Source organism: Mesoplodon mirus, assembly GCF_964341445.2.
Source record: "Mesoplodon mirus genome assembly, contig: SUPER_14_unloc_2, whole genome shotgun sequence".
Classification (NCBI taxonomy): domain Eukaryota; kingdom Metazoa; phylum Chordata; class Mammalia; order Artiodactyla; family Ziphiidae; genus Mesoplodon; species Mesoplodon mirus.
Genome location: NW_028295783.1, coordinates 3,072,563 through 3,208,360, shown reverse-complemented (window position 1 = coordinate 3,208,360; position 135,798 = coordinate 3,072,563). Strand labels below are relative to the sequence as shown.

The 135,798-nt window shown below is 45.1% G+C and overlaps 1 protein-coding gene across 1 annotated transcript; it reads left to right on the top strand.

Annotated features, from left to right (window-relative positions):
- Positions 1-41,784: 41,784 nt before the first annotated feature.
- Positions 41,785-134,942, top strand: LOC309816138 (protein FAM170A-like; the record flags this gene model as incomplete). The annotated part of the gene is made up of 3 exons (XM_082646801.1): positions 41,785-41,854; positions 56,965-57,727; positions 134,936-134,942. The coding sequence occupies 3 exons, from the start codon at positions 41,785-41,787 to the stop codon at positions 134,940-134,942; spliced, it is 840 nt and encodes a 279-aa protein (XP_082502927.1).
- Between the last annotated feature and the right edge of the window lie 856 nt (positions 134,943-135,798).

Here is a 135,798-nt window from a genome sequence, read left to right as displayed (position 1 = left end):
GGAGTAACTAAGCCCGCGCGCCACAACTACTGAGCCTGCGCTCTAGAGCCTGTGCCACATCTACCGAGCCCACGTGCCACAACTACGGAAGCCTGCGTGCCTAGAGCCCATGATCCGGAACAAGAGAAGCCACTGCAATGAGAAGCCCGTGCACCACAGCCAAGAGGAGCCCCCGCTCACTGCAACTAGAGAACGCCCGCTAGCAGCAACAAAGACCCAATGCAGCCCCAAATAAATTAATTAATTTTAAAAAATTGAATTAGTTTCAAGGGTACAATGTATAAAAGTACAATAAAAGCCCCCCTTCATAACCCCCCAACCCCACTCTCAAGATGGAATAGATAGGCTGTGATACAATTTATAGTCGTAGTACTACTCCTCCTCCCACCACATCCGAAATCCTCTGAGCCAGGTGCAGCAGCTTCCTTTCACAATGCTAGGACCCGCCACAAGACACATGATAATCCCTTTGGACATTTCAAGGAGCGGCACCAAGGGAACAGTACCGGGGAAATGCCACTGACAGCTCAGAATATCCATGGCATTTCTAGAGCCTCGGCACTGCTCTTGCTCTGGGAATGAAGGTCCAAAAAGCACATCGGAGAATGTTCATAGTTGTAAACAAGCTCCACCTTTGAAACACGATCTACATAGAACCACATATACAAGCCTGCACGATGGATGAAGCCAAGGTCTCCTCCATGATTTCCCTTCTGACCACCTTATTGTCTCCTCAACCATAAAAGGTGAACTTGAAACTCAGGACCTTGCCTTGTCACCAGAAATATCCAAGCTTGGATCAGTCTTTCTAAGACCAGATACTTGCTCTCTGAACTATTAGAGACTTGTCACATACACACAGGTAGAACAGGATTATTTCTATCTACCTGGGGACATGGAGTCTTTCACATTGCTCCTGATAAAACTCTCACAACAGCAAAACTTTACCTACAAAGGGTTCAAGCTATGACACTCCCAATTTCCACAAACCTCCTCAGCTCTTGTGAGTCACATGCAGCCAATTCCAGGAATTGGAAACATGGTTGTGAGGATGAAACTGACTTTGGGGCTCCCCTTGGATATGGTCTTCCAGACTTACCAAAAGGCCATTAAGAGGAAGGTTTACCCCACCTCAGGGAAACCCGAGGCAGTACTTGCAGTCAAGGACTGGCCATGGCTTCTGAGCTACATCCAAAAAGAATTTCATACTGTACCTGGATCTGCTGAAGCCATTTCTGACTGTCCGAGAGCCAGCATGTACCGCTCCTCAACTGCCTCCATTGTGGATCATCAGTAGGGCTGTCAGATTTAGTACATAAAAATACAGGATACCCAGTTAACCTTGAACTTCACATGAATAATAAGTCATTATTTTTAGTATAAGTAGATCCTATGAACTATTTGGGGCATACTTATCTTCAAAATGTACTCGTTGTTTTTCAAACATTCATATTTAACTAAACAGCCTATATTTTATCTGTCCACCCTACTCAGCAGAAATGATGGAGGCTCATAGAGATCCAGGAGACGCCTCAGCGCCTCCTCAGCTTTTATTTCTACGTCCTGGACAGCGAGCACGAACCTTCCACTCCGTCATTGGCTAGAATGGAGGATATTCTCTGTTTTAGAGATTTTTCTACTTGTCATTGTTATTATCTTCCTTATTTTAAAGAGATGTTTATTTTTCCCCAAACTTAATAGCTCATCCAAAAGTATTTCAAAGTTCATTAGACAAGGGAAAAACAACATGGTTCTGAAAAGTGAAGGAAACCGCCTGGTGTTTAGTAAAGAAGTAGTAGGGAGATTGAAATAGCCAAACTTAATAAGCAGATCTCTCCAAGGGTATTTTCAGAGCTTGATACGCTCCCACACCCTGAAAATATTATTACATCAAGAATGTAGAACTGCTAACCAAATGTAAGGCTCCCATATGATTCTATCAAACTGAGGATGCTTCTTTACTAAGCAGTGAGCACACTTGCTGCCCCAGGGACCTTGGCAGTTGCAACGTAGGGCTCTTCCCTTTGGGATGGAAACAGCAAGTTTTCCTGTGGTCTACACGCTGGCCCCAAAAATACTACACTCCCAATACTAGTCAACTTTAAGTATGTTCCTACATATCTCCATTTTTCTGTTACTATTTGGGCTACATCCTAGACTTGACACTACATAAATTGCATTCAAGAAGCTATTTTTAAAAGTTGGTAGGAAACCTTAAATCTATGGCTTGCAGTCCCTGGCTTACTTTCATCCAGGTGCATAAGGGTTTTCAAAAGTAGTCAGGTTAGTTACCCCGTATCACAGCCCCACGCTTGTGTCACAGATATAAAAATGGAACATGATATTTAAGGTTTTAGTTGCCAAATCATCAAGCCTCCCAGACAGAGGCAATAGAGCAAAATGATTACAGAGGCATGGATTTTGATTTGCTCCAGCGTCTTGGGCAAGTCACTTGGCCTCTGTATTTATTTGTACTTATCTGCACTTATCTGTCACTTGGGGGTCATAATTGTACCTGGTCCATGGGTACGCTGTACAAATGATCTGTAAAGTAGTTACAAGAAACCGACACAGAGTAAGCACTCCACAGACATTGGCTATTAGCTATTGGAAATAGTTCTCCGTGAAACAGATGACTTTATCAGTGGATGACTCGGTGGGAGACAGTGAATCACAGAATCACAGCATGTTGAAAGTGACCTAGTTCACACTCTTATGTGAAAAAAAGAAAAGTGTGCATGGGTAGAAAATGTCTGAAACTTTACACAACAAAGAGTTCATCATGTTAACTTGGAGGATTAGAATAAATCAGGAAAGGAGGAAAGAAAAACTTGAGTGTAATTCAATTTCTCTATCATTTGTGTTTCTACACTGAGACTCTGAATACACTGGAAGTGCAATTTTTTTTAATGTGGCGGGATAAAGGTTTTCAAGTTTTCCTGATCCATCCATATTATTATCTCAGAATTGCTGGCAGTTCTTGCCATCTTCGGATCTACACCCATGTGAGTCAGTGGGCCATTCTGGACGGAGGAGATAATAGAGCAGAAGTGAAGTGAGAGGAAAGGAGAGACAAGATTTTCTCTTTTCTCTTCAAAGAGGAAAGGTCTTTGGAATGGGAACAACTCACAACCAAACTTTGGGGAAAGGATGTGATGGAAAATGAGACAAACATCCTACCCCTGTGATGAGAAGGATTCCCTGGGCTGGATGGAGGGAGGTCACAGGTGGCTGGACAAGGAAAGCAACTAGGGAGAAACACACACAAGTGCAGGGCAAACACCCTGAGGCCACTCAGCCTGACTCCATGCAAACATGTGTCCAGCAGCCAGCCTTTCACCTCTGGCTCCCCAGCAAGACAGGTACCTCGGGCGTGCCAACTCATTCTGAGTCCATTATGCCTGGCCATTCATAAACCGCTGTCTAACGTGTGAGGAATAAACTCTCAATGTTTATGAGGAAACTGGGGAAGGAGATTGAAAGGTTACTTAAACGGAAAAAAAAGAAGTTCAGCAAGGCAGGATGGTAGAGAGACAAGAAAAAGACCTTAAAAGATAGAAAGGATTTGCCAAAGAAGAGAAAGAAAAAGAAATGATTCCAAATGGGTTAACCTGCAGCTGGGAAGTTAAGGAAGATTATTGATGGGTGAAGACTATGGAATAAAGCGAATAAAATTTATCCGAAATTGCTGAGAATATGGTAAGCAGCATGATTATCAAATTATGAATTGGCTGCAATGGCATTCTAGGGGGACACTAGGAAGGGGAAGCAAATGTTCCTGAGATGACAGTAGCAGGGGGAAAGTTGTTTCAGGGGAAGATCAGTCTTGCAGAGGGTGTATCAGAGGAGGGCAAGCGTGAGCAAGCAAGGAAATACTAAGTGTATACGGTTCCTTCACTGAGTGCACCCAGCCCCGCGGTCAGCCTTGAGAACAAGCAGGACTTCAGGTACTAGAGCTACATTTCAGTCATCAAGACTTGAGAAGACACCCTTAACTCAGGTCTTCTCTTCAAACTCCATCTTTCCTTCTTAACCTTCATTTGGCCTCTTCCCTTACCCTCCAGCTGTGGACTGAGGCCACAGAGCAAGATGGGTCACTAGTGTCCTCCATCCCCTGGCGACTGTGGTTCACATCAGTGGAGTACCAAAGGCAATAACCAAGTAACAGACACAAGAGTGTATGAAGAAGAAGAGATTCTGATAAGGCTTTCTGTGACAGTGTGGGCCAAGTCGGCTCTATATGGCCGGTATCACGTGAATTATGAGCAGCCTTAGGGGAGAAGTTCTCAGAAGGCAGAGCCTGGCTCTCTAGAGGCTCTGCGTGCTCACAGCCCACTCCAAGACCTCAGTTACAGCTTCGGCCCCCAATATCCCTCCCTCTGCCTGCTCACAGTTTTTGAAGTCTTCTTTCCTCCACATTTCTCTTGAGAGGTGGAGGAGGAAGATGAGCTTCAGGCCAGCTCAGACTCCCCTGGGATCCCAGCAGGATGCCTATCATTAACCTCCCACCTTCTAGGAAGCTCCTAAGATCTTCACATTTGGGGCAGTTCTCATTTCAGCTGTGCTTCAAATTGCTGGCTGGAGACGGCCTGTTGGAAGGTGGCTAAAAGCAAGTAGCAATCCTTCGGGCAGCCTGGCCCTTCTCGACTCTCAGACACCTTCAGGGATATTCTAGGAAATGTTGTTTGTTCTAGAGAAGGGAGGGAAACAATCCAATTGTCCAATAATGCTTGAATGGAAAATAAATGATGCTATATGCATGTGATGAAATAATATCAAACAGTCAAAAATCAAAGACCTAGATCTATATGGATTCACATGGATAAATCTTGAAAACATAATATTGATTGAAAGAAAATAAGATAAAGAACGTTAGATTGTGATAACAGGTATGTAAGTATTTAAATATTTAAATCAATTCAACATATTGCTTCTATATATAGAGATGCAAGAAAATAAACTTTATCCAAAGAACACACTATTTACATTTAATATGCTCATTTATCTAGGAGACCCAAAAGAACCCACAGATAAACTAGCAGGAACTAATAAGACGGTTCAACAAGGCACACACATACAAGATCAATAAATTTTAAAAATCAATCAGGCTCCTCTACACTGGCAATAACAAATTAGAAACTGTAAAAGAAAATAAGAAAAAAAGAAGATCTAAAAATAGTCACAAGAGCCATATAAATTATTTAGAGCTAAGCATACGTAGAAGGCAATATAACTAACAAACTGAGTACGAACAGTTAAACTCCGCCCAACCCAAGGTTAGGAAAAGACTGTTGTTACTTTATGAGAACAGACCCTCTTCTTAAGGAGCAGATCAGTAAGTGAGAGTGAATCAAAGAAACACAGCATTTGAAAAGTCAGCTAGTCCAAGCCTCTTGATCGCACATACAGAAGCTGAAGCCCAGATAGGTTGAGTTACTTGCTAAAGGGCCCAATGTCCTGACTCAAGGACTAGCATTTTTCACTCAGTCGCAAGACACAATCAAATGCAGTACCTTGGAGAGAGATGGGGAAAAAATGAAGAAATCAATTATATAGTTCCTCATCTTTAAGTACAGAAATAGCTGTGACAAAATTACACGTATTGAGGGAAAATTGAAGTGCAGAGTTTAAAATGTCAATAATCCACAGGGAAACTGGAGACCATTTAAAATATTCATATTAAATCTCTCTAGAAAAGATATTAAAAGATGTCCAATCAAAATGTGAATTTTATAATAGACATGGTATGATACAATTTATAATAGATATGGTAGGAACCTTTCCCTTTCACAGGAAAGCATCGGCTGGGAAAAAGGAATTGTTCTTGAAAATGGGGCCTGTGCTACTGCAGACACTGTGCTCACCCTAGGTCCATCGAATGCACTGATGTCAGCACTGAGGTCACAGAATTCCGCTGTGCGCCTGGCAACCCTGCAAACATAACAGCCCTGGTGAGCACTAGGCAGTACTGCTGGTTCACTAAGTGGTACAAGTTTTTCAGCCATTTAGGAGACTTGACTATTTTTGTTTGTATTGAATCATTTCAACGGATTGCCCAAGAGCCAAGAAGGGCCAACCTGTAGGGAAGAGGAGGAGTTGGACATCTCTTGAGGCATCTTCTAAGGGAGACTTCTAGTTGGTACGATGGAACGGCGACAAAAGAGGAAACATCTGGAAAATGAAGAGTCCCAGGAAACTGCCGAGAACGGAGGAGGTATGTGGGGGGCAACTTGTCTGGGGCACATGGGTTTCTGCCAAACTGAAGCTTCTCTAGGAAGCGGGGGACTGAGAACGTGTCACCTGTGAAGCAGGGAGCGAGAGACCTTGTCTCACTGATGCTGCCGTATCTATCTGGAGGGCCCCTGTGGTGTGAGACGGCACAGAACGGCCAGATGACCCCTGGGAGTTGGGAGGTCAGCTCCGCTGGTCTGAGGACTCTCTCCTTGGGCAGCCGGGCCTGGAGCTTTGTCGGACTCACAGCAGGCTGCATCCTGCTTGCACAGACCTAGAGGTGCCGCTTTTCTCAGTCCCCGATTTCTCTCTTATTCTCTTGGATCTTTCCCTGGGGTCATGAGGTGGGGGATGTGAAGGATGCAAGGATGCTGAGAGAGACCCATGAGTTGCTTGGCCTCTTTTACCAAAGTGGAAAGAGAAGCCCCATGAGTTGAAGGCCCTGTTGAAAAATATCTTGACAAGTGGAATGCACTTTGAAAGAAGATTGTTTGTCTAGGGATGGTGTCATATTGAAAGCAAGGAGGATTTATTCCTTCAACAGGAAGAATTTCCCAAAGGAGATCAAGGGAAGGGAAGGGTTTTCCAGAGACTGAGACCACGTGAGCGGGGGTGAGAAATGGCCTCAGGGTCCTGCGGGGAGCTCTGAGAGCCACGGGCCACGTGGTGCCTGCGTGCATTAAATGTAGGCGAGTAGCTTGCCCTGGGAGAGGGGTGGTCACCCCAGAGCTCCAGCTAGAGGCCTCTGCCCCAGATTAGAGCCCAGTAGCTCCTACCAGGCCCAGGGCCCTGGAGACTGTAGGATGGGCCCTGGGAATGGAGCTCTAGACAGCAGGCAGATTTCCAGGCAGGGGCTGGGACAGGCTGGGGAAGGCAATGACTGCCCCTGACCATTCAGAATATTTTGCTCTATGTTCCTGTGTGTGTGTGGGTGTGTGAGTGTGTGTGTGTGTGTGTGTGTGTGTGTGTGGTAGTGCAGAGAAGAGCGAGATGAATGGGGTTAGAGTGCTTACCAGATATAAAGTCTGCGTGGTAAAGTTCTTGTCACCCTGCCTGGACCTGGCTGACACTCGGTGTACGTAAGAGTGTATACAGAATTCTTGTTAGGGGTGTTTTATGAGACAGTAACTCATACACCCATGTACACTCTGATGCAGCAAAAATATCACACACCCCACATTTAACTTCCTTAGTAAACCACACACAGCACATGGAGGTATATACACGGATCCCTCCTGTACTACGTTCTCATACAACCCACCTGTATCACAATCCTCTCCTCCAACACCAAACGCTGGAGATGAGATATGTATATAGACACACACACTATATATATAGGACACACACACACACTCACACTATATATATATATATATATATATATATATATATATATATATATATATATATGTCCACAACTCTCGCACAAACACAGCTAACTTCAGCCATCGCTAAATACCTCTGTAAGAACCAGTCACGTGTCATACACACCACACTTGTAACACATTCTTGAGTAATGCCAGACCCGCTTTGTACAAACCACAGTAAACCACAGTCTCAGTAACCCATGTCAGGATTGCCAGAGAAAATATGGGCTATCCAGTTCAATTTGAATTCCAGATAAACAACAAGTAATTTTTCAGTATCAGTATGTCCCAAATATTGTATGGGCCATACTTACACTAAAACTAAGTAAGAACAAATACTGCATGGGAATACTTACACTAAAAAATTATTCTGGGTTTATCTGAAACTGAAATTTAACTGGGTGCCTTGTATTCTTGTTCGCTAAGTCTGGCAACCCTTATATACTTACCACCAGCTGATGTATTATATATTTATTGTAGTTTTGTTTAGTGTGTGTCTTCCCCTACTAGAATGTGCAGCGTTACCAAAGACTACAACAATGGAAGAGTGCCGGATACACAGGAGTAGCTGCTTACTGAATCTTGGTGAATGAATGAATGAACACGCACCATAAATACAAGCCACACCATGTAATGAGGAAACGTTACATGTCCCAGAATTCCTGACTTGTGAACAGAAACCATGCACACAAAGGCCACAGACACAGATAGACACGTCTGCACTGTGCTCCCCATGCCAACCCCACACTTACCACAGACTTAACTGATACACATCACTCACTCTTCCCACACACTCACAGTCACCACCGAGGCCTACATTACCAACTAGACAGTGAGAGAATAAGTATTGATTGGAATTAAATCCTGGAGGATCCACTGGGAATCACACTCTCAACTGTGTGTATTCACTGCACCTGACACGTGTCACACACTCAGTAAATATTTGTGGACAGAGGACTGATGAACCCACCCTGAGCCTTTCATTCCTCCCTCAGGAATCTCGAAGTCACAAGAGGATCCCCCTCGGCTTGGATCCACTGTGGTGGCCCAAGGCTGCAGCCCAGGGGCAGTGGAGGTCTCCTCTGCCCCTAAATACTTCTTCTGTACTTCTACTCCGCGCAAGCTCAGCTACGCTGGTAAGGGCGCGGGGCTCCTCAGTTGAGGGGGTGCTTGGCTGTGAGGCAGGAGGCACACAGATCCCAGGGAGGCTGAGAGGAAATCCAGGGTCATCAGAGGTGATGAGGGCTCTGTGGAGGAGCCTGTGCAGGATGGCTGAGCTGTTCCGAGGGCGTGGATGCCAGCTGAGTCTGGGGGGGCGGTGTGAATACTGCTACTACCATGGTGGGGAAGTCAAGGAGCAGGGTCCGGAAATGTCTGGGCTTGAGGTGGAGGGAAGAGGGACCAGATTAAGCATCTTCAGAGGAAAATGTAGGCTTTGTCTTTGCCTTTGCTTCCAGAGAAGGACAGAGTTCTGCATCATACACCTCCAGACTGAGAGCAGGACCATCCAGCTCAGGTCCACACAGCTCACACATACATCTGCCCTCCAGGCACAGCCCTTCTCAGAGCACACATAAACCCCAAGCACCACAGCCCCATTCCACAAGAAATGCACCACCGATATTACCAAAATCACACTCCTTGTCATACACGCATCCAGCCGCATCCCTCACATACCACAGCCCTCACCACCATACTCCACACCCCTGTATACACACACCGCTCCAGTATCCCCCCCACGCACATGAAAAGCCCACAGATGACACCAGATACACCGCTCCATCCTACGGCCAACAGACACCAAGCTCACGACATAGCTACGTCATGCAAATGTCCCTCTCTCGTCTACCACACCTGCTCCCTCAGCTTCCGGCACGGCCCATGCATGTTATTATGGTTTTAATTTCCTTTTTCAGCAATGCGGAGATTTCGAGACACTGCCTGGCCTACAGCACCCCTAGCCCAGGTTCAGGAAGAAGGGGAGACCGCTCCCCCATCACACTGTGTCTCCTCCTCACTCTCTTCACCCTGTAAGGACTATCTGCACCCAGACAAAGAGGAAAGGGGCATGAAAATATACTACATGCAGGTACAAGTGAACAAGGGTGTCGCTGTCTCCTGGAAAACAAAGAAACCCTTGGAGTTGCCTGAAAAGCAGCTGACGATAGAAGAAGTGACCCTTCCTGAGGATGCGTGCACAGTAGGCACTTGCCCCTCTGATGTGTTCACCGAAAGCCTCCTGTCTGACAGTGAGCCCACTGGGGAGGAGAAAGAGTATGAGGAAAGGGCAGAGCCAGGCAGCCCATCAGGGTCACCTGCCGTCGAGGAGAGACCCAGGGCCAAGACACCGGACTGGATGGTGACCATGGAGACCGGCTTCAGGTGCATGGCCTGCTGCCGGGTCTTCCCCACCTTGGAGATCCTCCAGCAGCACGTGAAGGGCGGCGTCCTGCAGGGCTTCAGCTGCCGTGTCTTTCATCTCAACATGGCCCAGTGGATGGGCAATGTGGAATCCGAGAGCACACCTGAGGAGGAGGAGGAGGAGGAGGAAGAGAAGCAAGAAGAAAAGGAGAATGAGGGAGAGCAGCCCACGGGGGAAGGCCCCAGCCCAAAGAGACCCCGCAGGCAGGGTCTTTTCTCTCCTTTGAGTTCCAAACAGCAACTGAGATTCATGGGACAGAAGATCCTGGAGGACGGTGTGGCCGTCCCTTGGAAGAGGTAAGGCTTGAGGCTGGCAGTCTTCTGAGCCTATGTCACGAGGGCCCAGAGGAGTCTAAGGGAAGGGGCCGCACACATGTGCTGGTTTACCTAATGGCTCTGCAGTTGCATCAAATGGGACACACCCAGCACTAACAAAGGCATTGACCTCTGTTGACGTAAACAAGAAGGTGGAGCCTTTTCCTAGGAGTTTTCTCAGGGTCTGCACGATGGACCTCAACTCTTAGAGGACGTACTGCCAGCAGCTCCTTCTCGGCAGAGAGAGCCAGGAGTGGTCTCAAGAGAGGACAGGGGCCCTTGCAGGACCAGAACTTTGAGGTCTGAGAGCCTTGGGCCTGAGCCGAGATCTCACCCTGACCACTGGACCGAGCCTTCTGTGACAAAGGGGAATATGAAAGAGAGTCACGAGGAAATGAGGTCCCCCGAGATATGGAAATGTTCCAGAACCTTCGTTGCGTGGTAGTTGATCTGGAGCCAAGCTCACTGTGGTGTGTGTGGCTCTGAGCATTAAGGCAATGCTGGAGGGTAACCCTGACCAGCAGAGCTTGGAGTGCTTCTTGTCTCTTCCTGTCCTACCTCATTTGTTTTATCCCTTCCAGGGAGAAGAAAGGACCCTCGGGAGAGTAGCAGACAGAATGCCGTGGTCTGAAGGAGGATGAAGGGACCGGCACTCAGTCTAACATCATATGACAATAGAAGCGTCCTATGCAATAAAGGGCATTTTCCAAACCTTTCCTGGAGCTTTTATTTAAGGACATTTTTCTATCTATGCATCTATCTGTCATCTACATCTGTATCTTTCAAGGTTTGTGAACAAGCTTTCACATAAGCACTAGAGACGTCCGCCAGCATTTTCCAGAAGAGGCCTGCAAATTGCTGGGGACTCCTCACAAATAGGGAACGGCCACAACCCCTGCCACACAGACTATGCGCGTGGCCCTCCTGACGTACTCCCACTCTCTCTCTGAATTTCCCAACGTCTGAGATGAGGGTGCTGGCTGGAGGCAATGATCACGTGCAGGCTGAATCTTCTCCAGATTCTGATTCTCTTCCTGGGCATATCGTCCTCAAGCACAGTCTCCATGTCCCTGGCCACACTGATCTCTCTCCTTCAGTCCTTCCCTCCCTCCCTCTCCTGCCTCCCAGTGCAGAGAATACTTTTTTGCATTTGAGACGACATTTATTTTTGGTTCACAGAATTCTCACCTGTTCTACTGTGGCCTCCGTTGTGAACATTCCAAAGCTGAGACTTTTCTGTTTTTCTCCCTCATTTCTGCTGAGTCTTTACCTTCCTAATGCAGTGAACTCACAGTGCCTAGCTGACTGGATGGGGAAAAAGATCCAGGGAGCAAAGAGAAATAATAAAAGAATATATCAGTTAATTTTTCATAGTGTTATCCAACTACATATTTTTAAAATTTTGGAATAATATTAGGAATCTTCTCTTTATAAAAAACTGAATTATCGGGCTTCCCTGGTGGAGCAGTGGTTAAGAATATGCCTGCGAATGCACGGGACATGGGTTCGAGCCCTGGTCTGGGAAGATCCCACGTGCCACGGAGTAACTAAGCCCGCGCGCCACAACTACTGAGCCTGCGCTCTAGAGCCTGTGCCACATCTACCGAGCCCACGTGCCACAACTACGGAAGCCTGCGTGCCTAGAGCCCATGATCCGGAACAAGAGAAGCCACTGCAATGAGAAGCCCGTGCACCACAGCCAAGAGGAGCCCCCGCTCACTGCAACTAGAGAACGCCCGCTAGCAGCAACAAAGACCCAATGCAGCCCCAAATAAATTAATTAATTTTAAAAAATTGAATTAGTTTCAAGGGTACAATGTATAAAAGTACAATAAAAGCCCCCCTTCATAACCCCCCAACCCCACTCTCAAGATGGAATAGATATGCTGTGATACAATTTATAGTCGTAGTACTACTCCTCCTCCCAGCACATCCGAAATCCTCTGAGCCAGGTGCAGCAGCTTCCTTTCACAATGCTAGGACCTGCCACAAGACACATGATAATCCCTTTGGACATTTCAAGGAGCGGCACCAAGGGAACAGTACCGGGGAAATGCCACTGACAGCTCAGAATATCCATGGCATTTCTAGAGCCTCGGCACTGCTCTTGCTCTGGGAATGAAGGTCCAAAAAGCACATCGGAGAATGTTCATAGTTGTAAACAAGCTCCACCTTTGAAACACGATCTACATAGAACCACATATACAAGCCTGCACGATGGATGAAGCCAAGGTCTCCTCCATGATTTCCCTTCTGACCACCTTATTGTCTCCTCAACCATAAAAGGTGAACTTGAAACTCAGGACCTTGCCTTGTCACCAGAAACATCCAAGCTTGGATCAGTCTTTCTAAGACCAGATACTTGCTCTCTGAACTATTAGAGACTTGTCACATACACACAGGTAGAACAGGATTATTTCTATCTACCTGGGGACATGGAGTCTTTCACATTGCTCCTGATAAAACTCTCACAACAGCAAAACTTTACCTACAAAGGGTTCAAGCTATGACACTCCCAATTTCCACAAACCTCCTCAGCTCTTGTGAGTCACATGCAGCCAATTCCAGGAATTGGAAACATGGTTGTGAGGATGAAACTGACTTTGGGGCTCCCCTTGGATATGGTCTTCCAGACTTACCAAAAGGCCATTAAGAGGAAGGTTTACCCCACCTCAGGGAAACCCGAGGCAGTACTTGCAGTCAAGGGCTGGCCATGGCTTCTGAGCTACATCCAAAAAGAATTTCATACTGTACCTGGATCTGCTGAAGCCATTTCTGACTGTCCGAGAGCCAGCATGTACCGCTCCTCAACTGCCTCCATTGTGGATCATCAGTAGGGCTGTCAGATTTAGTACATAAAAATACAGGATACCCAGTTAACCTTGAACTTCACATGAATAATAAGTCATTATTTTTAGTATAAGTAGATCCTATGAACTATTTGGGGGCATACTTATCTTCAAAATGTACTCGTTGTTTTTCAAACATTCATATTTAACTAAACAGCCTATATTTTATCTGTCCACCCTACTCAGCAGAAATGATGGAGGCTCATAGAGATCCAGGAGATGCCTCAGCGCCTCCTCAGCTTTTATTTCTACGTCCTGGACAGCGAGCACGAACCTTCCACTCCGTCATTGGCTAGAATGGAGGATATTCTCTGTTTTAGAGATTTTTCTACTTGTCATTGTTATTATCTTCCTTATTTTAAAGAGATGTTTATTTTTCCCCAAACTTAATAGCTCATCCAAAAGTATTTCAAAGTTCATTAGACAAGGGAAAAACAACATGGTTCTGAAAAGTGAAGGAAACCGCCTGGTGTTTAGTAAAGAAGTAGTAGGGAGATTGAAATAGCCAAACTTAATAAGCAGATCTCTCCAAGGGTATTTTCAGAGCTTGATACCCTCCCACACCCTGAAAATATTATTACATCAATAATGTAGAACTGCTAACCAAATGTAAGGCTCCCATATGATTCTATCAAACTGAGGATGCTTCTTTACTAAGCAGTGAGCACACTTGCTGCCCCAGGGACCTTGGCAGTTGCAACGTAGGGCTCTTCCCTTTGGGATGGAAACAGCAAGTTTTCCTGTGGTCTACACGCTGGCCCCAAAAATACTACACTCCCAATACTTGTCAACTTTAAGTATTTTCCTACATATCTCCATTTTTCTGTTACTATTTGGGCTACATCCTAGACTTGACACTACATAAATTGCATTCAAGAAGCTATTTTTAAAAGTTGGTAGGAAACCTTAAATCTATGGCTTGCAGTCCCTGGCTTACTTTCATCCAGGTGCATAAGGGTTTTCAAAAGTAGTCAGGTTAGTTACCCCGTATCACAGCCCCACGCTTGTGTCACAGATATAAAAATGGAACATGATATTTAAGGTTTTAGTTGCCAAATCATCAAGCCTCCCAGACAGAGGCAATAGAGCAAAATGATTACAGAGGCATGGATTTTGATTTGCTCCAGCGTCTTGGGCAAGTCACTTGGCCTCTGTATTTATTTGTACTTATCTGCACTTATCTGTCACTTGGGGGTCATAATTGTACCTGGTCCATGGGTACGCTGTACAAATGATCTGTAAAGTAGTTACAAGAAACCGACACAGAGTAAGCACTCCACAGACATTGGCTATTAGCTATTGGAATTAGTTCTCCGTGAAACAGATGACTTTATCAGTGGATGACTCGGTGGGAGACAGTGAATCACAGAATCACAGCATGTTGAAAGTGACCTAGTTCACACTCTTATGTGAAAAAAAGAAAAGTGTGCATGGTTAGAAAATGTCTGAAACTTTACCTAACAAATAGTTCATCATGTTAGCATTGAGGATTAGAATAAATCAGGAAAGGAGGAAAGAAAAACTTGAGTGTAATTCAATTTCTCTATCATTTGTGTTTCTACACTGAGACTCTGAATACACTGGAAGTGCAATTTTTTTTAATGTGGCGGGATAAAGGTTTTCAAGTTTTCCTGATCCATCCATATTATTATCTCAGAATTGCTGGCAGTTCTTGCCATCTTCGGATCTACACCCATGTGAGTCAGTGGGCCATTCTGGACGGAGGAGATAATAGAGCAGAAGTGAAGTGAGAGGAAAGGAGAGACAAGATTTTCTCTTTTCTCTTCAAAGAGGAAAGGTCTTTGGAATGGGAACAACTCACAACCAAACTTTGGGGAAAGGATGTGATGGAAAATGAGACAAACATCCTACCCCTGTGATGAGAAGGATTCCCTGGGCTGGATGGAGGGAGGTCACAGGTGGCTGGACAAGGAAAGCAACTAGGGAGAAACACACACAAGTGCAGGGCAAACACCCTGAGGCCACTCAGCCTGACTCCATGCAAACATGTGTCCAGCAGCCAGCCCTTCACCTCTGGCTCCCCAGCAAGACAGGTACCTCGGGCGTGCCAACTCATTCTGAGTCCATTATGCCTGGCCATTCATAAACCGCTGTCTAACGTGTGAGGAATAAACTCTCAATGTTTATGAGGAAACTGGGGAAGGAGATTGAAAGGTTACTTAAACGGAAAAAAAAGAAGTTCAGCAAGGCAGGATGGTAGAGAGACAAGAAAAAGACCTTAAAAGATAGAAAGGATTTGCCAAAGAAGAGAAAGAAAAAGAAATGATTCCAAATGGGTTAACCTGCAGCTGGGAAGTTAAGGAAGATTATTGATGGGTGAAGACTATGGAATAAAGCGAATAAAATTTATCCGAAATTGCTGAGAATATGGTAAGCAGCATGATTATCAAATTATGAATTGGCTGCAATGGCATTCTAGGGGGACACTAGGAAGGGGAAGCAAATGTTCCTGAGATGACAGTAGCAGGGGGAAAGTTGTTTCAGGGGAAGATCAGTCTTGCAGAGGGTGTATCAGAGGAGGGCAAGCGTGAGCAAGCAAGGAAATACTAAGTGTATACGGTTCCTTCACTGAGTGCACCCAGCCCCGCGGTCAGCCTTGAGAACAAGCAGGACTTCAGGTACTAGAGCTACATTTCAGTCATCAAGACTTGAGAAGACACCCTTAACTCAGGTCTTCTCTTCAAACTCCATCTTTCCTTCTTAACCTTCATTTGGCCTCTTCCCTTACCCTCCAGCTGTGGACTGAGGCCACAGAGCAAGATGGGTCACTAGTGTCCTCCATCCCCTGGCGACTGTGGTTCACATCAGTGGAGTACCAAAGGCAATAACCAAGTAACAGACACAAGAGTGTATGAAGAAGAAGAGATTCTGATAAGGCTTTCTGTGACAGTGTGGGCCAAGTCGGCTCTATATGGCCGGTATCACGTGAATTATGAGCAGCCTTAGGGGAGAAGTTCTCAGAAGGCAGAGCCTGGCTCTCTAGAGGCTCTGCGTGCTCACAGCCCACTCCAAGACCTCAGTTACAGCTTCGGCCCCCAATATCCCTCCCTCTGCCTGCTCACAGTTTTTGAAGTCTTCTTTCCTCCACATTTCTCTTGAGAGGTGGAGGAGGAAGATGAGCTTCAGGCCAGCTCAGACTCCCCTGGGATCCCAGCAGGATGCCTATCATTAACCTCCCACCTTCTAGGAAGCTCCTAAGATCTTCACATTTGGGGCAGTTCTCATTTCAGCTGTGCTTCAAATTGCTGGCTGGAGACGGCCTGTTGGAAGGTGGCTAAAAGCAAGTAGCAATCCTTCGGGCAGCCTGGCCCTTCTCGACTCTCAGACACCTTCAGGGATATTCTAGGAAATGTTGTTTGTTCTAGAGAAGGGAGGGAAACAATCCAATTGTCCAATAATGCTTGAATGGAAAATAAATGATGCTATATGCATGTGATGAAATAATATCAAACAGTCAAAAATCAAAGACCTAGATCTATATGGATTCACATGGATAAATCTTGAAAACATAATATTGATTGAAAGAAAATAAGATAAAGAACATTAGATTGTGATAACAGGTATGTAAGTATTTAAATATTTAAATCAATTCAACATATTGCTTCTATATATATAGATGCAAGAAAATAAACTTTATCCAAAGAACACACTATTTACATTTAATATGCTCATTTATCTAGGAGACCCAAAAGAACCCACAGATAAACTAGCAGGAACTAATAAGACGGTTCAACAAGGCACACACATACAAGATCAATAAATTTTAAAAATCAATCAGGCTCCTCTACACTGGCGATAACAAATTAGAAACTGTAAAAGAAAATAAGAAAAAAAGAAGATCTAAAAATAGTCACAAGAGCCATATAAATTATTTAGAGCTAAGCATACGTAGAAGGCAATATAACTAACAAACTGAGTACGAACAGTTAAACTCCGCCCAACCCAAGGTTAGGAAAAGACTGTTGTTACTTTATGAGAACAGACCCTCTTCTTAAGGAGCAGATCAGTAAGTGAGAGTGAATCAAAGAAACACAGCATTTGAAAAGTCAGCTAGTCCAAGCCTCTTGATCGCACATACAGAAGCTGAAGCCCAGATAGGTTGAGTTACTTGCTAAAGGGCCCAATGTCCTGACTCAAGGACTAGCATTTTTCACTCAGTCGCAAGACACAATCAACTGCAGTAACTTGGAAAGAGATGGGGAAAAAATGAAGAAATCAATTATATAGTTCCTCATCTTTAAGTACAGAAATAGCTGTGACAAAATTACACGTATTGAGGGAAAATTGAAGTGCAGAGTTTAAAATGTCAATAATCCACAGGGAAACTGGAGACCATTTAAAATATTCATATTAAATCTCTCTAGAAAAGACATTAAAAGATCTCCAATCAAAATGTGAATTTTATAATAGACATGGTATGATACAATTTATAATAGATATGGTAGGAACCTTTCCCTTTCACGGGAAAGCTTCGGCTGGGAAAAAGGAATTGTTCTTGAAAATGGGGCCTGTGCTACTGCAGACACTGTGCTCAACCTAGGTCCACCGAATGCTCTGATGTCATCACTGAGGTCACAGAATTCCGCTGTGCGCCTGGCAACCTTGCAAACATAACAGCCCTGGTGAGCACTAGGCAGTACTGCTGGTTCACTAAGTGGTACAAGTTTTTCAGCCATTTAGGAGACTTGACTATTTTTGTTTGTATTGAATCATTTCAACGGATTGCCCAAGAGCCAAGAAGGGCCAACCTGTAGGGAAGAGGAGGAGTTGGACATCTCTTGAGGCATCTTCTAAGGGAGACTTCTAGTTGGTACTATGGAACGGCGACAAAAGAGGAAACATCTGGAAAATGAAGAGTCCCAGGAAACTGCCGAGAACGGAGGAGGTATGTGGGGTCAACTTGGCTGGGCACATGGGTTTCTGCCAAACTGAAGCTTCTCTAGGAAGCGGGGGACTGAGAACGTGTCACCTGTGAAGCAGGGAGTGAGAGACTTTGTCTCACTGATGCTGCCGTATCTATCTGGAGGGCCCCTGTGTTGTGAGACAGCACAGAACGGCCAGATGCCCCCTGGGAGATGGGAGGTCAGCTCCGCTGGTCTGAGGACTCTCTCCTGGGGCAGCCGGGCCTGGAGCTTTGTCGGACTCACAGCAGGCTGCATCCTGCTTGCACAGACCTAGAGGTGCAGCTTTTCTCAGTCCCCGATTTCTCTCTTATTCTCTTGGATCTTTCCCTGGGGTCATGAGGTGGGGGATGTGAAGGATGCAAGGATGCTGAGAGAGACCCATGAGTTATTTGGCCTCTTTTTCCAAAGTGGAAAGGGAAGCCCCATGAGTTGAAGGCCCTGTTGAAAAATATCTTGACAAGTGGAATGCACTTTGAAAGAAGATTTTGTCTAGGGATGGTGTCATATTGAAAGCAAGGAGGATTTATTCCTTCAACAGGAAGAATTTCCCAAAGGAGATCAAGGGAAGGGAAGGGTTTTCCAGAGATTGAGACCACGTGAGCGGGGGTGAGAAATGGCCTCAGGGTCCTGCGGGGAGCTCTGAGAGCCACGGGCCACGTGGTGCCTGCGTGCATTAAATGTAGGCGAGTAGCTTGCCCTGGGAGAGGGGTGGTCACCCCAGAGCTCCAGCTAGAGGCCTCTGCCCCAGATTGGAGCCCAGTAGCTCCTACCAGGCCCAGGGCCCTGGAGACTGTAAGATGGGCCCTGGGAATGGAGCTCTAGACAGCAGGCAGATTTCCAGGCAGTGGCTGGGACAGGCTGGGGAAGGCAATGACTGCCCCTGACCATTCAGAATATTTTGCCCTATGTTCCTGTGTGTGTGTGTGTGTGAGAGTGTGTGTGTGTGTGTGTGTGTGTGTGTGTGTGGTAGTGCAGAGAAGAGCGAGATGAATGGGGTTAGAGTGCTTACCAGATATAAAGTCTGCGTGGTAAAGTTCTTGTCACCCTGCATGGACCTGGCTGACACTCGGTGTACGTAAGAGTGTATACAGAATTCTTGTTAGGGGTGTTTTATGAGACAGTAACTCATACACCCATGTACACTCTGATGCAGCAAAAATATCACACACCCCACATATAACTTCCTTAGTAAACCACACAGAGCACATGGAGGTATATACACGGATCCCTCCTGTACTACGTTCTCATACAACCCACCTGTATCACAATCCTCTCCTCCAACACCAAACGCTGGAGATGAGATATGTATATAGACACACACACTATATATATAGGACACACACACACACACTATATATATATATATATATATATATATATATATATATATATATGTATCTCCACAACTCTCACACAAACACAGCTAACTTCAGCCATCGCTAAATACCTCTGTAAGAACCAGTCACGTGTCATACACACCACACTTGTAACACATTCTTGAGTAATGCCAGACCCGCTTTGTACAAACCACAGTAAACCACAGTCTCAGTAACCCATGTCAGGATTGCCAGAGAAAATATGGGCTATCCAGTTCAATTTGAATTCCAGATAAAGAACAAGTAATTTTGCAGTATCAGTATGTCCCAAATATTGTATGGGCCATACTTACACTAAAACTAAGTCAGGCCAAATACCGCATGGGAATACTTACACTAAAAAATTATTCTGGGTTTATCTGAAACTGAAATTTAACTGGGTGCCTTGTATTCTTGTTCGCTAAGTCTGGCAACCCTTATATTCTTACCACCAGCTGATGTATTATATATTTATTGTAGTTTTGTTTAGTGTGTGTCTTCCCCTACTAGAATGTGCAGCGTTACCAAAGACTACAACAATGGAAGAGTGCCGGATACACAGGAGTAGCTGCTTACTGAATCTTGGTGAATGAATGAATGAACACGCACCATAAATACAAGCCACACCATGTAATGAGGAAAAGTTACATGTCCCAGAATTCCTGAATTGTGAACAGAAAAAATGCACACAAAGGCCACAGACACAGATAGACACGTCTGCACTGTGCTCCCCATGCCAACCCCACACTTACCACAGACTTAACTGATACACATCACTCACTCTTCCCACACACTCACAGTCACCACCGAGGCCTACATTACCAACTAGACAGTGAGAGAATAAGTATTGATTGGAATTAAATCCTGGAGGATCCACTGGGAACCACACTCTCAACTGTGTGTATTCACTGCACCTGACACGTGTCACACACTCAGTAAATATTTGTGGACAGAGGACTGATGAACCCACCCTGAGCCTTTCATTCCTCCCTCAGGAATCTCGAAGTCACAAGAGGATCCCCCTCGGCTTGGATCCACTGTGGTGGCCCAAGGCTGCAGCCCAGGGGCAATGGAGGTCTCCTCTGCCCCTAAATACTTCTTCTGTACTTCTACTCCGTGCAAGCTCAGCTACGCTGGTAAGGGTGCGGGGCTCCTCAGGTGAGGGGGTGCTTGGCTGTGAGGCAGGAGGCACACAGATCCCAGGGAGGCTGAGAGGAAATCCAGGGTCATCAGAGGTGATGAGGGCTCTGTGGAGGAGCCTGGGCAGGATGGCTGAGCTGTTCCGAGGGCGTGGATGCCAGCTGAGACTGGGGGTGCGGTGAGAATACTGGTAGTACCATGGTGGGGAAGTCAAGGAGCAGGGGCCGGAAAGGTCTGGGCTTGAGGTGGAGGGAAGAGGGACCAGATTAAGCATCTTCAGAGGAAAATGTAGGCTTTGTCTTTGCCTTTGCTTCCAGAGAAGGACAGAGTTCTGCATCATACACCTCCAGCCTGAGAGCAGGACCATCCAGCTCAGGTCCACACAGCTCACACATACATCTGCCCTCCAGGCACAGCCCTTCTCACAGCACACATAAACCCCAAGCACCACAGCCCCATTCCACAAGAAATGCACCACCGATATTACCAAAATCACACTCCTTGTCATACACGCATCCAGCCGCATCCCTCACATACCACAGCCCTCACCACCATACTCCACACCCCTGTATACACACACCGCTCCAGTATCCCCCCCACGCACATGAAAAGCCCACAGATGACACCAGATACACCGCTCCATCCTACGGCCAACAGACACCAAGCTCTCGACATAGCTACGTCATGCAAATGCCCCTCTCTCGTCTACCACACCTGCTCCCTCAGCTTCCGGCACGGCCCATGCATGTTATTATGGTTTTAATTTCCTTTTTCAGCAATGCGGAGATTTCGAGACACTGCCTGGCCTACAGCACCCCTAGCCCAGGTTCAGGAAGAAGGGGAGACCGCTCCCCCATCACACTGTGTCTCCTCCTCACTCTCTTCACCCTGTAAGGACTATCTGCACCCAGACAAAGAGGAAAGGGGCATGAAAATATACTACATGCAGGTACAAGTGAACAAGGGTGTCGCTGTCTCCTGGAAGACAAAGAAACCCTTGGAGTTGCCTGAAAAGCAGCTGACGATAGAAGAAATGACCCTTCCTGAGGATGCGTGCACAGTAGGCACTTGCCCCTCTGATGTGTTCACCGAAAGCCTCCTGTCTGACAGTGAGCCCACTGGGGAGGAGAAAGGGTATGAGGAAATGGCAGAGCCAGGCAGCCCATCAGGGTCACCTGCCGTCGAGGAGACACCCAGGGCCAAGACACCGGACTGGATAGTGACCATGGAGACCGGCTACAGGTGCATGGCCTGCTGCCGGGTCTTCCCCACCTTGCAGATCCTCCAGCAGCACGTGAAGGGCGGCGTCCTGCAGGGCTTCAGCTGCCGTGTCTTTCATCTCAACATGGCCCAGTGGATGGGCAATGTGGAATCCGAGAGCACCGCTGAGGAGGAGGACGAGGAGGAGGAGGAGGAAGAGAAGCAAGAAGAAAAGGAGAATGAGGGAGAGCAGCCCACGGGGGAAGGCCCCAGCCCAAAGAGACCCCGCAGGCAGGGTCTTTTCTCTCCTTTGAGTTCCAAACAGCAACTGAGATTCATGGGACAGAAGATCCTGGAAGACGGTGTGGCCGTCCCTTGGAAGAGGTAAGGCTGGAGGCTGGCAGTCTTCTGAGCCTATGTCACGAGGGCCCAGAGGAGTCTAAGGGAAGGGGCCGCACACATGTGCTGGTTTACCTAATGGCTCTGCAGTTGCATCAAATGGGACACACCCAGCACTAACAAAGGCATTGACCTCTGTTGACGTAAACAAGAAGGTGGAGCCTTTTCCTAGGAGTTTTCTCAGGGTCTGCACGATGGACCTCAACTCTTAGAGGACGTACTGCCAGCAGCTCCTTCTCGGCAGAGAGAGCCAGGAGTGGTCTCAAGAGAGGACAGGGGCCCTTGCAGGACCAGAACTTTGAGGTCTGAGAGCCTTGGGCCTGAGCCGAGATCTCACCCTGACCACTGGACCGAGCCTTCTGTGACAAAGGGGAATATGAAAGAGAGTCACGTGGAAATGAGGTCCCCCGAGATATGGAAATGTTCCAGAACCTTCGTTGCGTGGTAGTTGATCTGGAGCCAAGCTCACTGTGGTGTGTGTGGCTCTGAGCATTAAGGCAATGCTGGAGGGTAACCCTGACCAGCAGAGCTTGGAGTGCTTCTTGTCTCTTCCTGTTCTACCTCAGTTGTTTTATCCCTTCCAGGGAGAAGAAAGGACCCTCGGGAGAGTAGCAGACAGAGTGCCGTGGTCTGAAGGAGGATGAAGGGACCGGCACTCAGTCTAACATCATATGACAATAGAAGCGTCCTATGCAATAAAGGCCATTTTCCAAACCTTTCCTGGAGCTTTTATTTAATGACATTTTTCTATCTATGCATCTATCTGTCATCTACATCTGTATCTTTCAAGGTTTGTGAACAAGCTTTCACATAAGCACTAGAGACGTCCGCCAGCATTTTCCAGAAGAGGCCTGCAAATTGCTGGGGACTCCTCACAAATAGGGAACGGCCACAACCCCTGCCACACAGACTATGCGTGTGGCCCTCCTGACGTACTCCCACTCTCTCTCTGAATTTCCCAACGTCTGAGATGAGGGTGCTGGCTGGAGGCAATGATCACGTGCAGGCTGAATCTTCTCCAGATTCTGATTCTCTTCCTGGGCATATCGTCCTCAAGCACAGTCTCCATGTCCCTGGCCACACTGATCTCTCTCCTTCAGTCCTTCCCTCCCTCCCTCTCCTGCCTCCCAGTGCAGAGAATACTTTTTTGCATTTGAGACGACATTTATTTTTGGTTCACAGAATTCTCACCTGTTCTACTGTGGCCTCCGTCGTGAACATTCCAAAGCTGAGACTTTTCTGTTTTTCTCCCTCATTTCTGCTGAGTCTTTACCTTCCTAATGCAATGAACTCAGAGTGCCTAGCTGACTGGATGGGGAAAAAGATCCAGGGAGCAAAGAGAAATAATAAAAGAATATATCAGTTAATTTTTCATAGTGTTATCCAACTACATATTTTTAAAATTTTGGAATAATATTAGGAATCTTCTCTTCATAAAAAACTGAATTATCGGGCTTCCCTGGTGGAGCAGTGGTTAAGAATATGCCTGCGAATGCAGGGGTCATGGGTTTGAGCCCTGTTCTGGGAAGATCCCACGTGCCATGGAGTAACTAAGCCCGCGCACCACAACTACTGAGCCTGCACACTAGAGCCCGTGCCACATCTACCAAGCCCACGTGCCACAACTACGGAAGCCTGCGTGCCTAGAGCCCATGCTCCGCAACAAGAGAAGCCACTGCAATGAGAAGCCCGTGCACCAGAGCCAAGAGGAGCCCCCGCTCACTGCAACTAGAGAACGCCCGCTAGCAGCAACAAAGACCCAATGCAGCCCCAAATAAATTAATAAATTTTTAAAAATTGAATTAGTTTCAAGGGTACAATGTATAAAAGTACAATAAAAGCCCCCCTTCATAACCCCCCAACCCCACTCTCAAGATGGAATCGATATGCTGTGATACAATTTATAGTCGTAGTACTACTCCTCCTCCCACCACATCCGAAATCCTCTGAGCCCGGTGCAGCAGCTTCCTTTCACAATGCTAGGACCCTCCACAAGACACATGATAATCCCTTTGGACATTTCAAGGAGCGGCACCAAGGGAACAGTACCGGGGAAATGCCACTGACAGCTCAGAATATCCATGGCATTTCTAGAGCCTCGGCACTGCTCTCGCTCTGGGAATGAAGGTCCAAAAAGCACATCGGAGAATGTTCATAGTTGTAAACAAGCTCCACCTTTGAAACACAATCTACATAGAACCACATATACAAGCCTGCACGATGGATGAAGCCAAGGTCTCCTCCATGATTTCCCTTCTGACCACCTTATTGTCTCCTCAACCATAAAAGGTGAACTTGAAACTCAGGACCTTGCCTTGTCACCAGAAACATCCAAGCTTGGATCAGTCTTTCTAAGACCAGATACTTGCCCTCTGAACTATTAGAGACTTGTCACATACACACAGGTAGAACAGGATTATTTCTATCTACCTGGGGACCTGGAGTCTTTCACATTGCTCCTGTTAAAACTCTCACAACAGCAAAACTTTACCTACAAAGGGTTCAAGCTATGACACTCCCAACTTCCACAAACCTCCTCAGCTCTTGTGAGTCACATGCAGCCAATTCCAGGAATTGGAAACATGGTTGTGAGGATGAAACTGACTTTGGGGCTCCCCTTGGATATGGTCTTCCAGACTTACCAAAAGGCCATTAAGAGGAAGGTTTACCCCACCTCAGGGAAACCCGAGGCAGTACTTGCAGTCAAGGGCTGGCCATGGCTTCTGAGCTACATCCAAAAAGAACTTCATACTGTACCTGGATCTGCTGAAGCCATTTCTGACTGTCCGAGAGCCAGCATGTACCCCTCCTCAACTGCCTCCATTGTGGATCATCAGTAGGGCTGTCAGATTTAGTACATAAATATACAGGATACCCAGTTAAACTTGAACTTCACATGAATAATAAGTCATTATTTTTAGTATAAGTATAATCTATGAACTATTTGGGGCATACTTATCTTCAAAATGTACTCGTTGTTTTTCAAACATTCATATTTAACTAAACAGCCTATATTTTATCTGTCCACCCTACTCAGCAGAAATGATGGAGGCTCATAGAGATCCAGGAGACGCCTCAGCGCCTCCTCAGCTTTTATTTCTACGTCCTGGACAGCGAGCACGAACCTTCCACTCCGTCATTGGCTAGAATGGAGGATATACTCTGTTTTAGAGCTTTTTTTACTTGTCATTGTTATTATCTTCCTTATTTTAAAGAGATGTTTATTTTTTCCCAAACTTAATAGCTCATCCAAAAGTATTTCAAAGTTCATTAGACAAGGGAAAAACAACATGGTTCTGAAAAGTGAAGGAAACCGCCTGGTGTTTAGTAAAGAAGTAGTAGGGAGATTGAAAAAGCCAAACTTAATAAGCAGATCTCTCCAAGGGTATTTTCAGAGCTTGATACCCTCCCACACCCTGAAAATATCATTACATCAAGAATGTAGAACTGCTAACCAAATGTAAGGCTCCCATATGATTCTATCAAACTGAGGATGCTTCTTTACTAAGCAGTGAGCACACTTGCTGCCCCAGGGACCTTGGCAGTTGCAACGTAGGGCTCTTCCCTTTGGGATGGAAACAGCAAGTTTTCCTGTGGTCTACACGCTGGCCCCCAAAATACTACACTCCCAATACTTGTCAACTTTAAGTATTTTCCTACATATCTCCATTTTTCTGTTACTATTTGGACTACATCCTAGACTTGACACTACATAAATTGCATTCAAGAAGCTATTTTTAAAAGTTGGTAGGAAACCTTAAATCTATGGCTTGCAGTCCCTGGCTTACTTTCATCCAGGTGCGTAAGGGTTTTCAAAAGTAGTCAGGTTAGTTACCCCGTATCACAGCCCCACGCTTGTGTCACAGATATAAAAATGGAACATGATATTTAAGGTTTTAGTTGCCAAATCATCAAGCCTCCCAGACAGAGGCAATAGAGCAAAATGATTACAGAGGCATGGATTTTGATTTGCTCCAGCGTCTTGGGCAAGTCACTTGGCCTCTATTTATTTGTACTTATCTGCACTTATCTGTCACTTGGGGGTCATAATTGTACCTGGTCCATGGGTACGCTGTACAAATGATCTGTAAAGTAGTTACAAGAAACCGACACAGAGTAAGCACTCCACAGACATTGGCTATTAGCTATTGGAAATAGTTCTCCGTGAAACAGATGACTTTATCAGTGGATGACTCGGTGGGAGACAGTGAATCACAGAATCACAGCATGTTGAAAGTGACCTAGTTCACACTCTTATGTGAAAAAAAAGAAAAGTGTGCATGGGTAGAAAATGTCTGAAACTTTACCTAACAAATAGTTCATCATGATAGCACTGAGGATTTGAATAAATCAGGAAAGGAGGAAAGAAAAACTTGAGTGTAATTCAATTTCTCTATCATTTGTGTTTCTACACTGAGACACTGAATACACTGGAAGTGCAATTTTTTTTTAATGTGGAGGGATAAAGGTTTTCAAGTTTTCCTGATCCATCCGTATTATTATCTCAGAATTGCTGGCAGTTCTTGCCATCTTCGGATCTACACCCATGTGAGTCAGTGGGCCATTCTGGACGGAGGAGATAATAGAGCAGAAGTGAAGTGAGAGGAAAGGAGAGACAAGATTTTCTCTTTTCTCTTCAAAGAGGAAAGGTCTTTGGAATGGGAACAACTCACAACCAAACTTTGGGGAAAGGATGTGATGGAAAATGAGACAAACATCCTACCCCTGTGATGAGAAGGATTCCCTGGGCTGGATGGAGGGAGGTCACAGGTGGCTGGACAAGGAAACCAACTAGGGAGAAACACACACAAGTGCAGGGCAAACACCCTGAGGCCACTCAGCCTGACTCCATGCAAACATGTGTCCAGCAGACAGCCCTTCACCTGTGGCTCCCCAGCAAGACAGGTACCTCGGGGGTGCCAACTCATTCTGAGTCCATTATGCCTGGCCATTCATAAACCGCTGTCTAACGTGTGAGGAATAAACTCTCAATGTTTATGAGGAAACTGGGGAAGGAGATTGAAAGGTTACTTAAACGGAAAAAAAAGAAGTTCAGGAAGGCAGGATGGTAGAGAGACAAGAAAAAGACCTTAAAAGATAGAAAGGATTTGCCAAAGAAGAGAAAGAAAAAGAAATGATTCCAAATGGGTTAACCTGCAGCTACGAAGTTAAGGAAGATTATTGATGGGTGAAGACTATGGAATAAAGTGAATAAAATTTCTCAGAAGTTGCTGAGACTATGGTAAGAAGCATGATTATCAAATTATGAATTGGCTGCAATGGCATTCTAGGGGGACACTAGGAAGGGGAAGCAAATGTTCCTGAGATGACAGTAGCAGGGGGAAAGTTGTTTCAGGGGAAGATCAGTCTTGCAGAGGGTGTATCAGAGGAGGGCAAGTGTGAGCAAGCAAGGAAATACTAAGTGTATACGGTTCCTTCACTGAGTGCACCCAGCCCCGCGGTCAGCCTTGAGAACAAGCAGGACTTCAGGTACTGGAGCTACATTTCAGTCATCAAGACTTGAGAAGACACCCTTAACTCAGGTCTTCTCTTCAAACTCCATCTTTCCTTCTTGACCTTCATTTGGCCTCTTCCCTTACCCTCCAGCTGTGGACTGAGGCCACAGAGCAAGATGGGTCACTAGTGTCCTCCATCCCCTGGCGACTGTGGTTCACATCAGTGGAGTACCAAAGGCAATAACCAAGTAACAGACACAAGAGTGTATGAAGAAGAAGAGATTCTGATAAGGCTTTCTGTGACAGTGTGGGCCAAGTCGGCTCTATATGGCTGGTATCACGTGAATTATGAGCAGCCTTACGGGAGAAGTCCTCAGAAGGCAGAGCCTGGCTCTCGAGAGGCTCTGCGTGCTCACAGCCCACTCTAAGACCTCAGTTACAGCTTCGGCCCCCAATATCCCTCCCTCTGCCTGCTCACAGTTTTTGAAGTCTTCTTTCCTCCACATTTCTCTTGAGAGGTGGAGGAGGAAGATGAGCTTCAGGCCAGCTCAGACTCCCCTGCTATCCCAGCAGGATGCCTATCATTAACCTCCCACCTTCTAGGAAGCTCCTAAGATCTTCACATTTGGGGCAGTTCTCATTTCAGCTGTGCTTCAAATTGCTGGCTGGAGACGGCCTGTTGGAAGGTGGCTAAAAGCAAGTAGCAATCCTTCGGGCAGCCTGGCCCTTCTCGACTGTCAGACATCTTCAGGGATATTCTAGGAAATATTGTTTGTTCTAGAGAAGGGAGGGAAACAATCCAATTGTCCAATAATGCTTGAATGGAAAATAAATGATGCTATATGCATGTGATCACATAATATCAAACAGTCAAAAATCAAAGACCTAGATCTATATGGATTCACGTGGATAAATCTTGAAAACATAATATTGATTGAAAGAAAATAAGATAAAGAACGTTAGATTGTGATAACAGGTGTGTAAGTATTTAAATATTTAAATCAATTCAACATATTGCTTCTATATATATAGATGTAAGAAAATAAACTTTATCCAAAGAACACATTATTTATATTTAATATGCTCATTTATCTAGGAGACCCAAAAGAACCCACAGATAAACTAGCAGGAACTAATAACACGGTTCAACAAGGCACACACATACAAGATCAATAAATTTAAAAAAATAAAAAATAAAAAAAAATAAATTTTAAAAATCAATCAGGCTCCTCTACAGTGGCGATAACAAATTAGAAACTGTAAAAGAAAATAAGAAAAAAAGAAGATCTAAAAATTGTCACAAGAGCCATATAAATTATTTAGAGCTAAGCATACGTAGAAGGCAATATAACTAACAAACTGAGTACGAAAGACTGTTGTTACTTAATGAGAACAGACCCTCTTCTTAAGGAGCAGATCAGTAAGTGAGAGTGAATCAAAGAAACACAGCATTTGAAAAGTCAGCTAGTCCAAGCCTCTTGATCGCACATACAGAAGCTGAAGCCCAGATAGGTTGAGTTACTTGCTAAAGGGCCCAATGTCCTGACTCAAGGACTAGCATTTTTCACTCAGTCGCAAGACACAATCAACTGCAGTAACTTGGAAAGAGATGGGGAAAAAATGAAGAAATCAATTATATAGTTCCTCATCTTTAAGTACAGAAATAGCTGTGACAAAATTACACGTATTGAGGGAAAATTGAAGTGCAGAGTTTAAAATGTCAATAATCCACAGGGAAACTGGAGACCATTTAAAATATTCATATTAAATCTCTCTAGAAAAGACATTAAAAGATCTCCAATCAAAATGTGAATTTTATAATAGACATGGTATGATACAATTTATAATAGATATGGTAGGAACCTTTCCCTTTCACGGGAAAGCTTCGGCTGGGAAAAAGGAATTGTTCTTGAAAATGGGGCCTGTGCTACTGCAGACACTGTGCTCACCCTAGGTCCATCGAATGCACTGATGTCAGCACTGAGGTCACAGAATTCCGCTGTGCGCCTGGCAACCTTGCAAACATAACAGCCCTGGTGAGCACTAGGCAGTACTGCTGGTTCACTAAGTGGTACAAGTTTTTCAGCCATTTAGGAGACTTGACTATTTTTGTTTGTATTGAATCATTTCAACGGATTGCCCAAGAGCCAAGAAGGGCCAACCTGTAGGGAAGAGGAGGAGTTGGACATCTCTTGAGGCATCTTCTAAGGGAGACTTCTAGTTGGTACGATGGAACGGCGACAAAAGAGGAAACATCTGGAAAATGAAGAGTCCCAGGAAACTGCCGAGAACGGAGGAGGTATGTGGGGTCAACTTGGCTGGGCACATGGGTTTCTGCCAAACTGAAGCTTCTCTAGGAAGCGGGGGACTGAGAACGTGTCACCTGTGAAGCAGGGAGTGAGAGACCTTGTCTCACTGATGCTGCCGTATCTATCTGGAGGGCCCCTGTGTTGTGAGACGGCACAGAACGGCCAGATGCCCCCTGGGAGATGGGAGGTCAGCTCCGCTGGTCTGAGGACTCTCTCCTGGGGCAGCCGGGCCTGGAGCTTTGTCGGACTCACAGCAGGCTGCATCCTGCTTGCACAGACCTAGAGGTGCAGCTTTTCTCAGTCCCCGATTTCTCTCTTATTCTCTTGGATCTTTCCCTGGGGTCATGAGGTGGGGGATGTGAAGGATGCAAGGATGCTGAGAGAGACCCATGAGTTATTTGGCCTCTTTTACCAAAGTGGAAAGGGAAGCCCCATGAGTTGAAGGCCCTGTTGAAAAATATCTTGACAAGTGGAATGCACTTTGAAAGAAGATTTTGTCTAGGGATGGTGTCATATTGAAAGCAAGGAGGATTTATTCCTTCAACAGGAAGAATTTCCCAAAGGAGATCAAGGGAAGGGAAGGGTTTTCCAGAGATTGAGACCACGTGAGCGGGGGTGAGAAATGGCCTCAGGGTCCTGCGGGGAGCTCTGAGAGCCACGGGCCACGTGGTGCCTGCGTGCATTAAATGTAGGCGAGTAGCTTGCCCTGGGAGAGGGGTGGTCACCCCAAAGCTCCAGCTAGAGGCCTCTGCCCCAGATTGGAGCCCAGTAGCTCCTACCAGGCCCAGGGCCCTGGAGACTGTAAGATGGGCCCTGGGAATGGAGCTCTAGACAGCAGGCAGATTTCCAGGCAGTGGCTGGGACAGGCTGGGGAAGGCAATGACTGTCCCTGACCATTCAGAATATTTTGCTCTATGTTCCTGTGTGTGTGTGGGTGTGTGAGAGTGTGTGTGTGTGTGTGTGTGTGTGTGTGTGTGTGGTAGTGCAGAGAAGAGCGAGATGAATGGGGTTAGAGTGCTTACCAGATATAACGTCTGCGTGGTAAAGTTCTTGTCACCCTGCCTGGACCTGGCTGACACTCGGTGTACGTAAGAGTGTATACAGAATTCTTGTTAGGGGTGTTTTATGAGACAGTAACTCATACACCCATGTACACTCTGATGCAGCAAAAATATCACACACCCCACATATAACTTCCTTAGTAAACCACACACAGCACATGGAGGTATATACACAGATCCCTCCTGTACTACGTTCTCATACAACCCACCTGTATCACAATCCTCTCCTCCAACACCAAACGCTGGAGATGAGATATGTATATAGACACACACACTATATATATAGGACACACACACACACACACACTATATATATATATATATATATATATATATATATATATATATATATATATATATATATACATATATATATCTCCACAACTCTCGCACAAACACAGCTAACTTCAGCCATCGCTAAATACCTCTGTAAGAACCAGTCACGTGTCATACACACCACACTTGTAACACATTCTTGAGTAATGCCAGACCCGCTTTGTACAAACCACAGTAAACCACAGTCTCAGTAACCCATGTCAGGATTGCCAGAGAAAATATGGGCTATCCAGTTCTATTTGAATTCCAGATAAAGAACAAGTAATTTTGCAGTATCAGTATGTCCCAAATATTGTATGGGCCATACTTACACTAAAACTAAGTCAGGCCAAATACCGCATGGGAATACTTACACTAAAAAATTATTCTGGGTTTATCTGAAACTGAAATTTAACTGGGTGCCTTGTATTCTTGTTCGCTAAGTCTGGCAACCCTTATATTCTTACCACCAGCTGATGTATTATATATTTATTGTAGTTTTGTTTAGTGTGTGTCTTCCCCTACTAGAATGTGCAGCGTTACCAAAGACTACAACAATGGAAGAGTGCCGGATACACAGGAGTAGCTGCTTACTGAATCTTGGTGAATGAATGAATGAACACGCACCATAAATACAAGCCACACCATGTAATGAGGAAAAGTTACATTTCCCAGAATTCCTGAATTGTGAACAGAAAAAATGCACACAAAGGCCACAGACACAGATAGACACGTCTGCACTGTGCTCCCCATGCCAACCCCACACTTACCACAGACTTAACTGATACACATCACTCACTCTTCCCACACACTCACAGTCACCACCGAGGCCTACATTACCAACTAGACAGTGAGAGAATAAGTATTGATTGGAATTAAATCCTGGAGGATCCACTGGGAACCACACTCTCAACTGTGTGTATTCACTGCACCTGACACGTGTCACACACTCAGTAAATATTTGTGGACAGAGGACTGATGAACCCACCCTGAGCCTTTCATTCCTCCCTCAGGAATCTCGAAGTCACAAGAGGATCCCCCTCGGCTTGGATCCACTGTGGTGGCCCAAGGCTGCAGCCCAGGGGCAATGGAGGTCTCCTCTGCCCCTAAATACTTCTTCTGTACTTCTACTCCGTGCAAGCTCAGCTACGCTGGTAAGGGTGCGGGGCTCCTCAGGTGAGGGGGTGCTTGGCTGTGAGGCAGGAGGCACACAGATCCCAGGGAGGCTGAGAGGAAATCCAGGGTCATCAGAGGTGATGAGGGCTCTGTGGAGGAGCCTGGGCAGGATGGCTGAGCTGTTCCGAGGGCGTGGATGCCAGCTGAGACTGGGGGTGCGGTGAGAATACTGGTAGTACCATGGTGGGGAAGTCAAGGAGCAGGGGCCGGAAAGGTCTGGGCTTGAGGTGGAGGGAAGAGGGACCAGATTAAGCATCTTCAGAGGAAAATGTAGGCTTTGTCTTTGCCTTTGCTTCCAGAGAAGGACAGAGTTCTGCATCATACACCTCCAGCCTGAGAGCAGGACCATCCAGCTCAGGTCCACACAGCTCACACATACATCTGCCCTCCAGGCACAGCCCTTCTCACAGCACACATAAACCCCAAGCACCACAGCCCCATTCCACAAGAAATGCACCACCGATATTACCAAAATCACACTCCTTGTCATACACGCATCCAGCCGCATCCCTCACATACCACAGCCCTCACCACCATACTCCACACCCCTGTATACACACACCGCTCCAGTATCCCCCCCACGCACATGAAAAGCCCACAGATGACACCAGATACACCGCTCCATCCTACGGCCAACAGACACCAAGCTCTCGACATAGCTACGTCATGCAAATGCCCCTCTCTCGTCTACCACACCTGCTCCCTCAGCTTCCGGCACGGCCCATGCATGTTATTATGGTTTTAATTTCCTTTTTCAGCAATGCGGAGATTTCGAGACACTGCCTGGCCTACAGCACCCCTAGCCCAGGTTCAGGAAGAAGGGGAGACCGCTCCCCCATCACACTGTGTCTCCTCCTCACTCTCTTCACCCTGTAAGGACTATCTGCACCCAGACAAAGAGGAAAGGGGCATGAAAATATACTACATGCAGGTACAAGTGAACAAGGGTGTCGCTGTCTCCTGGAAGACAAAGAAACCCTTGGAGTTGCCTGAAAAGCAGCTGACGATAGAAGAAATGACCCTTCCTGAGGATGCGTGCACAGTAGGCACTTGCCCCTCTGATGTGTTCACCGAAAGCCTCCTGTCTGACAGTGAGCCCACTGGGGAGGAGAAAGGGTATGAGGAAATGGCAGAGCCAGGCAGCCCATCAGGGTCACCTGCCGTCGAGGAGACACCCAGGGCCAAGACACCGGACTGGATAGTGACCATGGAGACCGGCTACAGGTGCATGGCCTGCTGCCGGGTCTTCCCCACCTTGCAGATCCTCCAGCAGCACGTGAAGGGCGGCGTCCTGCAGGGCTTCAGCTGCCGTGTCTTTCATCTCAACATGGCCCAGTGGATGGGCAATGTGGAATCCGAGAGCACCGCTGAGGAGGAGGACGAGGAGGAGGAGGAGGAAGAGAAGCAAGAAGAAAAGGAGAATGAGGGAGAGCAGCCCACGGGGGAAGGCCCCAGCCCAAAGAGACCCCGCAGGCAGGGTCTTTTCTCTCCTTTGAGTTCCAAACAGCAACTGAGATTCATGGGACAGAAGATCCTGGAAGACGGTGTGGCCGTCCCTTGGAAGAGGTAAGGCTTGAGGCTGGCAGTCTTCTGAGCCTATGTCACGAGGGCCCAGAGGAGTCTAAGGGAAGGGGCCGCACACATGTGCTGGTTTACCTAATGGCTCTGCAGTTGCATCAAATGGGACACACCCAGCACTAACAAAGGCATTGACCTCTGTTGACGTAAACAAGAAGGTGGAGCCTTTTCCTAGGAGTTTTCTCAGGGTCTGCACGATGGACCTCAACTCTTAGAGGACGTACTGCCAGCAGCTCCTTCTCGGCAGAGAGAGCCAGGAGTGGTCTCAAGAGAGGACAGGGGCCCTTGCAGGACCAGAACTTTGAGGTCTGAGAGCCTTGGGCCTGAGCCGAGATCTCACCCTGACCACTGGACCGAGCCTTCTGTGACAAAGGGGAATATGAAAGAGAGTCACGTGGAAATGAGGTCCCCCGAGATATGGAAATGTTCCAGAACCTTCGTTGCGTGGTAGTTGATCTGGAGCCAAGCTCACTGTGGTGTGTGTGGCTCTGAGCATTAAGGCAATGCTGGAGGGTAACCCTGACCAGCAGAGCTTGGAGTGCTTCTTGTCTCTTCCTGTTCTACCTCAGTTGTTTTATCCCTTCCAGGGAGAAGAAAGGACCCTCGGGAGAGTAGCAGACAGAGTGCCGTGGTCTGAAGGAGGATGAAGGGACCGGCACTCAGTCTAACATCATATGACAATAGAAGCGTCCTATGCAATAAAGGCCATTTTCCAAACCTTTCCTGGAGCTTTTATTTAAGGACATTTTTCTATCTATGCATCTATCTGTCATCTACATCTGTATCTTTCAAGGTTTGTGAACAAGCTTTCACATAAGCACTAGAGACGTCCGCCAGCATTTTCCAGAAGAGGCCTGCAAATTGCTGGGGACTCCTCACAAATAGGGAACGGCCACAACCCCTGCCACACAGACTATGCGTGTGGCCCTCCTGACGTACTCCCACTCTCTCTCTGAATTTCCCAACGTCTGAGATGAGGGTGCTGGCTGGAGGCAATGATCACGTGCAGGCTGAATCTTCTCCAGATTCTGATTCTCTTCCTGGGCATATCGTCCTCAAGCACAGTCTCCATGTCCCTGGCCACACTGATCTCTCTCCTTCAGTCCTTCCCTCCCTCCCTCTCCTGCCTCCCAGTGCAGAGAATACTTTTTTGCATTTGAGACGACATTTATTTTTGGTTCACAGAATTCTCACCTGTTCTACTGTGGCCTCCGTTGTGAACATTCCAAAGCTGAGACTTTTCTGTTTTTCTCCCTCATTTCTGCTGAGTCTTTACCTTCCTAATGCAATGAACTCAGAGTGCCTAGCTGACTGGATGGGGAAAAAGATCCAGGGAGCAAAGAGAAATAATAAAAGAATATATCAGTTAATTTTTCATAGTGTTATCCAACTACATATTTTTAAAATTTTGGAATAATATTAGGAATCTTCTCTTCATAAAAAACTGAATTATCGGGCTTCCCTGGTGGAGCAGTGGTTAAGAATATGCCTGCGAATGCAGGGGTCATGGGTTTGAGCCCTGTTCTGGGAAGATCCCACGTGCCATGGAGTAACTAAGCCCGCGCACCACAACTACTGAGCCTGCACACTAGAGCCCGTGCCACATCTACCAAGCCCACGTGCCACAACTACGGAAGCCTGCGTGCCTAGAGCCCATGCTCCGCAACAAGAGAAGCCACTGCAATGAGAAGCCCGTGCACCAGAGCCAAGAGGAGCCCCCGCTCACTGCAACTAGAGAACGCCCGCTAGCAGCAACAAAGACCCAATGCAGCCCCAAATAAATTAATTAATTTTTAAAAATTGAATTAGTTTCAAGGGTACAATGTATAAAAGTACAATAAAAGCCCCCCTTCATAACCCCCCAACCCCACTCTCAAGATGGAATCGATATGCTGTGATACAATTTATAGTCGTAGTACTACTCCTCCTCCCACCACATCCGAAATCCTCTGAGCCCGGTGCAGCAGCTTCCTTTCACAATGCTAGGACCCTCCACAAGACACATGATAATCCCTTTGGACATTTCAAGGAGCGGCACCAAGGGAACAGTACCGGGGAAATGCCACTGACAGCTCAGAATATCCATGGCATTTCTAGAGCCTCGGCACTGCTCTCGCTCTGGGAATGAAGGTCCAAAAAGCACATCGGAGAATGTTCATAGTTGTAAACAAGCTCCACCTTTGAAACACAATCTACATAGAACCACATATACAAGCCTGCACGATGGATGAAGCCAAGGTCTCCTCCATGATTTCCCTTCTGACCACCTTATTGTCTCCTCAACCATAAAAGGTGAACTTGAAACTCAGGACCTTGCCTTGTCACCAGAAACATCCAAGCTTGGATCAGTCTTTCTAAGACCAGATACTTGCCCTCTGAACTATTAGAGACTTGTCACATACACACAGGTAGAACAGGATTATTTCTATCTACCTGGGGACCTGGAGTCTTTCACATTGCTCCTGTTAAAACTCTCACAACAGCAAAACTTTACCTACAAAGGGTTCAAGCTATGACACTCCCAACTTCCACAAACCTCCTCAGCTCTTGTGAGTCACATGCAGCCAATTCCAGGAATTGGAAACATGGTTGTGAGGATGAAACTGACTTTGGGGCTCCCCTTGGATATGGTCTTCCAGACTTACCAAAAGGCCATTAAGAGGAAGGTTTACCCCACCTCAGGGAAACCCGAGGCAGTACTTGCAGTCAAGGGCTGGCCATGGCTTCTGAGCTACATCCAAAAAGAACTTCATACTGTACCTGGATCTGCTGAAGCCATTTCTGACTGTCCGAGAGCCAGCATGTACCCCTCCTCAACTGCCTCCATTGTGGATCATCAGTAGGGCTGTCAGATTTAGTACATAAATATACAGGATACCCAGTTAAACTTGAACTTCACATGAATAATAAGTCATTATTTTTAGTATAAGTATAATCTATGAACTATTTGGGGCATACTTATCTTCAAAATGTACTCGTTGTTTTTCAAACATTCATATTTAACTAAACAGCCTATATTTTATCTGTCCACCCTACTCAGCAGAAATGATGGAGGCTCATAGAGATCCAGGAGACGCCTCAGCGCCTCCTCAGCTTTTATTTCTACGTCCTGGACAGCGAGCACGAACCTTCCACTCCGTCATTGGCTAGAATGGAGGATATACTCTGTTTTAGAGCTTTTTTTACTTGTCATTGTTATTATCTTCCTTATTTTAAAGAGATGTTTATTTTTTCCCAAACTTAATAGCTCATCCAAAAGTATTTCAAAGTTCATTAGACAAGGGAAAAACAACATGGTTCTGAAAAGTGAAGGAAACCGCCTGGTGTTTAGTAAAGAAGTAGTAGGGAGATTGAAAAAGCCAAACTTAATAAGCAGATCTCTCCAAGGGTATTTTCAGAGCTTGATACCCTCCCACACCCTGAAAATATCATTACATCAAGAATGTAGAACTGCTAACCAAATGTAAGGCTCCCATATGATTCTATCAAACTGAGGATGCTTCTTTACTAAGCAGTGAGCACACTTGCTGCCCCAGGGACCTTGGCAGTTGCAACGTAGGGCTCTTCCCTTTGGGATGGAAACAGCAAGTTTTCCTGTGGTCTACACGCTGGCCCCCAAAATACTACACTCCCAATACTTGTCAACTTTAAGTATTTTCCTACATATCTCCATTTTTCTGTTACTATTTGGACTACATCCTAGACTTGACACTACATAAATTGCATTCAAGAAGCTATTTTTAAAAGTTGGTAGGAAACCTTAAATCTATGGCTTGCAGTCCCTGGCTTACTTTCATCCAGGTGCGTAAGGGTTTTCAAAAGTAGTCAGGTTAGTTACCCCGTATCACAGCCCCACGCTTGTGTCACAGATATAAAAATGGAACATGATATTTAAGGTTTTAGTTGCCAAATCATCAAGCCTCCCAGACAGAGGCAATAGAGCAAAATGATTACAGAGGCATGGATTTTGATTTGCTCCAGCGTCTTGGGCAAGTCACTTGGCCTCTATTTATTTGTACTTATCTGCACTTATCTGTCACTTGGGGGTCATAATTGTACCTGGTCCATGGGTACGCTGTACAAATGATCTGTAAAGTAGTTACAAGAAACCGACACAGAGTAAGCACTCCACAGACATTGGCTATTAGCTATTGGAAATAGTTCTCCGTGAAACAGATGACTTTATCAGTGGATGACTCGGTGGGAGACAGTGAATCACAGAATCACAGCATGTTGAAAGTGACCTAGTTCACACTCTTATGTGAAAAAAAGAAAAGTGTGCATGGGTAGAAAATGTCTGAAACTTTACCTAACAAATAGTTCATCATGATAGCACTGAGGATTAGAATAAATCAGGAAAGGAGGAAAGAAAAACTTGAGTGTAATTCAATTTCTCTATCATTTGTGTTTCTACACTGAGACACTGAATACACTGGAAGTGCAATTTTTTTTTAATGTGGAGGGATAAATGTTTTCAAGTTTTCCTGATCCATCCGTATTATTATCTCAGAATTGCTGGCAGTTTTTGCCATCTTAGGATCTACACCCATGTGAGTCAGTGGGCCATTCTGGACGGAGGAGATAATAGAGCAGAAGTGAAGTGAGAGGAAAGGAGAGACAAGATTTTCTCTTTTCTCTTCAAAGAGGAAAGGTCTTTGGAATGGGAACAACTCACAACCAAACTTTGGGGAAAGGATGTGATGGAAAATGAGACAAACATCCTACCCCTGTGATGAGAAGGATTCCCTGGGCTGGATGGAGGGAGGTCACAGGTGGCTGGACAAGGAAACCAACTAGGGAGAAACACACACAAGTGCAGGGCAAACACCCTGAGGCCACTCAGCCTGACTCCATGCAAACATGTGTCCAGCAGACAGCCCTTCACCTGTGGCTCCCCAGCAAGACAGGTACCTCGGGGGTGCCAACTCATTCTGAGTCCATTATGCCTGGCCATTCATAAACCGCTGTCTAACGTGTGAGGAATAAACTCTCAATGTTTATGAGGAAACTGGGGAAGGAGATTGAAAGGTTACTTAAACGGAAAAAAAAGAAGTTCAGGAAGGCAGGATGGTAGAGAGACAAGAAAAAGACCTTAAAAGATAGAAAGGATTTGCCAAAGAAGAGAAAGAAAAAGAAATGATTCCAAATGGGTTAACCTGCAGCTACGAAGTTAAGGAAGATTATTGATGGGTGAAGACTATGGAATAAAGTGAATAAAATTTCTCAGAAGTTGCTGAGACTATGGTAAGAAGCATGATTATCAAATTATGAATTGGCTGCAATGGCATTCTAGGGGGACACTAGGAAGGGGAAGCAAATGTTCCTGAGATGACAGTAGCAGGGGGAAAGTTGTTTCAGGGGAAGATCAGTCTTGCAGAGGGTGTATCAGAGGAGGGCAAGTGTGAGCAAGCAAGGAAATACTAAGTGTATACGGTTCCTTCACTGAGTGCACCCAGCCCCGCGGTCAGCCTTGAGAACAAGCAGGACTTCAGGTACTGGAGCTACATTTCAGTCATCAAGACTTGAGAAGACACCCTTAACTCAGGTCTTCTCTTCAAACTCCATCTTTCCTTCTTGACCTTCATTTGGCCTCTTCCCTTACCCTCCAGCTGTGGACTGAGGCCACAGAGCAAGATGGGTCACTAGTGTCCTCCATCCCCTGGCGACTGTGGTTCACATCAGTGGAGTACCAAAGGCAATAACCAAGTAACAGACACAAGAGTGTATGAAGAAGAAGAGATTCTGATAAGGCTTTCTGTGACAGTGTGGGCCAAGTCGGCTCTATATGGCTGGTATCACGTGAATTATGAGCAGCCTTACGGGAGAAGTCCTCAGAAGGCAGAGCCTGGCTCTCGAGAGGCTCTGCGTGCTCACAGCCCACTCTAAGACCTCAGTTACAGCTTCGGCCCCCAATATCCCTCCCTCTGCCTGCTCACAGTTTTTGAAGTCTTCTTTCCTCCACATTTCTCTTGAGAGGTGGAGGAGGAAGATGAGCTTCAGGCCAGCTCAGACTCCCCTGCTATCCCAGCAGGATGCCTATCATTAACCTCCCACCTTCTAGGAAGCTCCTAAGATCTTCACATTTGGGGCAGTTCTCATTTCAGCTGTGCTTCAAATTGCTGGCTGGAGACGGCCTGTTGGAAGGTGGCTAAAAGCAAGTAGCAATCCTTCGGGCAGCCTGGCCCTTCTCGACTGTCAGACATCTTCAGGGATATTCTAGGAAATATTGTTTGTTCTAGAGAAGGGAGGGAAACAATCCAATTGTCCAATAATGCTTGAATGGAAAATAAATGATGCTATATGCATGTGATCACATAATATCAAACAGTCAAAAATCAAAGACCTAGATCTATATGGATTCACGTGGATAAATCTTGAAAACATAATATTGATTGAAAGAAAATAAGATAAAGAACGTTAGATTGTGATAACAGGTGTGTAAGTATTTAAATATTTAAATCAATTCAACATATTGCTTCTATATATATAGATGTAAGAAAATAAACTTTATCCAAAGAACACATTATTTACATTTAATATGCTCATTTATCTAGGAGACCCAAAAGAACCCACAGATAAACTAGCAGGAACTAATAACACGGTTCAACAAGGCACACACATACAAGATCAATAAATTTAAAAAAATAAAAAATAAAAAAAAATAAATTTTAAAAATCAATCAGGCTCCTCTACAGTGGCGATAACAAATTAGAAACTGTAAAAGAAAATAAGAAAAAAAGAAGATCTAAAAATTGTCACAAGAGCCATATAAATTATTTAGAGCTAAGCATACGTAGAAGGCAATATAACTAACAAACTGAGTACGAAAGACTGTTGTTACTTAATGAGAACAGACCCTCTTCTTAAGGAGCAGATCAGTAAGTGAGAGTGAATCAAAGAAACACAGCATTTGAAAAGTCAGCTAGTCCAAGCCTCTTGATCGCACATACAGAAGCTGAAGCCCAGATAGGTTGAGTTACTTGCTAAAGGGCCCAATGTCCTGACTCAAGGACTAGCATTTTTCACTCAGTCGCAAGACACAATCAACTGCAGTAACTTGGAAAGAGATGGGGAAAAAATGAAGAAATCAATTATATAGTTCCTCATCTTTAAGTACAGAAATAGCTGTGACAAAATTACACGTATTGAGGGAAAATTGAAGTGCAGAGTTTAAAATGTCAATAATCCACAGGGAAACTGGAGACCATTTAAAATATTCATATTAAATCTCTCTAGAAAAGACATTAAAAGATCTCCAATCAAAATGTGAATTTTATAATAGACATGGTATGATACAATTTATAATAGATATGGTAGGAACCTTTCCCTTTCACGGGAAAGCTTCGGCTGGGAAAAAGGAATTGTTCTTGAAAATGGGGCCTGTGCTACTGCAGACACTGTGCTCAACCTAGGTCCACCGAATGCTCTGATGTCATCACTGAGGTCACAGAATTCCGCTGTGCGCCTGGCAACCTTGCAAACATAACAGCCCTGGTGAACACTAGGCAGTACTGCTGGTTCACTAAGTGGTACAAGTTTTTCAGCCATTTAGGAGACTTGACTATTTTTGTTTGTATTGAATCATTTCAACGGATTGCCCAAGAGCCAAGAAGGGCCAACCTGTAGGGAAGAGGAGGAGTTGGACATCTCTTGAGGCATCTTCTAAGGGAGACTTCTAGTTGGTACGATGGAACGGCGACAAAAGAGGAAACATCTGGAAAATGAAGAGTCCCAGGAAACTGCCGAGAACGGAGGAGGTATGTGGGGTCAACTTGTCTGGGGCACATGGGTTTCTGCCAAACTGAAGCTTCTCTAGGAAGCGGGGGACTGAGAACGTGTCACCTGTGAAGCAGGGAGCGAGAGACCTTGTCTCACTGATGCTGCCGTATCTATCTGGAGGGCCCCTGTGTTGTGAGACGGCACAGAACGGCCAGAGGCCCCCTGGGAGATGGGAGGTCAGCTCCGCTGGTCTGAGGACTCTCTCCTGGGGCAGCCGGGCCTGGAGCTTTGTCGGACTCACAGCAGGCTGCATCCTGCTTGCACAGACCTAGAGGTGCAGCTTTTCTCAGTCCCCGATTTCTCTCTTATTCTCTTGGATCTTTCCCTGGGGTCATGAGGTGGGGGATGTGAAGGATGCAAGGATGCTGAGAGAGACCCATGAGTTATTTGGCCTCTTTTACCAAAGTGGAAAGGGAAGCCCCATGAGTTGAAGGCCCTGTTGAAAAATATCTTGACAAGTGGAATGCACTTTGAAAGAAGATTTTGTCTAGGGATGGTGTCATATTGAAAGCAAGGAGGATTTATTCCTTCAACAGGAAGAATTTCCCAAAGGAGATCAAGGGAAGGGAAGGGTTTTCCAGAGATTGAGACCACGTGAGCGGGGGTGAGAAATGGCCTCAGGGTCCTGCGGGGAGCTCTGAGAGCCACGGGCCACGTGGTGCCTGCGTGCATTAAATGTAGGCGAGTAGCTTGCCCTGGGAGAGGGGTGGTCACCCCAAAGCTCCAGCTAGAGGCCTCTGCCCCAGATTGGAGCCCAGTAGCTCCTACCAGGCCCAGGGCCCTGGAGACTGTAAGATGGGCCCTGGGAATGGAGCTCTAGACAGCAGGCAGATTTCCAGGCAGTGGCTGGGACAGGCTGGGGAAGGCAATGACTGCCCCTGACCATTCAGAATATTTTGCTCTATGTTCCTGTGTGTGTGTGGGTGTGTGAGAGTGTGTGTGTGTGTGTGTGTGTGTGTGTGTGTGTGGTAGTGCAGAGAAGAGCGAGATGAATGGGGTTAGAGTGCTTACCAGATATAACGTCTGCGTGGTAAAGTTCTTGTCACCCTGCCTGGACCTGGCTGACACTCGGTGTACGTAAGAGTGTATACAGAATTCTTGTTAGGGGTGTTTTATGAGACAGTAACTCATACACCCATGTACACTCTGATGCAGCAAAAATATCACACACCCCACATATAACTTCCTTAGTAAACCACACACAGCACATGGAGGTATATACACAGATCCCTCCTGTACTACGTTCTCATACAACCCACCTGTATCACAATCCTCTCCTCCAACACCAAACGCTGGAGATGAGATATGTATATAGACACACACACTATATATATAGGACACACACACACACACACACTATATATATATATATATATATATATATATGTATCTCCACAACTCTCGCACAAACACAGCTAACTTCAGCCATCGCTAAATACCTCTGTAAGAACCAGTCACGTGTCATACACACCACACTTGTAACACATTCTTGAGTAATGCCAGACCCGCTTTGTACAAACCACAGTAAACCACAGTCTCAGTAACCCATGTCAGGATTGCCAGAGAAAATATGGGCTATCCAGTTCAATTTGAATTCCAGATAAACAACAAGTAATTTTTCAGTATCAGTATGTCCCAAATATTGTATGGGCCATACTTACACTAAAACTAAGTCAGGCCAAATACCGCATGGGAATACTTACACTAAAAAATTATTCTGGGTTTATCTGAAACTGAAATTTAACTGGGTGCCTTGTATTCTTGTTCGCTAAGTCTGGCAACCCTTATATACTTACCACCAGGTGATGTATTATATATTTATTGTAGTTTTGTTTAGTGTGTGTCTTCCCCTACTAGAATGTGCAGCGTTACCAAAGACTACAACAATGGAAGAGTGCCGGATACACAGGAGTAGCTGCTTACTGAATCTTGGTGAATGAATGAATGAACACGCACCATAAATACAAGCCACACCATGTAATGAGGAAAAGTTACATTTCCCAGAATTCCTGAATTGTGAACAGAAAAAATGCACACAAAGGCCACAGACACAGATAGACACGTCTGCACTGTGCTCCCCATGCCAACCCCACACTTACCACAGACTTAACTGATACACATCACTCACTCTTCCCACACACTCACAGTCACCACCGACGCCTACATTACCAACTAGACAGTGAGAGAATAAGTATTGATTGGAATTAAATCCTGGAGGATCCACTGGGAACCACACTCTCAACTGTGTGTATTCACTGCACCTGACACGTGTCACACACTCAGTAAATATTTGTGGACAGAGGACTGATGAACCCACCCTGAGCCTTTCATTCCTCCCTCAGGAATCTCGAAGTCACAAGAGGATCCCCCTCGGCTTGGATCCACTGTGGTGGCCCAAGGCTGCAGCCCAGGGGCAATGGAGGTCTCCTCTGCCCCTAAATACTTCTTCTGTACTTCTACTCCGTGCAAGCTCAGCTACGCTGGTAAGGGTGCGGGGCTCCTCAGGTGAGGGGTTGCTTGGCTGTGAGGCAGGAGGCACACAGATCCCAGGGAGGCTGAGAGGAAATCCAGGGTCATCAGAGGTGATGAGGGCTCTGTGGAGGAGCCTGGGCAGGATGGCTGAGCTGTTCCGAGGGCGTGGATGCCAGCTGAGACTGGGGGTGCGGTGAGAATACTGGTAGTACCATGGTGGGGAAGTCAAGGAGCAGGGGCCGGAAAGGTCTGGGCTTGAGGTGGAGGGAAGAGGGACCAGATTAAGCATCTTCAGAGGAAAATGTAGGCTTTGTCTTTGCCTTTGCTTCCAGAGAAGGACAGAGTTCTGCATCATACACCTCCAGCCTGAGAGCAGGACCATCCAGCTCAGGTCCACACAGCTCACACATACATCTGCCCTCCAGGCACAGCCCTTCTCACAGCACACATAAACCCCAAGCACCACAGCCCCATTCCACAAGAAATGCACCACCGATATTACCAAAATCACACTCCTTGTCATACACGCATCCAGCCGCATCCCTCACATACCACAGCCCTCACCACCATACTCCACACCCCTGTATACACACACCGCTCCAGTATCCCCCCCACGCACATGAAAAGCCCACAGATGACACCAGATACACCGCTCCATCCTACGGCCAACAGACACCAAGCTCTCGACATAGCTACGTCATGCAAATGCCCCTCTCTCGTCTACCACACCTGCTCCCTCAGCTTCCGGCACGGCCCATGCATGTTATTATGGTTTTAATTTCCTTTTTCAGCAATGCGGAGATTTCGAGACACTGCCTGGCCTACAGCACCCCTAGCCCAGGTTCAGGAAGAAGGGGAGACCGCTCCCCCATCACACTGTGTCTCCTCCTCACTCTCTTCACCCTGTAAGGACTATCTGCACCCAGACAAAGAGGAAAGGGGCATGAAAATATACTACATGCAGGTACAAGTGAACAAGGGTGTCGCTGTCTCCTGGAAGACAAAGAAACCCTTGGAGTTGCCTGAAAAGCAGCTGACGATAGAAGAAATGACCCTTCCTGAGGATGCGTGCACAGTAGGCACTTGCCCCTCTGATGTGTTCACCGAAAGCCTCCTGTCTGACAGTGAGCCCACTGGGGAGGAGAAAGGGTATGAGGAAATGGCAGAGCCAGGCAGCCCATCAGGGTCACCTGCCGTCGAGGAGACACCCAGGGCCAAGACACCGGACTGGATAGTGACCATGGAGACCGGCTACAGCTGCATGGCCTGCTGCCGGGTCTTCCCCACCTTGGAGATCCTCCAGCAGCACGTGAAGGGCGGCGTCCTGCAGGGCTTCAGCTGCCGTGTCTTTCATCTCAACATGGCCCAGTGGATGGGCAATGTGGAATTCGAGAGCACCCCTGAGGAGGAGGACGAGGAGGAGGAGGAGGAAGAGAAGCAAGAAGAAAAGGAGAATGAGGGAGAGCAGCCCACGGGAGAAGGCCCCAGCCCAAAGAGACCCCGCAGGCAGGGTCTTTTCTCTCCTTTGAGTTCCAAACAGCAACTGAGATTCATGGGACAGAAGATCCTGGAAGACGGTGTGGCCGTCCCTTGGAAGAGGTAAGGCTTGAGGCTGGCAGTCTTCTGAGCCTATGTCACGAGGGCCCAGAGGAGTCTAAGGGAAGGGGCCGCACACATGTGCTGGTTTACCTAATGGCTCTGCAGTTGCATCAAATGGGACACACCCAGCACTAACAAAGGCATTGACCTCTGTTGACGTAAACAAGAAGGTGGAGCCTTTTCCTAGGAGTTTTCTCAGGGTCTGCACGATGGACCTCAACTCTTAGAGGACGTACTGCCAGCAGCTCCTTCTCGGCAGAGAGAGCCAGGAGTGGTCTCAAGAGAGGACAGGGGCCCTTGCAGGACCAGAACTTTGAGGTCTGAGAGCCTTGGGCCTGAGCCGAGATCTCACCCTGACCACTGGACCGAGCCTTCTGTGACAAAGGGGAATATGAAAGAGAGTCACGTGGAAATGAGGTCCCCCGAGATATGGAAATGTTCCAGAACCTTCGTTGCGTGGTAGTTGATCTGGAGCCAAGCTCACTGTGGTGTGTGTGGCTCTGAGCATTAAGGCAATGCTGGAGGGTAACCCTGACCAGCAGAGCTTGGAGTGCTTCTTGTCTCTTCCTGTTCTACCTCATTTGTTTTATCCCTTCCAGGGAGAAGAAAGGACCCTCGGGAGAGTAGCAGACAGAATGCCGTGGTCTGAAGGAGGATGAAGGGACCGGCACTCAGTCTAACATCATATGACAATAGAAGCGTCCTATGCAATAAAGGGCATTTTCCAAACCTTTCCTGGAGCTTTTATTTAAGGACATTTTTCTATCTATGCATCTATCTGTCATCTACATCTGTATCTTTCAAGGTTTGTGAACAAGCTTTCACATAAGCACTAGAGACGTCCGCCAGCATTTTCCAGAAGAGGCCTGCAAATTGCTGGGGACTCCTCACAAATAGGGAACGGCCACAACCCGTGCCACACAGACTATGCGCGTGGCCCTCCTGACGTACTCCCACTCTCTCTCTGAATTTCCCAACGTCTGAGATGAGGGTGCTGGCTGGAGGCAATGATCACGTGCAGGCTGAATCTTCTCCAGATTCTGATTCTCTTCCTGGGCATATCGTACTCAAGCACAGTCTCCATGTCCCTGGCCACACTGATCTCTCTCCTTCAGTCCTTCCCTCCCTCCCTCTCCTGCCTCCCAGTGCAGAGAATACTTTTTTGCATTTGAGACGACATTTATTTTTGGTTCACAGAATTCTCACCTGTTCTACTGTGGCCTCCGTTGTGAACATTCCAAAGCTGAGACTTTTCTGTTTTTCTCCCTCATTTCTGCTGAGTCTTTACCTTCCTAATGCAAAGAACTCAGAGTGTCTAGCTGACTGGATGGGGAAAAAGATCCAGGGAGCAAAGAGAAATAATAAAAGAATATATCAGTTAATTTTTCATAGTGTTATCCAACTACATATTTTTAAAATTTTGGAATAATATTAGGAATCTTCTCTTCATAAAAAACTGAATTATCGGGCTTCCCTGGTGGAGCAGTGGTTAAGAATATGCCTGCGAATGCAGGGGTCATGGGTTTGAGCCCTGTTCTGGGAAGATCCCACGTGCCATGGAGTAACTAAGCCCGCGCACCACAACTACTGAGCCTGCACACTAGAGCCCGTGCCACATCTACCAAGCCCACGTGCCACAACTACGGAAGCCTGCGTGCCTAGAGCCCATGCTCCGCAACAAGAGAAGCCACTGCAATGAGAAGCCCGTGCACCAGAGCCAAGAGGAGCCCCCGCTCACTGCAACTAGAGAACGCCCGCTAGCAGCAACAAAGACCCAATGCAGCCCCAAATAAATTAATTAATTTTTAAAAATTGAATTAGTTTCAAGGGTACAATGTATAAAAGTACAATAAAAGCCCCCCTTCATAACCCCCCAACCCCACTCTCAAGATGGAATCGATATGCTGTGATACAATTTATAGTCGTAGTACTACTCCTCCTCCCACCACATCCGAAATCCTCTGAGCCCGGTGCAGCAGCTTCCTTTCACAATGCTAGGACCCTCCACAAGACACATGATAATCCCTTTGGACATTTCAAGGAGCGGCACCAAGGGAACAGTACCGGGGAAATGCCACTGACAGCTCAGAATATCCATGGCATTTCTAGAGCCTCGGCACTGCTCTCGCTCTGGGAATGAAGGTCCAAAAAGCACATCGGAGAATGTTCATAGTTGTAAACAAGCTCCACCTTTGAAACACAATCTACATAGAACCACATATACAAGCCTGCACGATGGATGAAGCCAAGGTCTCCTCCATGATTTCCCTTCTGACCACCTTATTGTCTCCTCAACCATAAAAGGTGAACTTGAAACTCAGGACCTTGCCTTGTCACCAGAAACATCCAAGCTTGGATCAGTCTTTCTAAGACCAGATACTTGCCCTCTGAACTATTAGAGACTTGTCACATACACACAGGTAGAACAGGATTATTTCTATCTACCTGGGGACCTGGAGTCTTTCACATTGCTCCTGTTAAAACTCTCACAACAGCAAAACTTTACCTACAAAGGGTTCAAGCTATGACACTCCCAACTTCCACAAACCTCCTCAGCTCTTGTGAGTCACATGCAGCCAATTCCAGGAATTGGAAACATGGTTGTGAGGATGAAACTGACTTTGGGGCTCCCCTTGGATATGGTCTTCCAGACTTACCAAAAGGCCATTAAGAGGAAGGTTTACCCCACCTCAGGGAAACCCGAGGCAGTACTTGCAGTCAAGGGCTGGCCATGGCTTCTGAGCTACATCCAAAAAGAACTTCATACTGTACCTGGATCTGCTGAAGCCATTTCTGACTGTCCGAGAGCCAGCATGTACCCCTCCTCAACTGCCTCCATTGTGGATCATCAGTAGGGCTGTCAGATTTAGTACATAAATATACAGGATACCCAGTTAAACTTGAACTTCACATGAATAATAAGTCATTATTTTTAGTATAAGTATAATCTATGAACTATTTGGGGCATACTTATCTTCAAAATGTACTCGTTGTTTTTCAAACATTCATATTTAACTAAACAGCCTATAATTTATCTGTCAACCCTACTCAGCAGAAATGATGGAGGCTCATAGAGATCCAGGAGACGCCTCAGCGCCTCCTCAGCTTTTATTTCTACGTCCTGGACAGCGAGCACGAACCTTCCACTCCGTCATTGGCTAGAATGGAGGATATACTCTGTTTTAGAGCTTTTTTTACTTGTCATTGTTATTATCTTCCTTATTTTAAAGAGATGTTTATTTTTTCCCAAACTTAATAGCTCATCCAAAAGTATTTCAAAGTTCATTAGACAAGGGAAAAACAACATGGTTCTGAAAAGTGAAGGAAACCGCCTGGTGTTTAGTAAAGAAGTAGTAGGGAGATTGAAAAAGCCAAACTTAATAAGCAGATCTCTCCAAGGGTATTTTCAGAGCTTGATACCCTCCCACACCCTGAAAATATCATTACATCAAGAATGTAGAACTGCTAACCAAATGTAAGGCTCCCATATGATTCTATCAAACTGAGGATGCTTCTTTACTAAGCAGTGAGCACACTTGCTGCCCCAGGGACCTTGGCAGTTGCAACGTAGGGCTCTTCCCTTTGGGATGGAAACAGCAAGTTTTCCTGTGGTCTACACGCTGGCCCCCAAAATACTACACTCCCAATACTTGTCAACTTTAAGTATTTTCCTACATATCTCCATTTTTCTGTTACTATTTGGACTACATCCTAGACTTGACACTACATAAATTGCATTCAAGAAGCTATTTTTAAAAGTTGGTAGGAAACCTTAAATCTATGGCTTGCAGTCCCTGGCTTACTTTCATCCAGGTGCGTAAGGGTTTTCAAAAGTAGTCAGGTTAGTTACCCCGTATCACAGCCCCACGCTTGTGTCACAGATATAAAAATGGAACATGATATTTAAGGTTTTAGTTGCCAAATCATCAAGCCTCCCAGACAGAGGCAATAGAGCAAAATGATTACAGAGGCATGGATTTTGATTTGCTCCAGCGTCTTGGGCAAGTCACTTGGCCTCTATTTATTTGTACTTATCTGCACTTATCTGTCACTTGGGGGTCATAATTGTACCTGGTCCATGGGTACGCTGTACAAATGATCTGTAAAGTAGTTACAAGAAACCGACACAGAGTAAGCACTCCACAGACATTGGCTATTAGCTATTGGAAATAGTTCTCCGTGAAACAGATGACTTTATCAGTGGATGACTCGGTGGGAGACAGTGAATCACAGAATCACAGCATGTTGAAAGTGACCTAGTTCACACTCTTATGTGAAAAAAAGAAAAGTGTGCATGGGTAGAAAATGTCTGAAACTTTACCTAACAAATAGTTCATCATGATAGCACTGAGGATTAGAATAAATCAGGAAAGGAGGAAAGAAAAACTTGAGTGTAATTCAATTTCTCTATCATTTGTGTTTCTACACTGAGACTCTGAATACACTGGAAGTGCAATTTTTTTTAATGTGGCGGGATAAAGGTTTTCAAGTTTTCCTGATCCATCCGTATTATTATCTCAGAATTGCTGGCATTTCTTGCCATCTTTGGATCTACACCCATGTGAGTCAGTGGGCCATTCTGGACGGAGGAGATAATAGAGCAGAAGTGAAGTGAGAGAAAAGGAGAGACAAGATTTTCTCTTTTCTCTTCAAAGAGGAAAGGTCTTTGGAATGGGAACAACTCACAACCAAACTTTGGGGAAAGGATGTGATGGAAAATGAGACAAACATCCTAACCCTGTGATGAGAAGGATTCCCTGGGCTGGATGGAGGGAGGTCACAGGTGGCTGGACAAGGAAACCAACTAGGGAGAAACACACACAAGTGCAGAGCAAACACCCTGAGGCCACTCAGCCTGACTCCATGCAAACATGTGTCCAGCAGACAGCCCTTCACCTGTGGCTCCCCAGCAAGACAGGTACCTCGGGGGTGCCAACTCATTCTGAGTCCATTATGCCTGGCCATTCATAAACCGCTGTCTAACGTGTGAGGAATAAACTCTCAATGTTTATGAGGAAATTGGGGAAGGAGATTGAAAGGTTACTTAAACGAAAAAAAAAGAAGTTCAGGAAGGCAGGATGGTAGAGAGACAAGAAAAAGACCTTAAAAGATAGAAAGGATTTGCCAAAGAAGAGAAAGCAAAAGAAATGATTCCGAATGGGTTAACCTGCAGCTAGGAAGTTAAGGAAGATTATTGATGGGTGAAGACTATGGAATAAAGTGAATAAAATTTCTCAGAAGTTGCTGAGAATATGGTAAGCAGCATGATGATCAAATTATGAATTGGCTGCAATGGCATTCTAGGGGGACACTAGGAAGGGGAAGCAAATGTTCCTGAGATGACAGTAGCAGGTGGAAAGTTGTTTCAGGGGAAGATCAGTCTTGCAGAGGGTGTATCAGAGGAGGGCAAGTGTGAGCAAGCAAGGAAATACTAAGTGTATACGGTTCCTTCACTGAGTGCACCCAGCCCCGCGGTCAGCCTTGAGAAAAAGCAGGACTTCAGGTACTGGAGCTACATTTCAGTCATCAAGACTTGAGAAGACACCCTTAACTCAGGTCTTCTCTTCAAACTCCATCTTTCCTTCTTGACCTTCATTTGGCCTCTTCCCTTACCCTCCAGCTGTGGACTGAGGCCACAGAGGAAGATGGGTCACGAGTGTCCTCCATCCCCTGGCGACTGTGGTTCACATCACTGGAGTACCAAAGGCAATAACCAAGTAACAGACACAAGAGTGTATGAAGAAGAAGAGATTCTGATAAGGCTTTCTGTGACAGTGTGGGCCAAGTCGGCTCTATATGGCTGGTATCACGTGAATTATGAGCAGCCTTAGGGGAGAAGTTCTCAGAAGGCAGAGCCTGGCTCTCGATAGGCTCTGCGTGCTCACAGCCCACTCCAAGACCTCAGTTACAGCTTCGGCCCCCAATATCTCTCCCTCTGCCTGCTCACAGTTTTTGAAGTCTTCTTTCCTCCACATTTCTCTTGAGAGGTGGAGGAGGAAGATGAGCTTCAGGCCAGCTCAGACTCCCCTGGGATCCCAGCAGGATGCCTATCATTAACCTCCCACCTTCTAGGAAGCTCCTAAGATCTTCACATTTGGGGCAGTTCTCATTTCAGCTGTGCTTCAAATTGCTGGCTGGAGACGGCCTGTTGGAAGGTGGCTAAAAGCAAGTAGCAATCCTTCGGGCAGCCTGGCCCTTCTCGACTGTCAGACATCTTCAGGGATATTCTAGGAAATGTTGTTTGTTCTAGAGAAGGGAGGGAAACAATCCAATTGTCCAATAATGCTTGAATGGAAAATAAATGATGCTATATGCATGTGATCACATAATATCAAACAGTCAAAAATCAAAGACCTAGATCTCTATGGATTCACGTGGATAAATCTTGAAAACATAATATTGATTGAAAGAAAATAAGATAAAGAATGTTAGATTGTGATAACAGGTATGTAAGTATTTAAATATTTAAATCAATTCAACATATTGCTTCTATATATAGAGATGCAAGAAAATAAACTTTATCCAAAGAACACATTATTTACATTTAATATGCTCATTTATCTAGGAGACCCAAAAGAACCCACAGATAAACTAGCAGGAACTAATAAGACGGTTCAACAAGGCACACACATACAAGATCAATAAATTTTAAAAGTCAATCAGGCTCCTCTACACTGGCGATAACAAATTAGAAACTATAAAAGAAAATAAGAAAAAAAGAAGATCTAAAAATTGTCACAAGAGCCGTATAAATTATTTAGAGCTAAGCATACGTAGAAGGCAATATAACTAACAAACTGAGTACGAAAGACTGTTGTTATTTTATGAGAACAGACCCTCTTCTTAAGGAGCAGATCAGTAAGTGAGAGTGAATCAAAGAAACACAGCATTTGAAAAGTCAGCTAGTCCAAGCCTCTTGATCGCACATACAGAAGCTGAAGCCCAGATAGGTTGAGTTACTTGCTAAAGGGCCCAATGTCCTGACTCAAGGACTAGCATTTTTCACTCAGTCGCAAGACACAATCAAATGCAGTACCTTGGAAAGAGATGGGGAAAAAATGAAGAAATCAATTATATAGTTCCTCATCTTTAAGTACAGAAATAGCCGTGACAAAATTACACGTATTGAGGGAAAATTGAAGTGCAGAGTTTAAAATGTCAATAATCCACAGGGAAACTGGAGACCATTTAAAACATTCATATTAAATCTCTCTAGAAAAGACATTAAAAGATGTCCAATCAAAATGTGAATTTTATAATAGATATGGTATGATACAATTTATAATAGATATGGTAGGAACCTTTCCCTTTCACGGGAAAGCTTCGGCTGGGAAAAAGGAATTGTTCTTGAAAATGGGGCCTGTGCTATTGCAGACACTGTGCTCAACCTAGGTCCACCGAATGCTCTGATGTCATCACTGAGGTCACAGAATTCCACTGTGAGCCTGGCAACCTTGCAAACATAACAGCCCTGGTGAGCACTAGGCACTACTGCTGGTTCACCAAGTGGTACAAGTTTTTCAGCCATTTAGGAGACTTGACTATTTTTGTTTGTATTGAATCATTTCAACGGATTGCCCAAGAGCCAAGAAGGGCCAACCTGTAGGGAAGAGGAGGAGTTGGACATCTCTTGAGGCATCTTCTAAGGGAGACTTCTAGTTGGTACGATGGAACGGCGACAAAAGAGGAACCATCTGGAAAATGAAGAGTCCCAGGAAACTGCCGAGAACGGAGGAGGTATGTGGGGGGCAACTTGTCTGGGGCACATGGGTTTCTGCCAAACTGAATCTTCTCTAGGAAGCGGGGGACTGAGAACGTGTCACCTGTGAAGCAGGGAGCGAGAGACCTTGTCTCACTGATGCTGCCGTATCTATCCGGAGGGTCCCTGTGGTGTGAGACGGCACAGAACGGCCAGATGCCCCCTGGGAGATGGGAGGTCAGCTCCGCTGGTCTGAGGACTCTCTCCTGGGGCAGCCGGGCCTGGAGCTTTGTCGGACTCACAGCAGGCTGCATCCTGCTTGCACAGACCTAGAGGTGCAGCTTTTCTCAGTCCCCGATTTCTCTCTTATGCTCTTGGATCTTTCCTAGGGGTCATGAGGTGGGGGATGTGAAGGATGCAAGGATGCTGAGAGAGACCCATGAGTTGCTTGGCCTCTTTTACCAAAGTGGAAAGAGAAGCCCCATGAGTTGAAGGCCCTGTTGAAAAATATCTTGACAAGTGGAATGCACTTTGAAAGAAGATTGTTTGTCTAGGGATGGTGTCATATTGAAAGCAAGGAAGATTTATTCCTTCAACAGGAAGAATTTCCCAAAGGAGATCAAGGGAAGGAAAGGGTTTTCCAGAGACTGAGACCGCGTGAGCGGGGGTGAGAAATGGCCTCAGGGTCCTGCGGGGAGCTCTGAGAGCCACGGGCCACGTGGTGCCTGCGTGCATTAAATGGAGGCGAGTAGCTTGCCCTGGGAGAGGGGTGGTCACCCCAGAGCTCCAGCTAGAGGCCTCTGCCCCAGATTAGAGCCCAGTAGCTCCTACCAGGCTCAGGGCCCTGGAGACTGTAGGATGGGCCCTGGGAATGGAGCTCTAGACAGCAGGCAGATTTCCAGGCAGTGGCTGGGACAGGCTGGGGAAGGCAATGACTGCCCCTGACCATTCAGAATATTTTGCCCTATGTTCCTGTGTGTGTGTGTGTGTGTGTGTGTGTGTGTGTGTGTGTGTGTGGTAGTGCAGAGAAGAGCGAGATGAATGGGGTTAGAGTGCTTACCAGATATAAAGTCTGCGTGGTAAAGTTCTTGTCACCCTGCCTGAACCTGGCTGACACTCGGTGTACGTAAGAGTGTATACAGAATTCTTGTTAGGGGGGTTTTATGAGACAGTAACTCATACACCCATGTACACTCTGATGCAGCAAAAATATCACACACCCCACATATAACTTCCTTAGTAAACCACACACAGCACATGGAGGTATATACACGCATCCCTCCTATACTACGTTCTCATACAACCCACCTGTATCACAATCCTCTCCTCCAACACCAAACGCTGGAGATGAGATATGTATATAGACACACACACTATATATATAGGACACACACACACACACACACACTATATACATGTATCTCCTCAACTCTTGCACAAACACAACTAACTTCAGCCATCTCTAAATACCTCTATAAGAACCAGTCACGTGTCATACACACCACACTTATAACACATTCTTGAGTAATGCCAGACCCGCTTTGTACAAACCACAGTAAACCACAGTCTCAGTAACCCATGTCAGGATTGCCAGAGAAAATATGGGCTATCCAGTTCAATTTGAATTCCAGATAAAGAACAAGTAATTTTTCAGTATCCGTATGTCCCACATATTGTATGGGCTATACTTACACTAAAACTAAGTCAGGCCAAATACTGCATGGGAATACTTACACTAAAAGATTATTCTGGGTTTATCTGAAACTGAAATTTAACTGGGTGCCTTGTATTCTTGTTCGCTAAGTCTGGCAACCCTTATATACTTACCACCAGCTGATGTATTATATATTTATTGTAGTTTTGTTTAGCGTGTGTCTTCCCCTACTAGAATGTGCAGCGTTACCAAAGACTACAACAATGGAAGAGTGCCGGATACACAGGAGTAGCTGCTTACTGAATCTTGGTGAATGAATGAATGAACACACACCATAAATACAAGCCACACCATGTAATGAGGAAACGTTACATGTCCCAGAATTCCTGACTTGTGAACAGAAACCATGCACACAAAGGCCACAGATACAGATAGACACGTCTGCACTGTGCTCCCCATGCCAACCCCACACTTACCACAGACTTAACTGATACACATCACTCACTCTTCCCACACACTCACAGTCACCACCGAGGCCTACATTACCAACTAGACAGTGAGAGAATAAGTATTGATTGGAATTAAATCCTGGAGGATCCACTGGGAACCACACTCTCAACTGTGTGTATTCACTGCACCTGACACGTGTCACACACTCAGTAAATATTTGTGGACAGAGGACTGATGAACCCACCCTGAGCCTTTCATTCCTCCCTCAGGAATCTCGAAGTCACAAGAGGATCCCCCTCGGCTTGGATCCACTGTGGTGGCCCAAGGCTGCAGCCCAGGGGCAGTGGAGGTCTCCTCTGCCTCTAAATACTTCTTCTGTACTTCTACTCTGCGCAAGCTCAGCTACGCTGGTAAGGGCGTGGGGCTCCTCAGGTGACGGGGTGCTTGGCTGTGAAGCAGGAGGCACACAGATCCCAGGGAGGCTGAGAGGAAATCCAGGGTCATCAGAGGTGATGAGGGCTCTGTGGAGGAGCCTGGGCAGGATGGCTGAGCTGTTCCGAGGGCGTGGATGCCAGCTGAGTCTGGGGGTGTGTGTGTGAATACTGCTACTACCATGGTGGGGAAGTCAAGGAGCAGGGGCCGGAAAGGTCTGGGCTTGAGGTGGAGGGAAGAGGGACCAGATTAAGCATCTTCAGAGGAAAATGTAGGCTTTGTCTTTGCCTTTGCTTCCAGAGAAGGACAGAGTTCTGCATCATACACCTCCAGCCTGAGAGCAGGACCATCCAGCTCAGGTGCACACAGCTCACACATACACGCGCCCTCCAGGCACAGCCCTTCTCAGTGCACATCAACCCCAAGCACGTGCTCCACAGTACTCTCCTGCACCACAGCCCCATTCCACAAGGAATGCACCACCGATATTCCCAAACTCACACTCCTCATCGTACACGCATCCAGCCGCATCCCTCACATACTACAGCCCTCACCACCATACTCCACACCCCTGTATACAGACACCGCTCCAGTATACCCCCCCACGCACATGAAAAGCCCACAGATGACACCAGATACACCACTCCGTCCTACGGCCAACGGACACCAAGCTCATGACATTGCTATGTCGTGCCAATGTCCCTCTCTCGTCTACCACACCTGCTCCCTCAGCTTCCGGCATGGCCCATGCATGTTATTATGATTTTAATTTCCTTTTTCAGGAATCCGGAGATTTCATCGAGACACTGCCCAGCCTAGACCACCCCTAGCCCAGGATCAGGAAGAAGGAGAGACCGCTTCCCCATCACACTGTGTCTCCTCCTCACCCTCTTCACCCTGTAAGAACTATCTGCACCCAGACAAAGAGGAAAGGGGCATGAAAATATACTACATGCAGGTACAAGTGAACAAGGGTGTCGCTGTCTCCTGGAAGACAAAGAAACCCTTGGAGTTGCCTGAAAAGCAGCTGAGGATAGAAGAAGTGACCCTTCCTGAGGATGTGTGCGCAGTAGCCACTGACCCCTCTTCTGATGTGTGCACCGAAAGCCTCCTGTCTGACAGTGAGCCCACTGGGGAGGAGAAAGAGTATGAGGAAAGGGCAGAGCCAGGCAGCCCATCAGGGCCACCTGCCGTCGAGGAGAGACCCAGCGCCAAGACAGCGGACTGGATGCTGACCATGGAGACCGGCTTCAGGTGCATGGCCTGCTGCCGGGTCTTCCCCACCTTGGAGATCCTCCAGCAGCACGTGAAGGGTGGCATCCTGCAGGGCTTCAGCTGCCGTGCCTTTCATCTCACCATGGCCCAGCGGATGGGCAATGTGGAATCCGAGAGCACCCCTGAGGAAGAGGACGAGGAGGAGGAGGAGGAGAACGAGGAGGAGGAGGAGGAGGAGGAGGAGGAGAAGGAGGTAGAGAAGCAAGAAGAAAAGGAGAATGAGGGAGAGCAGCCCATGGGGGAAGGCCACAGCCCAAAGAGACCCCGCAGGCAGGGTCTTTTCTCTCCTTTGAGTTCCAAACAGCAACTGAGATTCATGGGACAGAAGATCCTGGAAGACGTTGTGGCCGTCCCTTGGAAGAGGTAAGGCTTGAGGCTGGCAGTCTTCTGAGCCTATGTCACGAGGGCCCAGAGGAGTCTAAGGGAAGGGGCTGCACACATGTGCTGGTTTACCTAATGGCTCTGCAGTTGCATCAAATGGGACACACCCAGCACTAACAAAGGCATTGACCTCTGTTGACGTAAACAAGAAGGTGGAGCCTTTTCCTAGGAGTTTTCTCAGGGTCTGCACGATGGACCTCAACTCTTAGAGGACGTACTGCCAGCAGCTCCTTCTCGGCAGAGAGAGCCAGGAGTGGTCTCAAGAGAGGACAGGGGCCCTTGCAGGACCAGAACTTTGAGGTCTGAGAGCCTTGGGCCTGAGCCGAGATCTCACCCGGACCACTGGACCTAGCCTTCTGTGACAAAGGGGAATATGAAAGAGAGTCACGTGGAAATGAGGTCCCCCGAGATATGGAAATGTTCCAGAACCTTCGTTGCGTGGTAGTAGATCTGGAGCCAAGTTCACTGTGGTGTGTGTGGCTCTGAGCATTAAGGCAATGCTGGAGGGTAACCCTGACCAGCAGAGCTTGGAGTGCTTCTTGTCTCTTCCTGTTCTACCTCATTTGTTTTATCCCTTCCAGGGAGAAGAAAGGACCCTCGGGAGAGTAGCAGACAGAATGCCGTGGTCTGAAGGAGGATGAAGGGACCGGCACTCAGTCTAACATCATATGACAATAGAAGCGTCCTATGCAATAAAGGGCATTTTCCAAACCTTTCCTGGAGCTTTTATTTAAGGACATTTTTCTATCTATGCATCTATCTGTCATCTACATCTGTATCTTTCAAGGTTTGTGAACAAGCTTTCACATAAGCACTAGAGACGTCCGCCAGCATTTTCCAGAAGAGGCCTGCAAATTGCTGGGGACCCCTCACAAATAGGGAACGGCCACAACCCGTGCCACACAGACTATGCGCGTGGCCCTCCTGACGTACTCCCACTCTCTCTCTGAATTTCCCAACGTCTGAGATGAGGGTGCTGGCTGGAGGCAATGATCACGTGCAGGCTGAATCTTCTCCAGATTCTGATTCTCTTCCTGGGCATATCGTCCTCAAGCACAGTCTCCATGTCCCTGGCCACACTGATCTCTCTCCTTCAGTCCTTCCCTCCCTCCCTCTCCTGCCTCCCAGTGCAGAGAATACTTTTTTGCATTTGAGACGACATTTATTTTTGGTTCACAGAATTCTCACCTGTTCTACTGTGGCCTCCGTTGTGAACATTCCAAAGCTGAGACTTTTCTGTTTTTCTCCCTCATTTCTGCTGAGTCTTTACCTTCCTAATGCAGTGAACTCACAGTGCCTAGCTGACTGGATGGGGAAAAAGATCCAGGGAGCAAAGAGGAATAATAAAAGAATATATCAGTTAATTTTTCATAGTGTTATCCAACTACATATTTTTAAAATTTTGGAATAATATTAGGAATCTTCTCTTTATAAAAAACTGAATTATCGGGCTTCCCTGGTGGAGCAGTGGTTAAGAATATGCCTGCGAATGCAGGGGTCATGGGTTCGAGCCCTGGTCTGGGAACATCCCACGTGCCACGGAGTAACTAAGCCCGCGTGCCACAACTACTGAGCCTGCGCTCTAGAGCCCGTGTGCCACATCAACCGAGCCCACGTGCCACAACTACGGAAGCCTGCGTGCCTAGAGACCATGCTCTGCAACAAGAGAAGCCACTGCAATGAGAAGCCCGTGCACCACAGCCAAGAGGAGCCCCCGCTCACTGCAACTAGAGAACGCCCGCTAGCAGCGACAAAGACCCAATGCAGCCCCAAATAAATTAATTAATTTTTAAAAATTGAATTAGTTTCAAGGGTACAATGTATAAAAGTACAATAAAAGCCCCCCTTCATAACCCCCCAACCCCACTCTAAAGATGGAATCGATATGCTGTGATACAATTTATAGTCGTAGTACTACTCCTCCTCCCACCACATCCGAAATCCTCTGAGCCAGGTGCAGCAGCTTCCTTTCACAATGCTAGGACCCGCCACAAGACACATGATAATCCCTTTGGACATTTCAAGGAGCGGCACCAAGGGAACAGTACCGGGGAAATGCCACTGACAGCTCAGAATATCCATGGCATTTCTAGAGCCTCGGCACTGCTCTCGCTCTGGGAATGAAGGTCCAAAAAGCACATCGGAGAATGTTCATAGTTGTAAACAAGCTCCACCTTTGAAACACAATCTGCATAGAACCACATATACAAGCCTGCACGATGGATGAAGCCAAGGTCTCCTCCATGATTTCCCTTCTGACCACCTTATTGTCTCCTCAACCATAAAAGGTGAACTTGAAACTCAGGACCTTGCCTTGTCACCAGAAACATCCAAGCTTGGATCAGTCTTTCTAAGACCAGATACTTGCTCTCTGAACTATTAGAGACTTGTCACATACACACAGGTAGAACAGGATTATTTCTATCTACCTGGGGACTTGGAGTCTTTCACATTGCTCCTGTTAAAACTCTCACAACAGCAAAACTTTACCTACAAAGGGTTCAAGCTATGACACTCCCAACTTCCACAAACCTCCTCAGCTCTTGTGAGTCACATGCAGCCAATTCCAGGAATTGGAAACATGGTTGTGAGGATGAAACTGACTTTGGGGCTCCCCTTGGATATGGTCTTCCAGACTTACCAAAAGGCCATTAAGAGGAAGGTTTACCCCACCTCAGGGAAACCCGAGGCAGTACTTGCAGTCAAGGGCTGGCCATGGCTTCTGAGCTACATCCAAAAAGAATTTCATACTGTACCTGGATCTGCTGAAGCCATTTCTGACTGTCCGAGAGCCAGCATGTACCGTTCCTCAACTGCCTCCATTGTGGATCATCAGTAGGGCTGTCAGATTTAGGACATAAAAATACAGGATACCCAGTTAACCTTGAACTTCACATGAATAATAAGTCATTATTTTTAGTATAAGTAGATCCTATGAACTATTTGGGGCATACTTATCTTCAAAATGTACTCGTTGTTTTTCAAACATTCATATTTAACTAAACAGTCTATATTTTATCTGTCAACCCTACTCAGCAGAAATGATGGAGGCTCATAGAGATCCAGGAGACGCCTCAGCGCCTCCTCAGCTTTTATTTCTACGTCCTGGACAGCGAGCACGAACCTTCCACTCCCAGTCAGTGGCTAGAATGGAGGATATTCTCTGTTTTAGAGCTTTTTCTACTTGTCATTGTTATTTTCTTCCTTATTTTAAAGAGATGTTTATTTTTTCCCAATCTCAATAGCTCATCCAAAAGTATTTCAAAGTTCATTAGAGAAGGGAAGAACAATATGGTTCTGAAAAGTGAAGGAAACCGCCTGGTGTTTAGTAAAGAAGTAGTAGGGAGACTGAAAAAGCCAAACTTAATAAGCAGATCTCTCCAAGGGTATTTTCAGAGCTTGATACCCTCCCACACCCTGAAAATATTATTACATCAAGAATGTAGAACTGCTAACCAAATGTAAGGCTCCCATATGATTCTATCAAACTGAGGATGCTTCTTTACTAAGCAGTGAGCACACTTGCTGTCCCAGGGACCTTGGCAGTTGCAACGTAGGGCTCTTCCCTTTGGGATGGAAACAGCAAGTTTTCCTGTGGTCTACACGCTGGCCCCAAAAATACTACACTCCCAATACTTGTCAACTTTAAGTATTTTTCTACATATCTCCATTTTTCTGTTACTATTTGGACTACATCCTAGACTTGACACTACATAAATTGCATTCAAGAAGCTATTTTTAAAAGTTGGTAGGAAACCTTAAATCTATGGCTTGCAGTCCCTGGCTTACTTTCATCCAGGTGCATAAGGGTTTTCAAAAGTAGTCAGGTTAGTTACCCCGTATCACAGCCCCACGCTTGTGTCACAGATATAAAAATGGAACATGATATTTAAGGTTTTAGTTGCCAAATCATCAAGCCTCCCAGACAGAGGCAATAGAGCAAAATGATTACAGAGGCATGGATTTTGATTTGCTCCAGTGTCTTGGGCAAGTCACTTGGCCTCTGTATTTATTTGTACTTATCTGCACTTATCTGTCACTTGGGGGTCATAATTGTACCTGGTCCATGGGTACGCTGTACAAATGATCTGTAAAGTAGTTACAAGAAACCGACACAGAGTAAGCACTCCACAGACATTGGCTATTAGCTATTGGAAATAGTTCTCCGTGAAACAGATGACTTTATCCGTGGATGACTCGGTGGGAGACAGTGAATCACAGAATCACAGCATGTTGAAAGTGACCTAGTTCACACTCTAATGTGAAAAGAAGAAAAGTGTGCATGGGTAGAAAATGTCTGAAACTTTACACAACAAAGAGTTCATCATGTTAACTTGGAGGATTAGAATAAATCAGGAAAGGAGGAAAGAAAAACTTGAGTGTAATTCAATTTCTCTATCATTTGTGTTTCTACACTGAGACTCTGAATACACTGGAAGTGCAATTTTTTTTAATGTGGCGGGATAAAGGTTTTCAAGTTTTCCTGATCCATCCGTATTATTATCTCAGAATTGCTGGCATTTCTTGCCATCTTTGGATCTACACCCATGTGAGTCAGTGGGCCATTCTGGACGGAGGAGATAATAGAGCAGAAGTGAAGTGAGAGAAAAGGAGAGACAAGATTTTCTCTTTTCTCTTCAAAGAGGAAAGGTCTTTGGAATGGGAACAACTCACAACCAAACTTTGGGGAAAGGATGTGATGGAAAATGAGACAAACATCCTACCCCTGTGATGAGAAGGATTCCCTGGGCTGGATGGAGGGAGGTCACAGGTGGCTGGACAAGGAAACCAACTAGGGAGAAACACACACAAGTGCAGAGCAAACACCCTGAGGCCACTCAGCCTGACTCCATGCAAACATGTGTCCAGCAGACAGCCCTTCACCTGTGGCTCCCCAGCAAGACAGGTACCTCGGGGGTGCCAACTCATTCTGAGTCCATTATGCCTGGCCATTCATAAACCGCTGTCTAACGTGTGAGGAATAAACTCTCAATGTTTATGAGGAAATTGGGGAAGGAGATTGAAAGGTTACTTAAACGAAAAAAAAAGAAGTTCAGGAAGGCAGGATGGTAGAGAGACAAGAAAAAGACCTTAAAAGATAGAAAGGATTTGCCAAAGAAGAGAAAGCAAAAGAAATGATTCCGAATGGGTTAACCTGCAGCTAGGAAGTTAAGGAAGATTATTGATGGGTGAAGACTATGGAATAAAGTGAATAAAATTTCTCAGAAGTTGCTGAGAATATGGTAAGCAGCATGATTATCAAATTATGAATTGGCTGCAATGGCATTCTAGGGGGACACTAGGAAGGGGAAGCAAATGTTCCTGAGATGACAGTAGCAGGTGGAAAGTTGTTTCAGGGGAAGATCAGTCTTGCAGAGGGTGTATCAGAGGAGGGCAAGTGTGAGCAAGCAAGGAAATACTAAGTGTATACGGTTCCTTCACTGAGTGCACCCAGCCCCGCGGTCAGCCTTGAGAACAAGCAGGACTTCAGGTACTGGAGCTACATTTCAGTCATCAAGACTTGAGAAGACACCCTTAACTCAGGTCTTCTCTTCAAACTCCATCTTTCCTTCTTGACCTTCATTTGGCCTCTTCCCTTACCCTCCAGCTGTGGACTGAGGCCACAGAGCAAGATGGGTCACTAGTGTCCTCCATCCCCTGGCGACTGTGGTTCACATCACTGGAGTACCAAAGGCAATAAAGAAGTAACAGACACAAGAGTGTATGAAGAAGAAGAGATTCTGATAAGGCTTTCTGTGACAGTGTGGGCCAAGTCGGCTCTATATGGCTGGTATCACGTGAATTATGAGCAGCCTTAGGGGAGAAGTTCTCAGAAGGCAGAGCCTGGCTCTCGAGAGGCTCTGCGTGCTCACAGCCCACTCCAAGACCTCAGTTACAGCTTCGGCCCCCAATATCTCTCCCTCTGCCTGCTCACAGTTTTTGAAGTCTTCTTTCCTCCACATTTCTCTTGAGAGGTGGAGGAGGAAGATGAGCTTCAGGCCAGCTCAGACTCCCCTGGGATCCCAGCAGGATGCCTATCATTAACCTCCCACCTTCTAGGAAGCTCCTAAGATCTTCACATTTGGGGCAGTTCTCATTTCAGCTGTGCTTCAAATTGCTGGCTGGAGACGGCCTGTTGGAAGGTGGCTAAAAGCAAGTAGCAATCCTTCGGGCAGCCTGGCCCTTCTCGACTGTCAGACATCTTCAGGGATATTCTAGGAAATGTTGTTTGTTCTAGAGAAGGGAGGGAAACAATCCAATTGTCCAATAATGCTTGAATGGAAAATAAATGATGCTATATGCATGTGATCACATAATATCAAACAGTCAAAAATCAAAGGCCTAGATCTCTATGGATTCACGTGGATAAATCTTGAAAACATAATATTGATTGAAAGAAAATAAGATAAAGAACGTTAGATTGTGATAACAGGTATGTAAGTATTTAAATATTTAAATCAATTCAACATATTGCTTCTATATATATAGATGCAAGAAAATAAACTTTATCCAAAGAACACACTATTTACATTTAATATGCTCATTTATCTAGGAGACCCAAAAGAACCCACAGATAAACTAGCAGGAACTAATAAGACGGTTCAACAAGGCACACACATACAAGATCAATAAATTTTAAAAATCAATCAGGCTCCTCTACACTGGCGATAACAAATTAGAAACTGTAAAAGAAAATAAGAAAAAAAGAAGATCTAAAAATTGTCACAAGAGCCATATAAATTATTTAGAGCTAAGCATACGTAGAAGGCAATATAACTAACAAACTGAGTACGAACAGTTAAACTCCGCCCAACCCAAGGTTAGGAAAAGACTGTTGTTACTTTATGAGAACAGACCCTCTTCTTAAGGAGCAGATCAGTAAGTGAGAGTGAATCAAAGAAACACAGCATTTGAAAAGTCAGCTAGTCCAAGCCTCTTGATCGCACATACAGAAGCTGAAGCCCAGATAGGTTGAGTTACTTGCTAAAGGGCCCAATGTCCTGACTCAAGGACTAGCATTTTTCACTCAGTCGCAAGACACAATCAACTGCAGTAACTTGGAAAGAGATGGGGAAAAAATGAAGAAATCAATTATATAGTTCCTCATCTTTAAGTACAGAAATAGCTGTGACAAAATTACACGTATTGAGGGAAAATTGAAGTGCAGAGTTTAAAATGTCAATAATCCACAGGGAAACTGGAGACCATTTAAAATATTCATATTAAATCTCTCTAGAAAAGACATTAAAAGATCTCCAATCAAAATGTGAATTTTATAATAGACATGGTATGATACAATTTATAATAGATATGGTATGAACCTTTCCCTTTCACGGGAAAGCTTCGGCTGGGAAAAAGGAATTGTTCTTGAAAATGGGGCCTGTGCTACTGCAGACACTGTGCTCACCCTAGGTCCATCGAATGCACTGATGTCAGCACTGAGGTCACAGAATTCCGCTGTGCGCCTGGCAACCTTGCAAACATAACAGCCCTGGTGAGCACTAGGCAGTACTGCTGGTTCACTAAGTGGTACAAGTTTTTCAGCCATTTAGGAGACTTGACTATTTTTGTTTGTATTGAATCATTTCAACGGATTGCCCAAGAGCCAAGAAGGGCCAACCTGTAGGGAAGAGGAGGAGTTGGACATCTCTTGAGGCATCTTCTAAGGGAGACTTCTAGTTGGTACGATGGAACGGCGACAAAAGAGGAAACATCTGGAAAATGAAGAGTCCCAGGAAACTGCCGAGAACGGAGGAGGTATGTGGGGTCAACTTGGCTGGGCACATGGGTTTCTGCCAAACTGAAGCTTCTCTAGGAAGCGGGGGACTGAGAACGTGTCACCTGTGAAGCAGGGAGTGAGAGACCTTGTCTCACTGATGCTGCCGTATCTATCTGGAGGGCCCCTGTGTTGTGAGACGGCACAGAACGGCCAGATGCCCCCTGGGAGATGGGAGGTCAGCTCCGCTCGTCTGAGGACTCTCTCCTGGGGCAGCCGGGCCTGGAGCTTTGTCGGACTCACAGCAGGCTGCATCCTGCTTGCACAGACCTAGAGGTGCAGCTTTTCTCAGTCCCCGATTTCTCTCTTATTCTCTTGGATCTTTCCCTGGGGTCATGAGGTGGGGGATGTGAAGGATGCAAGGATGCTGAGAGAGACCCATGAGTTATTTGGCCTCTTTTACCAAAGTGGAAAGGGAAGCCCCATGAGTTGAAGGCCCTGTTGAAAAATATCTTGACAAGTGGAATGCACTTTGAAAGAAGATTTTGTCTAGGGATGGTGTCATATTGAAAGCAAGGAGGATTTATTCCTTCAACAGGAAGAATTTCCCAAAGGAGATCAAGGGAAGGGAAGGGTTTTCCAGAGATTGAGACCACGTGAGCGGGGGTGAGAAATGGCCTCAGGGTCCTGCGGGGAGCTCTGAGAGCCACGGGCCACGTGGTGCCTGCGTGCATTAAATGTAGGCGAGTAGCTTGCCCTGGGAGAGGGGTGGTCACCCCAGAGCTCCAGCTAGAGGCCTCTGCCCCAGATTAGAGCCCAGTAGCTCCTATCAGGCCCAGGGCCCTGGAGACTGTAGGATGGGCCCTGGGAATGGAGCTCTAGACAGCAGGCAGATTTCCAGGCAGTGGCTGGGACAGGCTGGGGAAGGCAAAGACTGACCCTGACCATTCAGAATATTTTGCCCTATGTTCCTGTGTGTGTGTGTGTGTGAGTGTGTGTGTGTGTGTGTGTGTGTGTGTGGTAGTGCAGAGAAGAGCGAGATGAATGGGGGTAGAGTGCTTACCAGATATAAAGTCTGCGTGGTAAAGTTCTTGTCACCCTGCGTGGACCTGGCTGACACTCGGTGTACGTAAGAGTGTATACAGAATTCTTGTTAGGGGTGTTTTATGAGACAGTAACTCATACACCCATGTACACTCTGATGCAGCAAAAATATCACACACCCCACATATAACTTCCTTAGTAAACCACACAGAGCACATGGAGGTATATACACGCATCCCTCCTGTACTACATTCTCATACAACCCACCTGTATCACAATCCTCTCCTCCAAAACCAAACGCTGGAGATGAGATATGTATATAGACACACACACTATATATATAGGACACACACACACACACACACACACACACTATATACATGTATCTCCTCAACTCTTGCACAAACACAGCTAACTTCAGCCATCTCTAAATACCTCTATAAGAACCAGTCACGTGTCATACACACCACACTTATAACACATTCTTGCGTAATGCCAGACCCGCTTTGTACAAACCACAGTAAACCACAGTCTCAGTAACCCATGTCAGGATTGCCAGAGAAAATATGGGCTATCCAGTTCAATTTGAATTCCAGATAAACAACAAGTAATTTTTCAGTATCCATATGTCCCACATATTGTATGGGCTATACTTACACTAAAACTAAGTCAGGCCAAATACTGCATGGGAATACTTACACTAAAAGATTATTCTGGGTTTATCTGAAACTGAAATTTAACTGGGTGCCTTGTATTCTTGTTCGCTAAGTCTGGCAACCCTTATATACTTACCACCAGCTGATGTATTATATATTTATTGTAGTTTTGTTTAGCGTGTGTCTTCCCCTACTAGAATGTGCAGCGTTACCAAAGACTACAACAATGGAAGAGTGCCGGATACACAGGAGTAGCTGCTTACTGAATCTTGGTGAATGAATGAATGAACACACACCATAAATACAAGCCACACCATGTAATGAGGAAACGTTACATGTCCCAAAATTCCTGACTTGTGAACAGAAACCATGCACACAAAGGCCACAGACACAGATAGACACGTCTGCACTGTGCTCCCCATGCCAACCCCACACTTACCACAGACTTAACTGATACACATCACTCACTCTTCCCACACACTCACAGTCACCACCGAGGCCTACATTACCAACTAGACAGTGAGAGAATAAGTATTGATTGGAATTAAATCCTGGAGGATCCACTGGGAACCACACTCTCAACTGTGTGTATTCACTGCACCTGACACGTGTCACACACTCAGTAAATATTTGTGGACAGAGGACTGATGAACCCACCCTGAGCCTTTCATTCCTCCCTCAGGAATCTCGAAGTCACAAGAGGATCCCCCTCGGCTTGGATCCACTGTGGTGGCCCAAGGCTGCAGCCCAGGGGCAGTGGAGGTCTCCTCTGCCTCTAAATACTTCTTCTGTACTTCTACTCTGCGCAAGCTCAGCTACGCTGGTAAGGGCGTGGGGCTCCTCAGGTGACGGGGTGCTTGGCTGTGAAGCAGGAGGCACACAGATCCCAGGGAGGCTGAGAGGAAATCCAGGGTCATCAGAGGTGATGAGGGCTCTGTGGAGGAGCCTGGGCAGGATGGCTGAGCTGTTCCAAAGGCGTGGATGCCAGCTGAGTCTGGGGGTGTGTGTGTGTGAATACTGCTACTACCATGGTGGGGAAGTCAAGGACCAGGGGCCGGAAAGGTCTGGGCTTGAGGTGGAAGGAAGAGGGACCAGATTAAGCATCTTCAGAGGAAAATGTAGGCTTTGTCTTTGCCTTTGCTTCCAGAGAAGGACAGAGTTCTGCATCATACACCTCCAGCCTGAGAGCAGGACCATCCAGCTCAGGTGCACACAGCTCACACATACACGCGCCCTCCAGGCACAGCCCTTCTCAGTGCACATCAACCCCAAGCACGTGCTCCACAGTACTCTCCTGCACCACAGCCCCATTCCACAAGGAATGCACCACCGATATTCCCAAACTCACACTCCTCATCGTACATGCATCCAGCCGCATCCCTCACATACTACAGCCCTCACCACCATACTCAACACCCCTGTATACAGACACCGCTCCAGTATACCCCCCCACGCACATGAAAAGCCCACAGATGACACCACATACACCACTCCGTCCTACGGCCAACGGACACCAAGCTCACGACATTGCTATGTCGTGCCAATGTCCCTCTCTCGTCTACCACACCTGCTCCCTCAGCTTCCGGCATGGCCCATGCATGTTATTATGATTTTAATTTCCTTTTTCAGGAATCCGGAGATTTCATCGAGACACTGCCCAGCCTAGACCACCCCTAGCCCAGGATCAGGAAGGAGAGACCGCTTCCCCATCACACTGTGTCTCCTCCTCACCCTCTTCACCCTGTAAGAACTATCTGCACCCAGACAAAGAGGAAAGGGGCATGAAAATATACTACATGCAGGTACAAGTGAACAAGGGTGTCGCTGTCTCCTGGAAGACAAAGAAACCCTTGGAGTTGCCTGAAAAGCAGCTGAGGATAGAAGAAGTGACCCTTCCTGAGGATGTGTGCGCAGTAGCCACTGACCCCTCTTCTGATGTGTCCACCGAAAGCCTCCTGTCTGACAGTGAGCCCACTGGGGAGGAGAAAGAGTATGAGGAAAGGGCAGAGACAGGCAGCCCATCAGGGCCACCTGCCGTCGAGGAGAGACCCAGCGCCAAGACAGCGGACTGGATGCTGACCATGGAGACCGGCTTCAGGTGCATGGCCTGCTGCCGGGTCTTCCCCACCTTGGAGATCCTCCAGCAGCACGTGAAGGGTGGCGTCCTGCAGGGCTTCAGCTGCCATGCCTTTCATCTCACCATGGCCCAGCGGACGGGCAATGTGGAATCCGAGAGCACCCCTGAGGAAGAGGACGAGGAGGAGGAGGAGGAGAACGAGGAGGAGGAGGAGGAGGAGGAGGAGGAAGAGAAGCAAGAAGAAAAGGAGAATGAGGGAGAGCAGCCCACGGGGGAAGGCCCCAGCCCAAAGAGACCCCACAGGCAGGGTCTTTTCTCTCCTTTGAGTTCCAAACAGCAACTGAGATTCATGGGACAGAAGATCCTGGAAGACGGTGTGGCCGTCCCTTGGAAGAGGTAAGGCTTGAGGCTGGCAGTCTTCTGAGCCTATGTCACGAGGGCCCAGAGGAGTCTAAGGGAAGGGGCCGCACACATGTGCTGGTTTACCTAATGGCTCTGCAGTTGCATCAAATGGGACACACCCAGCACTAACAAAGGCATTGACCTCTGTTGACGTAAACAAGAAGGTGGAGCCTTTTCCTAGGAGTTTTCTCAGGGTCTGCACGATGGACCTCAACTCTTAGAGGACGTACTGCCAGCAGCTCCTTCTCGGCAGAGAGAGCCAGGAGTGGTCTCAAGAGAGGACAGGGGCCCTTGCAGGACCAGAACTTTGAGGTCTGAGAGCCTTGGGCCTGAGCCGAGATCTCACCCTGACCACTGTATCTAGCCTTCTGTGACAAAGGGGAATATGAAAGAGAGTCACGTGGAAATGAGGTCCCCCGAGATATGGAAGTGTTCCAGGAACTTTGTTGCGTGGTAGTTGTTCTGGAGCCAAGCTCACTGTGGTGTGTGTGGCTCTGAGCATTAAGGCAATGCTGGAGGGTAACCCTGACCAGCAGAGCTTGGAGTGCTTCTTGTCTCTTCCTGTTCTACCTCAGTTGTTTTATCCCTTCCAGGGAGAAGAAAGGACCCTCGGGAGAGTAGCAGACAGAATGCCGTGGTCTGAAGGAGGATGAAGGGACCGGCACTCAGTCTAACATCATATGACAATAGAAGCGTCCTATGCAATAAAGGGCATTTTCCAAACCTTTCCTGGAGCTTTTATTTAAGGACATTTTTCTATCTATGCATCTATCTGTCATCTACATCTGTATCTTTCAAGGTTTGTGAACAAGCTTTCACATAAGCACTAGAGACGTCCGCCAGCATTTTCCAGAAGTGGCCTGCAAATTGCTGGCGACTCCTCACAAATAGGGAACGGCCACAACCCCTGCCACACAGACTATGCACGTGGCCCTCCTGACGTACTCCCACTCTCTCTCTGAATTTCCCAACGTCTGAGATGAGGGTGCTGGCTGGAGGCAATGATCACGTGCAGGCTGAATCTTCTCCAGATTCTGATTCTCTTCCTGGGCATATCGTCCTCAAGCACAGTCTCCATGTCCCTGGCCACACTGATCTCTCTCCTTCAGTCCTTCCCTCCCTCCCTCTCCTGCCTCCCAGTGCAGAGAATACTTTTTTGCATTTGAGACGACATTTATTTTTGGTTCACAGAATTCTCACCTGTTCTACTGTGGCCTCCGTTGTGAACATTCCAAAGCTGAGACTTTTCTGTTTTTCTCCCTCATTTCTGCTGAGTCTTTACCTTCCTAATGCAGTGAACTCACAGTGCCTAGCTGACTGGATGGGGAAAAAAATCCAGGGAGCAAAGAGAAATAATAAAAGAATATATCAGTTAATTTTTCATAGTGTTATCCAACTACATATTTTTAAAATTTTGGAATAATATTAGGAATCTTCTCTTTATAAAAAACTGAATTATCGGGCTTCCCTGGTGGAGCAGTGGTTAAGAATATGCCTGCGAATGCAGGGGTCATGGGTTCGAGCCCTGGTCTGGGAAGATCCCACGTGCCACGGAGTAACTAAGCCCGCGCGCCACAACTACTGAGCCCGCACTCTAGAGCCCGTGTGCCACATCAACCTAGCCCACGTGCCACAACTACGGAAGCCTGCGTGCCTAGAGCCCATGCTCCGCAACAAGAGAAGCCACTGCAATGAGAAGCCCGTGCACCACAGCCAAGAGGAGCCCCCGCTCACTGCAACTAGGGAACGCCCGCTAGGAGCAACAAAGACCCAAAGCAGCCCCAAATAAATTAATTAATTTTAAAAAATTGAATTAGTTTCAAGGGTACAATGTATAAAAGTACAATAAAAGCCCCCCTTCATAACCCCCCAACCCCACTCTCAAGATGGAATAGATATGCTGTGATACAATTTATAGTCGTAGTACTACTCCTCCTCCCACCACATCCGAAATCCTCTGAGCCAGGTGCAGCAGCTTCCTTTCACGATGCTAGGACCTGCCACAAGACACATGATAATCCCTGTGGACATTTCAAGGAGCAGCACCAAGGGAACTGTACCGGGGAAATGCCACTGACAGCTCAGAATATCCATGGCATTTCTAGAGCCTCGGCACTGCTCTCGCTCTGGGAATGAAGGTCCAAAAAGCACATCGGAGAATGTTCATAGTTGTAAACAAGCTCCACCTTTGAAACACAATCTACATAGAACCACATATACAAGCCTGCACGATGGATGAAGCCAAGGTCTCCTCCATGATTTCCCTTCTGACCACCTTATTGTCTCCTCAACCATAAAAGGTGAACTTGAAACTCAGGACCTTGCCTTGTCACCAGAAACATCCAAGCTTGGATCAGTCTTTCTAAGACCAGATACTTGCCCTCTGAACTATTAGAGACTTGTCACATACACACAGGTAGAACAGGATTATTTCTATCTACCTGGGGACTTGGAGTCTTTCACATTGCTCCTGTTAAAACTCTCACAACAGCAAAACTTTACCTACAAAGGGTTCAAGCTATGACACTCCCAATTTTCACAAACCTCCTCATCTCTTGTGAGTCACCTGCAGCCAATTCCAGGAATTGGAAACATGGTTGTGAGGATGAAACTGACTTTGGGGCTCCCCTTGGATATGGTCTTCCAGACTTACCAAAAGGCCATTAAGAGGAAGGTTTACCCCACCTCAGGGAAACCCGAGGCAGTACTTGCAGTCAAGGGCTGGCCATGGCTTCTGAGCTACATCCAAAAAGAATTTCATACTGTACCTGGATCTGCTGAAGCCATTTCTGACTGTCCGAGAGCCAGCATGTACCGTTCCTGAACTGCCTTCATTGTGGATCATCAGTAAGGCTGTCACCTTTACTAAATAAAAATACAGGATACCCAGTTAAACTTGAATTTCCCATGAATAATAAGTCATCACTTTTAGTATAAGTAGATCCTATGTACTATTTGGGGCATACTTACCTTAAAAATGTACTCGTTGTTTTTCTGACATTCATATTTAACTGAAGAGCCTATATTTTATCTGTCAACCCTACTCAGCAGAAATGATGGAGGCTTATAGAGATCCAAGAGATGCCTCAGAGCATCCTCAGCTTTTATTTCTATGTCCTGGACAGTGAGCCCGAGCTTCCCACTCCCATTAATTGGCTATAATGGAGTATAGTCTCCATTTTAGAGGGTTTGCTACTTGTCATTGTTATTATCTTCCTCTCACAGCAGTGAGAGGCCCGCACATTGCAAAACAAACAAACAAACAAACAAACAAAAAGGAATAAGCTTGAATAATTCCTCCAAATCTCAGTGGTTTAAAACAACAAAGGTTCATTTCCCACTCGTTGTACATGCCCATCATGGGCTGCCTAGGAGTTCTGCTCTTCGTTTTCCTTATTCCTGCCCCCTGCTTGACAAAGCCACCTCTCTCAGTCATCTTTGTAGAGAGAAAGAATTCTGGAGCGTCACACTGGCAGTGTGAGTTCTCGCCCAAAAGTAACACACATCACTTCCACCCAAAATTGTTGACCACAATCTTATTTTTAGGGAAACCACTGCCCAAAACTGCCTGCCCTGACCAGGCCCGACAGTAACCACTTTCATGAGTTATCTTAAAACAGGAGGTCCTGGTAAGGAACGCGGAACTAACCAACTACCACCAACCGGAAGAATTAGGGAAAGGTCAAAAGGAGAGAGGAGACTCCTGTCCATATGTCCTACCAACCTCCCAGAATCCTTCTCTCTGGAACCTATCTTAGCTGAGCAATGTGTGCACCACCAGAAAGGATCCTGAGTCAGAATGACTGGCCGGAGACAACCCAGAAACTAACCCCATCACCATAAAACCTGAGACTGCGAGCCACATGGCAGAGCAGTTCTCCTGGGTTCCCTTCCCCTCCTGCTCTGCACCCGGACACCCCTTCCCAATAAAGTCTGTTGATTTGTCAGCACGTGTGTCTCCTCAGAAAATTCTTTTCTGAGTGGTAGGCAAGAGCCCACTCTTGGGCCCTGGAAGAGGTCCCTCTTCCTACAACATTATCATGTGTCTCTCCATTTTCTAAACTCCTTAGGCAAAAGTAATTGTGAACAATACTACTGAATAGTACAGAAACCATACAGAAAAATTCTAATCCCTCCCTGTTAAATAGGAGACTTGACAAAACCACCAAGCTATGCATTCACAAAACTGGGTCTAGAACTCACATCTCTTAGGTCATGATTCAGAACCTTTTCCCACTATGCTATATGTTAGGATTTTTACACCAAGACAATGTAGTTGGGTTAATAATGCCTTTCATTTTTTGTTTTTGTTTTTTTTTTTCATAAATGGATTCAGGAGGGAGGCTTTGGAAGCCCCTAAAACACTTGCCTTAAACTGAAAAGCAACTGGAAAATAATCCCACTGCCTTTTGAAATGTTTGACCTAGTAAAGATTAGATGTCTGCGAGGCTTTTATGTTCTGAATATAAGGAATAAAAAGGAAACAATCTTCCTAAGACTTTAGGAAACAGGCGGAAAAACTCTTGACTCCCACTCTGCTATTTTGATTAGCTCGTTGACACTTCAGTTCTTTGACTAATAGCAGTGGCAACAGCTGGAGTTTAGCCAAGATATAAGTATATATAATAGGGTGGCGGCCCCTGCAGAACCACATACCACTGTAAATGCTTTAGCTCAATCCTACTTGCTCATAGGTCTGTGCAAAGTAACAAATGGTTCTGAAACATTTATTCCAAATAGCTTTCTTATTATTACTTTAAAGATAACTTGGCTGCCAAATACTTGCTCCCTGGTGAAAAAGAATGCATATATGGGAGGAGGATTTATGTATCAAGATATGCTGCTTATTTCCCTCCTGCTGATACAATGCACATCTAATGAATTAGAGGTAATCTTCCTCTCTTCCCCAAATTGTAGATAAATGAGTATGTCGTTTCTCCCTCCCTTCAATTCATCCTGGTCATAGTTATTTTCTTTAAGAATATTATTCCCCTGCTTAAATCTTAAATGGCTTCCCAATGCGAGAAGAATAAAACCGAAAAGAGTCAACCGAACGTTCAAAGCCCCGTAGGGTTGAAGACCCTGCCGAGTTTTCCAGACTAAGTGTAACACTCACCTTCCCGCCTCCACTCAACTAGGCCAGACTTCCCTCCCTCCATCAGAGGACAGGCGCTTGCTCAACTCATTTCTTTCAAGAGTATAATTTTTCAAAGTACAAATTGTTTTTAAGTTCAATTAAAATCCCACTTTCTACAGGAAGCCCTTCCAGATATCCCAGTGAGAATGGACCACACATTTTCCCAGCATGTTAGTTGTACCTCTGTGATAACTCTTTTCACATCCTTCAATCGGGCAGACTCTTAATGAATGCGTCTGATTTCCCCCACAACATAGAGTAGGAGCCCTTGGCAAGTAAGAGGCCATGATTCCTTATCTCTGGATTTTCCACATCTCCTTGCACTGAGTATGATCCCTAGCAGGACCCTGTGGGCTCCTGGGCACAAAGCCTGTATCGGTGTCCCCCATTTCTTGATTACAGGAAATGGCTTCATTCAGCCTCCATGACCTTCCCTGAGTTCCAAGGAGCAGGTTCAAACAGTTGCTAATTAGAGAAGGGAGGGGATGCGAGACAAGGGAGGAATAGTCAAAAGAAACACTAGTGCAGCCTTCGGGCAGGGTCTTGGTTCCCCCTTAAGGGATACACATAACAATATCTTTGAGCTGTTTTGCAGATACTGAAACCCCCACTAGGTGGGAGAAGTTAATGGTGTGCTACCCACAAACACGCAGACCCCAGAACCAGTTGGAACCATAAGGTTGATGATGCTGACACCCACTTACCTCACCACCAACCAATCAGAGAAATGTCCATGAGCTGATCATGCTCTCCTCTTTGAACGATTACTATAAAACTCCTCACTACCCTCTCCAGGTCAGGGACACAGAGTTTTGAGGGCAATCGCCTGCTCTAGCCCCCTTTGCCTGGCAAAGCAATAAAGCTATTCTTTTCTACTTCACCCACAACTCTGTCTTGAGATTTAATTCAGTGTCAGGGTACAGAGGCCGGATTCGGCTTCAAGTATGAGCTCCCCTACTTGCTCCTCTATCCCGCAAAAAAAAAAACAAAAGCTTAAATAAATTACCAAAGTACTGGATCTTCTTCCTCCCTAGGCAAAACAATGTCCTGACCAGTGGCCTCTCTTCCTTTTCCCCATACCAGCACAGGAATGCCATCTCTGCATTTATGCTTGCCTGTCACCATGTTCATGTAACTGAACAGAAGTGACAGCTCTCGGGCTTCCCTGGTGGTGCAGTGGTTGGGAGTCCGCCTGCCAATGCAGGGGACACGGGTTCGTGCCCCGGTCCGGGAGCATCCCGCATGCTGCGGAGCTGCTGGGCCCGTGAGCCATGGCCACTGGGCCTGCACGTCCGGAGCCTGTGCTCCGCAACAGGAGAGGCCACAACAGTGAGAGGCCCACATACCGCAAAAAAAAAAAAAAAAAAAAAAAAATACTATACACCATGCCCAAATGAAATGCAGTGATGATGAAACATATGAAAATCAATCATTGTAATACAGCAAAATTAACAGAAGGAAAGACAAAACCACGTGATTATATCAACTGATGTAGAAAAAACATTTGACAAAAGTCTAATACCCTTTCCTGATAAAAACACAGCGAACTATTAATAGAAGGAAAGTACTTCAACATAATAAAAGCCATATATGAAAAACCAACAGCTAACATCATACTCGGCAGTGAAAGACTTAAAGCTTTTCCTCTAAGACCAGGAAGACGGAAAAGATACCCACTCTCATCACTACTATTCAACATAGTACTAAATGTCCTAGCCAGAGAAATCAGACACACAAAAAAATAAAATAAAAGGCATCCAAATTTGAAAGGAAGAAGTAAAATGATCTCTGTTTACAGATGACATATTAGGCACAAAAATTCCTAAAGATTACACACACACACACACACACAAACAAACCTGCTGAACCCAAGAAATAATTTTAGCAAAGTTGCAGAATACAAAATTAACAAACACAATGCAGTTGCATTTTTATACATTAACAATGATCAATCTGAAAGAGAATTAAGAAAATAATCTCACAGCAGCATCAAGAAGGAGAAAATGCTTAGGTATAAAATTAGCCAAGAAGGTGAAGAACTTGTACATTGAAAACTACAACACACTGCTTAAAGATATCAAGGAAGATTGTATTTGTATATAAATGGAAAGACATCCCATGCTCAAGGATTGGAATATCGTTAAAATGGCCACGCTACCCAAAGAAATCTACAAATTGAATGCAATTCCGATCAAAATCCCAGTAGCAGAAAAATATCTTATGATTCTTATGGAGCCTCAAGTAGCCATAACAATCTTGTAAAAGAACAAAGTTAGAAGCCTCACACTTCCTGATTTCACAACACAGTACAAAGCAACAGCAATCAAAGTGGTATGGTACTTGTAGAAAAACATTTAGACCAGTTTAACAGAGTAGAGAGCCTAGAAATTAACCCTTGCTTATATGGCCAAACGATATTTGACAAAGGTGCCAAAAATACACAATGGGGAAAACACAATCTCTTAAACAAATGATATTGGAAAACTGGATATCTACTTGCAAAAGAATAAATTAAAGAACGAAGTACAGGGGTTCCCTGTGGTGCAGTGGTTGAGAGTCCACCTGCCGATGCAGGGGACATGGGTTCGTTCCCCTGGTCCGGGACGATCCCACATGCCACGGAGCGGCTAGGCCCGTGAGCCATGGCCGCTGAGCCTGCGCGTGCGGAGCCTGTGCTCCACAACAGGACAGGCCACAACAATGAGAGGCCTGCGTACCGCAAAAAAAAAAAAAAAAAAAAAAGAAAGAAAGAAAGAAGTACAGGACCAAAACTATAAAACTCCTAGAAGCAAGCATAGGGTAAAAATTTTAGGACATTACATTTGGCAATAATTTCTGGGATACGATACTAAAAGCACATACAACAATGCAAAAGTAGACAAATAGGACTACATCAAATTTTAAAACTTCCATGCAGGTAAGGAAACAATCAACAGAATGACAAGGCAACCTATTGGAATGGGAAAAATATTTGAAAATCTTATGTCTAATGTGGGATTAATATCCAAAATATCTGAGGAACTTCCACAACTCAACAAAAAAACCCACAAATAACTGATTTTTTAAGTGCAAAGAACTTGAACAGACAAGTCTCCAGTGAAGATATACAAATGGCCAACAAGCACATGAAAAGATGCTCAACATCACTAAACTTAAGAGAAATGCAAATCAAGGCCACAATGAGACATTATCTCACACCCACTGGGATGGCCACTGTCAAAAGAACAGAAATAACAAGTGTTGGAGAGGACACGGAGAGGTTAGAACCCTGTGCCCTCTTGCTGGGAATGAGAAATGGTGCAGCCACTAGAGAAAATAGTACAGAAGTTCCTCAAAAAATTAAAAATAAAATTACCATATGATCCAGCAATCCCACTTCTGGGTTTATATGCAAAATAATTCAAAGCAGGATCTCAGAAATAAATCTGCACACTCTGCAACATTATTCACAATAGTCAGGAGGTGGAAGCAAACAAAATATTCCTTCACAGATGAATGGACATACAAACAATGAAATATTATACAGCCTTAAAAAAAAAGAAGGGAATCCTGTCAAATGCTACAACATGGATGAATCCTGAGGACATGATGCTAAGCAAAATAAGCCAGTCACAAAAGGACAAATACTGTATGATTCCTCTCATATGAAGTATGTAGAGTACTCAAAATCATAGAAACAGAAAGTAGAAAAGTGGTTGCCAAGGAAGGGCTGGAAGAAGGAGGGTGGGGGAATTAGTGTTTAATGGGTATCGAGTTTCAGTTCTGCAAGATGAAAAAGTTCTAGAAGTCTGTTGCACAACAATGTGAATACACTTAAAACACTAAACTGTATGCTTAAAATGACTTAGATGATAATCACTGTCATGTGTTTTTAGTACAATTTTTTAAATATATACTGACGTCTGAGTGCTAACCACAGAGAATATCATTTAATTTGTCTGGGATGCAGACTGGACACTGGGATTTTATTTTATTTTTTTTAATTTTTTTTTGCGGTACGCGGGCCTCTCGCTGTTGTGGCCTCTCCCGTTGCGGAGCACAGGCTCCAGAGGCACAGGCTCAGCGGCCATGGCTCACGGGCCCAGCCACTCCATGGCATGTGGGATCTTCCCGGACCGGGGCACGAACCCGTGTCCCTTGCATCGGCAGGCAGACTCTCAACCACTGCGCCACCAAGGAAGCCCGACACTGGGAGTTTTTAAAGGCCTCCTGTAATTCATCAGTGCCATACAGGACCATGGGCCTAGTGTCACATGTTATGATTTTTCCAAGACAGGCTAAAATCAAGATTTTTATCTTTATTTGTAATGTTTATATAAACACTGCTGTTTTTTTTTTTTAATGCTGGCAACTAATTTTTTAAATTCTGTGCAAACCAAACACACCACTCTTGCTGCCTCTTGGGCTACCGATCTCCAAGTTCCTTTCTAGCTTACAATGTCTGTGGATCAAAATTAAGTTTCCTGTGTCTCAGTAGGTGGCCTCCTTACCAGGGGACTCTCCTCTGGCTTTTGAATCTTCCTATGTGAAATACTCATCAATAAAATGGGTCACTATGCACAGTGGGGTGTCCCAAGAAGTGTATCATGTATCATGGTTACAAGTCCTTGGCATGTGTGGGTTATCGTTTTGGTCAGTAAAGTCGATTGGAGGTTTCTGAACAACAATTTCAGGCAGAGAAACCTGGTTGTTTTGAGGGGGTGGGGGGATGTTTGTTTATTTGATTTCCAGTTTGAGAGAACCCTGTAGTTTAAGCTGAATAGTACATGGATTCCTAAATACACTTACCATACAAAAGTTGAATTGCTTTCATGTAAGTAGGACTGGAGAAGTGGGAAGTGAATGACTGTAATTCATCTCCTGCCTTATCAACAGGCTTTTCTGTCCTGAGCAAACTCGGCTCCACAGAGCCTCCATCCAGGTTCAAAGGGAAAGGTTCAAGGGCTGGAGGAGGGAAAGCAGTGAGCTGAACATCTTCATTCCCTGCTCCTGAGTAACCACTGCTCTTACCCACTGTACTGAGCTTCTACTTAAGCTTTTGTTAGAAAAGGGGTTCAAGTGCTTTAAAGAAAGAAGTTAAAAAAACCCTGACCTAGATGAGGCTATCTAGAATACTCATTAATTTTTCAGATAACACTAATAGAAAAGTAACTGCACAAATAGAAAATACAAGCACCAATGAACAGTGAATACATGGATGGAAAAGAAAGTGGAATTCTGAGGCTATCCAACAAACCAAATCATACGTTATTGTTTATAACACAACTTCAACCTAGAGAAAGCCTAAGTAAAAGCATGGGGATGTAAGGTCCCTTGCAGCCTGCCCACTCACCTTCCGCGTGGAGCAACACTCCAGGCTAGATTTTAGTGTCTGTGAGAGTGAAAAGCATGCTTAGCAGTGAGGTTAAGTAAAGGTCTATAACATGAATCTTGAGGAAAGAGTAAAATAACCAAGATTATTCTTTCAAGATAAAAACACTATAAAAGATTGAATCTAAAAAGACAAAGGCTGCAGAAGCAGCCAAAGAAAAAAATAGGTGAATTGGACTATATCAAAATTTAAAACTTTTATGCATCCAACTTTTGTACTATCAACAAAGTGAAAAGGCAGCTCTTGGAATGAAACAAAATATTTGCAAATTATATGTCTGACAAAGGGTTAATATCAAGAATATAAACAGAACTCCTACAACTCAACAACAAAACAAACAAACAACTCAATTTAAAAATGGGCAAAGGACTTGAATAGGAATTTCTTCAAAGAAAATATACAAATATCTAATAAGCGCATGAAGAGATGGCTTTACATCTCTAATATTAGGGAAATACAAATCAAAACCACAGTGAGACACCACTTCCCATTCGTCAGAATGGTTATTATCCAAAAAACAGAAAATAACTATTGGTGAAGATGCGGAGAAATCGGAACTCTTGTGCGCTGCTGGTGGGAATATAAAACAGTGCAACACTGTGGAAAGTAGTATGGCAGTTCCTCAAAAAATTAAAAATAGGATTACTATCTGATCCAACAATTCCACTTTTGGACATATACCCAAAAGAATTGAAAGCAAGGATGTGAAAAGATATTTGCCCACCCACATTCACAGCAGTAGTATTCACAATAGCCAAAAGGAGGAAACAACCCAATTGTGCATCAACGCACGCATGGATAAAGAAAATGTGGTGTACACCTAGCGTGAAGTATTATGCAACCTTAAAAAGGAAAGAAATTCTGACACATGCTACAACGTGGATGAACCTTGAAGATAGTATGTGAAGTGAAATAAGCCAGTCACAAAAGGACAAATACTGTATATTACCTCACCTATATACGATACCTAGAATAGTCAAATTCATAGAGACAGAAAGTAGAATGATAGTTGCCAGGGGCTGGGGGAAGGGAGGAAAGAGGAGTTATTGTTTAATGAGTACCGGGTTCCCATCTTACGAGATGAAAAAAGTCCTCGAAGTGGACAGTAGTGATGGTTGCACAACAGTGTGAATGCCACTGAAGTGTATACCTTTTTATAAAATGGTTAAAATGGTAAATTACATGTTATGTATATTTTACCACAATGTTTTCAAACATTTTTTAAAAACAAAGACTATAAAATCATGAAAGCATGTTAGCCCACATGCCAAGTGAGTTTCATGAGATGCCAGCCACACGGACTTAACGTATTTCTTCTTTACAATATCATCCCACTTCATTTGATAGACATGAGAACCTGTGATCCACCAGGGTGAACTCTGAGTGCACCTGCAATGGCAGGACTGGTCATAGGGACTGTGACTTAGGAAGGAAATCAATGGAAACATTAAAGAAAGCTTAGAAGGGCTGGTTGAACACAATGAGGTGAGCAGGAATACTGAAAACATTTCAGCCCAAAGGGATTTTAGTGAACCTGATGATTCTCGAACATTACTGGCAAGGCTACTTATAACAGACATCAAACTACTTATTATAACAGGGGAGATAAAAGTCAACTGGTACAGTTTGTGAGAATGAAGTCTTTAGACTACTAACAGGACAAAAGTGTAGACAGTAGGGATTGTTTATCAGACACTAAATGTAATACAGAGAGAAACTAAAGGATCTCATTCCAAAAACACATAAACTTGCCTCATGGATGCTGAAACAATCTTGCGGTTGGAGACAGCAATGATTTCACACATTTTACAATATTAGAAGGTCTGGCCCCCCTTCCTCTGGAAAAGTGAAGATGCTGATTTTTTTTTTCATCCTCTCTGCTTCAGATGGATCTGAGAAACTCAGACGTGTTTGGCATGACGTGTACCACCATTAAATATGCTTCAAGGAGTTACAATATCAACGGATAATGAATAACGTAAAATTAACCATGAATAAAAGACAGACCAAATTTGATACTTCCACGAATTGAGAACTAAGAGCAAATTCACAGCAAGTAAGAGAAAACTCCAACAAAGGAACCTGGAAAAAGCTCCAAAAGATTGAGTTATAACGTAAAAAAGAATTTTCAAGAAAACGTGTCAATTAAGCTTTTGGCAAGATTTAAGAGCAGAGGCAAAGCTCTCAAGTTCATGGTGGTGTTAGAGGATCCAATCCCCCTGCTGTGCCTGAGGTAGGCAGTGAAGGAAGAAGATAAAGACATGATGCTTCGTGGGAGCAGGAAGATACACAAAGAGCTGCCAATGAGCTCCATCAGCAAGTGGCCCCCCAGCCCACTGGCAGCACAATGGGAACCAGACACCTGTGCACAATGCCTGAAGCACACACCAGAAGGATGCTCTGCGTCCAGAGACATGCCAAGCTTCAGCGGCAAAGACCTCTCCAGGTGGGAAAAATGTAATTGACCTATGTGCTTTTCTTCTTTTTATTCCTCTTTTTATTGATGTCAGGTCACTGAATATTCATATCATAAAAGCTATGTTCCATTTCATAGAGATAGCCATTTCAGGGTTTGGGATTTAGACAAATGATCTACTTCACAACAACCATCCATAAGACCCACATCACTTTACTTCTCAGTATTCAACCTTCCTAAATCCTCCCAGATGGCTACATTTTACCAAAAGACGTCTCTCCATTCACAGGAGCAGGGCTTCATGGGGGAGCAATTGCTCACACTTTCTGTGACTCGCCAACCACGTTTCTTGTGAGTAAAGGTCACCACGGCTTAATAACACTTTCTGTGTAGAATACGGAGAGGAACACAATTGCATTTTATAATCAGATCTACGTTTGTCCTTGTGACATAGCAACAGAGGAGAATAAAACATTCACTGACTGTCAAGCCTCGAAAGATGACTTTAAATCACCCAGCTTTATGTTTCAGTGGCCTTTTTTATTGAAACATAATCAACTCATATTTGATGAAACAGACACAAGACTATGGGAAGAACAACGATTCCAAATGTGGAGAAGGTCTGGACTTCTTACTGTTTGTTATTTCAGTAATTTAAGCATTTTGGGATTCAGGTCTATGAAACTCCTTTCTAACCCAAGTCAAGGACTTGGTCTCTCTCCAAAGTTTTTTAAAGAAAACACGGATTGAAAGTCAATGCACATCAGTCATGTGGGGGAAAGGCGGCTTTTGTAGTGAGATATGGATCTGAATCTCAGCCTTATCACTTATTAGTTACATGACCTGACATTCGTGTCGTTACCTCTCTGAGCCTCAATTTTCTGTCTGTAACATGGTGCTGATAATGCTTACTTCTGCTGCTTGCTGAGGATATTAAATGGGGTAATGAATCAACATTACCTGGCACAGAGCCAGGGACATGGTCAATGTTTTAAAAATTGAAGGTAAAAAGAGGTTAGGACATTTCTGGCTTCTATATGTGCTGAGGAGAAGGAAGAAGGTGGGGAGAGAAGGAAAGAAAAGAAGGAGTATCACAGCACAATGCACTGATACCCCTAAGATACGTCACTATCCTAACATCCTTTCTAACAGAAACACAGAATAGAATCGAAGACCCATCTTATGCAGCCAACTCATAAAGCAGGTATAGGACTCCCACCATAACATCAGGAGTCCAACGGGTTCCACTGTAATTAACTTGGATTTGTACTCAGACCATTCAGATGTGAGGATAAAATCATTTCTTAAATAAACTAAAGGGAACTTAAAGGTATCCCTCTACCCCCAGTCTCTACTGCAAGGGCTAAAGAATTTCCATATTCGTCTCCCTTTCCCACTCACTTCAGACATGCCATGTCCCACCAAGATGCAGTTATCCTACTTCCCTCTCTTCCGTCTCTGTTTGGGTGAAAAAAATCATCCATTCCTGTATTGGTTCAGTCTTTTGGACCATTTCTAACCGATTTTCTTCATATCTCATCACAGAATGATAACTTTAGGCAAGGCTTGAAGAGTAAACTGCAGCCAGCTAGCAAATTCAAAACAAGCCCAAGGTCAGCAGCACACCAGTGAGACCAGGGTTCATTACTTAAACGTTAGAATCATTTCACATGAAAATGAAAAGGGGGGTTAATCAGTTAATGAATCTGGCACGGCAGCATCCAGAGCGGCAGGGGAGGACAAAACACTGAATGAGTTCAGAAACCAAGGAGACATTATAAACAAAGAGGGCCATTGCCTACATGTCCCTGCTTCTCTCCTTAAGATCTGAATGTCCTTTGAATCCTAACATTTAAGAGTGCAACCCTTTCCAGCTCTGGGAGGCTTGAATGCCTCTAGTGAAATGCCAGCGTTAATGAGAGTCTAATATACCTTTCCACCTGCAGCACCTGTGCAGACAAATTGTACCAGGCTTCAGACAAGCTGAAAAGCCTCCGTGTGCTGTAGATGGAACAGCTGGTAGAGTCAGTGTTCATTTGCTGAATGGTTCCTCTAGTCCCAGCTTGAGCTGGATAGGAAACTCTACAAAGGTAGCTAACTCGGAGCTTCCACGCAAGAAACATCTGTCAACTCAACAACTTTGTGTGAGACGCCTGCCTTCTCGGCTGTGGCGAATGACGACAAAGACTGCCACCAGATAGACTGACAATGGTAGTCAACACGTCCTTTCTGAAGTGACACAGCAAGACTCCATCGACACTAGCTCCAGTTTTGAAACAACATCTGGCACAGAACCAGGGTCATTTACCCACCCCCCTCCTTGGAATAAAATGAACACTTGGTTATTCACAATGCATTTGGTCCCCTTCCATTGAGAGGTATTTTAGCTACCTATTTGTTCTATCTATTGAGTTTATTCTGCATCATTGTATCTACTCTACAAAGCCTGTAAGCATTATTATCAAAAAGAAAGATGAAAAACACCTTTTCAGGAACAGAGTGGTAGAAACCTTCAAACCACCCAACTAACTTCAAAGCATTATCTAACTCCCAGAATTACCCCAGTGGGTACAAGCACATACTATGGAGAGAGTGTATTTTTCAATAAAATATTCCCTTTGTGGGCTGAAACATGCCCTATCTTCTTATGAAATTATTAGTTCGTTATTAAAATTCTTCAATTGAACTATTTCTTGAGATCTGTTCCTCTGCTGACTCATACCCGCTATCACTGATCCTAATCCCACCCTGTACCAGAGATTCTCAGTAAAAGGAAACGAGAAGATTGTACATACACAAAGCCTACGTTCACACCTTCTCTCCAAAACTAATACACCAATAAAGCCAATAAACCAGTTGAAAATCAACAAAGAGAAAAAGAGATCCTTCCATGCTCCATGCCCACCTGATCTCACATTGTCCTACTTCTACTCTCAGCTTTGTCTTCCATTTCTAGATCTTTTCCTACCTTTTGGGAAAATCTGAACTTATCTTCTGAATGAGAAAACTAAATGCCTTTAGTGAATACTTACCCCTACATCTTCCTTCACTACACAAACTTCATCATGCATTTTCAAGGCAAGCACCTTATCTGAGCTCCCCCTGACTCTCCACAATGAGGGAAGGGGACTGTCCAAAATTTCCCATCAGAATGAAGTTGGATGCAAACAAAGAGCCATCCGAACAATAGGTTGTTCTGAATTTCACTCTTTGAGGAAAAGCATTTCTTTAAATGATGGTCCTTTAAAATGTTAATCTATTGCCAATGTGCTTCAGCATTACTTTAGGGAAAATCAAATGACACTCTGTTTCCTATAGACACTTTACAGTCTACAAGCTGAGGTGATTAACGCTTGATATTCAGTACAACATGGTGGCCCAAAAGCTAATAAGAAGCTTATTATGAATGACTTCACAGCCTAAGACAGTAGCCTAAAATTCCTTCCCATTACTGGTTCTGTCCTCCAAGTCTAATGAGTATTCCTGCACATAACTTTACACTTTGATTTTTTATCATTACCAAGCCATCAGACATGGATTAGGAGCAAAGTCAAAGTAATAGGAAGTTATATCCCAATATTATTTTTGAGCAACTAACAGTTCTCACTTGAATGAAATGAATTTTATTTTACACCAAACTCAATGATATAGCTGTCGTCTGGAACTTCAGTGCTATACTCTACTTCCTGGAAGTTTAGCTCATTGGATTCCTGGATTTCAGCACAGAAACCCTGAGTTCCACTCTTCAGGCCTGCCATTGAGTTACTATGTAATCATGCCTAAGTCATTTTTTGATTTGTTTGCTTTTTCTCCATTGGTAAAATGGCAATAATCCAAATTCTCCAAGCCAGGGACCTCATTTTAGGATTTATTTTTAAGCTATGTTTCTAGAAGCCCTAAAATTCTGCATAGTTGTTTCAGGTGTTACATACAAATAATTTAGTCCAAATTTTTTATTTTTAATGTATATTTTAACACTGTGGGAATATTCTAGGAGTCACTGACTCACAAGTGATATATATTAGGTTTTAACACATTTTGGTGAACCCCCTTGCAAGGCATGTCTGGTTAACTCATTCTTGTCTGCAAATCTCAGTGTAAGACTCCTACCAAATTTGTGTATATAAATGACCTTACTTTAAATATGTTATTTATTAGTAAGTGTGTAGATTGGCCCTGGTCATTTTTTTAAAACAGCAGTACCTGCTTTGCTCTCATTTCTAAACATGTGTAATCAAGTCCTCATGTCTGTGAAAGCCTTTGTCAAAGCCTACATGCTAAACCAGTCCATATTGGGCATGTGCAGTACCTAGTCTTAGCATGCAACCTTTGGGCAATGAGGCAAGATGGTGCTAGTGGTATAGTGAGAAACTGCTAGAGCCAGGTTACAAGGGCTGCTTGATTAATGGCAGATTTTGCAATCATGTTGGGGAATCATGCTGGATTTTCAGGGTGACAAACAGTTTTCAGGATCCCAAAGGGTTAGATGAGACACCATTCTGGGTTTCATGCAACTGGATAGGACCTCAGAGAATGGAAAATCCATGTTCCTTGAACATCGCACAGACTGGCCTATTGGTACAATTGGCTAAGTACATATCATCTAAGTTTATCACGGTAAACTGTCCCTTCTCTAAGATTTATATAATAAGAGAATTCCGTTTTCCCCTATCAGTAACCCACTTCTACAATAACATGCCCCTCCAATTTCTATACCATGTAAAATTCAGACTCATCTACCTGGAACCCAGTCTTATCACATAATAGTCAATTACTCAATAACTAATTTCTAACAGATAATGTTTTAATATTACTTAGTTATAAATCTTTTAGTACTTATTAGAAGTTTTGTGTGCTTCTTCCCTGACTTTGATGCTTATGATAAGAAATACGAGGGCTTCCCTGGTGGCGCAGTGGTTGAGAGTCCACCTGCCGATGCAGGGGATGCGCATTTGTGCCCCGGTCTGGGAAGATCCCACATGCCGCAGAGCGGCTAGGCCCGTGAGCCATGGCCGCTGAGCCTGCGCGTCCGGAGCCTGTGCTCCGCAAAGGGAGAGGCCACAGCAGTGAGAGGCCCGTGTACCGCAAAATATAAAAATTAAAAAGAAAAAATACAAGCAGTAGTTAGGCATTGTTGGTGATGCAATTTTGAAATGGGATTTCTTACTATACCTCCCATGGGTTTCTGGGTAAATAATAACTGCAGAGTGTCCTGAGAGCACACAGCAGTCCATTACCATTTTCAGCTACCTGCCTGTCAAATCAGTATTTTCATAATATAGTTTATACTTTGGAGTTCTAGAGAAAATTATATTTGTAAAAGGAATCAATCACTGGGGGGAAAAAAGTTTGAAAGCTGCTATTTTGACGACACAACCGCTGGCATCATTTGTAAATCAACCTGATAGATAAAACCAAAACATCCAACGTGTATTCCATGCTGTATTTTGTCTGAGTTATGAGTAGGCATACCCCCTGAGAGGGAGACTGCTTACTTCAGCCCAACTCAAAACACAGATGGAACAGCTCTCCAAAATCAATTATGCAGTCAATGCATGAAAATAGAAAAAGTAAGTTTTGTGGGGAGACAGAAAATTTGGGTTTCATCTGAATCAGAAAGAATACACAGAGGTCTCATGATGATACTATCATGTCACTGATATTTATTATAAATATTGGATGCCTCTGGCCTGGTTGTATATTTATGATAAGGAATTAAACCAGTTGTTAAATGCCGAGCTGTGATTACACATGGGTTCTGGTCAGATTCAATCTTTTCTTTTCTTTTCTTTTTTAACATCTTTATTGGGTTATACTTACTTTAAAATGGTGTGTTAGTTCATGCTTTATTAAAAAGTGAATCAGCTATATATATATACATATATCACCATATCTCCTCCCTCTTGTGTCTCCCTCCCACTCCCCCTATCCCACCCCTCTAGGTGGTAACAAAGCACCGAGCTGATCTCCCTGTGCTATGCGGCCGCTTCCCACTAGCTATCTATTTCACATTTGGTAGTGTATATATGTCCATGCCACTCTCTCACTTCATCCCAGCTTACCCTTCCCACTCCCCGTGTCCTCAAGTCCATTCTCTACATCTGTGTCTTTATTCCTATCCTGCCCCTAGGTTCTTCAGAACCTTTTTTTTTTTTAGATACCATATATACGTGTTAGCATAGGGTATTTATTTTTCTCTTTCAGACTTACTTCACTCTGTATAGCAGTCTCTAGCTCCATTCACCTCACTACAAATAACTCAATTTTGTTTCTTTTTATGGCTGAGTAGTATTCCATTGTATATATGTGCCACATCTTCTTTATCCATTCATCTATCGATGGACACATAGGTTGCTTCCATACCCTGGCTGTTGTAAATAGAGCTGCAATGAACATTGTGGCACATGACTCTTTTTGAATTATGGTTTTCTCAGGGTATATGCCCAGTAGTGGGATTGCTGAGTCGTATGGTAGCTCTATTTTTAGTTTTTTAAGGAACCTCCATACTGACCTCCATAGTGGCTGTATCAAGTTACATTCCCAACAACAGTGCAAGAGGCTTCCCTTTTCTCCACAGCCTCTGCAGCATTTACGGTTTGTAGATTTTTTGATGATGGCCATTCTGACTGGTGTGAGGTGATACCTCATTGTAGCTTTGATTTGCATTTCTCTAATGATTAGTGATGTTGAGCATTCTTTCATGTGTTTGTGGGCAATCTCTATATCTTCTTTGGAGAAATGTCTATTTAGGCCTTCTGCCCATTTTTGGATTGGGTTCTTTGTTTTTTTGATATTGAGTTGCATGAGATGTTTGTGAATTTTGGAGATTGATCCTTTGTCAGTTGCTTCGTTTGCAAATATTTCCTCCCATTCTGAGGGTGGTCTTTTCATCTTGTTTAGGGTTTCTTTTGATGTGCAAAAGCTTTTACGTTTCATTAGGTCCCATTTGTTTATTTTTATTTCCATTTCTCTAGGAGGTGGGTCAAAAAGGATCTTGCTGTGATTTATGTCATAGACTGTTCTGCCTATGTTTTCCTTGAAGAGTTTTATAGTGTCTGGCTGTATATTTAGGTCATTAATCCATTTTGACTTTCTTTTTCGTATGGTGTTAGGGAGTGTTCTAATTTCATTCTTTAACATGTAGCTGTCCAGTTTTCTCAGCACCACTTATAGAAGAGGCTCTCTTCTTTCCATTGTGTATTCTTGCCTCCTTTCTCAAAAATAAGGTGACCAAATGTGCGTGGCTTTATCTCCGGGCTTTCTGTCCTGTTCCACTGATCTATATTTCTGTTTTTGTGCCAGTACCATACTGTCTTGATTACTGTAGCTTTGTAGTATAGTATGAAGTCTGGGAGCCTGATTCCTCCAGCTCGTTTTTCTTTCTCAACATTGCTTTGGCTATTCAGGGTCTTTTGTGTTTCCATACAAATTGTGAAAATTTTTGTTCTAGTTCTGTGAAAAATGCCATTGCTAGTTTGATGGGAATTGCACTGAATCTGTAGATTGCTTTGGGTCGTATAGTCATTTTCACAATGTTGATTCTTCCAATCCAAGAACATGGTATTCCTCTCCATCTATTTGAATCATCTTTCATTTCTTTCATCAGTGTCTTACCCTTTTCTGCATACAGGTCTTTTGTCTCCTTAGGTAGGTTTATTCCTAGGTATTTTATTCTTTTTGTTGCCATGGTAAATGGGAGTGTTTCCTTCATTTCTCTTTCAGATTTTTCATCATTAGTGTACAGGAATGCAAGAGGTTTCTGCCCATTTTGTATCCTGCTACTTTACCAAATTCATTGATTAGCTCTAGTAGTTTTCTGGTAGCATCTTTAGGATTCTCTATGTAAAGTAGCATGTCATCTGCAAACAGTGACAGCTTTACTTCTTTTCCAATTTGGATTCCTTTTATTTCTTTTTCTCCTCTGATTGCTGCGGCTAAAACTTCCAAAACTATGTTGAATAATAGTGGTGAGAGTGGACAACCTTGTCTTGTTCCTGATCTTAGAGGAAAGGGTTTCAGTTTCTCACCATTGAGAACGATGTTAGCTATGGGTTTGTCATACATGGCCTTTATTATACTGAGGTAAGTTCCCTCTATGCCTAGTTTCTGGATGCTTTTTATCATAAATGGGTGTTGAATTTTGTCAAAAGCTTTTTCTGCATCTCTTGAGATGATCATATTGTTTTACTCCTTCAATTTGTTAATATGGTTTATCACAATGATTGATTTGCGTATATTAAAGAATCCTTGCATCCTGGGATAAACCCCACTTGATCGTGGTGTATGATCCTTTTAATGTGCTGCTGGATTCTGTTTGCTAGTATTTTGTTGAGGATTTTTTCATCTCTGTTCATCAATGATATTGGCCTGTAGTTTTCTATCAATGTGACATATTTGTCTGGTTTTGGTATCAGGGTGATGGTGGCCTTGTAGAATGAGTTTGGAAGTGTTGCTCCATCTGCTACATTTTGGGAGAGCTTGACAAGGAGACGTGTTAGCTCTTCTCTAAATGTTTGATAGAATTTGCCTGTGAAGCCATCTGGTCCTGGGCTTTTGTTTCTTGGAAGATTTTTAATCACAGTCTCAATTTCAGCACTTGTGATTGGTCTGTTTATATTTTCTATTCCTTCCTGGTTCAGTCTCGGAAGGTTATGCTTTTCTAATAATTTGTCCATTTCTTCCAGGTTGTCCATTTTATTGGCATAGAGTTGCTTGTAGTCATCTCTCACGATCCTTTGTATTTCTGCAGTGTCAGTTGTTACTTCTTCATTTCTAACTGTTGATTTGCATCTTCTCCCTTTTTTTCCTGATGAGTCTGACTAATGGTTTATCAATTTGGCTTCTCTTCTCAAAGAACCGGCTTTTAGTTTTATTGATCTTTGCTACTGTTTCCTTCATTTCTTTTTTGTTTATTTCTGATGTGATCTTAATGATTTCTTTCCTTTTGCTAACTTTGGGTCTTTTTTGTTTTTCTTTCTCTAATTGCTTTAGGTGTGAGGTTAGGTTGTTTATTTGAGATTTTTCCTGTTTCTTGAGGTAGGATTGTATTGCTATAAACTTCCCTCTTAGAACTGCAGTTGCTGCATCCCATAGGTTTTGGGTCATCATGTTTTCATTTCACATAACTGATGTGTCTTAGATGCTTAACATGAAAACAAATATTCTAAAATCAGCAGTGTCCTTTTGCTTTTTGTATCACTTCTATATTATATCATTATTTAAACAATACTGTAGCCAATTAATGTGCATAGGGAAAAATCAATCGACCATAAAGAAAGCTTAAGTTTTTCTATTATTTAATATCTTTTCATAGAAGGCAACTTGACAACTGTTTTCTCTCAAGAAAATGACTTCCTAGGGGTTCTCCCAGAATCAAACCCAGTCATAAACATTCCAGTTCAAATAGTTAATATGAGAAATGGAAGAAACGCCAATAGGAAAGTGAGATAGGGAAGAGAAGGCAAGCATTAAATACTGTGTTATAGCCAGGTAAGAGTGTGGAAAAGTGGAGGTAATCCACAGAGAAACTCTGGGAAACACAAGCTTCCAACTTGAAGGGCCAGGGAGCTGGGGCATTTAGATACCCACTCCCATCAGTCCTTGGTTGAGGACTGCTGCTGGGAAGCTATTAATTCCCCTCACTTCCTTCCTGCCATCTACACAGACAGAGCAGACTTCAACAGCTTCAGAAGTTCCTGGGCTGGAAAATGCCAAATAATGGCAATTGAAAGTTTGCCACATGCACAAAATGGTAGGGTCTAAGAAATATAGGAGGGACATTGAACAAATTGCCAATAGCAGACAACCGGCAAATGCAAATTCAGAGGGCTTCACAAGTCATCTTAGCAATTAGAATAGATAATAAGAAACCTCTCTCAACAAGAGCCTGAGATGCACTATTCTTATCATTTGAATAATGAGTGCTGGTTTCCATTTATTAAACAGTTCTTATGTGCCAGGTACTGTACCAATGGCCCAACGTCCATGATCTCATTTAATGCCCACAACAATCTTATTAGTACATCACCAGTTTATAGAGGAGGAAGCTGGACTCAGAGGCATTAAGTAATTTACTGAAGTAACAGACACCAGCCCAGGTCTCTCAGTTGCCAAAATATTTTCTCTTTCTGCCTCCCACTGTTTTCAGCGTCCCTAGATGGACAGATATATTTTCTTTAGCTTGAGTATGTCATTAGCTCTGGAAATTCTATCTAAAAAACGTCACAGTCCGCCCCTTTCAGAGAAAGACCTGTGTCTTCATATCTTGGAAATTCCAGCCTGTGTACCAAACATGGAGAGACTTCCCACCTGGTGCCCCTGTCATCTCTGCCGCGTGGACTTTTACGAGAGGCTCTCATTTGGTGCTCTGCACCTGCCCCATGGTGGTTAGCACTTTCAAAGAGCTGCAGGCTCCAGGAATCACAAAACCATCTCTGCTTCTATGTCCTTTCCCACCTGATTTCCATTTGCTCTGCCTGGTCATGATGGGAAGTTTCTTTTTTTGTAGCATCATTCCAGTCTGACTTTTCTTTCACCTCTTCACATTCCACATTCCATCAAGTGGCAATTTTATTCTACGATCACCAGTTAGAACTTTAAAATAGATTTTCAAAGAATATCTGACTGTTAGAACTTCAAATAGCTCAAATATAACCATTTTCTTCAATAAACCTAAATTCTAATCTCTTTTAAATAGTATTTTGAGCAAAATAATAATTCATGCTCACTTGTATTAGTCCCTTTTCACTCCTGAGTCTCCAAGTCATTCTTAAAACCTTCAAACTTTAAGTCCTCTAATGCTATCACAGCACACTTTTAATTACTGGTATCAAAAGAAAGGGACTATCATAGGGGAAAAGCCTTCTATGTTATTTTACCAGCTTAATTTCTACACAAAAGCTTTCAAGTAATCAACAAAAAGAAGAAATGCGAATCCAAATAAGCCACAAACTAGGAAGACAGTCCAAGAATGAACAATGAAGGTCAAATCCAAGTACAACAAACCCCATGGAGAATACTGATGTTTTGCTGCAGTGACATTTCATGGTTAATTGGTGGTTTGTTAAAGATTACATTTCCAAGATCAAAAAGAATAATGATAAAACACACTCAGACATGGAAAGCAAGGGCTCTATAAACAGTAGCTGTTTGGAAATTATAAATGGTACTAAATGACTAATGAGGAAGATAGAGAGCTTACCAATTCTCAGGGAATTTTGTAACTTTCAAACCACAGACTGTTGTGGGCAGGATTTGATCAAAGGTCTCTAGAGTACACTTTCATCCTCATGAGGTTGGGGTCAGGAAGAGGAGAAGGTAAAGAGGACCAGGAGCTATAAGGCTGTGACTTGGAAAGGCCTTTTGCAGTCATCTACTTCCAGCATCCTGCCCCAGAATTCCTCAAATTCCATGTTTTCCCATAAGCTGTTATTTCCATCCAGGTGTTACATGTACCAGACCCCTTTTCTACAGCAATGGCCCTTTCAGGTCTTGAGGGAATTTAAAATCATACAAAGAAAAATCTGCCTTGCAGAATCTTAGGAGATTTCACTGATTTCACATTGCTCTTAATGGAACGAAGGCATGGCATCATCTGCCTAGCCTCATATAAAAAAGGAGGAAAAAACCAAAAAACATTCATTGCCCCATTGAATCTGGTGCCCTACATAGTCCCATGTGTGACACTGGTCCCACACAGAAAAATTTGAGCTTACTGTCCACGCTGGTGCTCAGTTAAACCCACCCTATACACAGTCACCTAAGTGGCTTTTCTAGGACACAGTCTGATGGAGGCACTCCTCTGCCTTCACCTTCAATGAATCCCCATTGCTTACAGAACAAAGTCTAAATGACAGAGCCATGGCTCTCGTTCCAGCCATATCTCCTATCAACCCCCTTTCTCAGAGTTCATGCCCCAGCCATGCTGAAGAACATACAATATTCTCTTTATCTTAAGGATTTTGTACAGAGTGGTCCCTCTGCCTGAAACTTCCTTCCTTCCTTCCATCTTTGCCTGGGAAGGTCCTGGAAAATTGCTACTCACCCTGCTCATCTCCACTATCACTTCGTTCAAGAAGTCCCTCTGGGTCTCCCATTCCCGACCACCACAACTGGACTTAGTTAAATTTACCCTCCTGTTTACACCCACAAACACCTACTTCCTCTATCAAATGACTTATTTCCGATGTTGTAATTACCTATTTCTTTATCAGTCTCTCTGACTGAACTATACACTCCTTAAAGACCGAGAAGTTGTTTCCTTCACTATCGTATCACAAAACCTAACAGACTAACTGACACATGATAGGAACTCAGTAAATACGTGTTGGATGAATAAATGAATGAATGAACGAATGAACAACACACTAACCAGCTGTATGAGCTCAATCTCTAGTCCATCCCTCTGTCTCTTACCTGCAACCTAAAACAATCCCAGTACTTCTGGTTGTCTTCCTTGGTCCTGGAACATTTGTGAACTTGCAACAACATCATTCCCATCCCAGACAATGCCACTTCCAATAATTTGTTGTCCTTATCTATAGTAACACCAGTTATCTAAATTTGGCCCATCTACTCCAACCACATCCCAAATCCTCTGAGCCAGGTGCAGCAGCTTCCTTTCACAATGCTAGGACCCACCACAAAACAGATGATAATCCCTTTGCACATTTCAAGGAGCAGCACCAAGGGAACAGTACCTGGGAAAGGCCATTGACAGCTCAGAATATCCAGGGCATTTCTAGAACCTCGGCACTGCTCTCGCTCTAGGAATGAAGGTCCAAAAAGCGTCTCAGAAAATGTTCATAAATGTAAACAAGCTCCACCTTTGAAACACAATCTAGATAGAACCAAATATACAAGCCTGCACAATGGATGAAGCCAACGTCTCCTCCATGATTGCCCTTCTGACAACCTTATAGTCTCCTCAACCATAAAAGGTGAACTTCAAACTCACGACCTTGCCTTGTCACCAGAAACATCTAAGCTTGGATCAGTCTTTCCAAGACCAGATATTTGTTCTGTGAGCTACTAGAGACTTGTCACATACACAGAAGTATAAGAGGATTATTTCTATCTACCTGGGGACCTGGAGACTTTCACATTGCTCCTGTTAAAACTCTCACAACAGCAAAACTTTACCTACAAAGGGTTCAAGCTATGACACTCCCAATTTCCACAAACCTCCTCAGCTCTTGTGAGTCACATGCAGCCAATTCCAGGAATTGGAAACATGGTTGGGAGGATGAAACTGACTTTGGGGCTCCCCTTGGATATGGTCTTCCAGACTTACCAAAAGGCCATTAAGAGGAAGGTTTACCCCACCTCAGGGAAACCCGAGGCAGTACTTGCAGTCAAGGGCTGGCCATGGCTTCTGAGCTACATCCAAAAAGAAATTCATACTGTACCTGGATCTGCTGGAGCCATTTCTGACTGTCCGAGAGCCAGCATGTACCGTTCCTGAACTGCCTCCATTGTGGATCATCAGTAGGGCTGTCAGATTTACTAAATAAAAATACAGGATACCCAGTTAAACTTGAACTTCACATGAATAGTAAGTCATCACTTTTAGTATAAGTAGATCCTATGTAGTATTTGGGGCATACTTATCTTAAAAATGTACTCGTTGTTTTTCTGACATTCATATTTAACTGAACAGCTTATATTTTACCTGTCAACCCTACTCATCAGAAATGATGGAGGCTTATAGAGATCCAAGAGATGCCTCAGAGCATCCTCAGCTTTTATTTCTATGTCCTGGACAGTGAGGACGAGCTTCCCACTCCCATTAATTGCCTGTAATGGCATATATTCTCCATTTTAGAGTCTTTTCTACTTGTCATTGTAATTATCTTCCTTATTTTAAAGAGATGTATGTTTTTTTCCAAACTTAATAGCTCATCCAAAAGTATTTGGAAGTTCATTCGACAAGGGAAAAACAACATGATTCTGACAAGCGAAGGAAGCCGCCTGGTGCTTAGTAAAGAAGTATTAGGGAGATTGAAAAAGCCAAACTTAATAAGCAAATCTCTCCAAGGGTATTTTCAGAGCTTGATACCCTCCCACACCCTGAAAATATTATTACATCAAGAATGTAGAACCTGCTAACCAAATGTAAGGCTCCCATATGATTCTATCAAACTGAGGATGCTTCTTTACTAAGCAGTGAGCACACGTGCTGCCCCAGGTACCTTGGCAGTTGCAACACAGAGCTCTTCCCTTTGGGATGGAAACAGCAAGTTTTCCTGTAGTCTTCACACTGGCCCCAAAAATACTACACTCCCAATTCTTGTCAACTTTAAGTATTTTTCTGCATATCTTCATTTTTCTGTTACTATTTGGACTACATCCTAGCCTTGACATTACATACATTGCATTCAAGAAGCTATTTTTAAAAGTTGGTAGGAAATCTTAAATCTATGGCTTGCAGTCCCTGGCTTACTTTCATCCAGGTGCATAAGGGTTTTCAAAAGTACTCAGGTTAGTTACCCCGTATCACAGTCCCACGCTTGTGTCACAGATATGAAAATGGAACATGATATTTAAGGTTTTAGTTGCCAAATCATCAAGCTTCCCAGACAGAGGCAATAAAGCAAAATGAGTACAGAGGCATGGATTTTGATTTGCTCCAGTGTATTGGGAAAGTCACTTGGCCTCTGTATTTATTTGTACTTATCTGCACTTATCTGTCACTTGGGGGTTATCATTGTACCTAGTCCATGGGTATGTTGTACAAATTAACTGTAACGTAGTTAGAAGAAACCGACACAGAGTAAGCACTCCACAGACATTGGCTATTAGCTATTGGAAATATTTCTCCATGAAACAGATGACTTTATCAGTGGATGACCCGGTGGGAGACAGTGAATCACAGAATCACAGCATGTTGAAGGTGACCTAGTTCACACACTTATGTGAAAAAAAGAAAAGTGTGCATGGGTAAAAAATGTCTGAAACTTTACATAACAAATAGTACATCATGTTAACTTTGAGGATTAGAATAAATGAGGAAAGGAGGAAAGCAAAACTTGAGTGTAATTCAATTTCTACATCATTTGTGTTTCTACACAGAGACTCTGAATACACTGGAAGTGCAATTTTTTTTAATGTGGCGGGATAAAGGTTTTCAAGTTTTCCTGATCCATCCGTATTATTATTTCAGAATTGCTGGCATTTCTTGCCATCTTCAGATCTACACCCATTTGAGTCAGTGGGCCCTTCTGGATGGAGGAGATAATAGAGCAGAAGTGAAGTGAGAGAAAAGGACAGACAAGGTTTTCTCTTTTCTCTTCAAAGAGGAAAGGTCTTTGGAATGGGAACAACTCACAACCAAACTTTGGGGAAAGGATGTGATGGAAAATGAGACAAACATCCGACCCCTGTGATGAGAAGGATTCCCTGGGCTGGATGGAGGGAGGTCACAGGTGGCTGGACAAGGAAACCAACTAGGGAGAAACACACACAAGTGCAGAGCAAACACCCCGAGGCCACTCAGCCTGACTCCATGCAAACATGTGTCCAGGAGACAGCCCTTCACCTGTGGCTCCCCAGCAAGACAGGTACCTCGGGGGTGCCAACTCATTCTGAGTCCATTATGCCTGGCCATTCATAAACCGCTGTCTAACTTGTGAGGAATAAATTCTAAATGTTTATGAGGAAGTTGGGGAAGGAGATTGAAAGGTTACTTAAACGGAAAAAAAAAAGTTCAGGAAGGCAGGATGGTAGAGAGACAAGAAAAAGACCTTAAAAGATAGAAAGGATTTGCCAAAGAAGAGAAAGCAAAAGAAATGATTCCGAATGGGTTAACCTGCAGCTAGGAAGTTAAGGAAGATTATTGATGGGTGAAGACTATGGAATAAAGTGAATAAAATTTCTCAGAAGTTGCTGAGACTATGGTAAGACGCATGATTATCAAATTATGAATTGTCTGCAGTAGCATTCTAGGGGGACACTAGGAAGGGGAAGCAAATGTTCATGAGATGACAGTGGCAGGTGGAAAGTTGTTTCAGGGGAAGATCAGACGTGCAGAGTGTGTATCAGAGGAGGGCAAGTGTGAGCAAGCAAGGAAATACTAAGTGTATACGATTCCTTCACTGAGTGCACCCAGCCCCGTGGTCAGCCTTGAGAACAAGCAGGACTTCAGGTACTGGAGCTACATTTCAGTCATCAAGACTTGAGAAGACACCCTTAACTCAGGTCTTCTCTTCAAACTCCATCTTTCCTTCTTGACCTTCAATTGGCCTCTTCCCTTACCCTCAAGCTGTGGACTGAGGCCACAGAGCAAGATGGGTCACTAGTGTCCTCCATCCCCTGGTGACTGTGCTTCACATCAGTGGAGTACCAAAGGCAATAACCACGTAACAGACACAAGAGTGTATGAAGAAGAAGAGATTCTGATAAGGCTTTCTGTGACAGTGTGGGACGAGTTGGCTGTATATGCCTGCTATCACCTGAATGATGAGCAACCTTAGGGGAGAAGTGCTCAGAAGGCAGAGCCTGGCTCTCGAGAGGCTCTGCATCCTCACAGCCCACTCCAAGATCTCAGTTGCAGCTTCGGCCCCCAATCTCTCTCCTTCTGCCTACTCATAGTTTTTGAAGTCTTCTTTCCTCCACATTTCTCTTGAGAGGTGGAGGAGGAAGATGAGCTTCAGGCCAGCTCAGACTCCCCTGGGATCCCAGCAGGATGCCTATCATTAACCTCCCACATTCTAGGAAGCTCCTAAGATCTCCACACTTGGGGGAGTTTTCATTTCATCAGTGCTTCAAATTGCTGGCTGGAGATGGCCTGTTGAAAGGTGGCTAAAAGCAAGTAGGAACCTTTGGGCAGCCTGGCCCTTCTCGACTGTCAGACATCTTCAGGGATATTTTGGGAAACATTGCTTGTTTTAGAGAAGGGAGGGAAACAATCCAATTGTCCAATAATGCTTGAATGGAAAATAAATGATGCTATACGAATGTGACGAAATAATACCAAACAGTCAAAAATCAAAGACCTAGATCTATATGGACGGATGTCACTAAATCTTGAAAACATAATATTGTTTGAAAGAAAATAAGATAAAGAATCTTAGATTATGATAACAGGTATGTAAGTATTTAAATATTTAAATCAATTCAACATGTTGCTTCTATATATATAGATGCAAGAAAATAAATTTTATCCAATGAACACATTATTTACATTTAATATGTTCATTTATCTAGGAAACTCAAAAGAACCCACAGATAAACTAGCAGGAACTAATAAGACGGTTCAACAAAGCACACACATACAAGATCAATAAATTTTAAAAGTCAATCACGCTCCTCTATACTGGTGATAGCAAATTAGAAACTGTAAAAGAAAATAAGAAAAGAAGAAGATCTAAAAATTGTCACAAGAGCCATATAAATTACTTAGAACTAAGCATACATAAAAGTAAATAAAACTGACAAACTGAGTACGACCACTTAAACTGCGCCCAACCCAAGGATTAGAAAACGACTGTTCTTACTTTATGAGAACACGCCCTCTTCCTAAGTAGCAGATCAGTACGTGAGAGTGAATCAAAGAAACACAGCATTTGAAAAGTCAACTAGGCCAAGCCTCTCGATCGCACAGACAGAAGCTGAAGCCCAGACAGGTTGAGTTACTTGGTAAAGGGTCCAATGTCCTGACTCAAGGACTCGCATTTTTCACTCATTCGTAAGACACAATCAAATTCAGTACCTTGGAAAGAGATGGGAAAAAAATGAAGAAATCAATTATATAGTTACTCATCTTTAAGTACAGAAATAGCCGTGACAAAATTACACGTATTGAGGGAAAATTGAAGTGCAGAGATTAAAATGTCAATAATCCACAGGGAAACTGGAGACCATTTAAAATATTCATATTAAATCTCTCTAGAAAAGGCATTAAAAGATCTCCAATCAAAATGTTCATTTTATAATAGATATGGTATGATACAACTTATAATAGATATGGTATGAACCTTTCCCTTTCACGGGAAAGCTTCGGCTGGGAAACAGGAATTGTTCTTGAAAATGGGGCCTGTGGTATTGCAGACACTGTGCTGAACTTAGGTCCACAGAATGCTCCGATGTCATCATTGAGGTCACAGAATCCTGCTGTGCGCCTGGCAACCTTGTAAACTGAACAGCCCTGGTGAGCACTAGGCAGTACTGCTGGTTCACTAAGTGGTACAAGTTTTTCAGCCATTTAGGAGACTTGACTATTTTTGTTTGTATTGAATCACTTGAACAGATTGCCCAAGAGGCAACAAGGGCCAACCTGTAGGGAAGAGGAGGAGTTGGACATCTCTTGAGGCATCTTCTAAGGGAGACTTCTAGTAGGTACCATGAAACGGCGACAAAAGAGGAAACATCTGGAAAATGAAGAGTCCCAGGAAACTGCCGAGAATGGAGGAGGTATGTGGGGGGCAACTTGCTGGGGCACATGGGTTTCTGCCAAACTAAACCTTCTCTAGGATGGGGGGGACTGAGAACGTGTCACCTGTGAAGCAGGGAGCGAGAGACCTCGTCTCACTGATGCTGCCGTATCCATCCGGAGGGTCCCTGTGGTGTGAGATGGCACAGAACGGCCAGATGCCCCCTGGGAGATGGGAGGTCAGCTCCGCTGGTCTGGGGACTCTCTCCTGGGGCAGCCGGGCCTGGAGCTTTGTCGGACTCACAGCAGGCTGCATCCTGCTTGCACAGACCTAGAGGTGCAACTTTTCTCAGTCCCCGATTTCTCTCTTATTCTCTTGGATCTTTCCCTGGGGTCATGAGGTGGGGGATGTGAAGGATGCAAGGATGCTGAGAGAGACCCATGAGTTGCTTGGCCTCTTTTACCAAAGTGGAAAGAGAAGCCCCATGAGTTGAAGGCCCTGTTGAAAAGTATCTTGAGAAGTGGAATGCAGTTCGAAAGAAGATTGTTTGTCTAGGGATGGTGTCATATTGAAAGCAAGGAGGTTTTATTCCTTCAACAGGATGAATTGCCCAAAGGAGATCAAGGGAAGGGAAGGGTTTTCCAGAGACTGAGACCACGTGGGCGGGGGTGAAAAATGTCCTCAGTGTCCTGCAGGGAGCTCTGAGAGCCACGGGCCACGGGGTGCCTGCGTGCATTAAATGTAGGCGAGTAGCTTGCCCTGGGCGTGGGTGGACACCCCAGAGTTCCAGCTAGACGTCTCTGCCCCAGATTAGAGCCCAGTAGCTCCTACCAGGCCCAGGACACTGGAGACTGTAGGATGGGCCCTGGGAATGGAGGTCTAGACAGCAGGTAGATTTTCAGGCAGTGGCTGGGACAGGCTGGGGAAGGCAATGACTGCCCCTGACCATTCAGAATATTTTTCTCTATGTTCCTGTGTGTGTGTGTGTGACTGTGTCTGTGTGTGTGTGTGTGTTGTAGTGCAGAGATGAGCAGGATGAATGGGGATAGAGTGCTTATCAGATATAAAGTCTGCGTGGTAAAGTTCCTGTCACCCTGCCTGGACCTGGCTGACACTCGCTGTATGTAAGAGTGTATACAGAACTCTTGTTAGGGGTGTTTTATGAGACAGTAACTCATACACCCATGTGCACTCTGATACAGCAAAAATATCACACACCCCACATATAACTTCCTTAGTAAACCACACACAGCACATGGAGGTATATACATGCATCCCTCCTGTACTACGTTCTCATACAACCCATCTGTACCACAATCCTGTCCTCCAACACCAAACGCTGGAGATGAGATATGTATATAGACACTCACACTATATATATAGGACACACAGACACACACACACACTATATATATATATATATATATATATATATATATATATATATATATATATATATATATATATATATATATATATATATGTATCTCCACAACTCTCACACAAACACAGCTAACTTCAGCCATCGCTAAATACCTCTGTAAGAACCAGTCACGTGTCATACACACCACACTTGTAACACATTCTTGAGTAATGCCAGACCCGCTTTGTACAAACCACAGTAAACCACAGTCTCAGTAACCCATGTCAGGATTGCCAGAGAAAATATGGGCTATCCAGTTCAATTTGAATTCCAGATAAACAACAAGTAATTTTTCAGTATCCGTATGTCCCACATATTGTATGGGCTATACTTACACTAAAACTAAGTCAGGCCAAATACTGCATGGGAATACTTACACTAAAAGATTATTCTGGGTTTATCTGAAACTGAAATTTAACTGGGTGCCTTGTATTCTTGTTCGCTAAGTCTGGCAACCCTTATATACTTACCACCAGCTGATGTATTATATATTTATTGTAGTTTTGTTTAGTGTGTGTCTTCCCCTACTAGAATGTGCAGCGTTACCAAAGACTACAACAATGGAAGAGTGCCGGATACACAGGAGTAGCTGCTTACTGAATCTTGGTGAATGAATGAATGAACACGCACCATAAATACAAGCCACACCATGTAATGAGGAAACGTTACATGTCCCAGAATTCCTGACTTGTGAACAGAAAAAATGCACACAAAGGCCACAGACACAGATAGACACATCTGCACTGTGCTCCCCATGCCAACCCCACACATACCACAGACTTAACTGATACACATCACTCACTCTTCCCACACACTCACAGTCACCACCGAGGCCTACATTACCAACTAGACAGTGAGAGAATAAGTATTGATTGGAATTAAATCCTGGAGGATCCACTGGGAACCACACTCTCAACTGTGTGTATTCACTGCACCTGACACGTGTCACACACTCAGTAAATATTTGTGGACAGAGGACTGATGAACCCACCCTGAGCCTTTCATTCCTCCCTCAGGAATCTCGAAGTCACAAGAGGATCCCCCTCGGCTTGGATCCACTGTGGTGGCCCAAGGCTGCAGCCCAGGGGCAGTGGAGGTCTCCTCTGCCCCTAAATACTTCTTCTGTACTTCTACTCCGCGCAAGCTCAGCTACGCTGGTAAGGGCGCGGGGCTCCTCAGGTGAGGGGGTGCTTGGCTGTGAGGCAGGAGGCACACAGATCCCAGGGAGGCTGAGAGGAAATCCCTGGTCATCAGAGGTGATGAGGGCTCTGTGGAGGAGCCTGTGCAGGATGGCTGAGCTGTTCCGAGGGCGTGGCTGCCAGCTGAGTCTGGGTGGGCGGTGTGAATACTGCTACTACAATGGTGGGGAAGTCAAGGAGCAGGGTCCGGAAATGTCTGGGCTTGAGGTGGAGGGAAGAGGGACCAGATTAAGCATCTTCAGAGGAAAATGTAGGCTTTGTCTTTGCCTTTGCTTCCAGAGAAGGACAGAGTTCTGCATCATACACCTCCAGACTGAGAGCAGGACCATCCAGCTCAGGTCCACACAGCTCACACATACATCTGCCCTCCAGGCACAGCCCTTCTCAGAGCACACATAAACCCCAAGCACCACAGGCCCATTCCACATGTAATGCACCACCGATATTACCAAAATCACACTCCTTGTCATACACGCATCCAGCCGCATCCCTCACATACCACAGCCCTCACCACCATACTCCACACCCCTGTATACACACACCGCTCCAGTATCCCCCCCACACACATGAAAAGCCCACAGATGACACCAGATACACCGCTCCATCCTACGGCCAACAGACACCAAGCTCACGACATAGCTACGTCATGCAAATGTCCCTCTCTCGTCTACCACACCTGCTCCCTCAGCTTCCGGCACGGCCCATGCATGTTATTATGGTTTAATTTCCTTTTTCAGCAATGCGGAGATTTCGAGACACTGCCTGGCCTACAGCACCCCTAGCCCAGGTTCAGGAAGAAGGGGAGACCGCTCCCCCATCACACTGTGTCTCCTCCTCACTCTCTTCACCCTGTAAGGACTATCTGCACCCAGACAAAGAGGAAAGGGGCATGAAAATATACTACATGCAGGTACAAGTGAACAAGGGTGTCGCTGTCTCCTGGAAGACAAAGAAACACTTGGAGTTGCCTGAAAAGCAGCTGACGATAGAAGAAGTGACCCTTCCTGAGGATGCGTGCACAGTAGGCACTTGCCCCTCTGATGTGTTCACCGAAAGCCTCCTGTCTGACAGTGAGCCCACTGGGGAGGAGAAAGAGTATGAGGAAAGGGCAGAGCCAGGCAGCCCATCAGGGTCACCTGCCATCGAGGAGAGACCCAGGGCCAAGACACCGGACTGGAAGGTGACCATGGAGACCGGCTTCAGGTGCATGGCCTGCTGCCGGGTCTTCCCCACCTTGGAGATCCTCCAGCAGCACGTGAAGGGCGGCATCCTGCAGGGCTTCAGCTGCCGTGTCTTTCATCTCAACATGGCCCAGTGGATGGGCAATGTGGAATCCGAGAGCACACCTGAGGAGGAGGAGGAGGAGGAGGAAGAGAAGCAAGAAGAAAAGGAGAATGAGGGAGAGCAGCCCACGGGGGAAGGCCCCAGCCCAAAGAGACCCCGCAGGCAGGGTCTTTTCTCTCCTTTGAGTTCCAAACAGCAACTGAGATTCATGGGACAGAAGATCCTGGAGGACGGTGTGGCCGTCCCTTGGAAGAGGTAAGGCTTGAGGCTGGCAGTCTTCTGAGCCTATGTCACGAGGGCCCAGAGGAGTCTAAGGGAAGGGGCCGCACACATGTGCTGGTTTACCTAATGGCTCTGCAGTTGCATCAAATGGGACACACCCAGCACTAACAAAGGCATTGACCTCTGTTGACGTAAACAAGAAGGTGGAGCCTTTTCCTAGGAGTTTTCTCAGGGTCTGCACGATGGACCTCAACTCTTAGAGGACGTACTGCCAGCAGCTCCTTCTCGGCAGAGAGAGCCAGGAGTGGTCTCAAGAGAGGACAGGGGCCCTTGCAGGACCAGAACTTTGAGGTCTGAGAGCCTTGGGCCTGAGCCGAGATCTCACCCTGACCACTGGACCTAGCCTTCTGTGACAAAGGGGAATATGAAAGAGAGTCACGTGGAAATGAGGTCCCCCGAGATATGGAAATGTTCCAGAATCTTCGTTGCGTGGTAGTTGATCTGGAGCCAAGCTCACTGTGGTGTGTGTGGCTCTGAGCATTAAGGCAATGCTGGAGGGTAACCCTGACCAGCAGAGCTTGGAGTGCTTCTTGTCTCTTCCTGTCCTACCTCATTTGTTTTATCCCTTCCAGGGAGAAGAAAGGACCCTCGGGAGAGCAGCAGACAGAATGCCGTGGTCTGAAGGAGGATGAAGGGACCGGCACTCAGTCTAACATCATATGACAATAGAAGCGTCCTATGCAATAAAGGGCATTTTCCAAACCTTTCCTGGAGCTTTTATTTAAGGACATTTTTCTATCTATGCATCTATCTGTCATCTACATCTGTATCTTTCAAGGTTTGTGAACAAGCTTTCACATAAGCACTAGAGACGTCCGCCAGCATTTTCCAGAAGAGGCCTGCAAATTTCTGGGGACTCCTCACAAATAGGGAACGGCCACAACCCCTGCCACACAGACTATGCGCGTGGCCCTCCTGACGTACTCCCACTCTCTCTCTGAATTTCCCAACGTCTGAGATGAGGGTGCTGGCTAGAGGCAATGATCACGTGCAGGCTGAATCTTCTCCAGATTCTGATTCTCTTCCTGGGCATATCGTCCTCAAGCACAGTCTCCATGTCCCTGGCCACACTGATCTCTCTCCTTCAGTCCTTCCCTCCCTCCCTCTCCTGCCTCCCAGTGCAGAGAATACTTTTTTGCATTTGAGACGACATTTATTTTTGGTTCACAGAATTCTCACCTGTTCTACTGTGGCCTCCGTTGTGAACATTCCAAAGCTGAGACTTTTCTGTTTTTCTCCCTCATTTCTGCTGAGTCTTTACCTTCCTAATGCAGTGAACTCACAGTGCCTAGCTGACTGGATGGGGAAAAAGATCCAGGGAGCAAAGAGAAATAATAAAAGAATATATCAGTTAATTTTTCATAGTGTTATCCAACTACATATTTTTAAAATTTTGGAATAATATTAGGAATCTTCTCTTTATAAAAAAATGAATTATCGGGCTTCCCTGGTGGAGCAGTGGTTAAGAGTATGCCTGCGAATGCACGGGACATGGGTTCGAGCCCTGGTCTGGGAAGATCCCACGTGCCACGGAGTAACTAAGCCCGCGCGCCCCAACTACTGAGCCTGCGCTCTAGAGCCTGTGCCACATCTACCGAGCCCACGTGCCACAACTACGGAAGCCTGCGTGCCTAGAGACCATGCTCCGCAACAAGAGAAGCCACTGCAATGAGAAGCCCGTGCACCAGAGCCAAGAGGAGCCCCCGCTCACTGCAACTAGAGAACGCCCGCTAGCAGCAACAAAGACCCAATGCAGCCCCAAATAAATTAATTAATTTTAAAAAATTGAATTAGTTTCAAGGGTACAATGTATAAAAGTACAATAAAAGCCCCCCTTCATAACCCCCCAACCCCACTCTCAAGATGGAATCGATATGCTGTGATACAATTTATAGTCGTAGTACTACTCCTCCTCCCACCACATCCGAAATCCTCTGAGCCAGGTGCAGCAGCTTCCTTTCACAATGCTAGGACCCGCCACAAGACACATGATAATCCCTTTGGACATTTCAAGGAGCGGCACCAAGGGAACAGTACCGGGGAAATGCCACTGACAGCTCAGAATATCCATGGCATTTCTAGAGCATCGGCACTGCTCTCGCTCTGGGAATGAAGGTCCAAAAACCACATCGGAGAATGTTCATAGTTGTAAACAAGCTCCACCTTTGAAACACGATCTACATAGAACCACATATACAAGCCTGCACGATGGATGAAGCCAAGGTCTCCTCCATGATTTCCCTTCTGACCACCTTATTGTCTCCTCAACCATAAAAGGTGAACTTGAAACTCAGGACCTTGCCTTGTCACCAGAAACATCCAAGCTTGGATCAGTCTTTCTAAGACCAGATACTTGCTCTCTGAACTATTAGAGACTTGTCACATACACACAGGTAGAACAGGATTATTTCTATCTACCTGGGGACATGGAGTCTTTCACATTGCTCCTGATAAAACTCTCACAACAGCAAAACTTTACCTACAAAGGGTTCAAGCTATGACACTCCCAATTTCCACAAACCTCCTCAGCACTTGTGAGTCACATGCAGCCAATTCCAGGAATTGGAAACATGGTTGTGAGGATGAAACTGACTTTGGGGCTCCCCTTGGATATGGTCTTCCAGACTTACCAAAAGGCCATTAAGAGGAAGGTTTACCCCACCTCAGGGAAACCAGTGGCAGTACTTGCAGTCAAGGGCTGGCCATGGCTTCTGAGCTACATCCAAAAAGAATTTCATACTGTACCTGGGTCTGCTGAAGCCATTTCTGACTGTCCGAGAGCCAGCATGTACCGCTCCTCAACTGCCTCCATTGTGGATCTTCAGTAGGGCTGTCAGATTTAGGACATAAAAATACAGGATACCCAGTTAAACTTGAACTTCACATGAATAATAAGTCATTATTTTTAGTATAAGTAGATCCTATGAACTATTTGGGGCATACTTATCTTCAAAATGTACTCGTTGTTTTTCAAACATTCATATTTAACTAAACAGCCTATATTTTATCTGTCAACCCTACTCAGCAGAAATGATGGAGGCTCATAGAGATCCAGGAGACGCCTCACCGCCTCCTCAGCTTTTATTTCTACGTCCTGGACAGCGAGCACGAACCTTCCACTCCGTCATTGGCTAGAATGGAGGATATTCTCTGTTTTAGAGATTTTTCTACTTGTCATTGTTATTATCTTCCTTATTTTAAAGAGATGTTTATTTTTCCCCAAACTTAATAGCTCATCCAAAAGTATTTCAAAGTTCATTAGACAAGGGAAAAACAACATGTTTCTGAAAAGTGAAGGAAACCGCCTGGTGTTTAGTAAAGAAGTAGTAGGGAGATTGAAATAGCCAAACTTAATAAGCATATCTCTCCAAGGGTATTTTCAGAGCTTGATACCCTCCCACACCCTGAAAATATTATTACATCAAGAATGTAGAACTGCTAACCAAATGTAAGGCTCCCATATGATTCTATCAAACTGAGGATGCTTCTTTACTAAGCAGTGAGCACACTTGCTGCCCCAGGGACCTTGGCAGTTGCAACGTAGGGCTCTTCCCTTTGGGATGGAAACAGCAAGTTTTCCTGTGGTCTACACGCTGGCCCCCAAAATACTACACTCCCAGTACTTGTCAACTTTAAGTATTTTCCTACATATCTCCATTTTTCTGTTACTATTTGGGCTACATCCTAGACTTGACACTACATAAATTGCATTCAAGAAGCTATTTTTAAAAGTTGGTAGGAAACCTTAAATCTATGGCTTGCAGTCCCTGGCTTACTTTCATCCAGGTGCATAAGGGTTTTCAAAAGTAGTCAGGTTAGTTACCCCGTATCACAGCCCCACGCTTGTGTCACAGATATAAAAATGGAACATGATATTTAAGGTTTTAGTTGCCAAATCATCAAGCCTCCCAGACAGAGGCAATAGAGCAAAATGATTACAGAGGCATGGATTTTGATTTGCTCCAGCGTCTTGGGCAAGTCACTTGGCCTCTGTATTTATTTGTACTTATCTGCACTTATCTGTCACTTGGGGGTCATAATTGTACCTGATCCATGGGTACGCTGTACAAATGATCTGTAAAGTAGTTACAAGAAACCGACACAGAGTAAGCACTCCACAGACATTGGCGTTTAGCTATTGGAAATAGTTCTCCGTGAAACAGATGACTTTATCAGTGGATGACTCGGTGGGAGACAGTGAATCACAGAATCACAGCATGTTGAAAGTGACCTAGTTCACACTCTTATGTGAAAAAAAGAAAAGTGTGCATGGGTAGAAAATGTCTGAAACTTTACCTAACAAATAGTTCATCATGTTAGCATTGAGGATTAGTATAAATCAGGAAAGGAGGAAAGAAAAACTTGAGTGTAATTCAATTTCTCTATCATTTGTGTTTCTACACTGAGACTCTGAGTACACTGGAAGTGCAATTTTTTTTAATGTGGCGGGATAAAGGTTTTCAAGTTTTCCTGATCCATCCATATTATTATCTCAGAATTGCTGGCAGTTCTTGCCATCTTCGGATCTACACCCATGTGAGTCAGTGGGCCATTCTGGACGGAGGAGATAATAGAGCAGAAGTGAAGTGAGAGAAAAGGAGAGACAAGATTTTCTCTTTTCTCTTCAAAGAGGAAAGGTCTTTGGAATGGGAACAACTCACAACCAAACTTTGGGGAAAGGATGTGATGGAAAATGAGACAAACATCCTACCCCTGTGATGAGAAGGATTCCCTGGGCTGGATGGAGGGAGATCACAGGTGGCTGGACAAGGAAACCAACTAGGGAGAAACACACACAAGTGCAGGGCAAACACCCTGAGGCCACTCAGCCTGACTCCATGCAAACATGTGTCCAGCAGCCAGCCCTTCACCTCTGGCTCCCCAGCAAGACAGGTACCTCGGGCGTGCCAACTCATTCTGAGTCCATTATGCCTGGCCATTCATAAACCGCTGTCTAACGTGTGAGGAATAAACTCTCAATGTTTATGAGGAAACTGGGGAAGGAGATTGAAAGGTTACTTAAACGGCAAAAAAAGAAGTTCAGCAAGGCAGGATGGTAGAGAGACAAGAAAAAGACCTTAAAAAATAGAAAGGATTTGCCAAAGAAGAGAAAGAAAAAGAAATGATTCCAAATGGGTTAACCTGCAGCTAGGAAGTTAAGGAAGATTATTGATGGGTGAAGACTATGGAATAAAGCGAATAAAATTTATCCGAAATTGCTGAGAATATGGTAAGCAGCATGATTATCAAATTATGAATTGGCTGCAATGGCATTCTAGGGGGACACTAGGAAGGGGAAGCAAATGTTCCTGAGATGACAGTAGCAGGTGGAAAGTTGTTTCAGGGGAAGATCAGTCTTGCAGAGTGTGTATCAGAGGAGGGCAAGCGTGAGCAAGCAAGGAAATACTAAGTGTATACAGTTCCTTCACTGAGTGCACCCAGCCCCGCGGTCAGCCTTGAGAACAAGCAGGACTTCAGGTACTAGAGCTACATTTCAGTCATCAAGACTTGAGAAGACACCCTTAACTCAGGTCTTCTCTTCAAACTCCATCTTTCCTTCTTAACCTTCATTTGGCCTCTTCCCTTACCCTCCAGCTGTGGACTGAGGCCACAGAGCAAGATGGGTCACTAGTGTCCTCCATCCCCTGGCGACTGTGGTTCACATCAGTGGAGTACCAAAGGCAATAACCAAGTAACAGACACAAGATTGTATGAAGAAGAAGAGATTCTGATAAGGCTTTCTGTGACAGTGTGGGCCAAGTCGGCTCTATATGGCCGGTATCACGTGAATTATGAGCAGCCTTAGGGGAGAAGTTCTCAGAAGGCAGAGCCTGGCTCTCTAGAGGCTCTGCGTGCTCACAGCCCACTCCAAGACCTCAGTTACAGCTTCGGCCCCCAATATCCCTCCCTCTGCCTGCTCACAGATTTTGAAGTCTTCTTTCCTCCACATTTCTCTTGAGAGGTGGAGGAGGAAGATGAGCTTCAGGCTAGCTCAGACTCCCCTGGGATCCCAGCAAGATGCCTATCATTAACCTCCCACCTTCTAGGAAGCTCCTAAGATCTTCACATTTGGGGCAGTTCTCATTTCAGCTGTGCTTCAAATTGCTGGCTGGAGACGGCCTGTTGGAAGGTGGCTAAAAGCAAGTAGCAATCCTTCGGGCAGCCTGGCCCTTCTCGACTGTCAGACACCTTCAGGGATATTCTAGGAAATGTTGTTTGTTCTAGAGAAGGGAGGGAAACAATCCAATTGTCCAATAATGCTTGAATGGAAAATAAATGATGCTATATGCATGTGATCAAATAATATCAAACAGTCAAAAATCAAAGACCTAGATCTATATGGATTCACATGGATAAATCTTGAAAACATAATATTGATTGAAAGAAAATAAGATAAAGAACGTTAGATTGTGATAACAGGTATGTAAGTATTTAAATATTTAAATCAATTCAACATATTGCTTCTATATATATAGATGCAAGAAAATAAACTTTATCCAAAGAACACACTATTTACATTTAATATGCTCATTTATCTAGGAGACCCAAAAGAACCCACAGATAAACTAGCAGGAACTAATAAGACGGTTCAACAAGGCACACACATACAAGATCAATAAATTTTAAAAATCAATCAGGCTCCTCTACACTGGCGATAACAAATTAGAAACTGTAAAAGAAAATAAGAAAAAAAGAAGATCTAAAAATAGTCACAAGAGCCATATAAATTATTTAGAGCTAAGCATACGTAGAAGGCAATATAACTAACAAACTGAGTACGAACAGTTAAACTCCGCCCAACCCAAGGTTAGGAAAAGACTGTTGTTACTTTATGAGAACAGACCCTCTTCTTAAGGAGCAGATCAGTAAGTGAGAGTGAATCAAAGAAACACAGCATTTGAAAAGTCAGCTAGTCCAAGCCTCTTGATCGCACATACAGAAGCTGAAGCCCAGATAGGTTGAGTTACTTGCTAAAGGGCCCAATGTCCTGACTCAAGGACTAGCATTTTTCACTCAGTCGCAAGACACAATCAAATGCAGTACCTTGGAGAGAGATGGGGAAAAAATGAAGAAATCAATTATATAGTTCCTCATCTTTAAGTACAGAAATAGCTGTGACAAAATTACACGTATTGAGGGAAAATTGAAGTGCAGAGTTTAAAATGTCAATAATCCACAGGGAAACTGGAGACCATTTAAAATATTCATATTAAATCTCTCTAGAAAAGACATTAAAAGATGTCCAATCAAAATGTGAATTTTATAATAGACATGGTATGATACAATTTATAATAGATATGGTATGAACCTTTCCCTTTCACGGGAAAGCATCGGCTGGGAAAAAGGAATTGTTCTTGAAAATGGGGCCTGTGCTACTGCAGACACTGTGCTCACCCTAGGTCCATCGAATGCACTGATGTCAGCACTGAGGTCACAGAATTCCGCTGTGCGCCTGGCAACCTTGCAAACATAACAGCCCTGGTGAGCACTAGGCAGTACTGCTGGTTCACTAAGTGGTACAAGTTTTTCAGCCATTTAGGAGACTTGACTATTTTTGTTTGTATTGAATCATTTCAACGGATTGCCCAAGAGCCAAGAAGGGCCAACCTGTAGGGAAGAGGAGGAGTTGGACATCTCTTGAGGCATCTTCTAAGGGAGACTTCTAGTTGGTACGATGGAACGGCAACAAAAGAGGAAACATCTGGAAAATGAAGAGTCCCAGGAAACTGCCGAGAACGGAGGAGGTATGTGGGGGGCAACTTGTCTGGGGCACATGGGTTTCTGCCAAACTGAAGCTTCTCTAGGAAGCGGGGGACTGAGAACGTGTCACCTGTGAAGCAGGGAGCGAGAGACCTTGTCTCACTGATGCTGCCGTATCTATCTGGAGGGCCCCTGTGGTGTGAGACGGCACAGAACGGCCAGATGACCCCTGGGAGTTGGGAGGTCAGCTCCGCTGGTCTGAGGACTCTCTCCTGGGGCAGCCGGGCCTGGAGCTTTGTCGGACTCACAGCAGGCTGCATCCTGCTTGCACAGACCTAGAGGTGCAGCTTTTCTCAGTCCCCGATTTCTCTCTTATTCTCTTGGATCTTTCCCTGGGGTCATGAGGTGGGGGATGTGAAGGATGCAAGGATGCTGAGAGAGACCCATGAGTTGCTTGGCCTCTTTTACCAAAGTGGAAAGAGAAGCCCCATGAGTTGAAGGCCCTGTTGAAAAATATCTTGACAAGTGGAATGCACTTTGAAAGAAGATTGTTTGTCTAGGGATGGTGTCATATTGAAAGCAAGGAGGATTTATTCCTTCAACAGGAAGAATTTCCCAAAGGAGATCAAGGGAAGGGAAGGGTTTTCCAGAGACTGAGACCACGTGAGCGGGGGTGAGAAATGGCCTCAGGGTCCTGCGGGGAGCTCTGAGAGCCACGGGCCACGTGGTGCCTGCGTGCATTAAATGTAGGCGAGTAGCTTGCCCTGGGAGAGGGGTGGTCACCCCAGAGCTCCAGCTAGAGGCCTCTGCCCCAGATTAGAGCCCAGTAGCTCCTACCAGGCCCAGGGCCCTGGAGACTGTAGGATGGGCCCTGGGAATGGAGCTCTAGACAGCAGGCAGATTTCCAGGCAGTGGCTGGGACAGGCTGGGGAAGGCAATGACTGCCCCTGACCATTCAGAATATTTTGCTCTATGTTCCTGTGTGTGTGTGGGTGTGTGAGTGTGTGTGTGTGTGTGTGTGTGTGTGTGTGTGTGTGTGTGGTAGTGCAGAGAAGAGCGAGATGAATGGGGTTAGAGTGCTTACCAGATATAAAGTCTGCGTGGTAAAGTTCTTGTCACCCTGCCTGGACCTGGCTGACACTCGGTGTACGTAAGAGTGTATACAGAATTCTTGTTAGGGGTGTTTTATGAGACAGTAACTCATACACCCATGTACACTCTGATGCAGCAAAAATATCACACACCCCACATATAACTTCCTTATTAAACCACACACAGCACATGGAGGTATATACACGCATCCCTCCTGTACTACATTCTCATACAAACCACCTGTATCACAATCCTGTCCTCCAACACCAAACGCTGGAGATGAGATATGTATATAGACACTCACACTATATATATAGGACACACAGACACACACACACTATATATATATATATATATATATATATATATATATATATATATATATATATATATATATATATGTATCTCCACAACTCTCACACAAACACAGCTAACTTCAGCCATCGCTAAATACCTCTGTAAGAACCAGTCACGTGTCATACACACCACACTTGTAACACATTCTTGAGTAATGCCAGACCCGCTTTGTACAAACCACAGTAAACCACAGTCTCAGTAACCCATGTCAGGATTGCCAGAGAAAATATGGGCTATCCAGTTCAATTTGAATTCCAGATAAACAACAAGTAATTTTTCAGTATCCGTATGTCCCAAATATTGTATGGGCCATACTTACACTAAAACTAAGTAAGAACAAATACTGCATGGGAATACTTACACTAAAATATTATTCTGGGTTTATCTGAAACTGAAATTTAACTGGGTGCCTTGTATTCTTGTTCGCTAAGTCTGGCAACCCTTATATACTTACCACCAGCTGATGTATTATATATTTATTGTAGTTTTGTTTAGTGTGTGTCTTCCCCTACTAGAATGTGCAGCGTTACCAAAGACTACAACAATGGAAGAGTGCCGGATACACAGGAGTAGCTGCTTACTGAATCTTGGTGAATGAATGAATGAACACGCACCATAAATACAAGCCACACCATGTAATGAGGAAACGTTACATGTCCCAGAATTCCTGACTTGTGAACAGAAAAAATGCACACAAAGGCCACAGACACAGATAGACACATCTGCACTGTGCTCCCCATGCCAACCCCACACATACCACAGACTTAACTGATACACATCACTCACTCTTCCCACACACTCACAGTCACCACCGAGGCCTACATTACCAACTAGACAGTGAGAGAATAAGTATTGATTGGAATTAAATCCTGGAGGATCCACTGGGAACCACACTCTCAACTGTGTGTATTCACTGCACCTGACACGTGTCACACACTCAGTAAATATTTGTGGACAGAGGACTGATGAACCCACCCTGAGCCTTTCATTCCTCCCTCAGGAATCTCGAAGTCACAAGAGGATCCCCCTCGGCTTGGATCCACTGTGGTGGCCCAAGGCTGCAGCCCAGGGGCAGTGGAGGTCTCCTCTGCCCCTAAATACTTCTTCTGTACTTCTACTCCGCGCAAGCTCAGCTACGCTGGTAAGGGCGCGGGGCTCCTCAGGTGAGGGGGTGCTTGGCTGTGAGGCAGGAGGCACACAGATCCCAGGGAGGCTGAGAGGAAATCCAGGGTCATCAGAGGTGATGAGGGCTCTGTGGAGGAGCCTGTGCAGGATGGCTGAGCTGTTCCGAGGGAGTGGATGCCAGCTGAGTCTGGGGGGGCGGTGTGAATACTGCTACTACAATGGTGGGGAAGTCAAGGAGCAGGGTCCGGAAATGTCTGGGCTTGAGGTGGAGGGAAGAGGGACCAGATTAAGCATCTTCAGAGGAAAATGTAGGCTTTGTCTTTGCCTTTGCTTCCAGAGAAGGACAGAGTTCTGCATCATACACCTCCAGACTGAGAGCAGGACCATCCAGCTCAGGTCCACACAGCTCACACATACATCTGTCCTCCAGGAACAGCCCTTCTCAGAGCACACATAAACCCCAAGCACCACAGCCCCATTCCACATGTAATGCACCACCGATATTACCAAAATCACACTCCTTGTCATACACGCATCCAGCCGCATCCCTCACATACCACAGCCCTCACCACCATACTCCACACCCCTGTATACAGACACCGCTCCAGTATCCCCCCCACACACATGAAAAGCCCACAGATGACACCAGATACACCGCTCCATCCTACGGCCAACAGACACCAAGCTCACGACATAGCTACGTCATGCAAATGTCCCTCTCTCGTCTACCACACCTGCTCCCTCAGCTTCCGGCACGGCCCATGCATGTTATTATGGTTTTAATTTCCTTTTTCAGCAATGCGGAGATTTCGAGACACTGCCTGGCCTACAGCACCCCTAGCCCAGGTTCAGGAAGAAGGGGAGACCGCTCCCCCATCACACTGTGTCTCCTCCTCACTCTCTTCACCCTGTAAGGACTATCTGCACCCAGACAAAGAGGAAAGGGGCATGAAAATATACTACATGCAGGTACAAGTGAACAAGGGTGTCGCTGTCTCCTGGAAGACAAAGAAACACTTGGAGTTGCCTGAAAAGCAGCTGACGATAGAAGAAGTGACCCTTCCTGAGGATGCGTGCACAGTAGGCACTTGCCCCTCTGATGTGTTCACCGAAAGCCTCCTGTCTGACAGTGAGCCCACTGGGGAGGAGAAAGAGTATGAGGAAAGGGCAGAGCCAGGCAGCCCATCAGGGTCACCTGCCATCGAGGAGAGACAAAGGGCCAAGACACCGGACTGGATGGTGACCATGGAGACCGGCTTCAGGTGCATGGCCTGCTGCCGGGTCTTCCCCACCTTGGAGATCCTCCAGCAGCACGTGAAGGGCGGCGTCCTGCAGGGCTTCAGCTGCCGTGTCTTTCATCTCAACATGGCCCAGTGGATGGGCAATGTGGAATCCGAGAGCACACCTGAGGAGGAGGAGGAGGAGGAGGAAGAGAAGCAAGAAGAAAAGGAGAATGAGGGAGAGCAGCCCACGGGGGAAGGCCCCAGCCCAAAGAGACCCCGCAGGCAGGGTCTTTTCTCTCCTTTGAGTTCCAAACAGCAACTGAGATTCATGGGACAGAAGATCCTGGAGGACGGTGTGGCCGTCCCTTGGAAGAGGTAAGGCTTGAGGCTGGCAGTCTTCTGAGCCTATGTCACGAGGGCCCAGAGGAGTCTAAGGGAAGGGGCCGCACACATGTGCTGGTTTACCTAATGGCTCTGCAGTTGCATCAAATGGGACACACCCAGCACTAACAAAGGCATTGACCTCTGTTGACGTAAACAAGAAGGTGGAGCCTTTTCCTAGGAGTTTTCTCAGGGTCTGCACGATGGACCTCAACTCTTAGAGGACGTACTGCCAGCAGCTCCTTCTCGGCAGAGAGAGCCAGGAGTGGTCTCAAGAGAGGACAGGGGCCCTTGCAGGACCAGAACTTTGAGGTCTGAGAGCCTTGGGCCTGAGCCGAGATCTCACCCTGACCACTGGACCTAGCCTTCTGTGACAAAGGGGAATATGAAAGAGAGTCACGTGGAAATGAGGTCCCCCGAGATATGGAAATGTTCCAGAACCTTCGTTGCGTGGTAGTTGATCTGGAGCCAAGCTCACTGTGGTGTGTGTGGCTCTGAGCATTAAGGCAATGCTGGAGGGTAACCCTGACCAGCAGAGCTTGGAGTGCTTCTTGTCTCTTCCTGTCCTACCTCATTTGTTTTATCCCTTCCAGGGAGAAGAAAGGACCCTCGGGAGAGCAGCAGACAGAATGCCGTGGTCTGAAGGAGGATGAAGGGACTGGCACTCAGTCTAACATCATATGACAATAGAAGCGTCCTATGCAATAAAGGGCATTTTCCAAACCTTTCCTGGAGCTTTTATTTAAGGACATTTTTCTATCTATGCATCTATCTGTCATCTACATCTGTATCTTTCAAGGTTTGTGAACAAGCTTTCACATAAGCACTAGAGACGTCCGTCAGCATTTTCCAGAAGAGGCCTGCAAATTGCTGGGGACTCCTCACAAATAGGGAACGGCCACAACCCCTGCCACACAGACTATGTGCGTGGCCCTCCTGACGTACTCCCACTCTCTCTCTGAATTTCCCAACGTCTGAGATGAGGGTGCTGGCTGGAAGCAATGATCACGTGCAGGCTGAATCTTCTCCAGATTCTGATTCTCTTCCTGGGCATATCGTCCTCAAGCACAGTCTCCATGTCCCTGGCCACACTGATCTCTCTCCTTCAGTCCTTCCCTCCCTCCCTCTCCTGCCTCCCAGTGCAGAGAATACTTTTTTGCATTTGAGACGACATTTATTTTTGGTTCACAGAATTCTCACCTGTTCTACTGTGGCCTCCGTTGTGAACATTCCAAAGCTGAGACTTTTCTGTTTTTCTCCCTCATTTCTGCTGAGTCTTTACCTTCCTAATGCAGTGAACTCACAGTGCCTAGCTGACTGGATGGGGAAAAAGATCCAGGGAGCAAAGAGAAATAATAAAAGAATATATCAGTTAATTTTTCATAGTGTTATCCAACTACATATTTTTAAAATTTTGGAATAATATTAGGAATCTTCTCTTTATAAAAAACTGAATTATCGGGCTTCCCTGGTGGAGCAGTGGTTAAGAATATGCCAGCGAATGCACGGGACATGGGTTCGAGCCCTGGTCTGGGAAGATCCCACGTGCCACGGAGTAACTAAGCCCGCGCGCCACAACTACTGAGCCTGCGCTCTAGAGCCTGTGCCACATCTACCGAGCCCACGTGCCACAACTACGGAAGCCTGCGTGCCTAGAGACCATGCTCCGCAACAAGAGAAGCCACTGCAATGAGAAGCCCGTGCACCAGAGCCAAGAGGAGCCCCCGCTCACTGCAACTAGAGAACGCCCGCTAGCAGCAACAAAGACCCAATGCAGCCCCAAATAAATTAATTAATTTTAAAAAATTGAATTAGTTTCAAGGGTACAATGTATAAAAGTACAATAAAAGCCCCCCTTCATAACCCCCCAACCCCACTCTCAAGATGGAATCGATATGCTGTGATACAATTTATAGTCGTAGTACTACTCCTCCTCCCACCACATCCGAAATCCTCTGAGCCAGGTGCAGCAGCTTCCTTTCACAATGCTAGGACCCGCCACAAGACACATGATAATCCCTTTGGACATTTCAAGGAGCGGCACCAAGGGAACAGTACCGGGGAAATGCCACTGACAGCTCAGAATATCCATGGCATTTCTAGAGCCTCGGCACTGCTCTCGCTCTGGGAATGAAGGTCCAAAAAGCACATCGGAGAATGTTCATAGTTGTAAACAAGCTCCACCTTTGAAACACGATCTACATAGAACCACATATACAAGCCTGCACGATGGATGAAGCCAAGGTCTCCTCCATGATTTCCCTTCTGACCACCTTATTGTCTCCTCAACCATAAAAGGTGAACTTGAAACTCAGGACCTTGCCTTGTCACCAGAAACATCCAAGCTTGGATCAGTCTTTCTAAGACCAGATACTTGCTCTCTGAACTATTAGAGACTTGTCACATACACACAGGTAGAACAGGATTATTTCTATCTACCTGGGGACATGGAGTCTTTCACATTGCTCCTGATAAAACTCTCACAACAGCAAAACTTTACCTACAAAGGGTTCAAGCTATGACACTCCCAATTTCCACAAACCTCCTCAGCACTTGTGAGTCACATGCAGCCAATTCCAGGAATTGGAAACATGGTTGTGAGGATGAAACTGACTTTGGGGCTCCCCTTGGATATGGTCTTCCAGACTTACCAAAAGGCCATTAAGAGGAAGGTTTACCCCACCTCAGGGAAACCAGTGGCAGTACTTGCAGTCAAGGGCTGGCCATGGCTTCTGAGCTACATCCAAAAAGAATTTCATACTGTACCTGGATCTGCTGAAGCCATTTCTGACTGTCCGAGAGCCAGCATGTACCGCTCCTCAACTGCCTCCATTGTGGATCATCAGTAGGGCTGTCAGATTTAGGACATAAAAATACAGGATACCCAGTTAAACTTGAACTTCACATGAATAATAAGTCATTATTTTTAGTATAAGTAGATCCTATGAACTATTTGGGGCATACTTATCTTCAAAATGTACTCGTTGTTTTTCAAACATTCATATTTAACTAAACAGCCTATATTTTATCTGTCAACCCTACTCAGCAGAAATGATGGAGGCTCATAGAGATCCAGGAGACGCCTCAGCGCCTCCTCAGCTTTTATTTCTACGTCCTGGACAGCGAGCACGAACCTTCCACTCCGTCATTGGCTAGAATGGAGGATATTCTCTGTTTTAGAGATTTTTCTACTTGTCATTGTTATTATCTTCCTTATTTTAAAGAGATGTTTATTTTTCCCCAAACTTAATAGCTCATCCAAAAGTATTTCAAAGTTCATTAGACAAGGGAAAAACAACATGGTTCTGAAAAGTGAAGGAAACCGCCTGGTATTTAGTAAAGAAGTAGTAGGGAGATTGAAATAGCCAAACGTAATAAGCAGATCTCTCCAAGGGTATTTTCAGAGCTTGATACCCTCCCACACCCTGAAAATATTATTACATCAAGAATGTAGAACTGCTAACCAAATGTAAGGCTCCCATATGATTCTATCAAACTGAGGATGCTTCTTTACTAAGCAGTGAGCACACTTGCTGCCCCAGGGACCTTGGCAGTTGCAACGTAGGGCTCTTCCCTTTGGGATGGAAACAGCAAGTTTTCCTGTGGTCTACACGCTGGCCCCCAAAATACTACACTCCCAATACTTGTCAACTTTAAGTATTTTCCTACATATCTCCATTTTTCTGTTACTATTTGGGCTACATCCTAGACTTGACACTACATAAATTGCATTCAAGAAGCTATTTTTAAAAGTTGGTAGGAAACCTTAAATCTATGGCTTGCAGTCCCTGGCTTACTTTCATCCAGGTGCATAAGGGTTTTCAAAAGTAGTCAGGTTAGTTACCCCGTATCACAGCCCCACGCTTGTGTCACAGATATAAAAATGGAACATGATATTTAAGGTTTTAGTTGCCAAATCATCAAGCCTCCCAGACAGAGGCAATAGAGCAAAATGATTACAGAGGCATGGATTTTGATTTGCTCCAGCGTCTTGGGCAAGTCACTTGGCCTCTGTATTTATTTGTACTTATCTGCACTTATCTGTCACTTGGGGGTCATAATTGTACCTGGTCCATGGGTACGCTGTACAAATGATCTGTAAAGTAGTTACAAGAAACCGACACAGAGTAAGCACTCCACAGACATTGGCGTTTAGCTATTGGAAATAGTTCTCCGTGAAACAGATGACTTTATCAGTGGATGACTCGGTGGGAGACAGTGAATCACAGAATCACAGCATGTTGAAAGTGACCTAGTTCACACTCTTATGTGAAAAAAAGAAAAGTGTGCATGGGTAGAAAATGTCTGAAACTTTACCTAACAAATAGTTCATCATGTTAGCATTGAGGATTAGTATAAATCAGGAAAGGAGGAAAGAAAAACTTGAGTGTAATTCAATTTCTCTATCATTTGTGTTTCTACACTGAGACTCTGAATACACTGGAAGTGCAATTTTTTTTAATGTGGCGGGATAAAGGTTTTCAAGTTTTCCTGATCCATCCATATTATTATCTCAGAATTGCTGGCAGTTCTTGCCATCTTCGGATCTACACCCATGTGAGTCAGTGGGCCATTCTGGACGGAGGAGATAATAGAGCAGAAGTGAAGTGAGAGGAAAGGAGAGACAAGATTTTCTCTTTTCTCTTCAAAGAGGAAAGGTCTTTGGAATGGGAACAACTCACAACCAAACTTTGGGGAAAGGATGTGATGGAAAATGAGACAAACATCCTACCCCTGTGATGAGAAGGATTCCCTGGGCTGGATGGAGGGAGGTCACAGGTGGCTGGACAAGGAAACCAACTAGGGAGAAACACACACAAGTGCAGGGCAAACACCCTGAGGCCACTCAGCCTGACTCCATGCAAACATGTGTCCAGCAGCCAGCCCTTCACCTCTGGCTCCCCAGCAAGACAGGTACCTCGGGCGTGCCAACTCATTCTGAGTCCATTATGCCTGGCCATTCATAAACCGCTGTCTAACGTGTGAGGAATAAACTCTCAATGTTTATGAGGAAACTGGGGAAGGAGATTGAAAGGTTACTTAAACGGAAAAAAAAGAAGTTCAGCAAGGCAGGATGGTAGAGAGACAAGAAAAAGACCTTAAAAGATAGAAAGGATTTGCCAAAGAAGAGAAAGAAAAAGAAATGATTCCAAATGGGTTAACCTGCAGCTAGGAAGTTAAGGAAGATTATTGATGGGTGAAGACTATGGAATAAAGCGAATAAAATTTATCCGAAATTGCTGAGAATATGGTAAGCAGCATGATTATCAAATTATGAATTGGCTGCAATGGCATTCTAGGGGGACACTAGGAAGGGGAAGCAAATGTTCCTGAGATGACAGTAGCAGGGGGAAAGTTGTTTCAGGGGAAGATCAGTCTTGCAGAGTGTGTATCAGAGGAGGGCAAGCGTGAGCAAGCAAGGAAATACTAAGTGTATACGGTTCCTTCACTGAGTGCACCCAGCCCCGCGGTCAGCCTTGAGAACAAGCAGGACTTCAGGTACTAGAGCTACATTTCAGTCATCAAGACTTGAGAAGACACCCTTAACTCAGGTCTTCTCTTCAAACTCCATCTTTCCCTCTTAACCTTCATTTGGCCTCTTCCCTTACCCTCCAGCTGTGGACTGAGGCCACAGAGCAAGATGGGTCACTAGTGTCCTCCATCCCCTGGCGACTGTGGTTCACATCAGTGGAGTACCAATGGCAATAACCAAGTAACAGACACAAGAGTGTATGAAGAAGAAGAGATTCTGATAAGGCTTTCTGTGACAGTGTGGGCCAAGTCGGCTCTATATGGCCGGTATCACGTGAATTATGAGCAGCCTTAGGGGAGAAGTTCTCAGAAGGCAGAGCCTGGCTCTCTAGAGGCTCTGCGTGCTCACAGCCCACTCCAAGACCTCAGTTACAGCTTCGGCCCCCAATATCCCTCCCTCTGCCTGCTCACAGATTTTGAAGTCTTCTTTCCTCCACATTTCTCTTGAGAGGTGGAGGAGGAAGATGAGCTTCAGGCCAGCTCAGACTCCCCTGGGATCCCAGCAAGATGCCTATCATTAACCTCCCACCTTCTAGGAAGCTCCTAAGATCTTCACATTTGGGGCAGTTCTCATTTCAGCTGTGCTTCAAATTGCTGGCTGGAGACGGCCTGTTGGAAGGTGGCTAAAAGCAAGTAGCAATCCTTCGGGCAGCCTGGCCCTTCTCGACTGTCAGACACCTTCAGGGATATTCTAGGAAATGTTGTTTGTTCTAGAGAAGGGAGGGAAACAATCCAATTGTCCAATAATGCTTGAATGGAAAATAAATGATGCTATATGCATGTGATCAAATAATATCAAACAGTCAAAAATCAAAGACCTAGATCTATATGGATTCACATGGATAAATCTTGAAAACATAATATTGATTGAAAGAAAATAAGATAAAGAACGTTAGATTGTGATAACAGGTATGTAAGTATTTAAATATTTAAATCAATTCAACATATTGCTTCTATATATATAGATGCAAGAAAATAAACTTTATCCAAAGAACACACTATTTACATTTAATATGCTCATTTATCTAGGAGACCCAAAAGAACCCACAGATAAACTAGCAGGAACTAATAAGACGGTTCAACAAGGCACACACATACAAGATCAATAAATTTTAAAAATCAATCAGGCTCCTCTACACTGGCGATAACAAATTAGAAACTGTAAAAGAAAATAAGAAAAAAAGAAGATCTAAAAATAGTCACAAGAGCCATATAAATTATTTAGAGCTAAGCATACGTAGAAGGCAATATAACTAACAAACTGAGTACGAACAGTTAAACTCCGCCCAACCCAAGGTTAGGAAAAGACTGTTGTTACTTTATGAGAACAGACCCTCTTCTTAAGGAGCAGATCAGTAAGTGAGAGTGAATCAAAGAAACACAGCATTTGAAAAGTCAGCTAGTCCAAGCCTCTTGATCGCACATACAGAAGCTGAAGCCCAGATAGTTTGAGTTACTTGCTAAAGGGCCCAATGTCCTGACTCAAGGACTAGCATTTTTCACTCAGTCGCAAGACACAATCAAATGCAGTACCTTGGAGAGAGATGGGGAAAAAATGAAGAAATCAATTATATAGTTCCTCATCTTTAAGTACAGAAATAGCTGTGACAAAATTACACGTATTGAGGGAAAATTGAAGTGCAGAGTTTAAAATGTCAATAATCCACAGGGAAACTGGAGACCATTTAAAATATTCATATTAAATCTCTCTAGAAAAGACATTAAAAGATGTCCAATCAAAATGTGAATTTTATAATAGACATGGTATGATACAATTTATAATAGATATGGTATGAACCTTTCCCTTTCACGGGAAAGCATCGGCTGGGAAAAAGGAATTGTTCTTGAAAATGGGGCCTGTGCTACTGCAGACACTGTGCTCACCCTAGGTCCATCGAATGCACTGATGTCAGCACTGAGGTCACAGAATTCCGCTGTGCGCCTGGCAACCTTGCAAACATAACAGCCCTGGTGAGCACTAGGCAGTACTGCTGGTTCACTAAGTGGTACAAGTTTTTCAGCCATTTAGGAGACTTGACTATTTTTGTTTGTATTGAATCATTTCAACGGATTGCCCAAGAGCCAAGAAGGGCCAACCTGTAGGGAAGAGGAGGAGTTGGACATCTCTTGAGGCATCTTCTAAGGGAGACTTCTAGTTGGTACGATGGAACGGCGACAAAAGAGGAAACATCTGGAAAATGAAGAGTCCCAGGAAACTGCCGAGAACGGAGGAGGTATGTGGGGGGCAACTTGTCTGGGGCACATGGGTTTCTGCCAAACTGAAGCTTCTCTAGGAAGCGGGGGACTGAGAACGTGTCACCTGTGAAGCAGGGAGCGAGAGACCTTGTCTCACTGATGCTGCCGTATCTATCTGGAGGGCCCCTGTGGTGTGAGACGGCACAGAACGGCCAGATGACCCCTGGGAGTTGGGAGGTCAGCTCCGCTGGTCTGAGGACTCTCTCCTGGGGCAGCCGGGCCTGGAGCTTTGTCGGACTCACAGCAGGCTGCATCCTGCTTGCACAGACCTAGAGGTGCAGCTTTTCTCAGTCCCCGATTTCTCTCTTATTCTCTTGGATCTTTCCCTGGGGTCATGAGGTGGGGGATGTGAAGGATGCAAGGATGCTGAGAGAGACCCATGAGTTGCTTGGCCTCTTTTACCAAAGTGGAAAGAGAAGCCCCATGAGTTGAAGGCCCTGTTGAAAAATATCTTGACAAGTGGAATGCACTTTGAAAGAAGATTGTTTGTCTAGGGATGGTGTCATATTGAAAGCAAGGAGGATTTATTCCTTCAACAGGAAGAATTTCCCAAAGGAGATCAAGGGAAGGGAAGGGTTTTCCAGAGACTGAGACCACGTGAGCGGGGGTGAGAAATGGCCTCAGGGTCCTGCGGGGAGCTCTGAGAGCCACGGGCCACGTGGTGCCTGCGTGCATTAAATGTAGGTGAGTAGCTTGCCCTGGGAGAGGGGTGGTCACCCCAGAGCTCCAGCTAGAGGCCTCTGCCCCAGATTAGAGCCCAGTAGCTCCTACCAGGCCCAGGGCCCTGGAGACTGTAGGATGGGCCCTGGGAATGGAGCTCTAGACAGCAGGCAGATTTCCAGGCAGTGGCTGGGACAGGCTGGGGAAGGCAATGACTGCCCCTGACCATTCAGAATATTTTGCTCTATGTTCCTGTGTGTGTGTGGGTGTGTGAGTGTGTGTGTGTGTGTGTGTGTGTGTGTGTGTGTGTGTGTGTGGTAGTGCAGAGAAGAGCGAGATGAATGGGGTTAGAGTGCTTACCAGATATAAAGTCTGCGTGGTAAAGTTCTTGTCACCCTGCCTGGACCTGGCTGACACTCGGTGTACGTAAGAGTGTATACAGAATTCTTGTTAGGGGTGTTTTATGAGACAGTAACTCATACACCCATGTACACTCTGATGCAGCAAAAATATCACACACCCCACATATAACTTCCTTATTAAACCACACACAGCACATGGAGGTATATACACGCATCCCTCCTGTACTACGTTCTCATACAACCCACCTGTATCACAATCCTCTCCTCCAACACAAAACGCTGGAGATGAGATATGTATATAGACACTCACACTATATATATAGGACACACAGACACACACACACTATATATATATATATATATATATATATATATATATATATATATATATATATATATATATATGTATCTCCACAACTCTCACACAAACACAGCTAACTTCAGCCATCGCTAAATACCTCTGTAAGAACCAGTCACGTGTCATACACACCACACTTGTAACACATTCTTGAGTAATGCCAGACCCGCTTTGTACAAACCACAGTAAACCACAGTCTCAGTAACCCATGTCAGGATTGCCAGAGAAAATATGGGCTATCCAGTTCAATTTGAATTCCAGATAAACAACAAGTAATTTTTCAGTATCCGTATGTCCCAAATATTGTATGGGCCATACTTACACTAAAACTAAGTAAGAACAAATACTGCATGGGAATACTTACACTAAAATATTATTCTGGGTTTATCTGAAACTGAAATTTAACTGGGTGCCTTGTATTCTTGTTCGCTAAGTCTGGCAACCCTTATATACTTACCACCAGCTGATGTATTATATATTTATTGTAGTTTTGTTTAGTGTGTGTCTTCCCCTACTAGAATGTGCAGCGTTACCAAAGACTACAACAATGGAAGAGTGCCGGATACACAGGAGTAGCTGCTTACTGAATCTTGGTGAATGAATGAATGAACACGCACCATAAATACAAGCCACACCATGTAATGAGGAAACGTTACATGTCCCAGAATTCCTGACTTGTGAACAGAAAAAATGCACACAAAGGCCACAGACACAGATAGACACATCTGCACTGTGCTCCCCATGCCAACCCCACACATACCACAGACTTAACTGATACACATCACTCACTCTTCCCACACACTCACAGTCACCACCGAGGCCTACATTACCAACTAGACAGTGAGAGAATAAGTATTGATTGGAATTAAATCCTGGAGGATCCACTGGGAACCACACTCTCAACTGTGTGTATTCACTGCACCTGACACGTGTCACACACTCAGTAAATATTTGTGGACAGAGGACTGATGAACCCACCCTGAGCCTTTCATTCCTCCCTCAGGAATCTCGAAGTCACAAGAGGATCCCCCTCGGCTTGGATCCACTGTGGTGGCCCAAGGCTGCAGCCCAGGGGCAGTGGAGGTCTCCTCTGCCCCTAAATACTTCTTCTGTACTTCTACTCCGCGCAAGCTCAGCTACGCTGGTAAGGGCGCGGGGCTCCTCAGGTGAGGGGGTGCTTGGCTGTGAGGCAGGAGGCACACAGATCCCAGGGAGGCTGAGAGGAAATCCAGGGTCATCAGAGGTGATGAGGGCTCTGTGGAGGAGCCTGTGCAGGATGGCTGAGCTGTTCCGAGGGCGTGGATGCCAGCTGAGTCTGGGGGGGCGGTGTGAATACTGCTACTACAATGGTGGGGAAGTCAAGGAGCAGGGTCCGGAAATGTCTGGGCTTGAGGTGGAGGGAAGAGGGACCAGATTAAGCATCTTCAGAGGAAAATGTAGGCTTTGTCTTTGCCTTTGCTTCCAGAGAAGGACAGAGTTCTGCATCATACACCTCCAGACTGAGAGCAGGACCATCCAGCTCAGGTCCACACAGCTCACACATACATCTGTCCTCCAGGAACAGCCCTTCTCAGAGCACACATAAACCCCAAGCACCACAGCCCCATTCCACATGTAATGCACCACCGATATTACCAAAATCACACTCCTTGTCATACACGCATCCAGCCGCATCCCTCACATACCACAGCCCTCACCACCATACTCCACACCCCTGTATACAGACACCGCTCCAGTATCCCCCCCACACACATGAAAAGCCCACAGATGACACCAGATACACCGCTCCATCCTACGGCCAACAGACACCAAGCTCACGACATAGCTACGTCATGCAAATGTCCCTCTCTCGTCTACCACACCTGCTCCCTCAGCTTCCGGCACGGCCCATGCATGTTATTATGGTTTTAATTTCCTTTTTCAGCAATGCGGAGATTTCGAGACACTGCCTGGCCTACAGCACCCCTAGCCCAGGTTCAGGAAGAAGGGGAGACCGCTCCCCCATCACACTGTGTCTCCTCCTCACTCTCTTCACCCTGTAAGGACTATCTGCACCCAGACAAAGAGGAAAGGGGCATGAAAATATACTACATGCAGGTACAAGTGAACAAGGGTGTCGCTGTCTCCTGGAAGACAAAGAAACACTTGGAGTTGCCTGAAAAGCAGCTGACGATAGAAGTGACCCTTCCTGAGGATGCGTGCACAGTAGGCACTTGCCCCTCTGATGTGTTCACCGAAAGCCTCCTGTCTGACAGTGAGCCCACTGGGGAGGAGAAAGAGTATGAGGAAAGGGCAGAGCCAGGCAGCCCATCAGGGTCACCTGCCATCGAGGAGAGACCCAGGGCCAAGACACCGGACTGGATGGTGACCATGGAGACCGGCTTCAGGTGCATGGCCTGCTGCCGGGTCTTCCCCACCTTGGAGATCCTCCAGCAGCACGTGAAGGGCGGCGTCCTGCAGGGCTTCAGCTGCCGTGTCTTTCATCTCAACATGGCCCAGCGGATGGGCAATGTGGAATCCGAGAGCACACCTGAGGAGGAGGAGGAGGAGGAGGAAGAGAAGCAAGAAGAAAAGGAGAATGAGGGAGAGCAGCCCACGGGGGAAGGCCCCAGCCCAAAGAGACCCCGCAGGCAGGGTCTTTTCTCTCCTTTGAGTTCCAAACAGCAACTGAGATTCATGGGACAGAAGATCCTGGAGGACGGTGTGGCCGTCCCTTGGAAGAGGTAAGGCTTGAGGCTGGCAGTCTTCTGAGCCTATGTCACGAGGGCCCAGAGGAGTCTAAGGGAAGGGGCCGCACACATGTGCTGGTTTACCTAATGGCTCTGCAGTTGCATCAAATGGGACACACCCAGCACTAACAAAGGCATTGACCTCTGTTGACGTAAACAAGAAGGTGGAGCCTTTTCCTAGGAGTTTTCTCAGGGTCTGCACGATGGACCTCAACTCTTAGAGGACGTACTGCCAGCAGCTCCTTCTCGGCAGAGAGAGCCAGGAGTGGTCTCAAGAGAGGACAGGGGCCCTTGCAGGACCAGAACTTTGAGGTCTGAGAGCCTTGGGCCTGAGCCGAGATCTCACCCTGACCACTGGACCTAGCCTTCTGTGACAAAGGGGAATATGAAAGAGAGTCACGTGGAAATGAGGTCCCCCGAGATATGGAAATGTTCCAGAACCTTCGTTGCGTGGTAGTTGATCTGGAGCCAAGCTCACTGTGGTGTGTGTGGCTCTGAGCATTAAGGCAATGCTGGAGGGTAACCCTGACCAGCAGAGCTTTGAGTGCTTCTTGTCTCTTCCTGTCCTACCTCATTTGTTTTATCCCTTCCAGGGAGAAGAAAGGACCCTCGGGAGAGTAGCAGACAGAATGCCGTGGTCTGAAGGAGGATGAAGGGACCGGCACTCAGTCTAACATCATATGACAATAGAAGCGTCCTATGCAATAAAGGGCATTTTCCAAACCTTTCCTGGAGCTTTTATTTAAGGACATTTTTCTATCTATGCATCTATCTGTCATCTACATCTGTATCTTTCAAGGTTTGTGAACAAGCTTTCTCATAAGCACTAGAGACGTCCGCCAGCATTTTCCAGAAGAGGCCTGCAAATTGCTGGGGACCCCTCACAAATAGGGAACGGCCACAACCCCTGCCACACAGACTATGCGCGTGGCCCTCCTGACGTACTCCCACTCTCTCTCTGAATTTCCCAACGTCTGAGACGAGGGTGCTGGCTGGAGGCAATGATCACGTGCAGGCTGAATCTTCTCCAGATTCTGATTCTCTTCCTGGGCATATCGTCCTTAAGCACAGTCTCCATGTCCCTGGCCACACTGATCTCTCTCCTTCAGTCCTTCCCTCCCTCCCTCTCCTGCCTCCCAGTGCAGAGAATACTTTTTTGCATTTGAGACGACATTTATTTTTGGTTCACAGAATTCTCACCTGTTCTACTGTGGCCTCCGTTGTGAACATTCCAAAGCTGAGACTTTTCTGTTTTTCTCCCTCATTTCTGCTGAGTCTTTACCTTCCTAATGCAGTGAACTCAGAGTGCCTAGCTGACTGGATGGGGAAAAAGATCCAGGGAGCAAAGAGAAATAATAAAAGAATATATCAGTTAATTTTTCATAGTGTTATCCAACTACATATTTTTAAAATTTTGGAATAATATTAGGAATCTTCTCTTTATAAAAAAATGAATTATCGGGCTTCCCTGGTGGAGCAGTGGTTAAGAGTATGCCTGCGAATGCACGGGACATGGGTTCGAGCCCTGTTCTGGGAAGATCCCACGTGCCACGGAGTAACTAAGCCCGCGCGCCCCAACTACTGAGCCTGCGCTCTAGAGCCTGTGCCACATCTACCGAGCCCACGTGCCACAACTACGGAAGCCTGCGTGCCTAGAGCCCATGCTCCGCAACAAGAGAAGCCACTGCAATGAGAAGCCCGTGCACCAGAGCCAAGAGGAGCCCCTGCTCACTGCAACTAGAGAACGCCCGCTAGCAGCAACAAAGACCCAATGCAGCCCCAAATAAATTAATTAATTTATAAAAATTGAATTAGTTTCAAGGGTACAATGTATAAAAGTACAATAAAAGACCCCTTCAAACCCCCCAACCCCACTCTCAAGATGGAATAGATATGCTGTGATACAATTTATAGTCGTAGTACTCCTCCTCCTCCCACCACATCCGAAATCCTCTGAGCCAGGTGCAGCAGCTTCCTTTCACAATGCTAGGACCCGCCACAAGACACATGATAATCCCTTTGGACATTTCAAGGAGCGGCACCAAGGGAACAGTACCGGGGAAATGCCACTGACAGCTCAGAATATCCATGGCATTTCTAGAGACTCGGCACTGCTCTCGCTCTGGGAATGAAGGTCCAAAAAGCACATCGGAGAATGTTCATAGTTGTAAACAAGCTCCACCTTTGAAACACGATCTACATAGAACCACATATACAAGCCTGCACGATGGATGAAGCCAAGGTCTCCTCCATGATTTCCCTTCTGACCACCTTATTGTCTCCTCAACCATAAAAGGTGAACTTGAAACTCAGGACCTTGCCTTGTCACCAGAAACATCCAAGCTTGGATCAGTCTTTCTAAGACCAGATACCTGCTCTCTGAACTATTAGAGAATTGTCACAAACACACAGGTAGAACAGGATTATTTCTATCTACCTGGGGACATGGAGTCTTTCACATTGCTCCTGATAAAACTCTCACAACAGCAAAACTTTACCTACAAAGGGTTCAAGCTATGACACTCCCAATTTCCACAAACCTCCTCAGCTCTTGTGAGTCACATGCAGCCAATTCCAGGAATTGGAAACATGGTTGTGAGGATGAAACTGACTTTGGGGCTCCCCTTGGATATGGTCTTCCAGACTTACCAAAAGGCCATTAAGAGGAAGGTTTACCCCACCTCAGGGAAACCCGAGGCAGTACTTGCAGTCAAGGGCTGGCCATGGCTTCTGAGCTACATCCAAAAAGAATTTCATACTGTACCTGGATCTGCTGAAGCCATTTCTGACTGTCCGAGAGCCAGCATGTACCGCTCCTCAACTGCCTCCATTGTGGATCATCAGTAGGGCTGTCAGATTTAGTACATAAAAATACAGGATACCCAGTTAACCTTGAACTTCACATGAATAATAAGTCATTATTTTTAGTATAAGTAGATCCTATGAACTATTTGGGGCATACTTATCTTCAAAATGTACTCGTTGTTTTTCAAACATTCATATTTAACTAAACAGCCTATATTTCATCTGTCAACCCTACTCAGCAGAAATGATGGAGGCTCATAGAGATCCAGGAGACGCCTCAGCGCCTCCTCAGCTTTTATTTCTACGTTCTGGACAGCGAGCACGAACCTTCCACTCCCAGTCAGTGGCTAGAATGGAGGATATTCTCTGTTTTAGAGCTTTTTCTACTTGTCATTGTTATTATCTTCCTTATTTTAAAGAGATGTTTATTTTTCCCCAAACTTAATAGCTCATCCAAAAGTATTTCAAAGTTCATTAGACAAGGGAAAAACAACATGGTTCTGAAAAGTGAAGGAAACCGCCTGGTGTTTAGTAAAGAAGTAGTAGGGAGATTGAAAAAGCCAAACTTAATAAGCAGATCTCTCCAAGGGTATTTTCAGAGCTTGATACCCTCCCACACCCTGAAAATATTATTACATCAAGAATGTAGAACTGCTAACCAAATGTAAGGCTCCCATATGATTCTATCAAACTGAGGATGCTTCTTTACTAAGCAGTGAGCACACTTGCTGCCCCAGGGACCTTGGCAGTTGCAACGTAGGGCTCTTCACTTTGGGATGGAAACAGCAAGTTTTCCTGTGGTCTACACGCTGGCCCCAAAAATACTACACTCCCAATACTTGTCAACTTTAAGTATTTTCCTACATATCTCCATTTTTCTGTTACTATTTGAGCTACATCCTAGACTTGACACTACATAAATTGCATTCAAGAAGCTATTTTTAAAAGTTGGTAGGAAACCTTAAATCTATGGCTTGCAGTCCCTGGCTTAATTTCATCCAGGTGCATAAGGGTTTTCAAAAGTAGTCAGGTTAGTTACCCCGTATCACAGCCCCACGCTTGTGTCACAGATATAAAAATGGAACATGATATTTAAGGTTTTAGTTGCCAAATCATCAAGCCTCCCAGACAGAGGCAATAGAGCAAAATGATTACAGAGGCATGGATTTTGATTTGCTCCAGTGTCTTGGGCAAGTCACTTGGCCTCTGTATTTATTTGTACTTATCTGCACTTATCTGTCACTTGGAGGTCATAATTGTACCTGGTCCATGGGTACGCTGTACAAATGATCTGTAAAGTAGTTACAAGAAACCGACACAGAGTAAGCACTCCACAGACATTGGCGTTTAGCTATTGGAAATAGTTCTCCGTGAAACAGATGACTTTATCCGTGGATGACTCGCTGGGAGACAGTGAATCACAGAATCACAGCATGTTGAAAGTGACCTAGTTCACACTCTAATGTGAAAAGAAGAAAAGTGTGCATGGGTAGAAAATGTCTGAAACTTTACACAACAAAGAGTTCATCATGTTAACTTGGAGGATTAGAATAAATCAGGAAAGGAGGAAAGAAAAACTTGAGTGTAATTCAATTTCTCTATCATTTGTGTTTCTACACTGAGACTCTGAATACACTGGAAGTGCAATTTTTTTTAATGTGGCGGGATAAAGGTTTTCAAGTTTTCCTGATCCATCCATATTATTATCTCAGAATTGCTGGCAGTTCTTGCCATCTTAGGATCTACAACCATGTGAGTCAGTGGGCCATTCTGGACGGAGGAGATAATAGAGCAGAAGTGAAGTGAGAGGAAAGGAGAGACAAGATTTTCTCTTTTCTCTTCAAAGCGGAAAGGTCTTTGGAATGGGAACAACTCACAGCCAAACTTTGGGGAAAGGATGTGATGGAAAATGAGACAAACATCCTACCCCTGTGATGAGAAGGATTCCCTGGGCTGGATGGAGGGAGGTCACAGGTGGCTGGACAAGGAAACCAACTAGGGAGAAACACACACAAGTGCAGGGCAAACACCCTGAGGCCACTCAGCCTGACTCCATGCAAACATGTTTCCAGCAGCCAGCCCTTCACCTGTGGCTCCCGAGCAAGACAGGTACCTCGGGGGTGCCAACTCATTCTGAGTCCATTATGCCTGGCCATTCATAAACCGCTGTCTAACGTGTGAGGAATAAACTCTCAATGTTTATGAGCAAACTGGGGAAGGAGATTGAAAGGTTACTTAAACGGAAAAAAAAGAAGTTCAGCAAGGCAAGATGGTAGAGACACAAGAAAAAAACCTTAAAAGATAGAAAGGATTTGCCAAAGAAGAGAAAGAAAAAGAAATGATTCCGATTGGGTTAACCTGCAGCTAGGAAGTTAAGAAAGATTATTGATGGGTGAAGACTATGGAATAAAGTGAATAAAATTTATCCAAAATTGCTGAGAATATGGTAAGCAGCATGATTATCAAATTATGAATTGGCTGCAATGGCATTCTAGGGGGACACTAGGAAGGGGAAGCAAATGTTCCTGAGATGACAGTAGCAGGTGGAAAGTTGTTTCAGGGGAAGATCAGTCTTGCAGAGGGTGTATCAGAGGAGGGCAAGTGTGAGCAAGCAAGGAAATACTAAGTGTATACGGTTCCTTCACTGAGTGCACCCAGCCCCGCGGTCAGCCTTGAGAACAAGCAGGACTTCAGGTACTGGAGCTACATTTCAGTCATCAAGACTTGAGAAGACACCCTTAACTCAGGTCTTCTCTTCAAACTCCATCTTTCCTTCTTGACCTTCATTTGGCCTCTTCCCTTACCCTCCAGCTGTGGACTGAGGCCACAGAGCAAGATGGGTCACTAGTGTCCTCCATCCCCTGGCGAGTGTGGTTCACATCAGTGGAGTACCAAAGGCAATAACCAAGTAAAAGACACAAGAGTGTATGAAGAAGAAGAGATTCTGATAAGGCTTTCTGTGACAGTGTGGGCCAAGTCGGCTCTATATGGCTGGTATCACGTGAATTATGAGCAGCCTTAGGGGAGAAGTTCTCAGAAGGCAGAGCCTGGCTCTCGAGAGGCTCTGTGTGCTCACAGCCCACTCCAAGACCTCAGTTACAGCTTCAGCCGCCAATATCTCTCCCTGTGCCTGCTCACAGTTTTTGAAGTCTTCTTTCCTCCACATTTCTCTTGAGAGGTGGAGGAGGAAGATGAGCTTCAGGCCAGCTCAGACTCCCCTGGGATCCCAGCAGGATGCCTATCATTAACCTCCCACCTTCTAGGAAACTCCTAAGATCTTCACATTTGGGGCAGTTCTCATTTCAGCTGTGCTTCAAATTGCTGGCTGGAGGCGGCCTGTTGGAAGGTGGCTAAAAGCAAGTAGCAATCCTTCGGGCAGCCTGGCCCTTCTCGACTGTCAGACATCTTCAGGGATATTCTAGGAAATGTTGTTTGTTCTAGAGAAGGGAGGGAAACAATCCAATTGTCCAATAATGCTTGAATGGAAAATAAATGATGCTATATGCATGTGATCAAATAATATCAAACAGTCAAAAATCAAAGACCTAGATCTATATGGATTCACGTGGATAAATCTTGAAAACATAATATTGATTGAAAGAAAATAAGATAAAGAACGTTAGATTGTGATAACAGGTATGTAAGTATTTAAATATTTAAATCAATTCAACATATTGCTTCTATATATAGAGATGCAAGAAAATAAACTTTATCCAAAGAACACATTATTTACATTTAATATTCTCATTTATCTAGGAGACCCAAAAGAACCCACAGATAAACTAGCAGGAACTAATAAGACGGTTCAACAAGGCACACACATACAAGATCAATAAATTTTAAAAATCAATCAGGCTCCTCTACACTGGCGATAACAAATTAGAAACTGTAAAAGAAAATAAGAAAAAAAGAAGATCTAAAAATTGTCACAAGAGCCATATAAATTATTTAGAGCTAAGCATACGTAGAAGGCAATATAACTAACAAACTGAGTACGAACAGT